At 39.0% G+C, this 144,179-nt stretch overlaps 1 long non-coding RNA gene and 2 pseudogenes across 1 annotated transcript; 2 read left to right on the top strand and 1 right to left on the bottom strand.

Annotated features, from left to right (window-relative positions):
* Window positions 1-41,814: 41,814 nt before the first annotated feature.
* Window positions 41,815-128,669, top strand: LOC134810380 (uncharacterized). The gene is made up of 5 exons (XR_010158215.1): window positions 41,815-41,943; window positions 75,478-75,647; window positions 115,419-115,616; window positions 125,273-125,412; window positions 128,262-128,669. It is a non-coding gene; the product is annotated as an uncharacterized LOC134810380 (long non-coding RNA).
* On the bottom strand, window positions 58,134-59,755 carry LOC100611511 (activating signal cointegrator 1-like; annotated as a pseudogene).
* LOC748068 (ATP synthase F(0) complex subunit B1, mitochondrial-like) lies at window positions 103,324-104,102 on the top strand (annotated as a pseudogene).
* Window positions 128,670-144,179: the final 15,510 nt, after the last annotated feature.

Here is a 144,179-nt window from a genome sequence, read left to right as displayed (position 1 = left end):
CAGTGGTGGTGGAAAGTCATTTTTAATGATGGAAATGGGAAAAAAATACAGGTTGTTTTAATGAGAGTTTATTTGATTTTCCTTTTGCATAAATGGATTTTATGTACTGAAAAAGTAGCTAATTTTGATAGATATGCCTGGAATTGGTTTTCCAACTGATGGCTATTGGAGCCAGCTTTCTCATTCTAATTTCTTTTCTGAAACTTCCAATTGAAGATAACATCAATATTTATGTGAACTGGGAAAAAGAAACGAGGCACAAGGTACATAAAGCTGATTAATGTAAACTGGAAAGGAAAACCCTAAAATCAAACCTAATGATCCATCGAACAACAGCCACTCGTCTTCTTAACAATGTGAATGCTATCAATTTAAAGTAACAACTTAAATCACATAAGACACCAGAAGATAGCAAATAAGTTATGCTTAAGAAATAAAGTATAAAAAGCTTATTTAAAATCAAAGAGCAAGAGAATGATAGTGAACTCTTTGAACAAAACTGCAGAATGAAAACATCATTCTCCAATTAACTCAATACCTTAGAGAGTATATTGTGTGCCTGTGTGCCATATTTAAATTAGCTTTACTTGTAAAATCACTATATGCCACAATTCAAAATGCAGCTGAGAAATCACTCTTTTTGCAGTACAGACGATAACCTAATTCCAACTATTTTTATCTACTTTGTAATTCAAGTGATGCATGCTATATATTATTTCCCTAAGAGTCAAAATTATATTTAGAATTAAAATTGGTTTTATGTAGTTCAAGTTATTGCACCCGAAAGCAATGAGTCATGCACCAGAAGTACACAGATTTGAGAGGCAAATATGGAACCATTAACTGCTCAGCAAGAGCTTGCTCAGCCCCTTAGCTCAAAGAATAAGCTTTAAAAATACCGTACAGTTAATGTGGGTTGGAACAACAAGGTCACCTCTATTCCTTTTCAAAAGTGCCATGGGCTCTTAGTCTTCTATCTTAAGGCCATGCAACAGAATCAAGGTTGAAGAAAGCTTCAAACAGCTTGCTGTTATGTTCTTCATATGTAAAGGTAATGCTAATAATTAGCCCACCTTGCAGGCACAGTTATTGTTTCTTAGAGTGAAGGCAGATATGCAATGGTCCTTGCCTACATTTTCACCCTATTACCTCAAAACCATAATGAAGACGGAGGGAGAGAGAGAGAGAAAGAGAGTGAGAGGATATCTGGTTCAGGCAGATTTGCAGATTTTTTCACCCATAACCCTGCTCTCATTACATTGCTTTAACTAGCTGCACCAACCACCCAGACATCAAACAGCCCTGCAGTGATAGTGTGCCTTTCTCATGGCTCACTTTTCACTATCCACACTTACACCGCTGGAATGGAAGAGATGGTACAGGATTCGCATTCACCAGGCATCTACTCTGGGCCATGCATTGTGCTCATTTCTTTTTATAGATCTCTCATTTAATCCCCACAAAAGTCCTGTGAGAAACAGCCACTTTACAAATGTAAAAATAGAAGTCTAAGCAACTAAAAATTTTTTCCAAGGTCACACAACTGTTAGGAAAAGGAGCCAGGATTTGAATGCAGGCTAGTATGATCATAAAGCCCTTGCTTTGTCATTCACGTCATTCACAGATCATTATATATATCAAACAATGTATTACTAAGTGTGGCTCTCTCTCTCTACGTATATATATACACACACACATATATATACACATATACATATATACGCATATATTTTCATATACATATATACACATATACATTTACACACACATATATATATATACGTACAGGCAAATGTATTACTGACAGTGAGGTATCTGGAGCACTTTTTGGACACAAATTTCTGTGAAAATTGTATCAAGAGCTTTGAAAACTAAAAGGGCCCCATCAAATCACGTGGAGAATTCAAAACATTAATCTGTTACCCTAGTCCCAAAATGTCTTTACTTTCAGATATGCCACAACCCTAGATAAGATGTCTCAATGTTTGAGCATTAAAATCAAATAACAAAATGCTTAGCTATTGTCAATCTATGAAAGCTGAAAAAAGAAAACCTACAAAATTACACTTAATACAACTGAAAGTTGTATTTAACATCATGAAGATGGAGCTAAAAACAGCCCCCCAAATGGGTAAAGCTGAGAAATTCTACTTCCAGTTGTGACAGAGCACCTTGCTCGACTAACTTTCCTGTCTGGAACCGATCAATTCTCCTATTCAAAAGAAAAAAAAATAGATAAAATGACCAAAAAAATTTGAAGGCATCAGAGATTTATGAAGACATTGAGACTTAAGAGAACAATATTTTAGAGAGAAAGGCAGTGCACAGAGGTAAGCATGAGCTTCTCTGCCACATTTCTTCTTAAAACATTTGCCTAATAGTAAGTGGAATGAAGCTGAGAAACCAAGCAGAAAATGGTAGCCTAGAGGTTCAAGCAAATTCCAAAGCTGTACAGACAAAAGTGGACTATGAGGCTACTGTGCTGGTCAAAATGAAGGGCTAAGATTCTGGAAAAAATGCAATCACAGGAAAAAGAGTTCAACATTTCAACCTTATGCACGGAATTTTCTCTCTTAGCATTTAAAAATGCTAAGCTGTGTAAGGTGAAAATCAGAGAAGCCAAGCAAAAATCCATAGCTAAGAGGCTAAAAATATAATTGGGGATTTCTGCAATAGTATTATGTTAGAAAGTCAAAAATTGAAGAATAGTGCATGCCAAGAAGAGGCCCTGGAAAATGCCTCAGATTTTCAGTTGAGACTAATGAAGAAATAGATCTAAGAGTAATGGCAAAATGGAAATAGACTAGCCCAAAAGGACTCAAACATGACCTGGAGTCATCTCAGTTCTTCATTGGATCAAAATCGTATTCCTTTCCTCTAATTACACAGTAAAAGTAAAGCAAATCCTCTCTGGAAGTAAAGAAAAGAATATAGACACATAAGATCTGGTATTCAATCTAAAATTACAAGACATACCAGAAGACAGGCCCAAATAGCCAAAATCTAAAGCAAATAGGCAGACAATAGAAACAATCACACTGCTAACAAAAATAAAATTTGAGTTAATCAGACATTGATTTTAAAATAATTATGGTTACTATATTTAAGAAAATAGATCAGAAGATGGAAAACTCATCAAATAACCAGAATCTATAAAAATGAATCGAATGAAAATGGTATAAGCAAAAAAAAAATGAAATTGATAATGAATTTAATAAATTTTATAGCAAATTAAGTGCAACAGATACATAAAATAGTAAACTAGAAATTGCAGTGGTAAAATATAGCACAGCAAGGAAAAGGATGAAAAATACAAAAAAAGAGCATATGAGACATGAAAAGGTCTGACATGTCTGTCATTGGAATTCTGGAAGAAGAATACAAAGAGAATGGGGCAAAAGCAATATTTGAGAAAATATTTGCCAAAATAACATAATATTTCAACCCATAGATCCATGAAGCCCCAAGTGGGACATAGGCAAAGAATATCCAAAATGAGGCATGTAATATTCAAACTACTAAACACTGAGGATAAAGAAGGTCTTAAAAGGAGTCAAAAACACACATTATGTGAAATGAGCAATAATAAAACTGACAATTGACTTTTAAACAGAAATTAAGTGAACTAGGGGAAAAAAACAATTAACAACTTTAAAATGCTGAAAGATAATAAGTACCAACCTAGAATTCTATACCAGCAAAAATGAAGGCCATATTTTCAGGAAAAAAATCAGAAATTCATCGCCAGCAGACCCATATGAAAAGAACATTTTCCTGGCAGAAAAAAATAATCTCAATAAGAAGTAGAAAATGAAGACAGAAATGAAGACCAATGAAAAAAGTACATAAGCCTTTTGTACTTTCTAAGATAACCACTAAAGTGATTATTTAAGAAGCATAACTAAAATAAGAATAACTAATGAATAGAGAGGGAATTACAATCAGAAAATTTTTGATTAGTACAAAAAATAAGAAAAGTGGGAAAAAATACAAATGGGACAGATGAATTAGAAATAAAAAGATGATCCCTTTAAACCCAAATATATCAAACTATATAAAGTGTAAGCAAACGTAAAACTACAATTGAAATGCAAAGATTATCTGAAGAGATTTTCTTTAAAAACTCAGTGGTACACTACTTACAAAAGACATACTCTAAGTATAAGCATACAAAATATTGAATATAAAAAGATGAGAATATACCATGAACACATTGACCAAAATAAAATTGACATTACTATTACTAGTCAAAGCATACTTTAAGGAAAAAATTGCTAAAAATAGAGACATGTTATTAAAATAAATTTTAAATCCACCAAAAAGATATAATTCCAAATGCATTTAGATTCAAAATATATAAAGCAAATATTAATAGTATGAGAAACGAAAATAGAAAAATCCACAAAATATTTGGACAATTCAGAATATCTCTTTTAGTATATAGTAGAAAAAGATAAATACACAGAGGAAGAAAAAAGAGATACAGAGGCTTTGAATAACAAACTTTGCCTAATTTACCTATATAAAATTCTATTCCCAACAATTCTAGAATATACTTTTTTTTTCAAATCCACATGGAACATTTGCCAAAGTGTCCAGCCCAAATCCTGGGAAATTTAAAAATTCTCCAAACATTTTAGAGGATATAAATTATACACAGTAGAGTATATTTACTGACTGGAGTAAAATTAAACTAGGAATCAGTAATAAAGGAAGAATTAAAACATTTTATAATGTTTTAAAATTCATCAATACTTCTCTAAAATAATGTAAAACAATTAAAAAGGAAATTAGAAAATACTTTGAATTGAATAATATAAATAAAAAAAGGAATATATCAAAACCTGTGAGATGCAGCTAATATAGTCCTTGGAGACTTACAACAATAAATGCATGACTTGCAAAAGAAGAAAGGCAAGCAAGCCATGATGCAAGTGTTCATTTGAAGAAGTAGAAAAAGAATAGCAAATTTAATCTAAAGAAAGTATGAGTAGGCCGGGCGTGGTGGCTCACGCCTGTAATCCCAGCACTTTGGGAGGCCGAGGCGGGCAGATCACGAGGTCAGGAGATCTAGACCATCCTGGCTAACACAGTGAAATCCCGTCTCTACTAAAAATACAAAAAATTAGCTAGGCGTGGTGGCGGGCGCCTGTAGTCCCAGCTACTCAGGAGGCTGAGGCAGGAGAATGGTGTGAACCTGGGAGGTGGAGCTTGCAGTGAGCCGAGATCGCGCCACTGCACTCCAGCCTGGGCGACAGAGTGAGACTCCATCTCAAAAAAAAAAAAAGAAAGTATGAGTAAAGAAATGATAAGGATAAAAGTACAAATTAATAAAATATAAAACAATGTATAATTATAATAAAGAAAATCAATAATACCCAAGGTTATTTCATCAAAAAGATAAACTTCAGCAGGACTGAACTAAAAAAAAAAGTTAGATACTAAATACCAAATTTCAGGAATAAAAAGAAAAACACCATTACATACCTCAAAGACGTTAAAAATAACAAGGATATTATGGACAACTTAATGTCCATACATTTGAATAATTAGGTAAAAACTTTAAATCCTTTAAAATACACAATTTATCAAATCTGACACATAAAAGGAAGAGAAAAATGAGTAGTTTACTAAATAACATAAATCCATAATTTAAAATCTTCAAAGAAAATTCAAAGTGCAGATATCTTTACCATTGAATTATTTCCAACATTTAAGAAAAAAAATCTTACTCAAACTCATGAAGCGAACAGAAAAAAGGAGAATGTTTCTCAACTAGTTTTATTAGTCCTGCATAACCTGAACATCATCTGGCAAGGACATTAAAAAAGGAAAAATTATAGGCCACTTTCTCTCATGAATATGGACAAAATATGGGCAAACAAATCCAGCTACATATAAAAAGAATTATAAGTCACTACAAGGTTTTTTTTCCAGAATGCAATTTTTTTTAGGTATTTAAAAATCAACCTATATTGATTGAATAAAGGAGAAAAAAATGTGACCAGTTCAATTGTATTGATAAAAGTCAACATGTTCAAGACAGAAATACAGCAAATCAGGAATAGAATACAATATCTCTTAACCTGATAAAGTATATTTCCAAAATTCCTAATGCAAAAGAAAATGTACTTAGCTAAATATTGAATTGTATGATTTGGGCATAAGAATAAGAAAAAGAATGTCTGCTGCCAAATTTTGTAAATTATGTAACTGTGGTTCCTAGCTACACAATAAAGTGAGAAAAATGAATAAAATTTATATAGATTGAAAAGAAAGATCAAAAAATTATCACTATTCATGGCAATATGATTGTGTGTTTAGAAAATTCAAAAGAATCTACAGTAAACTATTAAAATTACTATGTGATTTTAACCAGGCTGCCGGCCATTATGCAACATAAAAAAACTCATTTGTATATATGAGCAAACATAATTACAAAATGAAATTTTAAATTGATACTATTTACAGTAGCATTAAAACATCAAATACTTAGAAATTAATCTATTGAAATATGTAAAAGTCTACATTCCAAGTAGTATAGCATTACTGAGGGAAATCAATAAATCTTAAATAAATGAAGGGATACACCTTGTTTGAGATACCATTCAATATTGTAACAATGTCAGTTTTCCCCAAGTTAACTTACACATGTAATAAAAACTCAGCCAAAATCCTAGTAGGATTTGTGTGTATGTGTGTGTAAATCAACAAGCTGATTCTAAAATTCATGAAAATGCAAGAAGCAAGGATAGCTAAGATGATCTTGAAAAAGAAAGAAATGGAAAAATTGAAGCTACTATATATTGAGATTTATTATAAAACTCCTGTAATTAAGACAGTAAACAGTAAGGTCTTGGGACAAGGACAGACATTAAACCCATGAATCAGAATAAAGAGTCTAAAACCAGACTTGATTATGGCAATGATGCCTCTGAATTGGACTTGAAGAAAGGATAATCTTTTCAAAAATTGGTGCTGGGTTTTCTACCTATATAAGACTAAATAATAATCTCTATAGACAATATTTTATATCGTCTATATTGTCTTATTGTCACTATTCTGTAGACAAAAATCAATTCCGGGCAATTATAAACCTAAATTTCATTTTAAAATAATAAATATTTTAGAACTAAACATAAGAGAATACATTCATAATCTTGGGTGAGACAAACTTTTTTAAACATGACACAAATAGTACTAAGTATTATATAAAGGAAAAGATTGATAAATTGGACTTTATTAAAATTAAGAACTTCCATTCATTGAAAGTTATTTGATTAATGAAAAGGTAATCACAGAAAAGGAAAAGATATGCGTAATACATATATTCCACAAAAGATTATACTCTAGACAGATATATATGTACGTACATACTCAGATATTGTATGTGTATATATATACACCATTTTCACCCTACGGAACAGCAAGGAAAAACAGAAAACCTAATTGTCTTACTCTATGACTTAGAAATTTTTTTCCTCCCTACATACACAAGAAACGAATACATATGAGTGCCAAAAGGTATACACAAGGGTGTTCATAGCTGCATTCTTCATAGTAGCCAAAAACTGGAAATAACCCAAATGTTAGTCAATATTGGATTGTACAAATAATAGAATACTACGCCACAATGAAAATGAAAGAAATACTCTTGTATGCAACAGCATAGATGAATCTCACAAGTATAATATTGAACAAAAAAAAAGGCAGGCACAAAAGACTACCTACTATCTTATTCTATGTATATAAAATTCAAAAATAGGCCAAAAAAATGTAGTCGTGGAAGTCAGAAGAGTAGATATTCTTGATGAAGTATGACTGGTAGAACGACAAGGAAGTTTCTGGGGATACAGAAGCTTCTTTTTCTTGATTTATGTAGTGTTTGCATAAATATATTCACTGTAAGAATGTTTTGAGCTGTTCACTTATGATTTATAATGTGGTGAGTAAATATGCTTCGCTAAAAAGCATACTTTTATAAAACTACTTACATATCAACATATATGTGCATACCTACATACACAAATAAAGCTTATGGGGTTATATTGAAATAATTTAACTGTTATTCACATTAGTAGTTGATTAACTGTAGTCATCAATGGCTATTGTAAGAATGATAATATCTTCACAAGAAGGGGCTTTTCTATTCAACTCCACTACCTGCCCTTATCTAAGAACTTTATGTATTTCATTTGTTCCTTACCCCCAACCTCTGAAGTAAATACCACTGTTTTCCCCACATCAGAGATGAGTAAGAGTAAATAGAAGTATGGAGAATTTAAGTAATTCGCCCAAGATCACAGTCACAAAACAGTACAACTAGGATTTAAGTAGCAATAAAAAAAATCATTCAGTCAACTTTTATATGGCAAGTCCCTGTCTTTTGCAAAGAATTTCTTGCTGAAGAAGCATGTCTAGATCAATAATACTCCATAATACCCAGTAATTGAAGGGTTATGGTTGTTGACCTTTAGATAAGTTAAAAGCAACGAGTATTTACCGGGTTTATATTAACCACCAAGGTTTGTACCAGATCCTGAGGGTTCAAGACTAAATAAGATACCATCTTTAACTTCAAACAGCTCACAGATCCAGTAGCGAAAACATATATATATATATGTTTATATATATATGTTTATATATATATGTTTATATATATATATAAACAGATAAATCAAAGTTCAAAATCGATATGGCAGTTTTAAAACATTGCTGTCCTTTTTATGAAACTCTTTCCATTGAGAGGGGGAGTATATGCCTTATACCTTGAATCTGGGTGGGCTTGAGACCACCTCAGCAGTTTGAGCAAAGTAAAGCCAAGTCATAAAAGGCAAAGCAGCTTCTATCTAGTTCTTTTGGCATGCTTACTTTCTTGGAGTGCTCCCTCTCAGAACCCAGCTCTCATGCTGAGAAGTCCAAGCCACATGTAGGTGCTCTTGTTGACCACCTCTGCTGAACCCAGTCTTTAACTCATCCCAGCCCAATAATCAAGGATGTGAGTAAGAAAACTATAACACGAGAGATCCTACAGCCCATCTATTCCAGTCCTCAGCCATTCAAGTACCCCCCAGACATCTGAGTCTCCCTCCTTCCCCAGACATCACAGGGCAAAGCCAAGTCATTCCTGCTGTGTCATGTACAAATTCCAGAACTTCAGAATCCATGGGCATAATAAACAGTTGTTTTCTATTTCCTCCAAGTAGTTTGTTTATGTCCCTGAGGGTGGTTGGTTACGCAACAATAGATAACTGGAAAAGTCAGTTTCTCAATGTTTATTCCTCATACACCTGTGTCACAAGTACCTGGGGTGCCTGTGAAAACAATGGATTTCTGGATCCCTCCTCATTGCTTTTGAATCAAAATTTCTGGGAATGCATTCCAAGAATCTGAATATCATCCAACATCTGGGCAATTCTTACATTCAGTAAGTCTGAGTATCTCTGCCCTAAGCCAAGCACATGGTTAGCCACAGTAACAGTGGCTCACACATTTATTGATCTTTGAGACCATCAGGAATTTTCAAACATCAGTGTGCCTAAAAAGAAAAAAAACACGATTCACGTCTTAAATACGAAAAGCTAAATCTGTAGGGAGTCTACAGACCTGTAGACAATTTGTATCATAATATATTACAGGGTTGTGAAAGAGGTATACACACGGAGCCGAACAAAGAGTGGTTATGTTTGTCCCATTGGGTCAGGAAAATCCTCAGAAAGCGTGTGACGTGATATTGAGTCCTAAAAGAGGTGTATTTATTTGTTCTTCAAGAGACAAAGACCCAGAAAATACAAGATGCAGACGTGGTAGAAGCAAGTGTGAAACAGCCTGATGTTACAGAGTATACATGCCCCCAGGAGAAGACATTAGAAAAGTGAGGTCATGGAGAGAGTTTGCACTTGTGCCTGAAGGCAATAAGAAATCTCGGAAGGTTGAAAATTAGGGAAACTGTGGTCAAATCTGCATTTCTCAAAACCTTTCTTTGCAGTGACTGTGTGAAGGAAAGAATTAGGCAAAACAATAAGAACACTATTATAATAGCCCAGGCAAAAAAAAACTAAACTAGGAGTGGAAGCTTATTAAGAAATAGTGAAATGATACATGTCAAAGAAGAAACTCCACAAGATTTGGTCTCTAATTGAATGAGGAAGGCAAAGCTAAAATCTATGATGATTTCTAGGTTTCTGCCATAAATTTAAAAAAAAAGGAAGTATCAATCCCCTTCTTCCAGGGGCCATGAGCCAAAATAAAGAAACCAGGTAAATGTACTCAACATTTATTCTACAGAAATAATTTGAAATTAGGAAAAGAAGTGTATTTCTGAATTTGGATGGCTCTATTTAACCATTCATCCAATTGATGCATTCTTGTTGTGCAAAGGGGGATGATCCTTGAGCTGTTTTTAAAATCACACGAGAAATATATGATGAAATACATATTGTCCTTGATGGGGCTGTCCACTCAGATAACTAAAGACAGGATATGTGTGATGACAAAATCTTAAATCTGTGAAAGTAATTGCTTCTGACATCACCAGCTAGGCAGCAGGCTGCCCAAACAGTGCTGTTCAGTCACAAATTCTAAGCCTAATGAAGTGAGAAGAATACTATGTAGATACAAATTAAAATCTACTTACCAAGGACAGTCAGTATTTTTTTTGTAGACTTCCGTGTTTAATGTAAAGAAGAAAATATCTGTTGGGAATAATCACCCTTTTATGTTTTAAGTCAACACAATAGATCTGTTATTAACCGCAAGAAATGGCCATCCAGTAATTCTAATCTGTTACTGAAACCTTTGGCTCCTATAGGACTATTTTTAGATCCTTTTAATTATTACTGTTAAGCAGGTGAAATACAGTTATGAGAGAAAAAGATTCTGCTTAAAATAATGGCTGTTTATCCTATTGTGTTTATTTTTCACCTTTTTCTCCAGCACATTCAAGATTTTTGAAAGCTCAATTTTCCTGTCAACCACAGGACAATTGATATTGTATATTTGAGAAGAGTTGAAACTCTAGAATGGGGATTTCATGTAACTGAATTGTAATGAAGTATGATGTAAATAACTAAAGATTGTGAGAAGTCCCATGAATTCCCTTTCCAATGACCATATGTTTTGTTTCTGGTGTGAATTTTTTGTGAGTAACCTTGTTAACTCAGAAAAAAATAGACAAAAAACCTCTAATAATATATGACTCAACCCAAAATATGGCTCACATTCTTTTATATCACCTCTGAGTGAAACAGAAGTTGAAATGCATCTTCTGTAATATAGAACCTTCAATAACAAGGCATTATTAAACATATTATAGCAATAAGTCATCTATCATTCAATGACCAATTATTCTTTGGCAGCTCTAATTTAGATTTCTGCAGCTCAGATAAGTCTCTCTGGCTGTGAGAAATCAGATGGAAAGTCTTACAAACAATTCTACTTGCATTAAAGCAAGTAAGGAATCTCCTGTATAACTATTTTCCAAAATGTGAATGCAACACTATATGTGCAATACGTGTTTCAAATATAAATTTGATCATTGTATTGCAAGTGAGAAAGATAGCAAGATACGAGAAGAAAAAAAATGGGTTGGCACCAGATGGCTTGAATATGAATCATTGATTGCTTCAGTACTTCCTGGGTTCTGAGTTTCTCTGAGAAAGTCAGTTACCCTCTCTGATATCAGTTGTGTCATTCTTAAAATGAGAAAATAATGCCTACCTAAATACTATGTATGAAAATTAAATGAAATGATGACATAAATGCATCTGGTACTAAATTGGCTCTTCAAAAATGTTAGTATCAATATGAGAGCCTGGGCTGGGCATGGTGGCTCATGCCTGTAATCCCAGCACTTTGGGAGGCCAAGGCAGGTGGGTCATTTGAGGTCAGGAGTTCGAAGCCAGCCTGGCCAACATGGTGAAACCCCATCTCCACTAAAAAAAAAAAAAAAGAAGAAAAAAGAAAATTAGCTGGGCATGGTGGCAGGTGCCTATAATCCCAGCTACTAGGGAGGCTGAGGAGGGAGAATCTCTTGAACCCAGGAGTGGAAATCACACCATTTGAGCCAAGATCACACCACTGCACTCCAAACTGGGCAACAAGAGCGAAAATCTGTCTCAAAATAAATAAATAAATAAATAAATAAATAAATAAATAAATAAAAGAGAGATCCTGATGGGTTGCTGGAACAGAAAAAGTATGAGGTAAAATTTAAGGAAATTTGAATAATATATGGACTTTAGTTAAATAACATATCAGTATTGACTCATTGATTTTGACAAGCATACCATATTAACGTAAGATGCTAATAATACAGTAAATAACTGGGTGCAGGGCTTATGGGAATCCTCTACACTATCTTCGCAAACTTTCTGTAAATCTAAGCCTATTCTAAATTTTTTAAATTATATTAAAAGTTTTAAAAAAGCTAATACCCGTCCCTTCTCTTTTCCTTTTCAATGTTAACCCCCAAAGGTTAGATTTTCTTCAAAGTGACTGGTAGTGTTACTAGTTCAAGTCTACATTTAGTTCAATTCTACAGAGAAAATATGTCACATATTGCTCTCCACGCAGGCTGAATGTTGTGGTGTCTGCCATTTCTCCTAATATGTTAAATTAAAAATATGAACCAGTCATAAGCATCTACTAATATTTGATGAAGGATGCTTTTTTTGTCCTTCCAAAAAGCCTAAAATTGGACTTGGAATCTCATATAGTCTTTCTAGTTAGAGTGATGACAAAAAAGAAACATCTGCACTGTGGCAGCCACAGGGCTGCTGTAGATCTTGGCCCTGGAGGTTGTCCTATTTTCAACCCCCTTCCTTGCTTCTACTCCACCCTGCAGATACTGCTGCCAAAGTGTTGATTGTGTGGGTGCATAGCTCAGTTTCACTCAGGATCTTATTGATAACTATGAAGCTGCAAAGACAGAGGTAGGCTAGAAGTGCATATTGTCCCTTAAGCAAATTATCAAGATACATGAAGTGCTCACATTAACTGGAAAGTCAAAAATAATGAATGTTGGTTTAAGAACTCTATGCCTATGTGCATTCAAGTACTTTTTTTTTTTTTTACTACTGTCAAAAGTCCTTACAATGCAGAGAATCAAATTTTTAAGAAATCCTACCAGACACAGAGACTTTAAAAAAATCTTCTGGTGTTATTTACATTCTATGACTTTCCAACAAACATAAAAAACGAAGGTCTTAGTCTGATCATCACCAAAGAAGAAGTGTTCTGTGTAACTGGCTTGAAAGTGGAATAATTTCAAAAGAAATAACAGGAACTAACAAATATTTATTGACTGCTTGCTATGTCCTTGGCATTCTTCTTGGCATGAGAATGTAAAGCAAGAGAAGCTATGATTTCTGTTTTCAATAAATTTGCAGTCCATTTGGACAGGTAGAATAAATAGGGCAAGTAAAACCATACAAGAATTATTGAGTTCTTCTTACTTCTTATTATACGAAGGGCATGGTATGCATTTTCCCCTTTAACATAACATGCAACATCCAACAGTCGGGAAAGGTATCATTCTACCCATTTTGCACATTAGGAAACTGAGGCTCACAGATGTGAAGATAATGACTCCAAGTCTAACAGCTAGTAAATTATAGACCTAGATTCAAACCCAAGACTATGATGCCAAACCCCAGGTGCTTATTAAGCACTGCACTATGGTACTCCAGTTTTTAAAGTCAAATTCAAGCACTCCTTTGCAAACATTTAATAGTCCCCCCAAAGCCAAAATAAAAATATAGGCATTTTCTGTGGCACATCTGATGTCCAGAGTAATGAATGGGTGTGGCCAAACAGTATTTATGACATGACATTTAGAATGACATTTCAAGGTCAAATGTTACCCAACTGTGCAGGACCATATTCAATTCTTGGATTATAAAAGTGCAGACCCAGTTTCTCAAGGTCTCTGGGATAAAGTTCAAATTAGGTTGTTTAACAGAGTGTAGTGCTTAATAAGCACCTGGGGTTTGTCATCACAGTCTTGGGTTTGAATCTAGGTCTATAATTTACTAGCTGTTAGACTTGGAGTCATTATCTTCACATCTGTGAGCCTCAGTTTCCTAATGTGCAAAATGGGTAGAATAATACCTTTCCAGACTGTTGGATGTTGCATGTTATGTTAAAGGGGAAAATGCATACCATGCCCTTCGTATAATAAGAAGTAGGAAGAACTCAATAATTCTTCTATGGTTTTATTTGCCCTGTTTATTCTACCTGTCCAAATGGACTGCAAATTTGTTGAAAACAGAAATCATAGGAGAAAAATAAGAACTAACTACAGACTTGCTAGCCAACACTTTGAAAGTGACCTGGTAATGAACGTCAGTTCTGCAGCATATGTGCTAGAGCAGTCTTCTAGCGACCGACCCAGTGAGCTGGTAACAAGAGCCCAGCATACTTGAAACTGCTGTGGCATTCAAGCTCCTCAACTATTCTGCACATTCCTGAAGCGTTACTATGATAAAGTGTTCACTGATGCACAGATAACAGCAAAGCCAGCAAGGGGGAAACATGACTTTTAGAACGACGTTTCAAGGTCAAATGTTACCCAACTGTGCAGGACCATATTCAATTCTTGGATTATAAAAGTGCAGACCCTGTTTCTCAAGGTCTCTGGGATAAAGTTCAAATTAGGTTGTTTAACAGAGGGCTCTTATCAGTTTTATGAGCAGCTTTCTCCAGAATTTAGCTAGCTCACTTGATAGCATAAGGCAAGAGGAATTTTCCAGCAACAGACCCAGGCACCAAACAGTGACAAGAGCTGTGCTCTGTTCTGATACAGATTTAACATTTATCCCGGGAAGCTCTTCTCCAAGGAGTTTGGAGTATACAGTTTTCTCTAAGACTCATTCAAACCCATTGGAAAATCCCCCTGAAGTGCCTCACCAAACTTCATCCTCTCTGACCCTTAATATAAAATAAAGAGGGCACTGGTTGGTACTCCCTAAAGGAAGTATGCCCAGACTAATGAATGGGTGTGACCAAACAGTATTTAAGAGGACTTTATACATGTTCTTCAACAACTGAACTTCTGCTGGACTGGAGCCAATCTGGACATGTTACCAATTTTGGCATCTTCTTGCCAGGAGTCTGTACTCTGATAGTGCAATGGGTTAACAAATTGAGACATTAATTTAGGTTTTGTTTATCCCTGCATTTTTTTTGTTCCTACCTACCACCACCCCATTCCAAAAAAAAAAAAAAGGCAGTCAGGTGCTCTGTGCTGCTGGTCTCAGTGGAGATTTTTGTTACAGACATTTCCTGAAAACATCCCTGTCCTCTTCCTGTTCCTGTCTCCTTCCTGACTTTTGCACAGAAAGCCTGGATTCCTTGTGGGGATTAAGCTATGGTTCATGGAGAGGCAAGAAAATAGGTGGATGCTTTGAGAAGGAAAGGTAGGAAGCCACAGTGGGAAGCTCGATGTTTTCCTAGGAAGGGAATAGAATGGAAGGTCCCATTGGTGGTGAGGGTACATGTCTCACTTTCTTGCAGTACTTTGAAAGGTAGCAAAAAATTTCAAAAGATATGGCTGTGTGGTGAATCCAGAAAGCTAGATCCTAGGAACTGGAGCTCCCAGCTCAGGCAAACACCATTCATAGCCTACTTGGTATTGGGACAACAGAGCCATCCACATTTGAGGACCTGTTGGGCATGGACCACGAGGATATCAACAGCAACCCAACTTTTCAGGCAGCATTTTAGGTTTTTTTTGATGACCCTAGAGTACTCAAAATGACTGAGACAGAATCTACTGCTCAATTGGCAGGAGATTTAATTTGATTTAGAAACACATGATTGTTCTTCCATACCTGAGTTCCTTCCAACTCTAACAATAATTTGAGCTTCAATATTCTTATGGTTCTATTCTGTGACTCTTCCCCCACACTACCTCTGCCTTCCTGAATGCCCCTATAACTCCTCTCCCTCCCCCCCCAACCCACACACAGTCACACACAGCTATACCTGTACCATTCTTGCTTGTGGCTGATAGAGGGATTTTTAATTTCCAATAAAAGAGAACAGTCACTCATAACTTTGATATAAAAACCATAAAGATTTATCTTTACTTAAATATGCAACTAGAAATGCCAAATAATTTGCCAATTCATTACCTTTTGAAGAGTATCCTGGAAAATTTGAGCTAAAATTAAGTGAAACTTTTGCCAAAAGGAACATTTGAATTTTGCTTTATTGAGCTATTGCACTAAAATATTCTCTTCTTTAAAGTTTCTGTAGTGATATGCTGGATTCAAAGCAATCTTCCAATTGTTTTATCATTAGCTTGAAGCAAAAGAAAATGAAAAGCATGACAAGGCATAAAATTGGCCTTAGCAATATCTAAGCTTGGTTCAGCCGTGACCATTATGCTCAATGCTCTTACAGTGTGAACAAAACAGCCATAAAATCAGTTTATTGTTTTTAATTTTACGATCCATGATTTATTTTGTTTAACTTTAGTGACAGCCTGCGATCCCAGTAAGTGTCTTCAGTTAGGAAATGCAAGCAGGAAATCAAGACCCAGAAGTCATTAGTTGTAGCATGGACTCATCTCATTTATCTTCCTGTATAACTACCAGAGTGTGATCTATGTGATTCCTATTACACAAATTAACAATGGCAATTTTGAAATAAGAATCGTTTAAAGAACGAAATAGATCTTACACTGTTAGCTTAAACCTTCTTGGCACTCTATAGACCCTGGACAGCTAGAACCTACGTTCTATATTTTAAATTCAAGCCCTCCCCAAAGCACAATTTTCAAATAAAGAGGTAAGACACAATTCCTACAAGTTTTGTAGTCAGGAAGACCTGACCTTTAGTAGCTGTATATCCTTGAATCACTCCATTCAACACATTAAACAACAACTTCCTCATCCAAAAAATGGGAATAATAATATTAGCTGTATCATCGTGTTGTTATGAAGAATAAATGAGACAATGCATGCAAACTATTTAGCAAAGTATCAGATATAAAACCCCTCAGTAAGTGAATGAATGAATCCTTTGGTAATGTCAAATTAATGGGATCTTTTATTTAAAAAAAAGAGAGACATTCCCTTCTTGCATTTCAATGTTGGTATTTCTTGGCATTGTTTAAGATTGTGACCCAAACTTCCAGTATATTATTCTGAATTTGTTCTAAGTAAATAAAGAAGTGTATAGGCATCATTTATTAATCTTTATACCCCATATTACTTCTCTACCAGTGTAAAACAGATCACTACAATGCTTAATGGCTTAAAACAACACTATTAATCTGATCAGTTTTTATGGTTCCTCTCGGTCAGGAGTTCAAAAATGGCTCATTTGGGTGGTTATGTATCAAGCTTTCTCACAAGGTTGGAGTCAGAGGTCATCTGGGGCTGCAGTCACCCAAAGGAAATTGAGAAATTATTTTCAATGTGGTCTACATGTGTTGTCAAGTTGGTGCTAGGAAGTCTTCTCCATGTGGGCCTCTCCACAGGGATGCTTGAGTGCCTTTACATACCACCAGCTGGCTTTCCTCAGAGCTGCAGTGCCTTTTATGACCAACCTCATAAGACACACATCATCATTTCATTAAGTCACGTGGTCACAAGTTATTGGCCACACAGGCTAATACTGATTCAGTGTAGAAGGGGACTGAATACCCAAAAATGCAGATTGTTAGGGGCCCCCTTGCAGGCTAACTGCCATAGCCCATTTTCTGACACCCAATGATACACATGCACACACACACACACACACACACACACACACACACACACACCACTTACCCCAGACCAAGGCCACCAAAATTCTAACCCCATTACAGCATTAACTCACGCTCAAAGTCCAGGATATTGATGTTTAGATGAGGTCCAGGTACAGATGAGGATCGTCAGGTGTGCAGTTCTTCAAATAAATCTCAAGTATGGTTCCTCTTAATCTAAAAACTTACGAAATAAAGAGACACATTATCTGCCCCAAACACACCAAATATGAAATGGTGGGATGGGCATAGGATAACCACTATAGACACTCTCATTTAAACAGGGTGAAACAGGAAACACACAGAAGTCATTGATCCATAGCAGTTCTGAAATAATAGATGGGCACATGTTGCCAACTTCTTGATTAGGGCTCGGCCCTACTTCTGCCTGAAAATCATTTCCCATGATTGTTGGCTCCTCCCTCTGGGCTCTCTATTTTTGTTACAGCATCACCCCAATTTACAGGTACCAAATTCTATATTAGTTATCTATTGCTGCATAACAAATCACCCAAAACTTAGAGGCTTAAAATAATTACTTATCAACTCTCATGGTTTCTGTAAGTCATGAATTCCAGAGTAGCTCAATTAGGTAGCCCCTACTCAGGGGCATCCATAAGGTTGTAATCAGGTGTTGGCTAGGGTTATAGGAACCTGAAAGCTTGACCAGGGCTAGAGAGTCTATTTGTAAGGTAGCTCAAACATATGGCTGGCAAGTACGTTCTTCTCCATGTGGGCCTCTACACAAGACTGCTTCAAAATATGGTGCTGGCTCTTCCCAGACTGAGTAATCTAAGAAAGCAAGGTGGAAGTTGCAGTGTAATTTATAAGTTTGTCTTGGAAGTTACTGTCTTCTTGCATTTTGTATTGCTATAACAGAATACCCGAGGCCAAGTAATTTACAAAGAATATGAGTTTATTTGTTTCACAGTTCTGCAGGCTCTATAAGAAGCATGGCACCAGCATCTGCTTAGCTTCCGGTGAGGTCTTTTGTGCTATGTCAAAACATGGTGGAGGAGGTCAAAGGGGAAGGGGGCATGTGTGAAGAGGGGATCAAACCTTGCTTTATAACAATCTGCTGTCTCAGGAACTAATCCATTCCTGTAAGAACTAATGCAGTCTCACCAGATCAAGAACTTACTACCTTGAGAACAGCACCAAGCCATTGATGAGGAATCCACCCCCTTGATTCAAACACCTCTCACCAGGCCCCACCTCCCAACACTGCCACATTGGAAATCAAATTTCAACATGAGTTTTGATGAGGACAAAAAAACTATAGTAGTTACACATTACTATTTCCACTATGTATAATTTGTCACACAAGCCAGCCCTCACTCACTTGAAAGGGACTACAGAAGGGTATAAACACTGATAATCACTGGAAACTGACTACCACTACACCTTCCCCAATGAGAAAATTTAGTAAGCCTTTTCCCTAAGTCGAATATAACTATACATTTACATCTTACAAACAGGTGTATTATTAACAAATAAAATTTCTACATACAACCCCTAAGAACTTTATGCCAGAAAAGGAATTTTTGCCCCTCAACACATTAAGGCATGGAATAAGGGTAAGCTACAAGCACTACGTCCCAGGGAAGGCTAGTCACCCAGCCAAAAGTCACAAAGCTGACATCAACTTGGAAATTCATCAAGGGTCTGACCATTAGCCCTTAAGGTAAAGAAACTAAACTTGTCAACCCATAAAGAAATGGTTCACATTTCAAGGATGGACTTATGTTAATAAAGCTCACAGAGAATAATGTATAGAAAACCACATTGCCAATTCATTTATTTAAAATGTGGCCCAAAATGCTAATGGAATGGTTATCTGTGTGTGCTGAGCATGGTCCACCCATAGATATATCACATTGGGAGTAAAAGTATTCCTTGAAGAAATGTTATCATTTGTTGAGCATGGAATCACATAAAGCAAGAAGATTTAGTTAGGCTGACTGTCATTAAGCTCTGAGAGCTATATACTTTCATCTCTGCTTATGGGGCTAAACCTGCAAGAAACTCAGTCGTAGGTCAGGTGGCCCTGAACAGTGCATGGATGAAGAGTACTGCTGCTTATCCCTGTTCCTCAACCTTTTCAGTGTCAGTTTCCATGGCAGACTGCCATTACATTCTTTCTTTATATCTATTACCTTTTGTCATATTCCAGGCAAATCTATAGATATTCAGTCACTTGGAGACAAGGGAAATCACAGGATTTTGTTTTGTTTTGTTTTTCCCCACACCCCAACATACCTGAAAAGAATGACACATTACCACCAATAACTTGGGTAAATGATAGTAGTGAATCTAGGTAGGGGTGTGGTGGGGTGGTTAAAAAACAAGATGATTCCATTATGGTAGTGGTTAGGAAAAAGCGCACCACTGCCACCATTTTAAGAATTACACTGTAGTATAAATTTGCATATTTCTAATGGGATTCATGAAATGTGTTTACATTTTAATTCTCAGAGTTATTTTCCTATGTTCAAGATTTAATGGGGTATATCATTTTTGCCTCTAAATCCTGCCTACGCACCCCAACTCTTGGCTTGAGCTTAGAAATAGACACGTATTTTCTTCCATTGGACTGGATTATGTAATGGTTGGGTGTGCTAGTTTAGAAGCAGAAATCAGTGAGTTGGCCCTGTCTCAGAAGCTACTGCTTCTCCATTTCACTGAATGACTTATATACAACCACTCTTATCCAGGGGTCTTCTGTGAGCTTGTTCCTCTCATCTATAACTCACCTACTTTGTGGTCTTAGGAACTGCTTTATTTTGTGGCTGCCTTTTCTGCTAAAATGCAGACAGCCACAATCCTCCCTCCAGTTTCTAATCAGAATTTGAAGCCATCTAATTCTCTGTGTTTTCTGGAATTCCCATTCATCACACTTGGCATCTCTTCCTGCTCCCCAGTTGAAAGTCAAGCATAAGCTTTCCTTGGCCTTATACATTTATGAGACTTCTGGTATCTCTCAAACATTCAATGTAATTTGCATTAACATTGTGAAATTGCAGTAAATTTGCCTTAACACTTTCCTCTCCCTCTTTCTCTTTTTAAAAAATTTTAAATGTGTGATCTTTAAAATAAATGTATATATCACTCGGTCACCAGTTGGTCTCTCCACCTTTCTAATTACATTGATATTTTTTCCTCCAAAATAACACTCTCCTATTTTGAAAAGCAATAAAAATAACAGTTTACAATTGCAGCTGATCTTTGAATAACATGGATTTGAACCGTGTGGGTACACTTATATTTAGATTTTCTCCCACCTCTGCCATCCCTGAGACAGCAAGGCCAGCCCCTCCTCATCCTCCTCCTTGTCAGCCTACTCAATGTAATGACAAGAGGGAAGACCTTTATGATGATCCACTTCCACTTAATGAACCTAACTATGTTTTCTATTCCTTATGATTTCCTTAACAACATGTTATTTTCTCCCACTTCCTTTATTGTAAGAATAGAGTATATAATACATACAACATACAAAATATGTGTTAATTAACTTTATGCTTTTGATAGGCTTCTAGTCAACAGTAGGCCATTAGTAGTTAAGTTACAGGGAATGCAAAAGTTGTATGTGGACTTTCAACTGCAGAAGGTGGAGGTTCAATGCCTAATTGTATATAAAGACCAAGCCCACCAAAATTTTTTATGGAAATTATGTAAGTTGATCTAACATCCAATAATAGGGAACTCCGAATTTTAAACTACTACGTTTTATTTCATTAGGAAATGTCCATCATGGCTACTTATTTATGTATTTTTTTTTAGTCTTCCAAAATTTAAGGCATATTTCAAGGCACCTCTACAGAAATACTAAATTCTCGTCTTGTTGCCAGTACAAAGTGAGGTGCTTAGCTCAAGAAACTGCTCAGGAAGTACATATGCATATTGCCAAGTAGCATAATAGGAGCATTCACCAGGGGATGTGATATGGTTTGGCTGTGTCCCCACCCAAATCTCAAGTTGTAGTTCCCATAATCCCCACATATCCTGGGAGGGACCCAGTGGGAAGTAATTGAATCATGGGGGTGGTTACCCCCATGCTGTTCTCAAGATAGTGAGTTCTCACGAGATCTGATGGTTTTGTAAGGGGCTTTTCCCCCTTTTTCTCAGCATGTGAAGAAGGATGTGTTTGTTTCCCCTTCTGCCATGGTTGTAAGTTCCCTGAGGCCTCCCCAGCCATGCAGAACTGTGAGTCAATTAAACCTCTTTCCTTTATAAATTGCCCAGTCTTGGGCAGTCCTTTATGGTAGTGTGAGACCGAACTAATACAGGATGTTAATATCATTCTGAGTAAATGTGTAGAGTTCCCACTGAATCTTTGTCCAGTTACCATCCACACAATTGTAAGACTCTCTCAGGCAGAAATCAGCTGTGTGTTCACCCTTCCCCGCTCCCTAAGCTGCTAATATGGGCTCAGCACAATCTAATGTGGCAGCTCATCACTAGTATCACAACCAGCAAGGTCAATGCTAGTTGTTCAAAAACAGATTTGATATCAAGGCCTGCTGTACATTGACTCAGTGGAAATTTCCCAAGGACTGGAAAAATACTCACAGTACCACCAGTTGTCAAGAATAGTGGTGTCTTTCATGTTAAATGACATATAAAAAGTCCATAAAGCAATAAAATGTTAAAATTCAGCCAGCCCATTTCATAGACCTCACAGTCCACTATGATGAAAAAGTCTTGTCTTGGCAATCTGAGGCTGATGTTTCATGACGGGCTTTGTCTAAACGCTGGATTTGATTTATTCTCAGCCACATTCAAATGTCCAGTTTGCACAAAATCCAAATTACAAAAATGTTCAGTCTGCATTTATTAATACAAGATGTCAGCTTGTGACTTTCCCTTCAATACCATCACCAAATCTCTTTTGTTTTTATCATGGGATTTCCAGGGGGATCAGATATTCCTCAGTGCTCAGGATAATTGTACTGCTGTTTGCCTCTGAGAAAGCACTACCAGCCCTTGATGGTAGCTGCCCAGAGCACTCTGGGGAAAGAGTTGTGTCCTTGGTGATGGTAGGCAGGGAAGCTGTGCATGTGTGTGTGTGTGTCGGCAGGGGGATGGGTATGTGTATGTGATGTGTATGTGTGCATCTGTTTATGTTGGGGGTGGGTGTATGTGGCTTTTTGTTCCCAAGCCCCCCTAGCTGTCTCACATCTACCCCTTGAGCCAGTGACCTGGATGGAGCTGCCACTGCCCATTTCTCTTCCCATGCTCCAGACCAGCCCCTCATGTCCAGATGGGGAGGAATGAAATGCCATTTCTCTAACCCTCTATATTTTCTTTCCCTTGCCTCCCTCTCAGGTGGCCCTGCATTCTTCCCCATCATCAAATTGCCTGCTACTTACTCCTTTAGCCCAAGAATAAAGGCACCCAAACATATCAATAAATATAATCAATAGGACTCAGAAAGGGAGTAACCCAATACCAGATGTATAAGTCTAGGTTCCAGCCCAGCTAGGACATTGTGTGACACCAATCTCTCCATTAACAAAGTAATTTAATTCTTCAGTAAACAATCTTAACCTCTTAACATGTGTTCAACAATGAACTGGAAACTGGGGAGGCAATCATAAATAAGATAAATGATAGGTTTGTGGGGACTTTAGTTTAAAGGGAGTTACACACAAGGAATAGGCAAGTACAATGTCATGCTATGTGCACCTGGCTGGAGGAGAGAGGGTTCTGATGGAGGCAATGGGAGAGAAAATTCTAACAGGGGCTTCAGCAAAGGCTTCACTGAGAAGGGGGTTTCTAGGTAGAAATCTGATCAGCCCACAAATGTAGGAGAGAGATTCAGAGAGCAGGCCCGGCATGTGTGTTAAGGGCCTGGAACACTACAAAGCCTAAATAAATTATAGTAAACCCAGAGAATACAGTGTAAGGGGAGAGTGCAACAGATTAAACCTAGAAAAGAAAAAAGGAACTAGGTTGTTTTTTCTCAAAACATTGTTCAAAGACCACCTAAAACACAATGACCCGCTGTAAGCTTCTTGTTGTTGTTAAAAAACAAAACCAAAAAAAAAAAGATGTTTTTTAGCTACTATCCAGATTCATTCCTTTTGAACCAGGGGCACAGGAATCTTCCTTTTTAACAAATTATCTAGCTGGTCCTTACCAGAGTACAGTTTGAGAACCACTGGACTAAATTAAATAAGGCCAGATGAGCCACTTTCAAGAGTTTGGGCTTAATCCAGAAATGGATGAGAAGCCATGTTGTGCAATGCAGTGGCACGATTAAGATGTGTGTTTTTGATAGCTCACTATAATGGCAACCTAGAAAATCAGCAAGTTGAGCAATGGAGAGATCTCTCCGTTTTTAGCTGAGAACATTAGATTGATGTCCAAGATTTCTGCATAAATATAAGGATTATCAAAGTACGTACCAACTGAAAACCTAACCAGATACATTCTCAATTTATGTCCACCTGCTTCAGGGTGACCAACTGTCCCATTTGCCCAGAGCTGAAGGATTTCCTAGGATATGGAACTTCAGTGCTAAAAGTAAAAAAGTCCCAGGCCAACTGAGATGAGCTGGTCATGTTATAATTGCCAAAATAATCAGTCAAGTTACATACAGTTCTCAATATAGCACTTTTTTAAAAATTATGAGGTTAAAAAATTTTTTTGAAAGTAAAAAAGAATTAAAATGAACAGAATTAAAGCAACCCTTTGTAGTTTAAAAAAATAATCCCAAGCACACTGTTACTTGATGCAAATTTAAAACAAAAACAAAAATTCTGGCAGTGCCTTTTAATTTGTAAGAACAGAGGCTCTCAAGCATGGTGTTGCAATCAGTAGAGGGGCGTGTTGCAAGGAAATTGTTTTTTACTAGTCATAATTAAAGGACTGAGTTTGTAAATGATTTACTCTTAAAAATACAGAAAATCAAGGTTAGCTCACTTGCATTCCATTATACTTTCTCTAGCAGGAGAGAAAGTGGTGGAGTTACGGAAAACCTGTCTAGAATAACCAAAAGCCCAAGTTGGCTCAGAGATTTGCACTGGACAGAAATATAGCCATTAATTTCTATATGAAGAAAAACAGATTGAGAAACACTTGAATGGTAACTTTACAAGTTATTGCACCATTTCCACATTCTAAAAGGGAGAGAAAGAAGAGGAGAGAGAGAAAAATTTAAAATACTTTAAATGCCCCGTTGTTACACCAGGACAGTTTTTTGCCAATGTTAGCACTACAGATGTTGGGTGGTACCAGGATACAGCAATTTAAATTTCAATACTTTGGTACTTATCTTACTAAGTAATGCAAATATATAAAGCAATATACAAAGCTAGTACATCAAACCTATGATTTCATGAATACTGTTGAGAGGTGACAGGGTGCTGGCAGTCCTCAGAGCCCTCTCTCACTCTAGGCGCCTCCTCTGCCTGGGCTCCCACTTTGGCGGCACTTGAGGAGCCCTTCAGCCCACCTCTGCACTGTGGGAGCCCCTTTCTGGGCTGGCCAAGGCCGGAGCCGGCTGCCTCAGCTTGCAGGGAGGTGTGGAAGGAGAGGCGCGAGTGGGAACCGGGCCAGCTGGAGTTCCGGGTGGGCGTGGGCTTGGCGGGCCCCGCACTCGGAGCAGTCGGCCGGCCCTGCCGGCCCTGGGCAATGAGGGGCTTAGCACCCAGGCCAGCGGCTGCGGAGGGTGTACTGGGTCCCCCAGCAGTGCCACCCCACCGGCGCTGCGCTCGATTTCTCCCTGGGCCTTAGCTGCCTTCCCCTGGGGCAGGGCTTGGGACCTGCAGCCCTCCATGCCAGAGCCTCCCACCCACTCCTTGGGCTCCTGTGCGGCCGGAGCCTCCCCGATGAGCACTGCCCCCTGCTCCAGGGCGCCCAGTCAACCAAGGGCTGACGAGTGCGGGCGCACGGGGCAGAACTGGCAGGCAGCTCCACCTGCAGCCCCGGTGCAGGATCCACTGGGTGAAGCCAGCTGAGCTCCTGAGTCTGGTGGGGATGTGGAGAACCTTTATGTCTAGCTCAGGGATTGTAAATACACCAATTGGCACTCTGTATCTAGCTCAAGGTTTGTAAACACACTAATCAGCACCCTGTGTCTAGCTCAGGGTTTGTGAATGCACCAATGGACACTCTGTATCTAGCTACTCTGGTGGGGCCTTGGAGAACCTTTGTGTCAACACTTTGTATCTAGCTAATCTGGTGGGGACGTGGAGAACATTTGTGTCTAGCTCAGGGATTATAAACGCACCCATCAGTGCCCTGTCAAAACAGACCACTGGGCTCTACCAATCAGCAGGATGTGGGTGGGGCCAGATAAGAGAATAAAAGCAGGCTGCCCGAGCCCGCAGTGGCAATCCGCTGGGTCCCCTTCCACACTGTGGAAGTTTTGTTCTTTCACTCTTTGCAACAAATCTTGCTGCTGCTCACTCTTTGGGTCCACACTGCTTTTATGAGCTGTAACACTCACCGCGAAGGTCCGCAGCTTCACTCCTGAAGCCAGCGAGACCACGAGCCCACCGGGAGGAACAAATGATTCCAGACGCGCCGCCTTAAGAGCTGTAACACTCACCGCCAAGGTCTACAGCTTCACTGCTAAGCCAGCGAGACTACAAACCCACCAGAAGGAAGAAACTCCGAACGCATCTGAACATCAGAAGGAACAAACTCCAGACGCGCCACCTTAAGAGTTGTAACACTCACCGCGAGGGTCCGCGGCTTCCTTCTGGAAGTCAGTGAGGCCAAGAACCCACCAATTCCGGACACACTGTTGCTTAAGATAAGGTTAAGGATAAAAATAAGTCAATTTTTAAAATATCTAGTAAGTAATTGTGTAGGTGGTAGACAGCAAAAATGTGTGAAAGTGGTATGGGAATGACTCAAAAATGGGAAATATTATACTTGTCTAAGTGGAAGCAGAACAAAATCCTATGTCTTTAACTTTTCAAGGTGAAGAGCAACAAAACTTTCACATTTCAAAGTTGAGTCCCTCAACGTGTTGGACACATAGAATGTCCAGCTCTATTTCACACCTCATATAGTTCTACCACTTTAAGTTTTTATCTGAGTTGGATATTTCCAAAGCAACTGTTCAATTATAAGAAGAAAAGAGCAAAACATAAGAAAGCAAGATAATTAAACAACAGAAAATTTTAATTGTGATTTTAGCATCAATCAAATCACAAGAAATCTGATTTTTCAGCAACTGTGTGTCACGGTCATAACATAATAGCAGCTCAAATTTTCAGCTTGGTTACATAAATGGATATCACCCATCTAGGTAGGACAAGAAACAAAACCTTTTAAGTCAAGACAAAAAAAAATACCGAGATAGAAAATCATTAAGCAATTAAAGTGCTTTAACTATTATATATACAGCTCATCTCTTTTATGGGTATTAAAACACAGAATGTGTTTGGGTAATAAGACGCATGGATTTGTTAACAACTATGATTTAAAATCATTCCTGATATTTCTCCAAATATCTTGCAAGTTTTTCCAAAACTCTATTGCAAAACTCCATAAAGGAAAAAATACGTTTTAAAATTTCAGCTGTCAGGTTACATTTTCTCTCCTTTACAGTCTAATTATTTATCATGAGACTACATCTTCAGTTGAACTCTCTGCTTTATGATTTTATGGTTGAATAAGTACAATTCTCCTGGATTTGAGCAAAATATACCAACTGGACTTCTATGCTCAAAAACTTATTTTCTTAAGTTAACAGAATTTTTTTTTCCTGGAGAAGGTACCATTTCTTAAATAAAATAAAATAAAACATAAGGCATTACAATCTAGCCCTCAGTTCTCTAACTGCTTCTGCATGCTATTATCAGTTTCAGAAATCATGTTTTCTTGGTTTATAGGAAGTCAGCAGTTGAACGACGATTCTGAATTCCTCACTAGTCAATTTACTTCTAATAAAGTAAAAACCTTCTTATTGTTGCATACGGATTCTAATTTTTCAATGCAATTCCTCAACTTTCAGTGTTCCTATGGGGTTACAATGCTTTGATGTCAGATAATCACATAGAGAGCTTTAAAGTGTCCTTGGGTGTCAGGTTTTACACAGATATCTGTACCATAAATAAGACCTCTGAAAAATATTCTTATTTCCAGTAACTAAAATAGTCTGTCTTCTTCTAGAAAAGCATAGCATGGCACAGTAATAGCACTGTAAAGTGCTGAAAAGCAGATACTATGGTTTGAATTCCATCTCTTGCATTTACTCACTGTTGACCTTGGGCTATTTACTTAACCTCTCATTTTCCTCATCTGTAAAATAAGGATTATAATAGTACCTGCCTCATAAGGTTGTTATGAGGATTAAAGAGTCAATGCATATAAAGTGCTCTGAAAAGTATCTATCACAGTTTACTCAGTAAATTAGCTCTTATCATAATCACTAGCCCACCACTCACCACCCATGTACAAGCTCCCACAGATGTATCTGGAATCACTATTTTCAAAGCCCCATTTCCTTAAAAACAAACTGGAAAATGCTACCAGGGGGTTTTCTTTTAAGGCGACCCATGGGCACCAACAGTATGATGATTGGCCCAGATGACTCTGGACTCTTTCCTAACTTTGACTTTAAATTAACATAGGGGGTGTTACAGGAAAGTGAAAGGGTTTTCTCTGGTTTTAATGTCCTAAACCTAACCACTCTTAGACTCACATCACCCATATTGATTTCTTAAATGGGATTAGTTATCTTTAAGGGGAAGAGGGAGAAGTACTCAGAAGGTCTCAGAAACCAGAAGGAAGATTACAAAAACCAAGACTGCCTTCATTTCTCAGGAACAAGCCACATTAGCCAAGCTCTTGGAGACATATACATGAAAACCCAAAGGGGCTGAAAGCCTTGAAATATTAGCGAACTTATTAATATAACCACAATATCAATAAGCTAAGGATGATGTCTTAAAAGATCTCATTTCAATTTATGTAGCTATGGATTGCACACTTCTTGGTGAGTCATTATTTTTTAGTAAATGGGGATAAAAATAGCTAATTTTGAAGATAACTATGCAAGAGCAAACAACCTACATCAGTTCCTATTTTTATACTGAATTTAGAGAAGACATATGGAAGTGTATTTAAATAAAATAATATTTAAAAATACAATTTCAGATGGTATTACTAGACTTATTAAAGTATCATCAGTTCTAAGAATATATTTAGCAGTTTGTGCTATGATGTGAATTGTTCCCACAAATGTCTACTTCTCTTTTGTATTTATTTCCACTCAAAGATTGCCATACTCCTCAGAACCTTACAATTATAATAATAAGGATCTCCAAATGTTTTTATCATAGACAGGGCCCACGATGGGTCTACTCTATACTGCCTTCTAAGGATAGCAGAACATATAACAAGTTCTCATGGCTTTTTGTCCCTTTTGTGGAGAGTACAGTAAAGAAAGAAAATTCTCTGCACGCTAATGATCTTTGAAATGAGGACTGTTGCTCCAACAGACTTTTCCTACCATGTGAAAAGTTTAAATAAAGAAAAAAAAAGTTCTCATACATTCCACATTGGCACAACAATAGAAATAAAAATAATTCTATCCTGTCAGGGCATCTCAGTCCCCAGCCTTTGATTCAGTTTAAACCTAGTCTTGATGCCAAGAGATTTCAGGCTTTGGTGGAGGGGAAGAGAATCAGAGCCCATCATTGGTTCTGGGCAATCTTGGATGAGGCCCAAAGTATTCAACTGGATCAAGGATTGGAATATAGGATCATGCAGCCAATGTTCTTGTTTAAAAGCAACTTTTCACGATTTAATTCTATAAATTCCCTTCTTATATTTCAGAAAAACTCCAGATCATGAAGCATTAGTACTAGCTAGCTATAAGCTGACATTCCCATCACAACAATGTGTCACCTACAGTTTCCTCCAGAAAATGAAGACATTAAAGCTGCAATGATACTTGTCAATTATCCAGAGAAAGCAGACCAAAACTGTGCTTTGTCCTCAATTAGCTAAGTAATTCAAAGTAAAGGCTCACTTTCACCTGAAGTAGTGGGGATAATTAGAGTCTAAAATAGGTTTGGCTTCAATTATCTAGATAATCTACTTGTGTGTTTATTTAGCCCAAAATTAGAAGCTTAAAAATGAATCAACTTTCAAGCAAAAGCTAAATGACTTTGAAAACTCACTGACAGGAGAATTTGACTTTAAAATGACTTCTTTGGGTGGGCTACTTATAAATGTACTTAATAAACATCGTTCTTATTTATTTTAGATTTGCACTTAGAAATTTTAAAATATTAATAAATTCAAAAGCACCTTTATAACCTGTATACCACTAATCCACTTCCTTGACCTAAGATTAGGAATTGAATAATTTTTTACACACACACACTCTCTCTCTCTCTCTCTATGCCACAGTGTTGCTACCCACATTACTTTCATTCTCAGAGAAGTACTAAGAAAAATCTGTGATGAGGACTGTGAGACTATTTTGTCTGTTCATGAGAATCACCTGGGAAGCTAACACTCAGCCCACAGTGAACACCAATTAAATCAAAGTCTCTACAACTGAGACCAAGGCATCCTGTTTATAAAGGATGTGTATAAACTCCCCAAGTGAATCCAATATACAGCCACAGTTCGAGACTCACTCAGGAGTTGGATAATTTTTCTCCAAAATAGCCTGGAAAAGACAAATCAGAACCGTCCCATTTTTCTCCTTATCCTCACTCCTAGTTTCTCCCCGTTGGGGAGAAACTATTTATCCCATAGTGTGTGCTTAACTGAATTCAATTACTCTGGGTGTAGAAATGTCAGGTCCCATATCATTTCAATCTTTTTCATTTAATTATTCAATTAATAAATATTTTCTAAATGTCTACTATATAAGTCTAGGCTATGTAAGAATTTTCTAAAACATAAGCCTTTCCCTGAGCGATCTCATAACATAACAGGGAAGATGGTCAGAAACAAATTTAATGACAGTATTCGGTGACAAGTGCTGAAACTGGGGTACAGAGGTAGAATAAAGAACTATTTTCATTGTAAGCATCAGGGCATTTGAGCTGATCAGGAAAGAGAAGCTGGTGCCTTAAGCTAGCAGAGGGGAGAGTGGACTGGTATTCCAGGCAGAGAGGAAATCTTTGCAAAGCCATGGAAGCATGAACAAGTCAGATGAGTCCCAGGAGCCCCGACTAGCTTTGTGTGGCTGGAGGCCAGTGAGGTGTGTGTGTCTCTGTGTCTGTGTGCGTGTGTTGAGGGGGAAGGTGGGGATCACGGCATAGGAGGCTGAAGAAGAAAGCAGAAGAGGACTCCATGTATCTAAGTTGAATTGGGCCTGGAATTAGCCCATAAGGTTACCATATAAATTTATTGCATGTTTTACAAACTCTTAAGACCATTAAGAAGTTGGATTATTGTTGACTGTCTATCATTCTGATGAATATTTTGGAATACTTTTCATTTTTAAACTAATTGTTATGTGTATGTTAAATTATGCCATTAGTGTGAAGAGCAAAGATGTGATACTGACAGTTAGAAATCAGGTAATTCTTCTGAATTTAAATGTTCAAAAATCACCTCCTTTTGGAGTCTGGTCATTGGGTGAACTGACTGCAGTCTCAGATCAAAAGTTAGTATCTTAAATCACATAGCATACACTGAGAAGACATAGATAATATTCTCAACATAAAGGATGGGTACACAAGGGTGGCTAAACTATTTAAACTTCCCTGTATGTGCTACATGAGAGCTCACTTTACTGATTTTCCTTTTTTTTTTTTTTTCAGACGGAGTCTCGCTCTGTCACCCAGGCTGGAGTGCAATGGTGCGGTCTCGGCTCACTGCAACCTCTGCCTCCCAGGTTCAAGTGATTCTCCTGCCTCAGCCTCCCAAGTAGCTGGGATTACAGGCATGCGCCACCACGCCTGGCTAACTTTTGTACTTTTAGTAAAGACGGGGTTTCACCATGTTGGCCAGGCTGGTCTCGAACTTCTGACCTCGCGATCCGCCCACCTCGGCCTCCCAAAGCACTGGAATTACAGGCGTGAGCCACCGCACGCAGCCACTCATGATCTTATTTCAGTCTAGACTAACCTTATCCATCTTCTCATGTAAAAATGCCACTCTGCTCAAATGTCTGTTCCTCCAGCAAATTTCATCATTCCTGGTCCATCACACATCCTGATAATCAGCCAGCATCCATTTATCTGTGTCTCTTTCTGTCTCTTACAGGAGTAATAGATGCATGTGTTTTAGTCTTCATTTAAGGAAGGATCTGTTTCTACTTTTTAAAAACAGCCTTTATTAAGAGCTCAGTGCCATTCATAAATATCATCTTATATCATCCTAACAATGGTAGGTACTATAACTTGGAGGCTAGTATCCAAATTTCCACATAAGGAAATTAGCTCAAAAGGTTAAATGACTTCCTCAAGATTATACAACTAGCAAGTTGTATCCTAAACATCAAAGTCAGATTTTGAAACAAACTCTCAACCCAACTACCATGCATTTCTCATTTCTATCACTAAGAGAAAGACTCCACCACCAAGTTTATAGAGAATAGGTACACAATAAGTATGTGTTTAATAAATAGCTTCTATCTTGCTTTTGCTATATTTCTGTGACTACATGTTTACACTTGAGTAAACACACTCATATACTGTGTAGATGTATATATACAGTGCACAATTTTCAACGTATGTGTTCCAAATGTTTAATTGTAACTCAATTATTTGAGATGCAAAACGCATTTTCTACAATGTCACATAAAGAGGGTATGATATTACATATACCACTAAAGGCCTGCTAAACACAAAAAGTATCACAAAACAGGTAGCCACCAAATATGCAATGTTTTATTTGAGCATATATTCCTAGTATGGTTTTCTGTTGAGCCAGGAGCCCACACTTTCCATTGTCTGACTACCCCAGCTTATGAGGATGTGAGGATAAGAACTTTCCCAGGTGTGTAAATGCTCCAGATAACATCCAGGCCATAACTGCATGTTGACAGGGACCATAAATACATGTGGTACATGATGAGTATGATACGTGACACCTGTCATGTAAGCTCTAAAAAAGCAGAGATTCTTGTTTTGTTCATTTATGTATCCCAAATCTCTAGAACAGTGCCTGAGACTTAATAAGTGTCACTTAGTAGGCACTTAATACTAAATATTTTTAAATAATAAAAATGAACATTTTATGGACCTTGTTAGCAGCTTCTTCCCTTTTTTACATTACCAGAAAAAATGGCAGTAACTAAAACACTGGATGTGGTAATTTCCAAATGAAGTCTTAAAAATCTGAGTGCAGTGGCATGTACCTGTAGTCCCAGCTACTTTGGAGGCTGAGACAGGAGGATCACTTGAGCCCAGGAATTCGAAGCCAGCCTAGGCAACAAAGCGAGACCTAAGAGTATTCAGACCCACTCACGTGCAGGCATAATCTTGACTCCACTGTATAAAGAAGAATGAGTAAATGACAAAATTCTAAAAGAGATCATTAAAGTGGCTTCAAGAATGGAACACTGGACCCAGATAACAAAAGGCTTTAAAAATGACATGATTTGGTCTAGTTGAGAGCTGACCTAGAACATGTATTGAATCTGTGAGTCATTTTTACACAGAGGTGGCTGACCATGTGAGAGCCTTGTCCCCACTGGGAACAGAACACAGAGTTCTAGACTGAAGTTACCAGATGGGAATGGAAAAGACGGATTTAAGTTAAATGGAAGAATATATTTTGAGGTGGAGCGTATGGCCTTACAGAGATTTAGGTTACCAAGGTAAATTATGAAATTTTAAGAATAGCAGAAATGCTCTTTTTGAATTGTTTAAACATCACACACACTAGAGGCAGGGGCTGGAGGCAGTGATTTTTCAGGTCATTCACTACCCCATAAAGCTAGGAATAAGACCAAGTTGCAATGAAATCTCAAACAGCTTTGTTCTTCTTTCTCTGGAATTAATATGTTAAATAAGTGAAAACTTGCATATATGTGGTGTCTTATCAATGTCAAGATCTGAAATAATTTACCAAAGGAAAAAACAGTATTTCACTTGAGTTCCTGGAGCAACAGGAAGTGAAAATACATAAAAAACAATTGCCAGATTGAAAAGCCATTCCCCTAAACTCTAGTAAATCTTAAGTACTACTTATGATGAGAATGTTCTTGCAATTCTCCAAAATAGTGTATTATTTACCTACTAAAGAAAAATTAACTGAACATGAAAATAGATTCCCAATTAAAGAATTCCAACTTACTCATGGTTTTGTATCTCAACGTTCGTTACTCTATGGCTGTAAAACAATTAGAATAAAATACAGCAATGCAATCAAAACAGACCCCTAACACATTTTCTACCCAGGGCTTATGCAGTGGGGTTTGGCAGTTGGGGAAAATCACAGTGAACAAAACTCTTCTCTCCAGTGCTTTTGAATGACAGTAAATTTACGGAAATTAGCATAATAAAAAGAACACTGGATTGGAATCAAAGGTCTTGAGTTCAAGAACACACAAGCAGTGTCACCTTGAGGAAATCACAGCTACTCTACACCTCATTTTTCTTTTTAATTATACTTTTAAGTTCTAGGGTACATGTGCATAACGTGCAGGTTTGTTACATATGTATACATGTGCCATGTTGGTGTGCTGCACCCATTAACTCGTCATTTACATTAGGTATTTCTCCTAATGCTATCCCTCCCCCCTCTCCCTACCCCACGACAGGCTCCGGTGTGTGATGTTCCCTACCCTGTGTCCAGGTGTTCTCATTGTTCAGTTTCCATCTGTGAGTGAGAACGCGGGTACATCTCATTTTTTTAAATATGCAAAATGAAGATAATACTAACTCTATTAAAAAGTTATTGCAAGCCCGGCCCTGTGGCTCATGCCTGTAATCCCAGCACTTTGTGAGGCCAAGGCGGGTGGATCACGAGGTCAGGAAATCAAGGCCATCCTGGCTAACATGGTGAAATCCCATCTCTACTAAAAATACAAAAAAAAATTAGCCGGGCGTGGTGGTGGGGAACCTGTAGCCCCAGCTACTCGGGAGACTGAGGCAGGAGAATGACGTGAACCCGGGAGACGGAGCTTGCAGTGAGCTGAAATGGCGCCACTGCACTTCAGCCTGGGCGACAGAGTGAGACTCCATCTCAAAAAAAAAAAAAAGTTATTGCAGTGGTACACGCCTGTAATCCCAGCACTTCAGGAGGCTGAGGCCGGCGGATCACAAGGTCAAGAGATCGAGACCATCCTGGTCAACATGGTGAAACCCTGTCTCTACCAAAAATACAAAAATAAGCTGGGCATGGTGACAGGCACCTGTAATCCCAGCTACTTGGGAGGCTGAGGCAGGAGAATCGCTTGAACCCGGGAGGCGGATGTTGCAGTGAGCTGAGATCGTGCCACTACACTCCAGCCTGGGCAGCAGAACGAGACTCTGTCTCAAAAAAAAAAAAAAAAAAAGTTACTGCAATAACTTTTAAATTCATGCGTGCATACACCTAGCAGAGAGGGTACTCAATGTTATTTGAGTGTTGTCATCAACTCATTTTTTTACTTTGTCTTAAAAATCACAACCTCCTCTAATAACAAAAGCAGAGAAGAGTGATAAGCAATCTTTAGGGACTTTGTAGAAGTTCATAGTAACCGGGTTGGGGAAAGAATCAATTTAATGACCAAATATATATACCCAAGTTCATGAGTCCCGGGTTTCACGTCTGTATCCAATGCCTTGTGAGCCACTGACCATCCGTCTAATCCAAGGTAATTTGGGGCCCAGGGCACATTACCTTGCTGATTCTATCCCTAGAAACAGCCCTAAGCCGATTACAACCAAGGTAGCCTCCAATTCTCCAGCCTTCTGGTGTAACGGTTCAGTATCCAAGAAAAGTGACCCGAGCCCCATTCCTGGTGCTGCATAAATCCCGGTGCCCTCTTTAACATGTCAGGATTTCTAAGGCATGGGATGAGGGCTGCACTCGTGTTTTCCATCACTGCCCATTAAAATCTCTGCTCTCAACTCAATTGCCTGTTCACTGCTTCTCATCTCTTCTTGACAAAGCTGCTGTTTCCTCTCTGGTCTGATTCTCCCTGGCATGGGCACTTTACTGAAAGTTGGGGGCATAATGGGAATAATTACAGCACAGAGCTGAAACATCCGCATGGCTTTAAATCCAGATGTTTCTTTTCCCTGAAACTTGTCTCCCCTCAGTGAATAGAAATTTCTCACCAACTATATAAATTTACATTCTAGATTGCAGCCAGGTTGTTGGGACCCCTTCTTTCCAACTCTCCTTAGACTTTCTTCTTCTCCTCTCTTTTCCAGAGCTACCAGCAGAGAAGCTCTAAATTCCTGTTGTATTAGAGAACTTTGAGTCTCTTTCTCATGCTCCCCCATCTACACCGACACCAGGACCTTTAGCCCACTATTCATAGTACAATTAAGGTATTTTTTGCAGTGGGGGGAAATTGTTCTCCCTAAGGAGAACAGTTTAAACAGAAGAAAGCTTTGCAAAACAAACAAACAAAAAAACACACAGAAACATACACACACACACACACACACACACACATACATACATACACTTCTTCCTACTTCATAGAATTTTGGGTAATATACAGTCGTATTATCAGATATAGATAGAAGGCACTACACTAGGAGCCTCTGCCAAGGGAAAACATTCCTGGCAAGAAGATGGAATAGAAAGATTGTAGACAAATGTTTTCTTTAGCTTTGGTTTTTTGCGGAGGGAGAATTGTCTTCAAGGTTTTCCATTACCTCCAATACATGTCAACATTTGACATTATAAAGAGCCCACAGCCTAAGCCCAACCTCGGCAGTAGTGATAAAATGGAGAAGAGATCTCCGAAAAAGGAAGGAGCCAAAAAGTATCCTCCAGAGAGTGAGGTCCTGCTTTGCCAGGCAGCTTCTGAATAATCCAGATAAATCTATGCCCACCCAAAGTCGATTGGTTTTAAACTCCCCATTTCCGGAAGCCAATATGAAGAAAGCAAAAATAAGGACAGCTATAGAAAACTTCGGCTATTTCTTATGCTATCTGGAGTTCCAACATGGGAAAAAGGGAATATTCTACTGAAGTATAGGAGTTGCTATAGTTGCCTTCATGAAATATACCTAAATCTGGACAGGCATTTGCTGAAAAAATCTGATCACTCTTTCAGCCCTGGAAACCCAGCCACTTCTTTTCACTTCCACCGTTACCTTTCTAGTCAGTTGCTATGAACTTTCTCCTGGAGTTTTGCAATCATCTTTTATCTGATCTAACCACATCCAAACTGGCGCCCCTCCCATTTGTTTTCCAAACTGTAGCCTGTGTCATCTTTCTAAATTTTAACTATGATAATATAATGTCAGCCCCACCACCACCTCCCTGCTAACAACTAAAACAGCTTGCTTAAAAACTTCAGTGACAGCTGGGTGCAGAGGCTCACGCCTGTAATCCCAGCACTTTGGGAGGCCAAGGTGGGCGGATCACAAGATCAGGAGATCAAGACCATCCTGGCTAACACGGTGAAACCCCGTCTCTACTAAAAATACAAAAACAAAATTAGCCAGGTGTGGTGGCGAACGCCTGTAGTCCCAGCTACTCGGGAGGCTGAGGCAGGAGAATGGCGTGAACCTGGGAGGTGGAGCTTGCAGTGAGCCAAGATCATGCCACTGCACTCCAGCCTGGGCAACAGAGCAAGACTCCATCTCAAAAAAAAAAAAAGACCTGTTCACACTTTACCTTCTTGTAGTTTAGAATTTGATATTGGAATATTTATATGTATGTCCAAATATTTTAGAAAACTTTAAGATTATCAAGATTTTAAAATATAAACTTTTTGTGTGCTTCTGTTGATATTACTTCTATTATGGTATTTAGATATAAATGAATCAATTTTTCTTATTTTTCTATGTAGAAAGGTAATTTTAAAACTTTATTTTGAGACCAACCTGGGCCACATAGCAAGGCCCCCGAAACTATGCTTTTTTAAACTTCTGTTTACTTATTTCTTCAAAATGTATAAGATTAAAAAGTGTGATTTTAAACATTGAAAAATTTGAAATTCCAAATAAATTCAGTAAACATATCTTATTTCTTTATTCAAATAAATTAAGTAAATATATTTTATTTATAACTCTCCAAAATAATAATGTTTTGCATTAAAAACATTTGTTTCAGTGGTTTCTTATAGCATGACATTATTTCACAGTACCAAAAAACCTGAATGGGCCAAATTTGTTAATCAAGCAGAATAGCTAATTTGAAATGAGTCCTAAAGGCTTCAATATTCTATCCTCTGTAGCAACATAGAGTCATTCCTATTTAATTAGGTAAGCCAATGTATTTGCAAAACAATTAAGAATGCAATTTAATTTGGGGTTTGGTAAACATCTAGGGATTCATTCATTATGACCTCCACATTGAGTTTACTTTGTAAAGCAGTATAAAACTAATCACTTAGAACTATAAAATGTAAGACCTTTTTTGAAAAAAGTAGATGTGTCTGGTCTTATGCATTATATGTACCTTCCATGTTGATGATGACTCTGTTTTACTGTCTTTCAAAACTAATGTTTGAGTGAATTAGCTAAATTACAGCAGCAATGGCCAGGAGTAACTGACAAGCCCCAAGTGGCCATGTGGAGGGAGGTGGAGGAGATGCCGGGCAACCCTCGCACACAGCTGTCAGCACGTCCCAGCCATCACTAATCTGTAACCCACCTGCTGACCCAGTGCTGGGATTTTCCTCAGGAGAAACAATCATCATGTGATTTGAATCAAACTATTTAAAACATGTATTGTTTTAAACCAGGGAGAGAGCGGGAAACCAGCCCACCACAAACAATCCACTGCATTAGACTCATTTTGAGACAAGATGTTTATGTAAACTCCCAGGTCAAGATGCTAACTCCTAGTGAATTAACCTACGATGTCACCTAGCACCTCATATTGATTAGTCATTATTTTTACCCAGCGAAATGAGAATATGGGTCCAGAGGCCATGCACTTTCATACCCTGAGAAAAGTCAAGTGTCCTCTTATTCTCAAATACTTTCAGGACCGCTATTAGCGTCAGAGCATTGTGAAAAAGATGTTTTCAAATGACAACTGAAATGGACATTTCAAATTGGCTCTTGTCTCTGAACCAGATAACAGATTTAGAACAACAATCCGTGAAGGTGCATTTTGAATTTAGTGCCAGATAGCTTGATAATGCTATTAGATAGTTAAATACCACAAGTATAGATTCTAATATACCATCCTGAATGAACAGACATATTTTATTTCTTTGTTTTTTCTATTGAGTTTAAGACTGATGAGGTAGGTGAAAACAAGCCTTTCAGAAATAAAGACTAATATGTTTAGAGAAGAAAGTCTTCCAGTACCTTATTAACACATTGCCCTATACCCCTAGATGATCAGTTTGTATTTTGAAGTGCTTGGTGTCACTCTTAAAGTTTTGCAAGTCAGCTTTAGAAATAGCACCTGTTTTGCATACTGATCATATATATTAACTTAGTATACTTGCAAGGAAACTTAATACTATCCAAAAAAGAGGGTTTAAATGTTTTGCTTTACTTTCAAACATGGTTTGGTTAGGCTATAGCAAACATAATCTAGGATATAGAATGTGTCCAACAGTACCATACCATTATACCTTCATGTAGCATCATTATCAGATCTACGAGCAATTCCTCATCGTCTACAGTCATACACATAGAGCTGGCACCTGCAGGGCTATGGGCTTTATATTTCTACATACACACACTGGAATGCGAATATTGCCTGTATTTGTGTGTACAGAAATTCCCTGTTCACCCAAATTGTCTTTGTGAAACAGGCTTGCCTATTTAAAATACAGTTAAGAGCCCAAACATATGCCACTAGACAGCAAGTTACATAAGTTTAGGGACTTTGCCTTACTGTCCATTGCTGCATTTCTTTAACCCAGAATAGTGTCTGGTATGTGATAGGAAATTGCTAAATATTTGTTTTATGAATGACTGTTACATTGCATATGCACAAAAGGTCATGCAATTTTCTCATAGGAGAGTTCCCCAGGCCCAAATCTGGAGACTGCTTGTCTTATGCAAGATTCTAACAAGTTTAGTTATCTTGTTTCCTAGGCCACCAAAAATAAAAAGCAGCAAATTACAGGGACATGGGGGAGTACTGCTAGAAGCGGGCATACTCAACATAATGAAAAATGCAAGCTAACATTCTATAAACTGGAAAAGAGAGAAAAACTATAAAATTTAGCTACAAGTCCTCAAAGAAAACACAAAAAAGTTTGTTTATATAACATTTGATTACCTCAATGTTCCAGTATACATATAATGTCTATATATCTCCAAACAAAACTTCTGTTTACTTTTGGCATGCTTCTCAATGTTCTATAAATGGAATCATATTGTACAAAGTCTTCTGAGACTGGTTTTTATTATTCAAAATTATCTTTGAGATCAATCTGTTTTGATGTGTCGTTTGTTCATTTTTTCTACTTATAGACCATGATTTATCCATTCAAATACAGACACACATTTAGATTATTTGCAAATCTTTGCTATTCCAACCAATGTTTCAATGAACATTCCTAAATATACATGCTGCATATATGTGGCACAAGCATCTATGTATGGATGCACCTACATATGAATGTATCTATATATGGCGCAATAGATTATCTAAGGTTTCTTTTTATTTTATTTATTATTTTTTTTTTTTGAGACTGAGTCTTCGCTCTGTCACCCAGGCTGGAGTACAGTGGCGCGATCTCGGCTCACTACAAGCTCTGCCTACCGGGTTCATGCCATTCTCCTGCCTCAGCCTCCCGAGTAGCTGGGACTACTGGTGCCCACCACCACGCCCGGCTTATTTTTTGTATTTTTCTTAGTAGAGACGGGGTTTCACCGTGTTAGCCAGGAGGGTCTCGATCTCCTGACATCGTGATCCGCCCGCCTCGGCCTCCCAAACTGCTGGGATTACAGGCGTGAGCCACCACACCAGGCCGATTCTCTAAGGTTTCTACTTAGAGAATCCTGGGCCGGGCGTGGTGGCTCACGCCTGTAATCCCAGCACTTTGGGAGGCCGAGGCGGGCAGATCACGAAGTCAGGAGATCGAGACCATCCTGGACAATACGGTGAAACCCCGTCTCTACTAAAAGTACAAAAAAATAGCCGGGCGTGGTGGCAGGTGCCTGTAGCCCCAGCTACTCGGGAGGCTGAGGCAGGAGAATGGCGTGAACCCAGGAGGCGGAGTTTACAGTGCGCCGAGATTGCGCTACTGCACTCCAGCCTGGGGGACAGAGCGAGACTCCATCTCAAAAAAAAAAAAAAAAAAAAAAAGAAAGTGGAATGGCTGGACTATAGAAAGTGCACATCTTCAGCTTTACTAGGGTATTACCAGGTTAATTCTCTAAATGGTTGTACAACATTTTACACTCATACTAATAGTAGAGTTCAGATAATTCCACATTCTTATCAAAATTTTTTAATTATCTAATTTTTAATTTTATCAATTTTGTGGGTATGGCATGGCATCTCATTGTGGTTTTTTAAATTTTCCAGGTTGTTGAGATTGGACATCTCTTTGTGTACATATTAGCCATTTTCTTTTCTCTTTGTGACATGCCTCTTGATGTATTTTGAGTACTTTTATATTGAGTAGTAAACTCACTTTTATTGATTTATAGGAAGTCTTTAATCTATTGCATATTAATCCTTGGTTATTAATATTGTTTTTCTAAACTGTGGCCTTTCTTTTCACATTTTATAACATTTCTAAACAGAATGTTTAGTTTTTCTAAAATACAATTTATCATATGCATAGCTTCATGGTGTACAACCTTTGTGTACTGTTTAAGAAACCATTACTTACTTAAGGCCGGGCGCGGTGGCTCATGCCTGTAATCCCATCACTTTGGGAGGCCGAGGCAGGCGGATCACAAGGTCAGGAGATCGAGACCATCCTGGCTAACACGGTGAAACCTCGTCTCTACTAAAAATACAAAAAAATTAGCCGGGCGTGGCGGTGGGTGCCGGTAGTCCCGGCTACTCAGGAGGCTGACGCAGGAGAATGACGTGAACCCAGGAGGCGGAGCTTGCAGTGAGCCGAGATGGCGCCACTGAACTCTAGCCTGGGCAACGGAGCAAGAGGACGTCTCCAAAAAAAAAAGAGAGAGAGAGAAATCATTACTTACTTAAGTCATTAGGTAATTTTTTCTTCTAAATATTTTAGAGTTTTGCCTTTTACATTTAAGACATTAGCCCACCTACAATTGATTTTTATATATTGTATTAAAGAGACTTCACAAGATTTTTTAAAAATAAACTTTTGTTTTAGAATAATTTTAAATTTATAGGGAGGCAACAAAGATAGTACAGAGGGTTCTCATATAACCCGTACCTGGTTCCTCTATTTTTAAAATCTTCAGTTAGTATGGTACTTTAGCCACAATAAAAGAACCAGTGTTGATATTTATTAACTAAAGTCAACATATTGTTCAGATTTATTTAGTTTTCATCTAATATCCTTTTTCTGTTTCACAGTTACATGTAGGATGCCACATTACATTTAGCCTCATGTCTCCTTAGGCTTCTCTAGATTATAACAGGTTTTCAGACTTTCCTTGCTATTGATTGTCTTCACAGTTTTCAGAGGTGATGGTTAAGATATTTTGTAGAATATCCCTTGATTTGAATTGGTATAATGTTTTAGTCCTGATTAGTCCAAAGTTGTGAGGTTTGGAAAAGGAAGCCACAGAGGTAAAGTGCCATTCTCGTTACATCATACCATGAGTACATCCTATCAACATGACTTATCACTGTTGATAATTTTGATCACCTGGCTGAGGAAGTGCTTGTCAGTTTTCTCCACTATGAAGTTACTCTTTTTCTTCTTTCCATACTGTCCTCATTGGAAGAAAGTCACTATGTGCAGCCCACACTTAAATGGTGGAAATTACGCTCTACCTCCTTGATAGAGGAGTGGCCACATACATTATTTAAAATTCTCCTGCATGGAAGAGGAATCTCTGCTCTCCCATTGATGTATTTATTCAATATTTATTTATATCAGTATGGATTCATGGACATTTTTATTTTATATTTTGGGTCAACTATTTCTTCATTTTGCTCAAATTATTGTATGTTTGACCATTGGGAGTTCTTTCAGTTAGCTGTGGTTTGGTATCTGTCATTAATTTCTGAAAGTTCTCTGCCATTTTTACTTCAGATATTTCTTCTGTTTCATTCTCGCTTGGTTCTCTTTCATATATTACAATTGTACTTATGCTGCACCTTTTGATAGTGTCCCACAGTTCCTGAAAGTTCTATTTTTTCTGTTTTGTTTTGTTTTTCCCTTATTTCCTCTCCTTGCATTTCAGTCTGAGAAGTTTCTATTAACCTATCTTCAAGCTTATTTATTTGCTCCTTGGCCATATATTGCATTTCCCTTTGATTCTTTCTTATAATTTCCATCTCTCTGCTTATGTTATCTATCTGTTATTGCAGGGTGTGGGGGAAGAGGAAAGTTCTATAAGTTTCTCATAAAGACTCAGTCTTTTAGCGGGCTTGTGACCCAGTGCTGTGGCCTTCACAAGTGTTTCTGTCCCTCCTCCAGTGCTATAGCTTCCCTCACATCAACCTCTTTCTTCTCTGGATGCAATGTTCCCAATCCATGTCCTTGAAGCAACGCCCCTTGTTCACCAGATCAGATGTTGTTGTTGTTGTTTTAAGATTTGTTTTTTATCTTAGATCAAAGGGTGTCCAATCTTTTGGCTTCCCTGGGCCACATTGGAAGAAGAATTATTTTGAGCCACACATAAAATATACTAACACTAATGTTAACCGATGAGCTAAAAAAAATCACAAAAATATCTCATAATGTTTTAAGAAAGTTTATAAATTGGTGTTGGGCTGCATTCAAAGCCGTCCTGTGCCGTATGTGGCCCACAGGTCACAAGTTGGACAAGCAGGGATAGGTATGGGGAAAACTTTATCTGGGATAAGTTTTCAAAATTGTGCTCTAGAAAATTCCTCTCACCTGGAGAGTAGGCCTTTGGCATGAAGAATGCTCTGGGTATGTTTTAGAATAGACACTCTTTCCCTCTTTCTGCCAGTGCCATAAAGAGATCTTTCTTGGATCATCACTGTGAGAACTGTATGCACATTGTCATACAACAGATCTCTAGAACTTTTTTATCTTTCACAAGTAAAATTCTTAATTTGTTAAACAGTTTCCCCTTTCTCCCTACCAACAGCCCCTGGCAACCACCACTTTACTTTCTAACAATTTGACTATTTTAGATACCTCATTTAAGTGGAATTATGCACTATTTATCTTTTTATGACTGGCGTATATCACTTATCATAATGTCCTGAAGGTTCATTCATGTTGTAGCATATAACAGAACTTTTTAAAGGCTGAATAGTATCCCATTGCATGTATATAACACATTCACTTTATCCATTCATCTGTCATTGATGTCATTAGGTTGCTTTCACCTCTTGGATATTGAGAATAATGGTGCAATGTACATGGCTGTGCAAATATCACTTCAAGATCCTGTTTTCAATTCTTTTGGCTATAGAGTTAGAAGTGAGATTGTTTGATCATACGATAGGATGATTTTTAATTTTTCGAGGAAGCTCCATATTGTTTCCCATTGCAGCTCTGCTATTTTACATTTTCACTAACAGTGCACAGGGATTCCAATTTCTTCATATCCTCTGTAACACTTCTCATTAACCATTTGTTTGATAGTAACCTTGTAACAGGTGTGAAGTGATATCTCACTGTAGTTTTGAGTTGCATTTCTCTGATGATTAATAATGTTAAGCATCGTTTCATCTGCTTGTTGGACATCTTTTTCATATTTTTTAGTTATTGTTTTTAAATGTTTATGGGTACATAGTAGGTGTATATATCTATGGGATACATGAGATGTTTTGACACAGGCATGCAAATGTGAAATAAGCACATCATGGAGAATGGGGTATCCATTTCTTCATGTATTTATCTTTTGAGTTACAAACAATCCAATTACATTCTTTATTTTTAAGTGTACAATTAAATTATGATTGACTATAGTCACCCTATTGTGCAGTTAAATAGTGGGTCTTATTCATTCTTTCCATATTTTTTGTACACATTAACTATCTTCGCCTTCCCCTAACCCCCCAACTGTCCTTCCCAACCTCTGGTAACTATCCTTCTATGCTTTATGTCCATGAGTCCAATTGATTTTATTTTTAGACCCACAAATAAGCAGGAACATGTGATGTTTGTCTTTCTGTTGCCTAGCTTATTTCACTTAACATGATGGTCTCCAGTTCAAACCGTGTTGTTGCAAATGACTGGATCTCATTCTTTTTTATGGCTGATTAGTACTCCATTGTGCTTATGTATCATATTTTCTTTATCCATTCATCTGTCGATGGACACTTAGGTTGCTTCCAAACCTTAGTTATTGTAAACATTGTTGCAACAAACATAGTAGTACAGATATCTGTTCCATATACTGATTTCTTTCCTTTGGGTATTTACCCAGCAGTGGGATTGCTGGATCACAGAGTAGCTCAATTTTGAGTTTTTTGAGAAACCTCCAAACTGTTCTCCATAGTGATTATACTAATTTACATTCCTGCCAACAGTGTACAGTATTCCCTTTCTTTCTTTCTTTCTTTTTTTTTTTTTTTTGAAGTGTTCCCTTTTCTCCACCTCCTCTGCAGCATTTGTCATTGCCTGTCTTTTGAATATAAGCCATTTTAACTGGAGTGAGATGATATCTCATTGCAGTTTTGATTTGCATTTCTCTGATGATCAGTGTTGTTGAGCACCCTTTCATGTGCCTGTTTGCCATTTGTATGTGTTCTTTTGACCAGTGTCTATACAATCTTTTGTCCATTTTTAATTGAATCATTAGATTTGTTTTCCTATAGAGTTGTTTGAGCTCCTTACATATTCTGGTTATTAATCCCTTGTGGTATAGAGTTGTTTGAGCTCCTTACATATTCTGGTTATTAATCCCTTGTGGGTAGGGTAGTTTGCAAATATCTTCTCCCATTCTGTGGGCTCTCTCTTCACTTTGTTGACTCTATACTTTGCTGTACAGAAGCTTTTTAAAGTGATGTGATCCCATTTGTCCATTTTTGCTTCAGTTGCCTGTGCTTATGGGGTATTGCTCAAGAAATCTTTGCCCAGACCAATATCCAGGAGATTTTTTCCAACTTTTTCTTGTAGTAGTTTCATAGTTTTAGGTCTTAGATTTCAGTCTTTTATCCATTTTGATTTGATTTTTTATGCATAGCAAGAGATAGGGGTCTAGTTTCTTTCTTTTGCATCTGGACATCTAGTTTTCCCAAAACCATTTATTGAAGAGACTTTCTTTTCCCCAGTGTATGTTCTTCATACCTTGGCAAAAATGAGTTCACTGTAGTTATGTGGATTTGTTTCTGGGTTCCCTATTCTGTTCTATTTGTCTATGTGTCTGTTTTTATACCAGTATCATGCTGTTTTGGTTATTATAGCCCTATAGTATAATTTGAAGTCAGGTAGTGTGATGCCTCCAGTTTTGTTCTTTTTGCTTTGGCTATTCTGGGTCTTTTGTGGTTCCATATATATTTTAGGATTTTTTTCTATTTCTGTGAAGAATGTCATTTGTATTTTGATAGGGATTGCATTAAATCTGTAGATTATTAATACTTTGGGCAGAATGGACATTTTAACAATATTGACTTTTCCAATCCATGAACACGGAATATTTTTCCATTTGATGGTGTCCTCTTCAATTTCCTTTATCAGTGTTTTATAGTTTACAATACAGAGATCTTTCACTACTTTGGTTAATTTCTAGGTAATGCCTTTTTGATTTATTTTTCACATTATTCACTTTTGGCATATGAAAATGCTATGATTTTTGTATGTTAATTGTGTATCCTTTAACTTCACTGAATTTGTTTATCAGTTCTAATAGTTTTTTTGTGGAGTCTTTAGGTTTTTCCAAATGTAAGTTCATATCATCAACAAACAAGGATGGTTTGACTTATTTCTTTTCAATTTGGATGCTCTTAGTCTTTCTCTTGTCTGATTGCTCTAACTAGGACTTCAAGTACTATGTTGAATAACAGAGGTGACAGTGGGCATCCTTGTCGTGTTCCAGATCTTAGAGGAAAGGCTTCCAGCTTTTCCCCATTAGGTATGATACTATCTATGGGTCTATCATACATGGCTTCTTTTATGTTGAGGTATGTTCCCTTCTTTCTATAACCAGTTTTTTTGTGGGGTTTTTTTGTTTGTTTGTTTGGTTTGGTTTTTGAGACAGAGTCTCACTCTGTTGCCCAGGCTGGAGTGCAGTGGCGCGATCTTGGTTCACTGCAAGCTCCGCCTCCCGAGTTCATGCCATTCTCCTTCCTCAGCCTTCCAAGTAGCTGGGACTACAGGAGCCCGCCACCACGCCTGGATAATTTTTTGTATTTTTAGTAGAGATGGGGTTTCACTGTGTTAGCCAGGATGGTCTCGATTTCCTGACCTCATGAAACACCCGCCTCAGCCTCCCAAAGTGCTGGGATTACAGGTGTGAGCCACCGTACCCGGCCTGTTGTGGGTTTTCTTTCTTTTTTTTCTTTTTTTTTTTATCACAAAGGATGTTGAATTTTATCAAATGCTTTTTCAGTATCAATTGAAATGATCATATAGTTTTTATCCTTCATTCTGTTGATATGATCTATCATTCTATTGATTTGCATATGTTGAACCACACTTGCATCCCAGGGATAAATCCCACCTGTTCATAATGAATGATCTTTCTAATGTATTGTTAAATCTAGTTTGCTAGGATTTTGTTAAGAATTTTTGCATCAGTATTCATCAGAGATACTGACCTGTAGTTTTCTTTTTTTGATGTGTTTTTATCTGGTTTTGGTATCAGGGTAATACTGGTCTTGTAGAATGAGTTTGCATGTTTTCTCTTCTCCTCTATTTTTTGGCATAGTTAGAATAGGATTGGTATTCGTTCTTTTTAAAATGTTTGGTAGAATTTAGTAGTGAAGCCATAAGGTTCTGGACTTTTCTTTACTAGAAGACTTTTTATTATGGCATCAGTCTCCTTACTTGTTATTGGTCTGTTCAGGTTTCGAATTTCTTTCTGGTTCAATCTTAGAAGGTTGTATGTGTCTAGGAATTTGTCCATTTCTTCTAGATTTTCCAATTTATTGGTGTATAGTTTCTCATAATAGCCACTAATGATCCTTTGAATTTCTGCAATATCTGTTATAATGCCTCCTTTTTCATCTCTGATTTTAGTTATTTGGGTCTTCTCTCTTTTTTTTTTTTTTTTTTTTCATAAGCTAAAGGCTTGTCAATTTTGTTTAACTTTCCAAAAAACCAACTTTTTGTTTCATTGATCCTTTGTATTTTTTTTTCAATTTCATTTATTTTTGCTTGCTCTTTACTATTTTTTTCTACTACTAATTTTGGGTTTTGTTTGCTCTTGCTTTTCTAGTTAAGATGCATTATAAGATTGTTTATTTGAAGTTTTTCCTCTTTTATGATGTAGGCATTTATAGCTATAAACTTCCCTTTTAGTGCTGCTTTTGTTGTATCCCATAGGTTTTGGTATATTTTATTTCCATTACCATTTGTTTCAAGAAATTTTTCAATTTTATTATTAAATTCTTCATTGATCTACTGGTCATCCAGGAGCATATTGTTTAATTTCCATGTATTCTTATAGTTTCTAAAATTCATCTTGTTACTAATTTCTAGTTTATTCCATTGTGGTCAGAGAAGATGCTTGATATTATTTCAATTTTTGAATGTTTTAAGACTTGTTTTGTGACCTAATATATCATCTATCTTTGAGTATAGTCCATGTGCTGAGGAAAAGAATGTGTATTCTGCAGCTCTTGGATGAAATGTTCTATAAATATCTATTAGGTCCATTTGGTCCATAGTGCAGATTAAGTCCAATTTTTCTTTGTTGATTTTCTGTCTGGAAGATCTGTTTTTGGACATCTTATAAAGATCAGCTATAAGCTGATTTGGAGAAATCTTTATTCATGTCCTTTGCCTATTTTAAAATTGGATTGCTTGGTTTTTGTTGTTGAGTTGTAGGAGTTCTTTATATTTTCTGAATATTAACTCCTTACCAGATATATTGTTTGCAAATATTTTTTTCCCATTCCATATGTTGTCTTTTCACTCTCTTGGTTTCTTCCTTTCTTGTGCAGACTTTTTCAGTTTGATATAGTCTTATTTATCTATTCTTGCTTACATTGTCTGTGGGTCTTATATACAAGAAATCAATGCAAAATCCAAAGTCATGAAGTTTTTGCCTATGTTTTCTTCTAGGAGTTTTATAGTTTTATGTCTTACATGTAGGTCATGTATCTATTTTGAGTTAATTTTTGTATGTTGTAAGGAAAATGTCCAACTTTATGCTTTGCATTGGATATTTCAGTTTTCCTAACACCATTTGTAGAAGAGACTAACTTTTTCCCATTGTGTAACCTTGATCCCCCTGTTGAAGATTATTTGATCATATATCCAAGGGCTTATTTATGAACTCTATTCTGTTCCATTGGTCTATATATCTGTCTTTATGCCAATACCATACTTTTTATTACTGTAGCTTTATAATATATTTTGAAATCAGGAAGTGTGAGACCTGTAGCTTTGTTTTCTTTGTAAACGTGTTTTGGCTACTTAAAGTTCTTTAAAATTCCATATGAATTTTACTATTTTTTTCTACTTCTGCAAAAAAAAAAAAGTCATTGGCATTTCAATAGGAATTGCACAGAATCTGTAGATTACTTTTGGTAGTATAAACATTTTAACAATATTAATTATTTCAATTAATGAACACAAAATATATTTTTCATTTATTTATGTCTTTTCAAATTTCTTTCAGCAATGTTTTGTAGTTTTCTGTATATACGTCTTTCACTTCTTTAAGTTCTATTATAAGTATTTTATTCTTTTTGATGCTATCATAAATGAGATTGTTTTCCTCAATTCATTTACTGATTATTCATTGTTAGTGTACAAAAACACACCTGATTTCTGCATGCTGATTTCATATCCTGCTACTTTGCTGAATTTGTTTATTACTTCTTTTTTTTTTTGAGATGGAGTCTTGCTCTGTCACCCAGGTTGGAGTGCAGTGGTGCGATCTCGGCTCACTGCAGGCTCTGCCTCCCGGGTTCACGCCATTCTCCTGCCTCAGCCTCCCAAGTAGCTGGGACAACAGGCACCCACCACCACGCCCACCTAACTTTGTTTTTGTATTTTTAGTAGAGACGGGGTTTCACCGTGTTAGCCAGGATAGTCTCGATCTCCTGACCTCATGATCCACCCGCCTCAGCCTCTCAAAGTGCTGGGATTACAGGCGTGAGCCACCGGGCCCGACCTTGTATATTACTTTTAACAGTTATTTTATAGAATCTTTAGGGTTTCTATTTATAAGATCATGTTATCTGTGAACAGCGATAGTTTTACTTTTTCCTTTACAATTTCTATGCCTTTATTATTTTTTCTTAATCAATTGATCTCACTAAGACTTCCAGTAATATGTTGAATAAAAGTTGTGAGAGTGGGCACTTTTGGCTTGTTTCTGAGCTTAGAAGGAAAGGTTTCAATTATTCACCATCAAGTATGAAGTTAGCAGTAGGCTTTTCATATATGGCCTTTATTATATTGAGGTAATTTCCTTCTGTTCTCAGTTTGTTAAGTTTTTTTATCATGAAAGTGTGTTGGATTTTGTCAAATGATTTTTCTGCATCAACTGAGATAATCATATGGTTTTTGTCTTTTATTCTGTTAATGTGGTATATCATATTGATTCATTTTCATATGTTGAATTATCCTTGCATTAATTCAAGATAAATCCCACTTAATCATGATGTATAATCCTTTTAATGTGTTGTTACATTTGGTTTGCTAAGATTTTGTTGAGGTTTTTGCATCTATATCCATCAAGGATATTGGTCTACAGTTTCCTTATCTGAAAGTATTTCTGTCTGATTTTGGTATCAGGGTAATGCTCGGCTCATATAATAAGTTTGGAAGTGTTTATTCCCACCCTTTCATTGTATGGAAGTTTGAGGAGTGGTGTTAATTATCCTTTAATTGTTTGGTAAACTTTTCCAGTGAAGCTCTCTGGTCCTGGGCTTTGTTTACTGGAAGGTTTTCATTACTAATTTAATCATCTTGTTAGTTATAGTTCTATTCATATTTTTTATCTCTTCATGATTCAGTCTTGATAGGTTGCATGTTTCTAGAAATGTATTTATTTATTTTAGTTTATCCAATGTGTTGGCATACCTAAATATGCTTTTAAAAGCAAATTCTCCTGATACTGGCAATATATGAGACTATTTGTACCATGGCCTCATCAACATTTTGTATTTTTTATATTTTATATATTTTATTTTCATATTTTTTATTTTTTACAGTTTTAATTGATGAAAAAAGTAGTACTTTTGTGACACTACTTTGAGCAAATGTGAACTTTTTTTTTAATATTTGCTTCAAATGTCCTAAATGAAAATCATCACTTTCTATAGAAGTGAGAGAATGTGATAATGGTGCTGTACACATACCAGGAAATGGCTTTTGTACAGTGCTTAAAAAACATTTTATTTGGGTATCAAATTTTCCTAAGGTACCCTCACCAAGTGCACTTTCCCAAGAACGCTTTTCCAAGTAGAAGTGAAGCAGAAAAAGCTGTTTTCTGACAGTTAAAAGGTGAATTATGACATAACAGATAACACAAATCAAGTAAATTTTACTTGCTCTTAAATTATAGACACACATAAATTTATACATATTAAACTCCTTGTCTTTAACTGCAATGCACTTTTGTTAGAATTCTTTTGTCTGAGTCAAGAGACCTAACTAGGCAATAATATCAGGAATGGAGTCACTGTGGATCATGCACAAAGTAGATAAACCATAGATGATCTTTAAAAAACTATGTTTATACTCTTAAATAAATATTCACATGCAGAAAGAGAAGAAGGAAAGTAGAAGGCACATCTTTAAAAGCACATATTTATAAATTGAAAATATATCTTCAGATCTAGGGGAAACTTCCAACTATGGTAGCATGAGGTCAGAGAAATCTTCTCTTCATAAAGCAAGTATAAAACAGGACAAAATTCTTTGGGAGGCCGAGGCAGGCGGATCACGAGGTCAAGAGATCGAGACCATCCTGACCAACATGGTGAAACCCCATCTCTACTAAACATAGAAAAATTAGCTGGGTGTGGTGGTGCATGCCTGTAGTCCCAGCTACTCGGGAAGCTGAGGTAGGAGAATCATTTGAACCAGTGAGGCGGAGGTTGCAGTGAGCCAAGATCATGCCACTGCACTCTAGCCTGGTGACAGAGTGACACTCTGTCTCAAAAGAAAAAAAAAACAGGACAAAATTGTCACAAATAACCATACCAAGGATCTGTGAAGTGACCAAAAAGCAGACTACAAATTGAGAAGCATTTATTCTAGAAAATTTCTAGAGCCCTTGGTTAAAGCAACTGGTGCTTGTGAAGTTCTTGACTGAGGATATTTCCATCCATGTTCTTCTCCCTGACTCATTTGGTAATCAAAGCAGGTTGAGCAGAAAATCCTCATCTCTGCTGCCAGAGGGAAGAGACTTGCTTTGGGAGGCTGGAAAAAAAAAAAAAAAAAAAGTGATGGCTTTAGCAAATATTATAAAGAAAAACAAGAAAAGCCCACAGCTTTACTAGTTTGAGATAATGGTCCTATTTGGGGCAAGAAGTGCACAGACAGTTATTTATATGGGGAGATCCTGGAAAAGAGAGCACCATTTAAAGACTATGGAAATGTTCTAACTCCTCATGTTTGGCTGAGAAACTACAGGTATGCACAGGGGAAACCTGAGAGAGCCTAGTTAGAAGTTAAAACCAAAAATGACTCGAGAACAAGCTGATTTTGAATATGATCCCCAAACCACATGCATATTGATTGCTAGAAAGTAAAACCCTCATGGATTGGGGGTGTTTGAGTACAACCTTTACCCAAATCATTGGCTGACCCCTAAGTATACAGATACAGAGATGACCCCTAGTCTAGTAATTTAGGATGAAAAATGTATATTTTTAAAAAGCAAAAATAAGAATAAAAATCTAACTAGAGATAGCAGCTCCCCATTTGGGGAGACATTTTGTATTTTAAGTCCAGGCAAGGTACAAAAAGAAAAAAGGAAAAAAGCAGAAAAATCAGAACTCAGAGTTGGCATATTATCTATCACAGTCTATAAAATGTACAATTTTCAACCAAAAATTACTAGACAATCAAAAAATATGTGACCCATACATGGAGAAAAAGTGGTCAACAGAGACTAACTCTGAGGGGCACAAAATTTGAGTTTAATTCATGTTCAATGAATTAAGATAAAATATCACAACAATGGCTCAACTAAAAGGGAATCTCAGTAGAAAAATGTGTACTATTTTAAAAAGAGGAATTTTAGAAATTCTAGAATTGATAATGAAATAACCAAAATGAAAAATGCCGAAGATAGGCTCAACAGCAGATTGAAGATAACAGAAAAAGAATCAATAAGCTTGAAGATCAATTAATAGATATTTATTCTAAAGAATAAAGAGAAAAATGAATAAAGCCTCAGAGACTGGTTGGTAATATTGAGCATAACAGCGTTCATTTAATGAAATTATTAAAAGCATAGTAGAAAAAGAAAAAGGCTGAGAGCCCTGCCAGTTTATTAAAGAAATTGACAAGTTTATCCTAAGAATTATATGGCGATCCAAAGGACCTACACTAACCAAATCAATTTCTAAAAATAACGAAGTTGGAAGACTTACACTAACTGATTTTAAAACTTTCCGTAAAGCTACAATAATCAAGATAGTGTGGTATTGGTCTATGAATAGATATATCAATGAATCTAAATAGACAATCAAAAATAAACTCTTAATTCTATGATTAATTGATTTTCCACAAAGATACCAAGATAATTCAATGAATAAAGTGTAGTCTTTCCAACAGGTGGTGTTGAAACAGTTGGATGTTCATATGTTTTAAAAATGTAAATGTAAATCTTAGACAAAAGTTAACTAAAAATGTAAGAGCTGACACTATAATCTTTGTGATCTTGTTAGGCAAAGACTTCTTAGACATGATACCAAAAGAATGATCCATAAAAGAAAAACATCATAAACGATGACATCAACAACTACAACTTATTTTTCAAAAGACATCATTAAGAAAATAAAAAGACAAGCCACAGATATATGACTTGATTATTTGCAAATTATATATCTTATGAAAGAGTTGTATATATACAGGAAACCTAAAGAACTCTTCCAACTCAATAATACAAAGAGAAAAAATAGTTTAAGATTTAAGTAGATATTTTAACAAAGACATTCAAGTGACTAATTAGCTCATGAAAAATGCTCAGCATCATTAGTCATTAGAGAAATGCAAATTAAAACCACAATGAAATACACTGCACATCTATTGAAATGGCTATAATCCAACAGACTGATAATACCAAGCATTGATGAGGATGTGGAAAAACAGAAACCCTCATAGATTGTTGATGGGAATGTAAATGGCATAGATGCTTCAGAAAATAGTTTGATAGTTTCTTAAATAGTTAATCACACTTACCATATGCTATAATTTAAGTGTGTTGCCCAGAATTCATGTGTTGGAAATTTGGCCCCCATTGTGGTAGTGCTGGGAGGTCGGGTCTTTAAGAGGTGATTAGGTCATTAAGAAGGTTAATACGGCTGGGCACAGTGGCTCATGCCTGTAATCCCAGCACTTTGGGAGGCCGAGGCGGGTGGATCATGAGGTCAGGAGATTGAGACCATCCTGGTCAATATGATGAAACCCCGTCTCTACTAAAAATACAAAAATTAGCCCGGTGTGATGGTGCATGCCTATAATCCCAGCTACTCTGGAGGCTGAGGCAGGAGAATCGCTTGAACCAGGAAGTCAGAGGTTGCAGTAAGCCGAGATCATGCCACTGCACTCCAGCCTGGCAACAGAGTGAGACTCCATCTCAAAAAAAAAAAAAGAAGAAGAAGAAGAAGGATTAACACTACTGTCACAGACTAGGTTAATTCTCAAGGGACTAAGTGAATTTGAGGGACAGAATTAGTAACCATAAAAGCAGGTTATTATAAAGTTCGTCTCCCCCTAGTGTTTTTTCCCATTTACATGTGCCCACTTATCCTTCCTCTTCTCCATCATGTTTGGATGCAGCACAAGGCCCTCATCTAAACCTGACCAGATGTGGCCACCCGATTTTGGATTTCCCAGCTTCATAAACATTAGCCAAAATAAATCTCTTGTTTTTTTTGAGAAATCACCCAATCTCAGATATCTGTTATAGCAACCGAAAATAAACTGTCACCATATAATCTAGCAATTTTACTCCTAGATACCTATCCAAGAGAGTAGAAGGCATATGTCCATACAAATACTTATCTGTGAACATTTATAGTAGCACTATTAATAATAGACAAAAACTGGAAATAATATAAATGTTCATCATTTGGTGAACAGATAAAACATGGTATATCTATACAATGAAATACTATACAGCAATAAAAATGAATAAACTTTTGATATATCTACAATATGAATAAACTTAAAAAACATTACACCAAGTGAAAGAAGCCATGTACAAAAAATATATAGTGTGAGATTTATCTTATATAAAATTTTTGAAAAAGACAAAACTATAGAGACAGAAAGCAGATATTGGTTGCCTGAAGCTTAATTTTGGAGTGGTGATTTACTACAAAAGGGACCAAGATATTAATAATTTTTTGATGATAGAAGTACTTTAAAACTGAATTGTTGGTTGGGTGCGGTAGCTCACACCTATAATCCCAGTACTTTGGGAGGCTGAGGCCAGTGGATCACCTGAGGTCAGGAGTTCGAGACCAGCCTGGCCAACATGGTGAAACTCTGCCTCAACTAAAAATACAAAAATTAGCCAGGCGTGGTGACACACACTTGTAATCCCAGCTGCTTGAGAGGCTGAGGCAGGAGAATCACTTGAACCTGCCTGGGAGGCAGAGGTTACAGTGAACTGAGATCACGCCACTGCACTCCAGCCTGGGCAACAGAGTGAGACTCTGACTCCAAAAAAAAAAAAAAGAAACTGAATTTTTGTTATGGTTGTACAGTTTATAAAATTCCTAGAAATCACTAAGCCATACTTATAGTGAGTAAACCTGTACAGTGAGTAAATGATTAGTATTAAATTGTGTACTTCTATGAAGCTATGTATATACAGTTGGCTTTTGAGTAACATGGATTTGAACGGCACTGATGCTCTTATACAAAAGTTTCCTATAAAAGTTACACTGAGTGTGACTGCTCCTCCTGCCTCCCTTCCCACCTCCTCCACCTCTTCTGCTTCTGCCATCCCTGAGACAGCAAGACCGACCCCTCCTCTTCCTCCTCTTCCTCAGCCCATTCAACATGAACACAATGAGAATAAAGACCTTTATGATAATCCAGTTCTACTTAATGAAGAGCAAATACATTTTCTCTTCCTCATGATTTTCTTAATAAAATTTTCTTTTCTCTAGCTTACTTGATTGTAAGAATACAGTATAGAATACATATAACATACAAATATTTGTTAATGGACTGTTTATGTTATGAGTAAGGCTTCCAATCAATAGTAAGCTATTAGTAGCTAAGTTCTGGGGAAATCAAAAGTTATACCCATATTTTTGACTGCACAGGAGCTTGGTGTCCCTAACCCCTACATTGCTCAAGGGTCAAGTGTGTGTGTTCATCGTTTGTTAATTATCTTTTTGTTCTCACATTATCTCAAGGTAAATTTTAGAAATTCTACACCCTGCCCTTCTAATTCTGTGTCTCAAGCCCCTTCAAAGACGCATGACAATAGTTATCACTATAGTCTTTCATTTCTCTACTGCCTGATCCACTTCATCCACTTTAAAGTTGAGGCATCTCCTTTGCATAAGAAAAAGGGGATTCCCCTACTACCTGACCCCAATTTGAGTATTAATATTTTTTCATGTATTTCCAATATGTGTAGGATGGTATCATCTTAGCACAGATTTGATAAGGTCTTTAAGAAGTATTACCTAATTTAATCTATAAACAATAATGAGTTTAGTGAGTAACAGAGGTTATATTAAAATTTGGGTCTATCTGACTATATACCTCTTGCTCTCAACCAGTGTCTTATACACCACGCTCCTCTTCCTATTTTCATGTTTTGCCATGATCCCACTTGTATTTTCCCATGTCAAAAAAAAGATGAGAAAATTTTTTATCTAGAAACCCACAAGGTTGTAGCCTCAGTAACCTTCAAATAATAGGAAATACCCTGAACTTTTTTTTCAAATAGTTTTTTATAAACAATGTATTCAGGCTGGGCACGGTGGCTCATGCCTGTAATCCCAGCACTTTGGGAGGCCAAGGCAGGCGGATCACGAGGTCAGGAGATAGAGACCGTCCTGGCTAACACGGTGAAACTCCATCTCTACTGAAAATACAAAAGATTAGCCGGGCGTGGTGGCAGGCGCCAGTAGTCCCAGGTACTTGGGAGGCTGAGGCAGGAGAATGGAGTGAACCCGGGAGGTGGAGGTTGCAGTAAGCCGAGATCGTGCCACTGTAATACAGCCTAGGTGACAGCGCGAGACTCCATCTCAAAAAATAAAATAAAAATAAATAAATAAATAAATAATGTATTCAAAGATTTTGAGCCACTACATAAGTAAGAATCCTACTCCTTAAGAAAAATATACAGATTTTGGTAAGAGTTTAAATTCTGAGAGATTCAAGCCCGATGCCAAGCCTTTAGATTTCTATCTACTGCTTCAATTCCAAAAAACTAGTGGATGGCAATTTTAGTGTACCAAACTCCACTGTGCTGTATGGTTTCTTTTCTCCTGAGTCAGAAAGCTTTATTCTGCTTCATTTACCTCTTCTTTGCTCCTTAATGGATCTTGGAATCCAGTTTCCAGATTTTTTTATTTCCTTTAATAGGAAACTTCACAACCATTTCCTCAGGACTTTTGCAGATGAAAACAAGTGGAGAACGTGATTCTTGACTGATGTCTGGAAACTGCTCCTTAAATTGCCTCCGAAACAAGCAATTAGGTCCAGATAGCCCAAAAAACAACCTGATGGATAGTCACTGGGGAATTCCACATCTTTCCTATGAAGAAGATGATATGTAGCCCGGAGTTCTGAGACTTTTTGAAGGCAGAGGGAGGTTTTGGCTATGACTGCTATCCAAAGTTGTCCTCTGTGGGAGATATACCAGGATCTGTACTCCATCATTTTCTAATCCCTCTAACAAGCTGAGAAACCCAGGGCTGATGTATAGAGAGATATGAGCCACTGCCCAACCTCCCTGAAAGTCTTGATCCTGGATTCACAAGAGGTACCGAAATGAGTTGAATTCTAGTCCCAATCCTGCTGAATGGAAAGCCTTCTTCTGTGAGGCTGCACCTGTGTGGTCAACCCACTGGGGAGGGGACTCGTATGTGCTGAGATTTAGCAGAACTTCCAAAGGTTCTTCAGGAGATATATCAAATGTGATCAGTGTCTAGTTCAAGGTTTCCTTAGCAATGGCCTGTATTGTCTCATCTAGTCTGCTGTGATATTCTGCTAATGGATTTTCTTCTTCCAGGATCTTCCTGCTGTAAAGTCAATGGTGACCTTCTTAGAGAGTACAGAGGCATGTCGAAGTTCTCTCAGCTCTTCTTCTCACTTCTCATTTGGTTTCACACTCAAGTTTGGACAACCACTGGTTAGAATCACTGGCAAAAAATCTGATCATCAATAACGTGGGTCCTTTGAAAACTAGCTCTATCCAACTCTAACAGCCTGTCTTTGTGCTTGATATCCTTCTCCAGACCAGACATAATTTGAAATTCTCGATGACATAGAAAGTCCTTGGCAGAGTTGTCCACCTTTCCAGAATTCTCCATCAATGGCATGAGCTTCTTTAGCAGTTTCTGGCTCTCATTTGAGTTATGCTGTAAAATATCCTGTTCTTCATAGTACATATGGTTGTGACACAGAATAAGCAAGGACTGGAGCCCTCTTGTTCACAAACAACAGGCCCACAGATCAGACAGCTATTGATAAGCTTGTGCTTCTGGCCCAGGCAAACACAAGGGTGGCAACTGGGGAGCAGACTGCAGGCCTGTGGGTCCCTCTCTCGTGTGTAAATTGACAAACTTTGTCTTCTTCTTAAAGGAGTTGCTGTTCTCTCGTGCCTTGGACAAATCAAAAGATGTTTTACCTCTGCAGCTGTGTCAGGTTCAGCAAATACAGGAACTTCCTCTCTATCTCTCCCTTTCCTCCTACGCAGCTTTAGCTGGTCCCTTGATTTCTGCCCATGTAAAGTTTCATCTTTTTGGAAGCACTGTGCATGATCTCCTTGCTGACATCCAGGCCAACACTTTTCCCCACCTGCTGGGTGCACCATTACACCAGTGGCTCCTTGGACACTGCCCCAGCCACTGCCATCTTTCCCGGACAGAACCAGCTTGTTTTTTGATATAATTGAGTGCAAATATAGAGTTGTTTTGCTCCAGAGGCCAAATTTTAACCTGGGTGAGTTAATAATTCAAGTTAATTTCCAAACACCACAAACTAAATACAACCTCAGTGAGAATTTAAAAAGACTAGGATAATATCTTACTAATTTACATAGTTACAGTATTTTGTTATGTACAAAGGAATTTCTCAGGAAAATTTTTTAATGTTTTATAAGAGTCTTGTGAAGTGGATATCATTAGACTTGTTTTACAGATGTCAGAAAAAAATACATGGAAGTAAATGGTAGATTTGTCTCCCAATTTCAAATTCACTCTTCTTAAAGTTAAATTGTTAAATTCATTTAATGTTTACCTTCGAAAAATTGGGTAAATAATAGTGGCTCCTTCTCTACTGGAGTATGAAGAAGGTTGAAATATCCCTTGTCTGCACTTCAACTCTAGGTTTTGACAGCAGAGAAGCTGGAACATCTGGCAAAACCTGTTTGTTGTCTCATATCCACAGTAGTGTGACCAACAGAGACCCAGTAGTATCTGGTCAGTCCAAGTAGACTGTGTTGATCAAATGTTATTATCTTGATGTAGCTAACATGGAAATACAGCACAGTTACAAGCCCAAGAGGCTTTTTGGGAATGCCATTTATTTCCACAAAAATGTTAAAGGCAAAATTTACCATGTGCTGTAATTTCTTATTAAAAACAAATAACAGACATGTGCCAGTTAATGACAGGGATGCATTCTAAAAAATGCATCATTAGGCAATTTCATCATTGTGCAAACATCAGAGTGTACTTACACAAACCTAGATGGTATAGCCTACTACACAAGTAAGTATATGGTATAGCCTATTGTCTACTACACAAGTAAGTATATGGTATAGCCTATTGCTCCAAGGCTGCAAACCTATAAGGCATGTCACGGTACTGAATACTGAATCCTGTAGGCAACTGTAACATAATGGAAATACTTGTGTATCTAAACATATGTAAACATAAAATGGTACAGTAAAAATACAGTATTATAATCTTATGAGACCACTGTCATATATTAAGACTTAGTGACCAAAATGTCATTATGCAGTGCATGCACTGCACAAGTCAACTCTTTCCATTGAGAAGAATACTTTGAAAATGTAGTAATCTCCACTCGCTCTTGGACTGATTATTTGTTTATTCTAATGCTCTGGTCTTCTTTAGACACTGCCTAATAATATTTGAGTATTTCATAAGTATGTACAATTTTATATCCTTTCTCCAATTGTATGGCCAGTTGGTGCCTTATACAGACCTGTAAAATCCATTATTTCACTTCATCCTTTCAATAGGAATGGCTATGACAGAATGCAGTCACTGAGATAGACTTTCCTCTTAGATTAGGAAACTCAGGGTCAGGATATTAGTTATTTGCTCAAGTGCTTATATTTCTCAGAAGAGGCATAGATTAGTGAAGTCTTCACTTGACAGTTATAATTAAGGAATGATGTATTACTTAAGCTAGCAAATGATTATTCTATAAATAAAAATCAAAGCAGGACATTGAATAATGAAGCTGAAAACCAGTTTGCCTTGCCATAGACATTATTTTAATTACTTGTTTTACTTATTTATTATTATTAATAGCTCTATTATTGGAGAGATTGAAATGTGCCAAATATTTTGCTATACATTTTATAAGTATTATCTCACATGAGTTTATCCTTCCTATGAAAGAGTATGAAGACATGGTTATCCACATTTTAAATATGAGTTACCTAAGATTTAGCAGGGAGCTTGTTCAAAATCACTTGACCAATAAGATAATAAAATCAGGATTTCAAGTGTTGCGGATTCTGAAGAAATTACTTCTAGCCAGTAAGCAATAATATATCAAACACCAGAGTTCGAAATACCACACACCTATGTGCACCATCCACATACTTTTGTGCACATGTATGTACACACATCTAAACAATATATAAATGTCAGTTGCTTGGTATGTGAAATGCCTTTTTTTCCTTGATGTTTTATTCCCCAAACAGGCATAGCTGCTTTAGAATTATAATGGCTTCACTCTAGGAGACCCATGATACAAGGGACTGCGAAGACTCTAAAGGAGTTATTTCATTCCATAGGGACCATATTATGCATGTTATGAATGTTTAAGATAGAGTGCACAGTCTGTCATGTCAACTCTGATCTACTTCAATGACAGATTATTTTTCTTCCAGCACTAGTGGTTTAAATATATCAGCTACCAAAAAAGAGGACATTTTTCTTGGAGTTTAAACACACAAAAAAATCATGATAGAACCACACAACAGAATTCAAGTAGCATTAAAACTCTGACTTAAACCCACAAAAGCAAAGAAATGCAACATTTAGCCAAACAATTCAATAAGCATCAAAGTCCTTGATTCACCCTGGATAGACAGTAGTAGTTACATGTAACACACACAAACTTACATTTGTGGAGTATTACTATGTGCAGGATACTATGCTGAATGTTATACATGAATTATCTCATTTACTCTTCACCATAAGCTTGTGAGATAACAATGATGATTACTACTTTTTTCAGTATGAGAAAATTGAAGCTCAGAAAGGTAACATTAACTTGTTCAAGTGCACTCAGCTAGAAACAGACAGAGCTGGGGTTCCAACATAGGCTTCAGAAACTAAGCTCATAACTTCCACGTCTATGTACACATATAATGTATTTGCATTAAAGCAGAGAAACCAAATTTTAGCACTAGGAAAATTCAAATTTGCATGAGGCAAACATCAAAATGTCCAGAAGTCAATTTGTATGACAAAATATTCAAAAGGTGATATTCATTCATGAAACATATTCAGGCTTCTAAAAAATCTTTGCTAGACTCTCGCTTCACTAGATGATGACTTCAAATAACATTTGTCTATTTTTGCTTGAGGCTCTTGCTGAGATTAAAACAGTGGGGGGTGGGGGTGGAATGTTTTAAAAGGTTAAAGGAAGTATATTTTCTAGTATACTTTAACCTTTTTTAAAATGGAAAGCCATATTTGATCCATTTGTGTCCTAGATTTATGTTGGCAAACAGCTCTCGTCACTTGAGCCAACTCTAAGCAACCCATGCACCTTGAAATGAATCCTGAGATCGTGCCCAGAGAGCAGTGATTGATTAGCATTGTCTGTCATGGCAGGGGCGTGGCAGCATGCATGACCTGTATTTGACAGCCCTGCCCTAGACAAACAAATCCACCCCTCCTGAAATATACTCCAGAGAAGTCTGTGTCTACAAGCAGGCAAAGTAGAAGGGAGGGACAGAGGGAGGAAAGAGGGAAGAAAAGGAGAGAGGAAGGGAAAGGCAGGAGGGAAGGGAGGGAGAAAGGAAGGAAGGGAGAGAGGCAGAAAGGAAGAAAGGATGAAAGAAGGTAGGTAGAAGGAAGGAAGGAGGGAGGGAGGAAGGGGAGAGGGAAAGAAGGAAGACTTAGGATAACTATCTTGATAATTGGTTAAAGGATAAAGGAGTAAATTTTGACCTGAAATGTCCAGACTGATTAACTCCATGGATAAAACTGACTTGGTAATGGTTGAACTTCGCACATACTTTGTTTTTGTGTCACCTATCCATCAAATGTCTCCTTACTATCCCATATAAGCAGCACACCCACCCTTGCCACCATAACTGGACTCAACTATTTCCCTGTCCATATTTCCCTTCTCCTTTCCCTCTCTGTTGCTATAGTTCCTTAGTTTACATCATGCCTCCTTGACGAATCCTGCCACAGGTGGCCTAGGGCAAGATCTTAAAGGTTGTCTCTCACGTGACCCCAGAAGGGCTTTATTGTGGTGATTTTACCACAATCCCCGGGGAGTCCTTAAAGCTCTACAGATGAGGACACGGAAGGTCGCCTAGCTGGTTAGTGACAAAACTGGCGATTTAAACTCAACTTTTCCACGCTTCAGATGTGCCTGACTATCACCTCCTAACCTGCCCAATATAATCATTTTCTAGCAACTGGAATACTGGGTTTTATTCTCTAACCCACCCCTTTACTGTCTCTTTCTCTTTATTCACTGGCCTTTACATGTGAACAGACTGTCTCTCCACTGAGCCTGAGAAAGCTCTGTGGGCTGAATTCTTGGAGGAGCAGTGTGAGTTGGGAAAGAAAAGCAAGATTAGCCATCAGAAGATTGGGCCTCCAGTTCTGGCTCTGCCACATTCTAGCCAGGTAACCCCGGTTAAGTCATCTCTCTGAAACTGAGTTTCCTCATCCATAAAGCGGGGTGAATAATTACCTCTTCTATTGCCCAGGGTTGTTCTAAGGACCAGTAAGGTGTCGTGTTTGCAAGCAGTTGGTAATGTATTAAATACTATATGCCTGGAGGCACTGTTACATTCCCTTTATGCCCTGCACAGCCTTAGTTTCACAGAAGGGGCAGATCTGGCCTCCTGGACTTTTGTACTTCAGCCTCACAAATGCTATTCCCTGAACAGACGTTACCCCTGAACAGACTGGGCTTTCCCTCAGGATCCCATTCCCACGTCCTCACTCCACAAAACTCTGCACAATGTAAATATGGCCAGTGATATAATATTGGTGAGGCATTTATTTTGTTTTCTAGCCTTTGTCAGTGTTGACATTCGTAAAGAAGAAGGATTGTTTTAATACCGACTCAATACTGTGTGGTATATGATGAAACAGCACTACTGCCGTTTACAACTTTATTCTGAAGAAAATGTAGTCCCGTACCTGCCAACATCTGAAAGCTATAAATAGTGAGAAAAATCGAGAAGCCCAAAAACTCCATTGAAATGTATTGGATTTGGACATTTTCTTGGATGGCCAGAATGGAAAAATATTTTGCTAAAAAATAGGGAGTGTTGCTCCGACTGGCATACAGGCAGACAGTTTACTTAGTATTTACTCAGCCTGTGGCAAGGGAACACTCGGCTGTTTATTTCAGTGGAGGGGATGTTGGTAGACGCTGTTTGTCTAGTCAGAAATGCCCTTTGAGACAGCAAGGCTACCTGTGACCAATTTTCAACTAAATTTATCTTTGGACTTTGTGTAAGTAATCCAGCCTTCACCAAATCCATTTGGTCTTCTGTGTCACCATGTCACGGAATCCTTACCAAAAATCTCCCAGCTTTGGCCCACAATGATGGCTTCTGATTATTCAGCCAAAGCTGAGTATGAGACTGAAATGTGAGCTCTGGATAAGTAGACCGAGTTTTGTTTAATGTAGGAAATAGCTATCACTTATTAAATAAAATAGACTGATATTTAACCGGTCATTTTCAAACCTCTTTGCCCCTTGCTCCATAGAAGAATAAATAACACATACTATTATTGACCATTGATCGTTGTAACTAGCTTCATTTCATGAAAGCAATTTATGTTTTACTTTATTTCTTACTTGAAAGTGCAGCTAAGGTTTTTAATAACTACTTTCATTGCCATTCTGACACTGACATGGTGAACGCTCGAAAAATGTATTATTTTTCACTCTCAAGCACTGCAAGTGTATGTTCTTTTGACAAAACACAATAGTTTAAAGGACAGAATGGCTGTAATAAAGGGCAAAAATGTGTTTCCCAAATTATGATTAAATATCAATTACTCTTTGTTAATCAATTTTATTTATTTTCCTTGGCATTCATTTTCATGTGTAATCCCACAGTGTTTTGGGGGCATTGTTATCAGACTGCTCAGATTGAAAGATAGCTCTTTTGAGCCTGGCAAAATACTCAGGCGAAGACTATATCTCCATGACAGTTCACAAATATTTGACTAGGGCAAAAATCAGGCATAAGGATTTGTGAAGCAGGGCTATGATTTGTTTTTGTTTTTGTTTTTGTTTTTTGGGTTTGTATTCCCATTGTTTTGCTTGTATTCCTCTGTTTATCTCCATATCCTTGTTTCTGCATAATTAACCATTTAATTTTCTCTAAAACCCCGTGAACAGTCATTATTACCCCATTTTATAGATGATAGAATTCTAGCCAGGGGAAATAAGATCCTAGTGCAGGAAGTTGCATGGCCAGGATTTACCCCCACACCCTCCCATGAGTCTGACTCCCATGCCTGGGCTCTTTCTGCCGGGCCTCAGAGTCTCACAAGGGCAGGAATCTGCAGCCCAAGCTCCCTGTCAAGTTGACAAATGTGTTAAATTCAAAGATAAAAGCCTCCATGTTAGGCTGTCAAGGGGTCAGTTCGCCTGAGCCTTAACATCCTCCTTAGCTCTATTCCCATACAGAGGCTCTTCTTGAGCTCGTTGCTGCAGCAACAGAACTCAAATGTAGCGGGGAGCCACAACTACAAAGATTTTGACAGTGGGGCTGAAGCATATGCAGATTGGGCCCTGCTTCTGCAAGTCCCAGGGAGGTCAGTGTACCTTACATGTGGTGGCACCACATCAGAGTATCAAGGCATCCTAATGAAGAGCTACTGTCTGGTGGAGAATGTGCAGAGAAACTACTCCTTGGGATTAATCCATGTAGAAGAATTGGCAGTTCCACACAGAAAGAAGGTACACACTGCAAATAAAAGAAATGTGGGGAACCCAGGATGAGAACAGCACTAAATCGGATGCTTTTATTTTCAATTTGTTGTCAATTTGTCTCCTATTACTTCTCTACTGAAAGCCTCATACTATAAGTTTCAGTATTAAAAAAGAATAATCTTTAAACACTTAAGACTGTTTTTTCTAGACACTCATCGTTGGAAGTTTTAAAATTATAACCCAATATCTCTTCAGCTACATCAAAGCCAATAATTAATAATAATAATAAATAATGGTTCTGCTATCCAAAAGTCAGCCACTTATTTCTTTGCCTTAAATATCAATACCAAGAACCAAATCAAAGCCAAAGATATTACCAGATGCCATTGTTGTCTAAGTCATGGAAACAGAAAGAAAGCAATGTGGAAATCTACAAAGAGAAGAGAAAAAGAAAGTGAAAAAGTGGGTACAGAATCACAGATTGGAAAGTAGCAGAACATCATAGAACATTTTGGGCTTGGAGGCCAAGTAGATCTAAGTTCAAATCTCAGCTAAGAAACTTGCAAGATCTTGAGTATTCAGCAAATTATTTCACCCGTCTAAGCATCAATTTCTTCACTAATAAAAATAATATCCATCTCATAGAGATAGTATAAGTAATAAAGTAGAAAGAGTGGCAGGTTTGATAAAGATGTCTACTGGCCTAGAAGAAAATATAAACTAACATCTTGTCCAACTCTCCACCCAGTATAGAAATCTCTTTTTAGCATCTCTGTTCGAGAAAGGCAACCTGCTGAAGATGGACTGTACAATCTAACAAAATGGCCATTCTCTCCATAGCTATACCTATAACAAATTTATTCTTAAAATTAAGCCAAAGTTTAGTTTACCCTAACTTCAAAATAAGCCTCTTAAAAGGTGGGACCAAGACCTGTCATGATGCACCGTTGGGAACTACTTCCCACTTGTTCTGGAGGTTGTCCTTGTCTCAGACAGAGCTACTTGGTCTTTGGTCCTTGGTCCTCGTCTCAGATATGGCTGTTCTGAGACTGACAGTCACCTCAGTCCCCGAGTCTTTCCTAACAAGAAAAGTTCACAGGTCGTCCTTCTCCCATCCTGTAAAAGTGAGCAGTTGATTTGTATTAGTTTTTTTCGACCTACAAAAGTCATAAGGAGTCAAAGCAGCAGCACAGTTCGAAAAACATAAGGAAAAAAAGGCTGAAATATTATTTCTACTGTTAACATGTTGGTGTCCTTCTGCTATTTTTCTTCCATGCATGAATATATATTTTTCAGCAAAATGGTATCATGCTACATACATCATTTTGTAGCCTTGTTACTATGTTCAGATAATTAGAAGACAGAGATACTAGGCTCAGAGGCTCATCACCTTTCAGGATACTGTGACAACAGACTGGTAGAGAAGTGAATAAATTAGACACCCCCTGTATAATCAAATCAAATTATAATTCAATGATCCAGTCTTCTGCCTATGAATCTTCATTACTGTTTGTAATCTTAAGAGTGCTTTTTAAACTTGTAAAACATTGGGAGTTTTTCAGGTTTATCTAATTAAATAGCAATTAATGTCAAAGAGGCATATTCTCATATTCATCTATAATATCTAAATGTCTGTCATATTCTCTGCTAAAATACAGAGACACTAAGACCCTGTGTTATACCTAGAAATACTTGTCTAATAGCTTCATCCATAAAAGAGGATTGGGTTAGTTTTGTAATCTCGGGGATTATCAGTGCATCTTGGTTGTTTATTCACAATAAGACAAGGCAATGTGGATAAGCAGGCCTAAGAACATGACCCAACGACCAGATGTGGCAGGCCCTGGGAGAGTCTGGCTCCCAGGAGAGGTTCAGCAGGGAAAGTGGGGTGTGGTGTCCAAGGCCTGCAGCAATTCTAACGTCTGCTCAAACATAATGACTGGGCACTTCTGGGAAAAGGACTTTGTTAGAATCATCTCTGTGTTCCTATGGCATTCCATGGAGACTGGCATATCATAATAACCCTTCATGTTATTGTGTGCCTGTTCTATTCCCCACTCCGCTCTAGTCACCTTACCTGTGTAATCCCATTCAATGCTCACAAAATCCCAATGAAACAGGAGTTGCCAACCACATTGTAAAGATAAGGAACTAAAACCCATGGAAGCAATTAGTTCATAGCCATGTAGCCCAGGAAGTATGGAGCAAGCATTCACTGATTCGTTTTATTTATTGAGTACCTACTACATACCAGAAACTGTCTAAGGGCTGAGGATAGAGACCCTGCTCTCATGGAACTTACATTCTGGGAGGTCAAGGCACGGGAAATAAACAAAGTCACCAAATAAATGCACAAGGTAATTCTAGAGGATATTAAGTGTCACAAAGACAAAACAGCACAATAAAGTGCCAGGAACTAACTGGTAGTGGGAGAAGAGGACTGATTTAGACAGGGTAGTCAGGAAGGTTCCCCCAAGAAGAAACTTTAGCTCAAAATTTCATGAATAGAACAATCCAGGAATGTGATGATCTGAGGGAAAAGAGTATAAAGGCCGGGAGGCAAGAACAGACCAGACATGTTTAAAAAACAGAAAGAAGGCACATATATATATATAAAGGTAAAGAGTGGTGTGCAGTGATGACAGAGGTAAGCAGTGGCCACATTATCTAGATCCTTACAGGTCATGGTAACAAGTTGGGATTTTATTCTAAACATGGTGAAAACTTTGTGGAAGATTTGAAACAAGAGAGAAATATGATGTGATTTATAACTTTTAGAGATAAAAAGCACAGTCTTACTCCAAAGCCTAGGCTCTTAATCCTGGGGTAATTATGTGTTTTGAAGAGTTGGTGTCCAATTAATATGGAATGGAGGAATAATGATGACATAGTTCAAGAAGCAGAAATGAGCCCAATGTGTGAGAAGGGAACTGGAATTCATAGTAAGTGTAGTTCATAAGGACAGTCTGCATCGGAGGGATGGATTGCTCAGAGGTTCCTGGTCCCAGCCGTCAATCAAGGATCCAGACCCTAAGAGGAGTCATCTGACCAAAGCAAGCCAGCAGCCAGTTCTTGGATGGACAAATGTACTGGGAAGATTATCAGAACAGGAACAAGAGGGAGGTGGATAAGGAAGAAGCCCAGGATTTGTGGGTACTGACAGAAGAAGAAAGGGAAGAAAGCCTCGGGATGAGGAACTTGGAAAATAGAAATACAGTTTGGGGACCGACAGGCAAACTCTGTGATCAGCACTGCCTTTTCTTCTGATCCAATTAGCTCCTGGGAAATACTGTGTAGAACTTGCAGACATTCACATTCTGTTTGGTGTAGGTAGTGCTGCATCTCTGGGTGAAATCAAAATGGAGGGGGAATTTCTCACACTGGGGAAACAAGAAAAGACAAGACAAAGGAAGTTGGGAAGGAAAAAAGCTCCAAGTTTAGCACAATTTTTTCTTATTAACCTCTGGTTCTTATTAACCATCTCCTTTATTTTCTCAAGGCACATATCATGCTTATTTAATAGGCTGTTATAAAATTTTGCAGGATTATTGAAGTCACAACCATAGGTAAATTGAGCAGTGCAAACTTAATGTAATTTTCATAAATCTAATAAATTTATTCTCCCTTTTCTATCTTTTCTGCTCTGTTTTCTCTCCCTCTTTCTCTGTCTCTCTCATTCCTTCATTTTCTCTCTCCCACCTTGCTACCTCTTTTCCTCTTTGTATATTTGTATGTACATAAGTAAAATAAAATAACAAAAAAAGTTTGCAGGGAATCAATATGAACTGGTATTTTCTGTGAGTTTATCTTTTATATTTCTTTGAATATGAGAGCAACATTTACCTTTCTCTAGGCTTGAAGCACATTTTAAATTATCCAGAAATTCTTTTTGAAAAATCACTAAAAAGAATGTCTCCTTCGTGGCTCACTGGTCTTTTCTGTAAGTTCTTTCATTATTTGGGTATAACTCACTTGGATCTGAACACATGAAACCATTTAAATCAACCAGATAGTGGGTTCCCTCACTATCTCTCATGGACTTGTGTTTCAGTTTCTTCTTAATGATGTTTCTTTCATGCTATTTCATTTGAAGAGCCTTGCTGGAGAATGTAAAAGGAAAATAGGAGCTGAGGAGTTCTGCTTTCTGTGTGTCATCTGTTAACATTGCACCATCTGCCCTGGGCAACTGGCCTATTCCTTCCTCGTTTTTCTGGGTAGTAAACAGATTTACTCAAAGGAAAAAAGAAAGGGGAGAACAAAGGGTGTGCTACATCAGAGGTGGGGGATGGGAGTGGAATGACACCCACTGGTGCAAGATCACAGGCTGCTTACCACATGCCACTGTTAGGCCCCAAATCCACTTGCTTGCTCCCATATCTGTTAAGGCCTCTCTGCACAGCTCCCACCAACGATTTTTAAGATAAAATAGGGGTAATATTGGACAGCAGCTGGCTTTATCTGTGACTGCCATAACCTCCATAGAGAGAGATCAGTCTTCATCTTTAGCTTTCAAAACCTGACTCACGCAACCCTTCTTTGCAACCTTCCTTTCGCCAGTACCCCCTACTTGTGTAGATCTCCTTCCCAAAACTCACAGCCAATCCTTCTCTTTTCTGTGCTGCACCTGTATGTTGCACAGATACCACTATTAGCCTCATCACACTGCAACATACCGTTTTTTTATGCCTGTCTCTTAGTTCACAGATTAGTGTATGAATTTGCTAAAACTGCTATACCAAATTGCCATAAATTGGGTGGCTTAAACAACAAAAATATATAGTCTCACAGTTCTGGAAGCAACAAGTCCAGATCAAGGTGTCAGCAGGGTTGTTTTTTCCTGAGAACTGGGAGGGAGAATCTGTCCCATGTCTCTCTCCTTGCTTCTGGTGGTTTGCTGGCAATTTTTGACATTCTTGGCTTCTAGAGGCATCACCCCGATCTCTGCCTTCATCTTCACATGGCATTTTCTGCGTATCTGATTCTTTGTGTGGCATTCTTTTTGTAAGAATGCCAGTGGGATTGGGGGCTCACCCAACTCCAGTATTGCTTCATCTTGAATTATAACTGCAATGACCTGATTTCCAAATGAAGTCATATTCCAAGATACTGGAGGTGAGGACTTCAACATATAAATTTTGAGGGAACACAATTCAACCCATAACAATCAGGTTCCATGTTTAATTCATTTCATACTTGACATGTACTACACTGCCAAGTCTTCGCCTGAAATCCAAGGCCCTCAAAAATATACATTTAATTGGCTTAAATTAAATATCTCTTCCACTTTCAGTATAGATGCAGGCCAAATTGAGTGTATGAGTTAAATTTTTCTTTCTCAGAGGTAGCACCATTAGGAAACCAGAAAAGCTCTGAAAACAGAAAAGTCTCTGATCTCAAGAGACTTATTCTATTTTATGGTTTCTTGATGGTGCTACCTCTTAGAAAACGAGTGTGGCAAATACTACAATGGTGTGAGCCCAGGGTATAGTGGGAAGCCAGAGGCCATAAAGATTGAGCTGGATCTTCAAAGGTAAGATTGGTCCCTTCCCATGTGCCAGATAATGGGCTGGATGTACATTTAGTCTCCTAAATGTGACGATGTACATCCAGCCCATTATCTGGCACATAGAAGGGGACCAACCTTTTGTTTTGACTCCCTTGGCCTAACTCTTGAAGAATGAGGCCCATGAAATTTAAATCACATTCATTCTGCAGATCCCTGCAAAGACAGATTTCCTGCTCCTCCTTCAGTTCACTTTATCCTCTAATGGAATTCAAGAATGATGCAATGTAGATGTGAACAGGGCACAAGACTCTCTTAAAGAGGCTCACAGTCTGGTGGGAAAATGAGTGTGGCAAATATTACAATGGCATGAGCCCAGGGTACAGTGGAAAGCCAGAGGACATAAAGATTGAGCTTGATCTTCAAAGGTAAGGAACGGGGAGCCATGTGAGGAGGTGGGCAAAGATTTTCCAGACAGTAGGCATAGTGTTACAGAATTCCAGAGGTCAGAGAGCAGCAAGTCATACCAGTGTCTTAATCCATTTGGGCTACTATAACAAAAATATCATAGACCGGGTGGCTTAAATGACAAATATTTGCTTCTCAAAGTTCTAGAGGCTGGGAAGGTCAAGATGAAGGTGTCAACAAATTCAGTGTCTGTCGAGGGCCCTCTTCCTGTTTCATAGAAGGCCCAGGATTTTATTGCCACATTCCCACATGGCTGAAGGGGTGAGAGAGCTCTCTGGAGTGTCTCTTATAAGGGCACTAATCTCATTCATGGGGATTTCACCCTCATGACTTAATCACTCTCAAAGGCTCTGTCTCCTAATACATCACCATAGGGTAGGTATTAGGATTTGGGGGTGTGATTATAAATATTCAGTCCATAACACCCACTGTGCTGTATGAGTACAGCCCTAAGAGTTTGGGGTCAGATCAAGAGTATCAGGCAAGTTGCGCTAAGCAGCTTGGACTTTAGGCAAAAACTGAAGGGTTTTGAGCACTGGACTAGCACTGCCAGATTTGTGATTTAGAAAGATCACAGATGGCCAGGTGCTGTGGCTCACACCTGTAATCCCAGCACGTTGGAAGGCCGAGGTGGGTGGATCACGAGGTCAAGAGATCGAGATCATCTTGGCCAACATGGTGAAACCCCATTTCTACTAAAAATACAAAAATTAGCTGGGCGTGGTGGCGCGTGCCTATAGTCCCAGCTACTCGGGAGGCTGAGGCAGGAGAATTGCTGGAACCTGGGAGGTGGAGGTTGCAGTGTGCTGAGACCACCACACCATTGCACTCCAGCCTGTCTCAAAAAAAAAAAAAAAAAAAAAAGGAAAAGAAAAAGAAAGATCACAGACTACAACAATAATTTATGGATCAAAGGATATCAGTTAGGAACATATGGTGCAACCCAGAAGAGAAAGAGTCACAGGGACTTGTGCTGAAGATACACAGTAGAGACAGAGAGAATCAAGACAGGCTGTGGACACTCTCTAAGCTCCACTGAGATCCCCTGTCATCCTTGGTAACATCTTCTGTGTGCCATCCTCCAGCTGCACTTTTGCTTGCGTGCCCACATCCACCTCACACCTGCAGCTTTCCTTTGGCGAACACTTCTTGGCATTGGAGTGCCTTGCTCACAGGCATAAAAAAGCCCAAAGTGCCTAAAAGTTCACTTTCTACACGCCACCCCCACCACCACTAACCCCTCAAATCCCACAGCCTTTAGACAGAGATTATAAAATATAAAATCTTAAAGCCCAGTTGCTTTGATCATGCTTGGGACAAATCCCAAGGCCCCAGTTACATTCCAGTATTTTCCATGGGCTCAGGCTGAAGCTACTCTCTGGGACATGCTGCCTGAAACTGCACCCTTCCCTGTCTTGCTTCCCTCACTCCTTTCCCAGGTTCTCCTGGAAGCACTTCCTTCACAAATCACTTACACACGAAGCCTTCCCCTGAGATGTCCTTCAGATGAACCTGTACTAAGACAGGAGATTGAGAGCTATTGAAAAAACTGGAGGTGTCCAGAGCTTAGTAAGTGACTGGATGTGGGAAGCTATATTATTAACTAAAAGAAAAAATATTCAGTGAAACTCAAACTATGTTTACAAACAAGTATGCGAGAACTAAAAGGACAAATACTACTCAAGTAGAAAGTTAATTTCGTAAGTCCAATTTTTACTGTTCCTTTGACTCTGAGGGAAGAAAGAGTTTTTGCACCATTCAATTGCTCCAGCTTTGTTACTCTAAATTTAGGACACAAATAGGGTACTGTGGAAATCCATCTTTCTTTAGAAGAATTTTAATATAATAGCCTTTGTATCAAGTAGCTAAGAATGGATTGGAATCCCAGCCAGATCCCCCGGCTGCTTCCTCACTGCCTGCCTCTTGCGATCCCCCCCTCCCTTCCTTGTGTTCCCTGGGTCTTCTCCAAATGTCTCAGATTCTTCACGCCCCAGGAATGGGCCTGCACAATGTTCTGCACTGACTGTTTTCATTCTGGTCACCCCCCTCCCCTGACTGTCCTGAGCAATGTTCTTTCTGTCCTTTTTGTCTTTTTTAAATATGTGAGTGAACAAATGTGGGACACGTGGTAACATTCTAGGAAGCCTGAGCTCGCGAGGTAGGACTCTAAAGCACCGAGAAGGATGCCTGTTGTTACTGGTGGATTAAGCCTCAGATTCTGTAAACATATCTTAAGCATACATAGTTTACGATTGCAATCAAATAAAACTTACTGCAAAGGTAATGTGATACAAATGTAATGACAAGTATAATAAGTATTAGTTTGCTATGTGTTAATCTAAGCAAGTCATATAAATGCCATTCAATACTTTTTACATAGGCAGCGTAAATATGTCATTTTTATGCTCCATTTAGAGAGACTGTAATCAGTATTCAGGCAAATCAACAATTCCCCAATCACACACAATTTAAACAACAAAGTTCCTAAATTTTACTCCTCAGTAATTATCATCCACCTACATTTGAGGGCCTATTTTATGCCGAGCACTGTGCTAGGTGCTGTAGACACAGGGAAAATGACAACATCGTCTCCGTCACCAAGCAATCTGGGTTCTCACTCCCAGCCCCTGCACCTGGGACTAAACATTTCTGGGTTCCACTCCTGCTCTCCCAGTTCTTTCATCGCCAGACTTTGCCCTTCATCAGAACATTCCCTTGCACAGTAGCTCATGGTCTCTGTCCCCCAACTCCAGCCTCAGGCCTCAAGGCTATAGAAACTGTGGCTCATATCCCCACAGCTTATCTGCTAGGTAAGGCAGGATGCCAGCAGAACTGTTACTGCAGTGATCTTAGGATAGAGCACATACAAAAAAAAAGAAACAAGGCACGGTGAAAGGGCCTCAGACAATTAGGGGTGGAAAGTACACAGGAGATGGGGCAGGGCTATGAGAATAGCGAAGAGCAGGCACGGGACAGAGAGGGGCAGCTTGTCCTCTCTTAACATGGCTTTGGCAAGTCCCTCTGGGCCCAGGAGCCGTCCTCACTGGGAAGGGATTAGGAGGGTTCTTCCTTCTGAGCAGAACTGAAAGGAATCCAGCAGTGAGGGCAGAGATGATAAAACAAATAACAGTGTGTACTAGGAGCTTGCTAAGCCCCAAATCCATTATTTTGTTTAATCTTCAGAAGCACTCTGAAGAGTTGCTACTGCTATTTAGCAGATGAGAAACCCAAGATTTAAAAACATGACCAAAATCAAGAAACAAGTAAGTGGCAAAACAAGGGTTAATTCAAACTTCAAACTCAAAGTTGGTTTTTGTTTTTTTTTTGAGACGGAGTTTTGCCCTTGTTGCCCAGGCTAGAGTGCAATGGCACGATCTCAGCTCACCACAACTTCCACCTCCGGAGTTCAAGTGATTCTCCTGCCTCAGTCTCCCAAGTAGCTGGGATTACAGGCATGCACCACCATGCCCGGCTAATTCTTGTATTTTTAGTAGAGACAGGGTTTCTCCATGATGGTCAGGCTGGTCTCGAACTCCTGACCTTATGTGATCCACCCAACTCGGCTTCCCAAAGTGCTGGAATTAACAGGTGTAAGCCACTGCACCCGGCCCAAGCCCAAAGTTCTTAACTGCTTCATTCTACTGTCTCGGTGAAAGACACCCAGATCTTGCTGGGGATCTTGCTTAAACTTACACCAAACCATAGTATGATTTTAGACACACAGATATGACACCCTTCCTTATCACTTGCTTTCAGGTTCTTATAATACAATTAAAGAAAGAATATTTTATATAAAAGAAGTTAAGGAGAAGTAAAGCTTCAATGTGAATGAGATTTGCTCTAAATATAAATGCTGAGAGGAAAGGTCATTGAAAACAGGAAGGATGAAAAGAAGTCAGAAAGCAGATCAGCAACGCCAAAGACATGTAAGTTTCTGAGCTGACCCTTTCACCAAGGCCAGTGTTACTTATATGCGGCCAAACACAGGCAATCACAGGCTGGATCCACGGGTTCTTCATGCTTCATCTGGGCTCCTGGGCCTCAAGCGCTGGTGCAGAGCCCCTGCCGAGGAACTTGGCTTTAGACATTGGGGTAGGCATTAGGCATAGGGAGGGTTTCCCAAAGAAGAGAAGAAAATCCACCTTTTTCCTTTTTACCATGTTAAGACTTGCTCTAGGGAGAGGCTCTAAAGAAACAAATGAGGCTGAGATCTGAATTTCCAAATAATTAGTCCCAAATTCTTTACCTCTCGTGCTGAGAAATAGAGATGGTGACTTGGATTTCACTTACCTCCATCCCTTTAGGTTAGAAAGGTTCAAAATATTGCCCTCAGTTAAGTCACTGACCTGTTTCATGGATAGCAGATGGACACTAATTCAAAAATTCAACTAAAATTTTTGGCTCAGTTCTTGTGCCTCCCTTACAAGGTCTTCAGTCCCTCATCCTGGTGAATTTATCAGGATCCAGCACATTGCTGGGAATCTAGCCAGCTCAGATGTATGAATTGTCAGCACATCTCTTTTAGGAACTACTCACATTTACCAAGCTTATGGGCTAGACACATAAACCTGATGCCAATTTATTATGCGTGATAGGCAATGATCATCACTGGGACTGAAGGACTTCAGGTTCATAGGTACATTTCTCATGGCGGGAGAAATGTGTGCCAAATCACATTGTAAAGTTTGCTTGGTGGCCTGGAAATCAGAACAAAGAGATTTCAAGAAGCAGATAATTGCATGAGGTTGAGATGACCAGATGCAACCATTCCACAGCAGAGTGGTATGTTGGTGGACCCTTCCAGGATGCACGGTCCTCGGATGTGTAGACAGGCACCGGCAAGGTTGCATCCAAAACTCTTCTTTTCTACTTTCATGGTTGACCAATGCTTTTAGTTGTATTTTTTGCCCCTGATATATGATAATACATTTTATTCATTTCAATCAAATCTTGTAAACCTAGGAGCCACTTTATCTTACTTAGATAACTTCCTTTCTCAGTTGTTATCTATCATTTGTTTATCTTAAAAGTAAATTTTCTGATAATCTTATTTTGCTGTTAGAGGAATCCTTTCCACCCTTGTAGAAAAACCCCCATGTAAACCCTTATACACTAGCAACACTATGCATTTTAATATCATTGGTGAACAGAAAGAATACGAAAGGCAGAATATTAAGACCAAATAACTTTTCCTGGGAAACAAAGAATTCAATACTGGTAGAATATATCTATACTTTATTGCTCATTCATTTACTCACTTGTCATTCCACAGGCATCTATTATGAACCTAATATTGGCTACACATGTTGTAGACACAGGGAAATAGAAATGAACAAGACAGACAAAGTCTCTGCTTCCATGGACCTTAAATTCAAGTGAGAGGCAGGGAGACAGACCGCAAACAAAACAAAATGAAGTAAAATAGGAGGAAGTGGCAAGTGCTCTGATAAAAATAAAACATGTTATGGAGTGATTGGGTAGGGTGGTCAGAAGAGTCCTCTCTGAGGGAATGATGTATAAACTGAGCCCTACATAGCAAGGTGGAAATAGCTATATGTGAGTCATGGAAAACAGCATTCCATACAAAGGATACATCTGGTACAAGTCATACGTCTATCTATTATGCTAAACATCTCCCACTTGTGAGAATTTCACAAAGATTTCTATAGGCAGAAATTGCATTATAGATATTCTCTAGAACATTGAGAAGTTAGAGCCTGAATTTTAGATGCCTGTTGAGTCTGGATATCTGGATATAGTTTCCATCCCTGGAAACTATAAATGTTGAGACAAAGCAATTTTAGCAACTTTCCCATGTTATTCACCAATCATTATATATGATAGATGATGAAGATGGTAAAAGAGAAGTTCATATGCTTTGGCTGTTTTCCTGTTGTTAAACTCCTCCCTCCTCCACCAATAGCCTTAAAAGCTCGGCATGAAGCCAAATCAGTTCCAATGCGTCTACCAAAGTGTCGATATTGACCATTGATTCTCTCACATATGCATTTAATTTTCTGAACAAAGAGAGACTTGCTTGATTGGATTTTTGTTCTTTCATTAACTCTTGGTCCTCACAACAGTACCAAAAAGAAGCAAAAGCTATCAAGTTTTGGTGCCATGCTTCAATAGATATTCCATATCCAGATTCTAGCCTCCGGATTTTAATAACTGGGGTCACGCTGAGTTCTCATTTCTCACATAAAATTGCAGGAGACAAGGAAGAAAAACAAATACTAGGAAAACAGAGTAGATACATTTTTAGTGCTCTGAGTTTTTTATGTCAATAATATCTAGTATCGAGCTAAAAGCAGCCCTTGTGAGAGGAAAGGGAGTGAGTATTTTGTCATGGTCAGTCCACATAGTAACAATGTCTTAGCCTGTGGTTTGTGGGTTTCCTTTGGTGTATTCTGTGTCTCTAGATACTTTGCTGTTGTTTCCTAATTTAAAACTCAACATCTTAAAATGCTCTATGTTTTCCTACTAAGTGTAAGAAAATACTTCAAATGTTCTAGTTTAATACCAATTTGTTATTTAAAAAAATTCAAACTGATAGTTTAGATGCTTGCTTCACAAACATCCAACATCTTCATCAATCATAGTCACTTTTTTAGGACATTGTTACTGTCATATTAAAGTGTGATGGAATTCACCAGACACAAACCTCTCCAAGTATCTACAAGAGTGATATTCTGATGGGAATTAGCCACCACCATTAGAATGATTGAACCATTCTAAGATTCTATGTTACCAGATAATAGGCCATAAACCTCCAAGTTCTTCTGTACACTCACCTTTTTTTTTTTTTTTTTTTTGAGACAGAGTTTCACTCTTGTTGCCCAAGCTGGAGTGCAGTGGCACTATCTCGGCCCACTGCAACCTCCGCCTCCTGGGTTCAAGCGATTCCCCTGCCTCAGCCTCCCGAGTAACTGGGATTACAGGCGCACATCACCACGCCTGGCTAATTTTTTGTATTTTTAGTAGAAACAGGGTTTCACCATGTTAGTCAGGCTGATCTCGAACTCCTGACCGCAGGTGATCCACCCGCCTCGGCCTCCCAAAGTGCTGGGATTACAGGCATGAGCCACCACGCACTGCCACTCATCCTTTACTTCTACATAACAAGATGTAGTTTTGTTTACTCTTCATTAGAGCTTCAACCATAGTGAACTGAAATTTTGCTGGGCCTACACTTGTATTTGCATCAGTTATATAAGTCATCCTTCCCTACTTATGTGCCTCTCTGACTCCTTCTTGAACAGCTTAAGTGTGATAAGCAGAGGCAAAGCCTTTCTAAATCTACTCTGGAGTACTTAAAACTGGACTTTATATAAGAAGTAACAATGTCTTCATCATTCTTTCTGAGAACTTCACAGGAAATTTAAAATTCCTCTTGCGTAACATTGAAATATCAGACTGTCACTTCAGTCGGGTAATTCAATTTTGTATTTAGAAATTAAATAAAAATATTTAAACGTAAAATTTACAAACACACATGCTTGGTCATATAGACTTTATCTGAATCTTCAATAATTAAGTTGTTTTATAAAATATCCAGATTTTCAGCCTAGGAAAAGATACAAGCATTTCAAGACTAGAGAATTGTGAGAGCAATAGAAATATTTCTAAATAAATGTTAAAAGTGAATATCCAAATTAGAAATTCAGGCATCAATTTAAAGTATCTATCTAAATTGATAAGGCCTCACTCTGTAGCCCAGGCTGGAGTGCAGTGCCACAACTGTAGCCCACTGCAGCCTCAAACTCCTGGGCTTAAGTGATCCTCCTACCTCAGCCTCCTGAGTAACTAGGACTACAGATGCACACCACCATGCTCAGCCAATTTTAAAATTTTTTTTATAGAAATGGAGTCTTGCCATGTTGACCAAGATGGTCTAAAACTCTTGGCCTCGAGCAGTCTTCCTATCTTGGCCTCCCAAAGTGCTGGGAATACAGGTATGAGCCACCACACCCGGGCATCTCCATTTTAGAAATTTTAAAACTAGAATATTGCATTAGCTTTCCTGTGCTTCAACTGATTTACTAAGACCTTGGAGAAGTCCGTTTTCTTCAGAGGCAACTTATTTCCATTTATGAAACAGGAATGGGAAATAGCTGTAAACAGATCTGTCCATAAAGCTCTGAAATTACTTCAAATGAAGGAGTCACATAATCAGAAAACCCCCCTAGTGGTGTTGTTTTTATTAGGTGACCCCAGAGAAGCACTTTTAATGACTACAATTCAATCTCCTGTTAGACACTGGAAGATACTGTCAACACAAACAAGTATTGAACTCCAGTCTGGGCAGGCCTATCTCATTCGTTGCCAGGTTATCAGAGCATTTCTCAGGGAAGTGCGTTGACTCTTTCAAGGGAAGTGATATATTGAATGGGAACTTAGTAACCCATGTGAGTAAGTATACACTTTCAGGCGCCACTGAAAAACACTGGGCCACTGAAGGCAACTTGTGTCTGATCCTGTATTCTTGACTTTGACATCATGCTACCTGCTGTGGTTCCTGAGTAGGCTTTTCACCAAAACTCTTCTGGCTTCTCCCCTGAGAGTGGCTCAAAATGCTTAAATGTGTGAAGGCTCTTTATCTACCCCAGCCCTACCTTTATCTACCCAGCCCCTCCTTCTGGAGTTCATTTTCCCCTGCACAGAAGGTTGACAATCAAACTATCCAATTTGTGGAACAAACAGGTTTTCTTATTTGATAAATAAAGCTCATTCTGATTTATACGTCCAATACATTATTGTGTTCTCAGTATATATGGACTTGCCACAGGTTAACAAACACTGATTGAGCATCTCCCATATGCTAAGCATTTACCATCTTAGAGTAAGGTTGTCTCCCTATGATGCCTCCATGTAACACTTTGTATCTTTCAAGTAGAATTTAGATTTTTCTGCCTTATCCACCAAGTGTTGTGGTAAACAGAATTCTAACATAACCCACAGACCCTCACTGTCATATGATCCTTTCTTCTTGAGCATGGAAAGAACCTATAAATACTGTGGGGTGTCAGTCCCATGATTAGGTCGCATTTTTTGTCATAGTGTCATAAACCTAACCTGGCGTAATCAGTGAGATCTTAAAATGGACAGGGTTCTTCCTAGTAAAAGGAATTCAGAGTTTCAGAGCAATTCTCCATTGCTGGCTCTGAAGAGGGAAGAAAAACATGGCAAAGACCTGAGTGGCTTCTAGGAGCTGAGAACAGCCCCAACAGTCAGCAAAAAATAGGGACTTCAGTCCTACATTGCATGGAACTGAGTGAGCTTGGAAGAGGACCCAAATCCCCAGATAAGAATCCAGCTCAGGCCAAGCCCAGTGGCTCACACCCTGATATGGTTTAGCTGTGTCCCCATCCAAATCTCATTTTGAATTGTAGCTCCCATAATTCCCATGTGTCATGGGAGGAACCCAGTGGGAAATAATTCAATCATGGGAACAGGTCTTTCCTATGCTCTTTCCATGATAATGAGTAAGTCTCAAGAGATCTGATGGTTTTATAAAGCCCTTACACAGGCTATCTTGCCTGCCACCATGTAAAACATCCCTTTGCACACAGAAAAAGCACCTTCATAAGATCCTAAAATCAAGTGAGCACTCATAGTAGCTGATTTTAACTTCATATGACTGAAAAAAAACACTGGAAGAGTGAAGGAAAGACAGCCTTGAATTACCAATGCTACCTCTCCCCCATCCCACAGCAGTGACTGCATGGCACAAAGAGAGAATCTGTGCAGTTAAGAAAGGGAGAGTAAAGCAGCTGTGAAACATTGCATTGAATTCAGTACTGCCCTGTCACAGCAGAAAGCAAATCTGGGCTCAACTCAACCGATGCTCGCCCACCTAGGGTGTATATAAATCAGCCCTAGCCACAGTGGAATTGTTCATCCTAGAAGTCAGAACTTGAGTTCTGGCAAGTCTTGCCACCACAGGCTAAAGTGTCCTGGGGCTCTAAATAAACTGGAAAGGCAGTCGAGGCCACAAGGACTACAACTCCTAGGCAAGTCCTAGTGTTAAACTGAACTCACAGACAGTGGACTTGGGGGGCACATGACCTACTAAAACATCATCTGGGCTAGCTAAGGGAGTGCTTGAGCCATCTCTCTCCCAACCCCAGGCAGTGTAGCTCACAGCAATGAAAGCGACCCCTTCCTTCTGCTTAAGGAGAGGAGAGTGAAGAGTAAGGAGGGCTTTGTCTTGCATTTTGGATACCACCTCAGCCACAGTAGCATAGGACACCATTCTGAGCCATAAGGCCCTCCTTCCAGGCCCTAGCTCCCAGACGACATTTCTAGACACACTCTGGGCCACAAGGAAATCCACTACCTTGAAGCGAAGGACCCAGTCCTGGTAGGACAGATCACCTACTGACTAAAAAGCCCTTGGGCCCTGAATAACCAGCAGTGACTCCCAGGTAGTATGCTGTGGGCCTTGAGTGAGACTCTGAAACTTGCTGGCTTCGTGTGACACTCAGCACATTCCCAGCTGTGGGAGCTACAGGAAGAGTCTCCTGCTTGAGAAACGTGGAGGGAAAAGTAAGGGGACTTTGTCTTGCACCTTAGGTGCCAACTTAGCAATAGAGGGTTAGAGCAACTTGCAGGCTCTTGGAGTCCCCACTTCCAGGCCTTGGCTCTTGGACAGCATTTCTGGACCTGCCCTGGGCCAGAGAGGAGCCCACTGCCCAAAAGGGTGATTCCCAGACCAGGCAGCATTCACCAGAAGCTGACTGAAGAATCCTTGGGCCTAAAGGGAATATTGCCAGTAGTCTGGCAGTACTCCCTGTGGGCCTGTGGTGATTATGACCACAGGGTGAGGCTCCTCTACCTGTGGAAAGGGGAGAAAAAAGTGAGGACTGCATCTTGTTGTTTGAGTGCCAGCTCAGTTGCAGAACAAAAAGAACACCAGGTAGACTTCTATGATTTTTAACTCCAGTAGCTCGCACCCGAGCAGCACCTCCGGACCCACCTGGGCTCAGGGAGAACTTGCCTCCCAAAAGGGAAGGAAACAGGCCTGGCTGGATTTGCCAGCTGTTGACTGTAGAGCCCCAGGGCCTTGAGTGAATGTAGGCGGTAGGCACGTAGTGGTTACAGCAGGCCTGGAGCAAGACCCAGTGCTATGCTAGCTGCTAGCTTCAGATCTGACCCAGTGCAGTCCCAGTGCTGGTGGCCACAGGGTTGCTTGTGTCACCCCATCCCTAGCTCCATACATCTCAGAAGACAGAGAGACACCATTTGTTTGGAGGAAGTAAAGGAAGAGAACAAGAGTCTTTGTCTGATAATCCAGAGATTTCTTCCACATCTTATTCAACACCATCAAGATGGTACCTCTATGTATCTGCCAGAACCACAACATTGCTGAATTTAAGGTATTCCCTAATGCAGATATGGCTTCGATTACAACACCCAAGTCCTTTTGAATACCTAGAAAGCCTTCCAAGGAAGGACAGGTACAAACAAGCCTAGACTGCAAAGATTACAATAAATACCCCATTCTTCAATGCCCAAAGGTGAACATCTACCAGTATCAAGACAATCCATGATAACATGGCCTCACCAAATGAACTAAATAAGGCACCAGGGACCAATCGTGGAAAAATAGAGATATGTGACCTTTCAGATAGATAATTCAAAATAGTTACTTTGAAGAAATTCAAAGAAATTCAAGATAACACAGAGAAGGAGCTCAGAATTCTAGGAGATAAATTTAACAAATAAAACAATTAAAAAGAATCAAGCAAAAACTCTGAAGTTGAAAAATGCAACTGACATATGAAGAATGCAGTAGTCTCTTAACAGCATAGTTGATCAAGCAGAATAAAGAATTAGTGAGCTTGAAGACAGGCTATTTAAAAATACAGTCAGAGGAGACAAAAGAAAAAATAATAAACAAACAATGGAGCATGCCTACAGGAGCTAGAAAATATCCTCAAAAGGGCAAATTTAAAAGTTATTGGCCTTAGGCAGGGTGCAGTGGCTCATGTCTGTAATCCCAGCTACTTGGAGGCTGAGGCAGGAGAATCGCTTGAACCCGGGAGGCGGAGGCTGCAATGAGTCAAGATTGTGCCACTGCACTCCAGCCTGTGCAACAGAGAGACTCTTTCTCAAAAAAAGAAAAAAAAAAAAGGGTTGTTGGCCTTAAAGAGAAGGTAGAAAAAGAGATGGGGTAAAATGTTTATTCGTAGAGAAAATAACAAAGAATGTCCCAAACCTAGAGAAAGGTATCAATATCCAAGCATGAGAAGGTTACAGAACACCAAGCAGATTTAACCCAAGGAAGACTACCTTAAGTATTTAATAATCAAACTTCCAAAGGTTAAGGATAAAGAAAGGATCCTAAAAGGAGCAAGGGAAAACAAACAAATAAGCTTATAAAAAGGAGCTCCAATATATCTGGCAGCAGACTTCTCAGTGGAAGCCTTACAGGCTAAGAGAGAGTGGCATGACATATTTATTTATTTATTCATTCATTCATTCATTCATTCATTTATTTGAGATGGAGTCTTGCTCTGTCACCCAGGTGGGAGTGCAGTGGCGCGATCTCAGCTCACTCCAAGCTCTGCCTCCCGGGTTCACTCCATTCTCCTGCCTCAGCCTCCCGAGTAGCTGGGACTACTGGCGCCTGCCACCACGCCTGGCTAATTTTTTGTATTTTTAGTAGAGATGGGGCTTCACCGTGTTAGCCAGGATGGTCTCGATCTCCTGACCCCGTGATCCGCCCACCTCAGCCTCCCAAAGTGCTGGGATTACAGGTGTGAGCCACTGTGCCCAGCGACATGACATATTTAAAATGCTGAAGGAAAAAAATTTTTACCCTGGAATAGTATATCGAGCAAAAATATCTTTCAAACATGAAGGAGAAATAAAGACTTTCCCAGACAAACAAAAGCCTAAGGATTTCATGAACACCAGACCTGTCCTACAAGAAATGCTAAAGAGTTATTCAATCTGAAAGAAAGACATTAATGATCAGTAACAAATCATCTGAAAGTGCAACACTCACTGGTAATAGTAAGTGCACAAACACAGAGTACTATAACACAGTAACTGTGCGGTGTAAACTACTCTTATCTTGAATAGAAAGATTAAACAATGGGCCAATCAAAAATAATAACTTTTCAAGATATAGCCAGTACTATAAAATATAAAAGAAACAAGAAAAAGTTAAAAAGTGGGGGGGATGAAGTTAAGGCGTAGAGTTTTGTGTATTAGTTTTCCTTTGCCTGTTTGTTTATGCAAACAGTATTAAGTTGCTATCAGCTTAAAATAATGGGTTATAAGATAGTATTTGCAAGCCTCATGATAACCTCAAATCAAAAAAGATACTACAGATGCATAGAAAATAAAAAGCAAGACATTAAATCATACCACCAGAGAAAATCACCATCACTGAAAGAAAGATGGAAGGAAGGAAGGGAGGGAGGGAGGGAGGAAGGAAGGACCAAAAAACACCCAGAAAACACATTAAAAATGGCAGGAGTAAGTCCTTACTTATCAATAATAAGACTGAATGTAAATGGACTAAACTCTCCAATCAAAAGACATGGAGTAGCTGAATGAATTTAAAAAAAAAAAAAAGACCCAATAATCCATTGCCCACAAGAAACACACTTCCTCTATAAGCAAACACGTGCACTGAAAATAAAGGCATGAAAAAAAGATATCCCATGGCAATGGAATCCAAAAAAGAGCAGGAGTAGCTATATTTATATTAGACAAAATAGATGGCAAGACAAAAACTATAAGAGGTGACAAAAGTCATTATCATAAAGGAGTCAACTCAGCAAGAAGATATAACAAAAATTTTAAAGATATATGCAACCAAAACTGGAGCTCCCAGATAAATAAAGCAAATGCTATTAGAGATAAAGAGAGAGATATGCCCCAATACAGTAATGGTTGACAACTTCAGCACCCCACTGTCAGCATTGGACAGATCACCCAGACAGAAAAATCAACAAATAAACATTGGACTTAATCTACACTATAGACCACATGGACCTAATAGATATTTACAGAACATTTTATCCAGTGGTTGCAGAATATACGTTCTTTTCCTCAGCACATGATCTTTGTCCAGGACAGACCACATGTTAGACAAATAAGTCTTCAAACATTCAAAAAACTTGAAATGATATCAGGACCTTCTCTGACCAAAATGGATTAAAACTAGAAATAAATAAAAAGAGAAATTTTGGAAACTGTATAAACACACAGAAACTAAACAATACACTCCTGAATGACCAGTGGGTCAATGAAGAAATTAAGATTGAAACTGAAAAATCTCTTGAAATAAATGATAATGGAAATGCAACACACCAAAACCTATGTGATACCACAAATGCAGTACAAAGAGGGAGGTTTATAGCTATACGTGCATACATCAAAAAAGAAGAAAAACTTCCACTAAACAACCTAGTGATGCATCTTAAACAGCTAGAAAAGCACGAGCAAATCAAACCCAAAATTAATAGAAGAAAAGAAATAATAAAGATTAAAGCAGAAATAAATGAAGTTGGAATGAAATAAACAAAAAAGATCAATGAAACAAAAAGTTGGTTTTTTGAAAAGATAAATAAAATTGGCAAGCCTTTATCCTGACTATGAAAGAGAGAAGACCCAAATAAAATCAGAGATGAAAAAGGAGACATTACAATTGATACTGCAGAAATTCAAAGGATCTTTAGTAGTTACCGTGAACAACTATATGCCAATAAATTGGAAAATCTAGAAGAAATGGATAAGTTTCTAGACACATACAACCTACCAAGATTGAACCATAAAGAAATCCAAAACCTTAACAGACAATTCACAAGTCATAAGATTGAAGCCATAATAAAAAGTCCCTTAACAAGGAAAAGCCAGGACCCAATGGATTCATTGCTCTAGTCTATCAAACATTTAAAGAACTAATGCCAATCCTATTCAAAATATTATGAAAAATAGAGGAGGAGGGAATACTTCCAAACTTAATCTGTGAAGCTAGTATTACCCTGATAACAAAACCAAAGACACATCAAAAAAAATAAAATTACAAGTCAATATCTCTTATGAACGTTAATGCAGAAATCCACAACAAAATACTAGCAAGCTGAATTCAACAACATATTAAAGTGATCATTCATTATGATCAAGTGGGATTTATCCCTGGGATGCAAAGATGGTTTTACATATGCAAATCAATCAATGTGATACATTACATCAACAGAATGGACGAAAAAAATGATCATTTCAATTGATGCTGAAAAAAATTGACAATATTTAATATCCCTCATGATAAAAACTCCCAAAAAAACTGGGTATGGAAGGCATATACCTCCACATAACAAAAAGCCATTTACGACAGACCCATTGCTAGTATCATACTAAATGGGAAAAAACTGAAAGTCTTTCCTCTGAGATCTGGAACATGACAAGGATGCCCACTTTCACCACTGTTATTCAACATAGTACTGGAAATCCTAGCTAGAGCAATCAGACACAAAAAATAAATAAAGGGCATCCAAACTGGAAAGGAAAAATTCAAATTATCCTTGTTTGCAGATGATATAATCTTATGCTTGGGAAAAACCTAAAAATTCTACCAAAAAACTATTAGAACTGATAAACAAATTCAGTAAAATTGCAGGATACAAAATCAACATACAAAAATCAGTAGCATTTCTATATGCCAAGAGAAAATAAACTTAAAAAGAAATCAAGAAAGGAATCCCATTTACAATAGGTACAAATAAAATAAAATAAAATGCCAAAGAAGTGAAAGATCTCTACAATGAAAGCTATAAAACATTGATGCAAAAAAAGAAGACACACAAAAAAAGGAAAGATATTCTATGTTCATGGATTGGAAGAATCAATATTGTTTAAATGTCCATACTACACAAAGTAATTTATATATTTAATGCAATCCCTATGAAAATACCAATGACATTCTTCACATAAATAGAAAAAACAGTCCTAATATTTATACATAACCACAAAAGATCCAGAATAGCCAAAGCTATCCTAAGCAAAGAGAATAAAACTGGAGGAATCACATTACCTGACTTCAAACTATACTACAGAGCTATAGTAACCAAAACAGTACAGTGCTTGCATAAAAATAAGACACACGGATTAGTGGAACAGAATAGAGAACCCAGAGATATATTCATACATCTATAGTGAACTCCTTTTTTTTTTTTTTTTGAGACGGAGTTTTGCTCCTGTTGCCCGAGCTGGAGTGCACTGGCGCGATCTTGGCTCACTGTAACCTCTTGTCTCCCGGGTTCAAGCGATTCTCCTGCTTCAGCCTCCCAAGTAGCTGGGATTACAGGAACCCACCACCATGCCCAGCTAATTTTTGTATTTTCAGTAGAGACGGAGTTTCACCATGTTGGCCAGGCTTGTCTCAAGCTCCTGACCTCGTGATCCGCCTGCCTCGGCCTCCCAAAGTGCGGACATTACAGGCGTGAGCCACCGCGCCCGGCCCAGTGAACTCATATTTGACAAAGGTACTAAGAACACACATTGGGAAAGGACAGTCTTCAATAAATGATGCTGGAAATTAGATATCTATATGCAGAAGAATGAAACTATTTCCCTACCTCTCTCCATATACAAAAATCAAATCAGAGTGGATTAAAGACTTAAATGTAAGACCTAAAACTATGAAACTACTACAAGAAAACATTGGGGAAAACGTCTAAGACATTAGATTTGGCAAAGATTTCTTGAGCAATACTCCATAAGCACAAGCAACCAAAGCAAAAATGGACAAATGGGATCACATCACATTAAAAAGCTTCTGCCCAACAAAGTATACAATCAACAAAGTGAAGAGACAAACCCCAGAATGGAAGAAAATATTTTAAAATCACCCATCTGACAAGGAATTAATAACCAGAATATATAAAGAGCTCAAACAACTGTGTAGGAAAAAAATCTAATGATCCAATTAAAAATGGGCAAAAGATCTGAATAGTCATTGCTCAAAAGAACACATACAAATGGTAAACAAGTATATGAAAAGGGGCGCGACATCATTGATCATCAGAGAAATGCAAATCAAAACTACAATGAGATATCTCACCCGAGTTAAAATGGCTTTTATCAAAAACACAGGCAATAATGAATGCTGGCTACGTTGTGGAGAAAAGGGAAACCTCATATACTGTTCATGGGAGTGTAAAATAGTACAACCACAATAGAGAACAACTCAGAGGCTCCTCAAAAAACTAAAAATAGAGCTATTTTATGATCCAGCAATCCCACTCCTCAGTATATACCCAAAAGAAAAGAAATCAGCGTATTAAAGAGATATATGCACTCCCATGTTTTTGCAACACTGTTCACATTAGTCAAGATTTGGAAACAACCTAAGTGTCCATCAACAGATGAATGGATAAATAAAATGTGGTACATATTCACAATAGAACACTACTCCAGCTGTAAAAGAATGAGATCCTGTCATTTGCAACAACACAGATGGAACTGGAGGTCATTATGTTAAGTGAAATAAGCCAAACGCAGAAAGACAGACTTCACATGTTCTCACTTATTTGTGTGAGCTAAAAATTTAAATAATTTAACTCATGGAGATAGAAAGTAGAAAGTTGCTTACTAGAGGCTGGGGAGGGTGGGGAGGAACTAGGGAGAGTTCACGGGTACAAAAATATAGTTATATAGAATGAATAAGACGTAGTATTTCCTAGCACAACAGGGTGACTATGGTCAAAAATAATTTAATTGTACATTTTTTAATAACTGAAAGAGTGTAATTGGATTGTTTGTAACACGAAGAGTAAATGCTTGAGGGGATGGATATACCATTCACCCTTATTTGGTTATTACTCATTGCATGCCTGTATCAAAATATCTCATGTAACCCATAAATACATACACCTCCTGTACACCACCAAAAATTAAAAATAAAAATAATAAAGAAAAAAGAACTCAGCTCAACTAATACTTGAATGTGAGACCCTGAGCAGAGAACAAGGTTGAACCATGCCCAAACCTCTGAATTACAGAACTATAAGCTAATACATTTGTGTTGTTTTAAACCACTAAAGTTGTGGTAATTTGTAACAACAATAGAAAAGTAATATTAGTGCTTTATCTGAGTACTTGATGGTAAGCTATCTGAAAACCAAAGTTGTGTCTACTTCTGTATAATCTTTAGGTAACTTTGGAAATGAATGTTCCAGGTTGACCTCTCCAGTGAAAATACTTCCTGTGTTTCCTGAATTTCCCATTATACATAAAAGATATTAAATGAGTCCTGCTACTCATTACTTTTAGGACTGTGCTCTTTCTGGTTTCAGAGAGAGACACAGGTCAACATTTTCTAGAATAAAAGAGAAGAGGTCATTAGTGCAACCAAGTACCACATAAAAAAGAGGTAAAGTGCAAGGAATTGGAAGGTTTTGTGACGCTTTTATTTCTTCCCAATGATTGTTTTATTTGTTCATTCTGCCAGTTGTGACATTATATAGGAAGAACATCTAACAGAGTTTTCAAACGCTTCAGAATTAATTGGATGTAAGAGTCAGCCAAGTGGAAGTCAGCCAGCATCAAAAAGGGGAAGAGCATTGCAAACTAAAGGAATATTTTGTGAACTATCTAGGGAAAGAAGAGAGCAGGCTTTTTGTCCAGTGTTTCTGTATAACTCAAGCAACTCCAGCATAGGAGGAGAGGGGGCAAGTCCTGGGACATGAGAAATACACAGGATCCAGGAGACTTTGATTTTTCCTCTGGTTCTAAGACTACCTTTTACTGTGGGGAGCCCAGAGGGCTGTCATCCAAAGACCAATGGGGTATGTATTCTGGTACCAGATAAGAGCTAATAAGCTTGAGTTCCTTATGAATGGGTGGTTAGTGCAGAAGATTTCTTGGGCTTTTGATGGCTTGAGGAAAATGCCTTAGTTGGGTTCAAACAGCATTGAGCGAAACCACCAAAAACCACTCCCAAATGAAGCCCTTTCATGACTGCCTTCTGATCTTGGCACAATTTACAGGGAATAAATGGATTTGGGTTCCCAAGATCCTCCCAAAGTGCAAGAGTAGGAGTAAGTTCCAAGGTTCCCCAACCCTAGAAGAACAGGAACACGGAATAGAAGAGCCTTCTTTGTGTCCACTTCAATTACCCATTCATCCTATTGGATGAGGATATCAGGAGACTGTCTATAGATAGAAGACAAGTTAAAGTATGCTCACTCCCTCCATATAAATTCTTCTATTAGCCTGCCATGAATTTACCCAGCTGTGTGTAGTGGTCTCGGCATTTCCATTTTTCCTAAGGAAAATCTACAGTTTCACCAAAGAATAATTCTTATTTCTATGTTTACAGCAAGAGATAGCAATCATTCCTTCTTACAACAACTTGATTTTTTTTAGGGCAATTTAACTGCTCTTATCCCTCATAGAATAAAGCTGGCTTTTTCTGGGGATTCGATTTCTAAATCACGTTTTGTTCCTTGCCATGGTTATTGTGGAACAGGGCTGGGAAGGAGGGAGTTAAGGTGATTCGGGCAAAAACAAGGCAGAGGGTGGAAGAAAAAGAGGCTTTCTCTCCAGAGAGGTCTTTGACATGGAAATATGCCTCCTGAAGAGAATGGAAGGGGAGGAATCCTGCTGGTACAGGAGTTGAGGAAGGTGAGACCAAAAAACAAATGCCACATACCTCCTGAAAAACAAACAGTAAGGATGAAAGAATCAACTGTTGTGCTCATCAGCACCCCCTCAAAGGAGAGAGGAGGTGACAGGGCATGTGCTCTGCACCAAGTCCTTCAGAAAAGAGATTTGAGGCTACACTCTCAAATGACAGTCTCTCATACACAATTAGCACAGTGTAAAGCTTAGGTAAGTTGGATGTCTTACTTTTCACATTCAGCATGTGAATAAAAGGGGCCCTGAGAGGGGAAAAATAGACTTCTGTTATTTTATCAATGGTTAATCAGTGAAATTCTAGAGAGAGTTTCCCACACTTCGTTCCACCCCAGTTAGGATTTTCTCGCTTTGACCAGCACCTTGTCTCTCTCGTTCAAATTACACTGTGCCCTGCTGTTTCTTTCCTTCTTCAGAAGGCACCCAAATGTCAGTTGATGAACAAACACAGTCACCAGCCTGAGGTTTCCTCATCATCTCTTGTGTAACTGTTAACTGCTACTTTTGTTGTCAGTTTTAAAGTCAGCTTTATAAAGAGAAAGCTATCAGGGCAAGTGCACAGGTCACTGGTCATAGAAAGGCAAGGAGAGGGAGAGCTTGGAACCTGACCCAACACGGTGGCACTATTGATTGAAAGTGTGTAGGATAGAACAGGATACATACTGAGGACAGATTCTTCCAGCACCCCCACCCTCCACCCAACACTTTCAGGAAAGGGGATATTTCGCCAAGTGTTGGGAGTTCAGCCCATCTTTCTTTTCTTGCCAAAGGGATGTTGGCAGGAAGCTGGGGGAGGAGTGGTTTCTGCAGGAAGCTGATTGACACATGGAAATGTGGGGAGGAAGCCTCCTCAACCTCTTCTTTTCTGCACTGGTTCCCTCACCCACACGCCAGGATCCTTGTTAGGAAAGGAGGAGGCTGCTACTCCATGCTTTCTGTGCAAAAGAAGAAGAGGCTACAATAGAAAGAAAAAGGGAACAGGCACTGCATTATTTCCCAGAGATCTCTGTGGAAGCTGCATCACTTAGCTGCTGTCATGGGTTGATATACTTCTTATTATGAAAATTAAAAATGACTTTCATTGATAGAAAAATGATAAATGCACACACACCCACACACTCTCACACACACACACCCACACACACACACACACACACACACACACGGAGCAAACCTCACATTCTCTTCCCATCAGAGATGGCCCTGATGAGACTTGGGTAAGCCTCCCTGTAAGCACATGTGTGATGTTTATGGCTAATTTGGTTTGGCTCACAAGGAAAACTCTTACTGTACATGATGTTTACTATATGCTTTTTGTACTTAACAGCATTTCTTGAACAAATTTTCATGCCAGGAAATATTCATCGATATTTATTTTTAAAAGACTGCATGTGAGTTCATCTCTTTTTGATGCTGGATAACTTCTCCTCAGCAGGGTTGAGACAATGGCATCAAAGGCATGTCTTAAACACCATCATTGCTTTTGCCTCTGCTGTTGACTTACCAGAGTCAAAAGTCTATGAAGGGTGAGAACTAAGGCAGGTCTCTGCTCTTTCAGCCAGCCTAGTGTCTACTGCTGAAGAGAGGACCCTGAAGCAGGAAGGTCCAGGGTGCATCGAGAAAGAGGTAGCAAGCTATGAGCCACAAGAACACCCACATTCTGTTCTTCCCTTAACTGTGCTTTGGCTATTCACAGGTGGTCTTTGCCATCCAATTGACACTTACCTATGGTTTCTTTCCTAGGTCCTAGATTACTACTAAAGCCCAAAGTAGATCAAGGTAAATATTCTACAGTTAGCTGTTGACTACCGATGTCTGTTATCATAACCTTCACATTTTCAATGTGGTCTAGACCATAGATAAGTCCACATCAAACTCAGACTGCACAGGAAACAGCAAAGGAGAATTGCTTACCGCCCTTTGTTTTCCTCTTTGCCTTGACCCTAATAATGAGAGCTGCCTCTTTGTTTTCTCTTGTTCAGCCTCATTCTGCCTCATACCTTTCTCCCAAGGTCTCCAGGGAGGGAACTTAAAGGAACACACAGAGCAACTAACCAGAGGAGGCCCTCCCGGTGCCCTGGCTGCTTCTGAGTGACTTTTGGAGGGGAGCTCCCTCTGTTCTGTAGTGATGGTTTAAGTAGTGAGGGTAGAGCAGATGGAGGAAAGAAAATCCAGGCAGGGACTGGTGGAACTACGGTTCTAAATCTCAATTAATATGGCTTTTCCTGCCTCCCAAGGGTTAGGAAGGTTATATCTGCAAAATATATTTAAGTTATATTGCACAGTTATATCTGCAAAAAATATTTAAGTTACCATAGGTTAGGTGCTATGTAAGAAAGTAAAAACAAACAAGAAGTATACATATTTATTAGATAGATACATAGATAGATGATTGATAGATAGATATAGAGAGATGATAGATACTATAGATAAAACTCAAGTTACAACTAAGTCTGACTACATAGCTCAAATAGCCTTCTTAAATTTTCAAGCTCCTTTTTAAAACTAATATATATTGGGGCAACCTAATATATATCATCTCAAAGTCTGAGATACATTCCAGCAGAAATCACAAGAAATAAACAAAATGTAGTAAGTACTATGGTAACAACTTGATTTCTTGCTTTGCTTACTAAATGACAGAATTATGTTTAATAGGCAAATAGCTGAAAATAACTCCATAATAAATAATGACATAATTATACAGTAGAATAACTTTCAAACCCACTCCTTATTGTCTCTTGTTATCACTGCCTTACTAATATATTCTGGAGTGCTTACTCTTTGTTAGATGCAGATCTAATTTCTTTATACCTGTTGACTAATTTAATCCTTACAATTCTGTGAAATAACTCCCATTCCAATCCTTGATTTACAGAGGAGGAAGCTGAACCATGGAAAAATTAAGTAACTTCTCCCAAGGTTATGGCTCATCCGTGGCAAGTCGAGGTGTCTATTAATGCACAAGGTCATCCAGCTTCTATGGCTTCACTCGTAACCCCTATGCTTAACCCTAAGATCTGGCTCTTTCTTTTCTCTCCTCTTTTCTGATTGGTCTCCCAGGCTGCTAACTTCCCACTCCATCATTATTCAGCTGCCAATGCAATTATTTACATGCATAATAATTCACATTATCACCCCTATTGAAGTCCATCAATGATCGCCTTTTGCCTACAGAACAAAGTCCAATCTGCTTAATGTGGATCCCAGCGTGTCACATACTCTCATCTGAAATGTCCATTCAACTCCATTGTTCTTCCATCACTTTCTTTACAAATGTCTTCTGCATTTTCTTATCTCTATGCTTTTACATAACATTCCCTTCCTCAATCTTTCTCACTATTGAGAACCAAGATGAAATTTCAGGCTTCATGAAGCCTCTCTTAACCTCATAACAAGAAATCATTTCTCACTCCTCTGAGCTCCCCCTGTACTTTGTACTTCTTTTCTGACCCTTACTCCTTTTTTGGCCACCTCCAGTATGGCTTTTTATGTGTTTCTCTAGACTATAGCTCCTAAAAATCAAAGACCATGTCTTGTGCAACTTTAAACTCAATCATTCCTTACTCTCCTTGGTGTGCAGTAGTTGTTCAATAGGTGTTTGTTGAATTGCATTGAAAATCTGTTCTATTCTGTATTTGGATGAGAATATCATGTGTTTGCAAATTGTGTCTCTGTCAGCCCACGGAGAAGGGTGGGAGGAGGTTGCTGTGGGCATGTAGAAAGGAATATTCCCAAAGGTGCATGAGACCATGACTCAAAATATAAGGCCACCGGGTTATCACTCGTGGTCTCATATTTCTGCTATATGAGCGAGGAGGGCGCCTACAGTGCTGCAAGCACAGCTTTTTTCTCTAGCTCCTGTTTACTATTCCTTCCAATGGCCCCATCATGACTAGGCCTAACTGACTGCAACAGAAATGTCTCCCCATTCCATACAGTGCACATTGGTTGCTGGAGAAAAAGCAGGTTAGTTCATGGCCTATTAGTCCCTCTTCTCCTTCTCCCTGTACAAAACCCTCTTTGCTCCCACAGTGGTACTGTCTGCAAAGGTGGCAAGCAAAACATGATTAGAAGGAAATGAATACTCAGGTAAACATTAAAATTAAAAGAAAAGACAAAGAAAAAAGATATAAAGCATTAAAAATATTGGGCTAGGAAATGAAGAAACAAGAATTATACAAAGTGGTTTTTAAGAAGCAAAAATAAAGGGCCAGGGGCGGTGGCTCATGCCTGTAATCCCAGCACTTTGGGAGGCCGAGGTGGGCGGATCATCTGACGTTGGGAGTTCGAGACAAGCCTGACCAACATGGAGAAACCCCGTCTCTACTAAAAATACAAAATTAGCTGGGCTTGGTGGCACATGTCTGTAATCCCATCTACTCGGGAGGCTGAGACAGGAGAATTGCTTGAACCCAGGATGCAGAGATTGTGGTGAGCTGAGATCGTGCCATCGTACTCCAGCCTGGGTAACAAGAGCAAAACTCCATCTCAAAAATAAATAAATAAATAAGAATGGGACATAGCTCAGGGAGAAAAGAAGCCCATTTATTTTTCTTAGAGTAGCACTTCCAGCCTTTGCTATAATCAAGAGCACTACATCCATCCTTACTCCCTAAATCTGGCCTTCTCAGATACAGCTGTAATAAAAACTGATATCCGTCTCCCAAAGAGGTAAAACTCTTGCCTCCAAATGACAAAGCAACCTCAATGAAGACCATGATCTAACATTTAGATAACTCCCTACTTTATATTGCTTATTCATGGTCAACTTTGCATGGACATTATCCAGACTAATGAAAAGAATGGCATTGCTTGCATTAGGATGATAGACCTGGGTCTTACCCTTTTTTCACTCTCTCTCCACCAGTGTAACACATTCTGCCAACCATCACAAACGGTTGCTTCAAATATACACATATATGTTAGTTCAGTTGAATAACACTAAGATAATTATCACAGATAAAATGAAGGAAATCCTAGCTACAGCCTTCACATGTATGCAGTCATTTTGTCACAAGTTCAAAATGCCAACAACCCTTTCAGCAATTCTTTTTCATCACTTCAGTATTAGCTCAGGGAGTTTCTGGGTCCTTGTTCCAGATCCTGCAAACTAGTACATTCCATTTGGAGGCTTTTATCTCACTTTTTTCCTCCCTGATTTCAACCACCGTATGTTCCCTCTAGATCATCAACTTGATTAATCTTTCCTGAGCCTTGTTCCTAACAAACTGGTTTTCTCTGTACTCCTTCCTCTAGCCTTTGATACTAGGTACTTCTTAAAATATGTTCTTCTATGATGAATTAGCAAGTTCTAGTTCAAATCTAACCTAATGGGCTGGGCGCAGTGGCTCACACCTGTAATCACAGCACTTTGGGAGGCCGAGGCGGGCGGATCATGAGTTCAGGAGATCGAGACCATCCTGGCTAACACAGTGAAACCCCGTCTCTACTAAAAATACAAAAAAATTAGCCAGGCGTGGTGGCAGGCACCTGTAGTCCCAACTACTCGGGAGGCTGAGGCAGAAGAATGGCGTGAACCCGGGAGGCAGAGCTTCCAGTGAGCCAAGATGGCACCACTGCACTCCAGCCTGGGTGACAGAGCAAGACTCTGTCTCAAAAACAAAAGAAAAAAAAAAAAAAGAAATCTAACCAAATGAAATTCAGTTTTTAAAAATTAAAAATCTGGCCGAGTGCGGTGGCTCACACCTATAATCCCAGCACTTTGGGAGGCCGAGGCGGGTAGATCACTTGAAGTCAGGAATTCCAGATCAGCCTGGCCAACATGGTGAAACCCCATCTCTACTAAAAATACAAAAATTAGCTGAGCGTGGTGACACACGCCTGTAATCCCAGCTGCTCCAGAGGCTGAGGCAGGAGAATGTCTTGAACCTGGAAGGCGGAGATTGCACAATCATGCCACTGCACTCCAGCCTGAGCAACAGAGTGAGACTCCATCTCAAAAAAACAACAACAATAACAACAACAACAAAAAATATATATATATGATCTTGTAACTAGAAAGAAAAAATACAAATAATTGTACAAATACAAGATAGGGAAAATACCCTGTAGTTATACAAGTAAGGAATATTTCAGTGTTCTACTTGTTTGCATGTACATTGACAGGATACAATATAATGAGACTGAATTTTAAAATGTGTTCTTAGGCTCTACACACGAGAGGATCAAGAATAGATTATAGACCGGGCGCGGTGGCTCACGCTTGTAATCCCCAGCACTTTGGGAGGCCAAGGCAGGCGGATTACGAGGTCAGGAGATCTAGACTATCCTGGCTAACATGGTGAAACCCCGTCTCTACTAAAAATACAAAAAATTAGCCAGGTGTGGTGGCAGGCGCCTGTAGTCCCCGGTACTTGGGAGGCTGAGGCAGGAGAATGGCGTGAACCCGGGAAGCGGAGCTTGCAGTGAGCTGAAATCTCCCCACTGCACTCCAGCCTGGGCAACAGAGCGAGACTTGTCTTAAAAAAACAAAAAAAAGAATAGATTATAATGAAGAATGTTCTGCTTTCCTCTGTATTTCTCAGAATTTACCCAGAATTCTGATAGGTGTAGGAAACACATTTGAAAGACAAACTAGAAAATTTCCAGAGCAGAGCAGTAATGAATAAGAAAAAAACTGATAAACTTCTGTCCTGACTAAGATGATAAGGAATAGAGTTACCATCCCTACCTAAAATCAAACAAACAAACAAACAAAAACCTAAATAAAATATATGAAACAACAACTTTCTCTTTTTTTTTTTTTTTTTTTTTTTTGAGACGGAGTCTCTGTCTGTTGCCCAGGCTGGAGTGCAGTGGCGCAGTCTCGGCTCACTGCAAGCTCCGCCTCCCTGGTTCACGCCATTCTCCTGCCTCAGCCTCTCCGAGTAGCTGGGACTACAGGCTCCCGCCACCACACCCGGCTAATTTTTTGTATTTTTAGTAGAGACAGGGTTTCACCATGGTCTCGATCTCCTGACCTCGTGATCCGCCCGCCTCGGCCTCCCAGAGTGCTGGGATTACAAGCGTGAGCCACTGTGCCCGGCAGAAGCAACAACTTTCAAGACGTGAGACATCAGGCAAGAAAGACGTAATTCCTGCTAGACGGAAGACATGGCGGATTCTCTGATTACTCTGGGTTACTGTTTTGAGGGAGATGCTAGGTTGTGATTCAGGGAGGATAAAGCCAGCTGGAACGTGTGGATTCCCTGAGTTGAGGTAACAGAACTGAGAATCCAGTGAGACCAAGGCAGACAGAGTTCACAGAACAAAGTACTGGAGGGGAAAGTAATGAACAGAGAAGGCACTATGGAGGTCTCCAGAGGATCTCCTTCAAATACTCAGCAGAGTCTGATCAGCGTATACATGTGATGAGACTGCTTGATGTTGGAAAAAGAACCACCTAAAAGGATTAGAGAAAACAGAACCTAGTGCTCACACTGGGCTGGGAATAGTGCCTGTTCCCACAAGCCAGACTACAAAACCTTATAATTCACTGGGCATGGGTAAATTCAGAGGGTCTTGACTCAGTAGTAAGGAATAATTAGCCCAAGAGAAAACACTGTGCTAGTTATGACTAACATCTTAAAAGAAAGTCTAGAAAAATGCTGTCTGTTTTTAAGTTACTTAACTGCATCCCAGAAGAAAGCGCCAGAATATTTTTAGGAACACAAAAATATCTAGCACCCAACAAGTAAAATTCACAATGTCAAAGACTAGCAAAGATTATCAAAGATTAACAGGCATAAAATAAAGGAAAATAGGAAAAAAAATGAAAGGATTAACTGAAACAGGCCCAGAACTGAGAGAAATTGGAAATAACAAAATAGAACATTAAAACAGTCATTATAACTGCATTTAATAGACTTTTTAAAATTATGTGGAGGCATAATCAAACTTTGAGAGGGGAACATTATAATGTCTTTGATAAAAATACAATAGATGAGATTAATGACAAATTACATATTATAAAAAGAAAAGATTGGCAAACTTGTAGAAATAGCAATAGGCACTGTAAGAGAAGGCACAGAGGCTGGGCACAGTGGCTCATGTCTTAATCCCAGCACTTTGGGAGGCCGAGGCGGGTGGATCACCAGAGGTCAGAAGTTTAAGACCAGCCTGACCAACATAGTGAAACCCCATCTCTACTAAAAATACAAAATTAGCCAGGCTTGGTGGCACGTGCCTGTAATCTCAGCTACTCGGGAGGCTGAGGCGAGAGAATCACATGAACCCAGGAAGCAGAGGTTGCAGTGAGTCAAGATCGTGCCATTGCACTCCAGCCTGAGCAACAAGAGCAAAACTCCATCTCAAAAAAAAAAAAAAAAGGCCAGGCGCAGTGGCTCATGCCTGTAATCCCAGCACTTTGGGAGGCCGAGGCTGGCAGATCACAAGGTCAGGAGATCAAAACCATCCTGGCTAACACGGTGAAGTCCCATCTCTACTAAAAATACAAAAAATTGGCCAGCCATGGTGGTGGGTGCCTGTATTCCCAGCTACTCAGGAGGCTGAGGCAGGAGAATGGTGTGAACCTGGGAGGCGGAGCTTGCAGAGATCGCGCCACTGCCCTCCAGCCTGGGTGACAGAGCAAGACTCCGTCTCAAAAAAAAAAAAAAAAAAAAAAAGGCACAGAGAGAAAAACAAAAGGAGCATCGGTGAGCTGTGCAGCAATTTCAGGTAGCCTAGCTTACATGTAATTGAAGTCCTCGAATCAGAGAGTAAAAAAAAAAAATTGAAGAAATTAAAACTGAAAATATTTCAAACTTGATAAGAGCAATAAACACACAGATTCAAAACACATACAAAAATCTTCAACAAAATAGTAGGTAACCAAATCCATCAGCATATCAAAAAGATAATCCGCCATGATCAAGGGGGTTTTATACCAGGGATGCAGGGATGGTTTAACATATAGAAGTCAGTAAATGTGATATACCACATAAACAGAATTAAAAACAAAAATCACATGATTATCTCAATAGATGCAGAAAAAGCATTTGATAAAATCCAGCAACCTTTGTGATCAAAACCCTCAGCAAAATTGGCATAGAAGGGACATACCTTAAGGTAATAAAAGTCACCTACAACAAACCCAGAGCCATCATTACACTGAAGGGGGAAACGATGAAAGCATTTCTCCTGAGAAATGGAACAAGACAAGGATGCCCACTTTCACCACTTCTACTCAACATAGTACTAGAAGTCCTACCCAGAGCAATCAGACAAAAGAAAGAAATAAAGGACATCCAAATCAGTAAAGAGGAAGTCAAACTGTTGCTGTTTGCTGATGATATGATCATATACCTAGAAAACCCTAAAGACAGGAGGCTGAGGCAGGACAATCGCTTGAACCCAGGAGGCGGAGGTCGCAGTGAGCCGAGATCGCGCCACTGCACTCCAGCCTGGAGACAGAGCAAGACTCCAGCAAAAGAAAGAAAAAGAAAGAAAGAGAGAGAGAAAGAGAGAAAGAGAAGGGAAAGGGAAATGGAAAGGGAAAGGGAAAGGAAAGGCAACTCTAAAGACTCATCCAAAAAACTCCTAGAACTGGTAAACGAATTCAGCAAAGTTTCAGAATACAAAATTAATGTACAAATCAGTAGCTCTGCTATACACCAACAGCAACCAAGCTGAGAATCAAATCAAGAACTCAATCCCTTTCACAATAGCTGCAAAAAATAAAATAGAATACTTAGGAAAATACCTAACCAAGGAGGTGAAAGATCTCTACAAGGAAAACTACAAAACACTGCTGAAAGAAATCATAGGCACAAACAAATGGAAATACATCCCATGCTCTTGGACGGGTAGAATCAATATTGTGAAAATGACCATACTGCCAAAAACAATCTACAAATTCAATACAATTCCCTTCAAAATACCATTATCATTCTTCACAGAAATAGAAAAAAAATCCTAAAATTCATATGTAACCAAAAAAGAGCCCATATAGCCAAAGCAAGACTAAACAAAAAGAACAAATCTGGAGGCATCACATTACCCGATTTCAAACTACTATAAGGCCATAATCACCAAAACAGCGTGGTACTGTTATAAAAATAGGCACACAGATCAATGGAACAGAATAGAGAACCCAGAAATAAATATTTACGGCTAACTGAGCTTCAACAAGGCAAACAAAAACATAAAGTGGGGAAAGGTCACCCTATTCAACAAATGGTGCTGGGATAATTGGCTAGCCATATGTAGAAGAATGAAACCGGATCCTCATCTCTTACCTTATACAAAAATCAACTCAGGATGGATCAAAGACTTAAATCTAGGACCTGAAACCATAAAGATTCTAGAAGATAACATCGGAAAACCCTCCTAGACGTTGGCTTAGGTAAAGTCTTCATGACCAACAACCCAAAAGGAAATGCAACAAAAACAAAGATAAATAGGTGGGACTTAATTAAACTAAAAAGCTTCTGCACAGCAAAAGAAATAATCAGCAGAGTTAACAGACAACCCACAGAGTGGGAGAAAATCTTCACAATCTGTACATCTGACAAAAGACTAATATCCAGAATCTACAAAGAACTCAAAGAAATCAGCAAGAAAAAAAAAACAGACAATCCCATCAAAAAGTGGGCTGACATAAACAGACAATTCTCAAAAGAAGATATACAAATGGTCAACAAGTATTAATATATGGAAAAATGCTCAACATCACTAATTATCAGGGAAATGCAAATCAAAACCACAATGCAATACCACCTCACTCCCTTAAGAATGACCATAATCAAAAAATCAAAAAATAATAGATGTTGGCATGGACGTGGTGAAAAGGAAACAGTTTGACACTGTTGGTGGGAACATAAACTAGTACAACCACTATGGAAAACAGTGTGGAGATTCCTTAAAGAACTAAAAGTAGATCTACCATTTGATCCAGTAATCCCACTACTATATGTCTACCCAGAGGAAAAGAAGTCATTATACAAAAAAGATACTTGCTCACGCATGTTTATAGCAGCACAATTTGCAATTGCAAAAAATGTGGAACCAGCCCAAATGCCCATCAATGAGTATTTAAAGAAAATGTGGTATATAGAGAGATAGAGATAGAAATATACCATGGTATACTACTCAGCCATAAAAAGGAACGAAATAATGGCATTCACAGCAACTTGGATGGAATTGGAGACTATTATTCTAAATGAAGTAACTTGGGAATGGAAAACCAAACATCGTATGTTCTCACTCACATGTGGGTGCTAAGCTATGAGGACCCAAAGGCATAAGAATGATACATTGGACTTTAAGGTCTCAGGGGAAAAAATGAGGGGTGGCAAGGGATAAAAGACTATACATTGGGTACCGTGTACACTGCTTGGGTGATGGGTGCACCAATATTTCAGACATCATCACTAAAGAATTTATTCATGTAACCAAACACCACCCGTTCCCTCAAAACTTATTAAAAAATAAAAAATAAAATAAATATAAATAAATAAAACATAGGAAACCAAACCTAACACAACTGTAAAAAGAAATGCACAAATCCACAACTATAGTTGGAGATTAAAATTCACCTCTCTCAATATTTGATAGAACAAGTAGACAGAAAATTATCTAAAACATGGAATACTTGAACAATACGATCAACTAAGTTGACCTAATTGACATTTATAGAAGAATCCACCCAACAACAGTAGAATACACATTCTTCTCATGTGCATGTGAAATATTCATGTGTGTGTGAAACATAGACCATATTCTGGGACATAAAACCAGTCTAAATAAATTTAAAAGAATTTAGGTCATAGAAAGTCTATTCTGTGACTACAGAGGAATAAAATTTTTAAAATGAATAACATAGAAATCTCTAGAAACCAAACAACACATATCTATATAACCCAAATGTTAAAGAATTCAAAAGGTAAATTGGCTCTGGTTGGAGTCACAGGGATGCTAAGACCACTGCCTGGGCCTTCGCTGACCATGCTGTCCCAGATGGCACATTCTGCCACCACCATGGTGGCCCCCTCTCTGAAGAATACAGCCTTCATAGGTCCAGGGATATTGCAGGCAACAAAGACCTTTCACACAGGGCAGCCACACCTTGCCCTTCTACCACCTCTTCCTGAATATGGAGGGAAAGTTCATTTGGGGCTAATCCCTGAGGAATTCTTCCAGTTTCTTTATCCTAAAACCGGTGTAACAGGACCCTATGTGCTCAGAACTGGGCTTATCTTGTATGGTTTATCCAAAGAAATATATTACCCCAGAGACCTTCTCTACCACATCGATAGTATGGTTACTTGTCTAAATAATTTTGAAATATGGTGCCTCTATTGGAGATTTTGCTGAAAAATTCAATGAGCAAAAAATTGCCCAACTAGAAGAGGTGAAGCAGGCTTCTATCAGACAAATCCAGGATGCAACTGATTTGGAGAAGTCACAGCAGGCACTCGTCCAGAAGCACCATTACCTTTTTGATGTGCAGAAAAACAACATTGCTATGGCTTTGGAGGTTACTGGGAACAACTGCATAGACTATATAAGGAAGTAAAGAATCACCTGGACTATCATATAACTGTGCAGAACATGATGCTTCGAAAGAAACAAGAACACATGATAAATTGGGTGGAGAAGCACGTGGTGCAGAGCATCTCTGCACAGCAGGAAAAGAAGACAATTGCCAAGTGCATTGCCAACCTAAAGCAGCTGGCAAAGAAGGCTCAAGCACAGCCAGTTATGTAAATGTATCTATCCCAATTGAGACAACTAGAAACAGTTGATTGACTAAATGGAAACCAGTCTATGTGGCAAAATCTTTCTGTATTGTAGTATTTTTGTATCCTGTATTCTGTATTTTTAGGAGACGTAAACTATAACTTCAGTAGAAGTTTCCTCTCCTAAAAATGAAAAGTTTGTTTCATATAGTGAGAGAACTAAATCTATTGGCCAGTCAGATGGCTCTCATCCTTCTTACTCTGCATTTCAGTTGTTCCGTGATCACTTTTGAATAAGCGTTTGCCTTTATTAAAACTTGCTGCCTGACTCAAGATTACCAAGTTATAATTTAAACTTGTAATTAATTATACCATCTTGCAATATAGTGATAATTGAATGAAAAAATGGCAAGTTGAATTGGAAAGTATTTTAAACTGAATGAAAATGAGACAGCAACATACCTAAATTCGTAGAATACCACAAAAATCATTTTAAATGGGGAGACTTACAGCACTACATGACTGTATTAGAAAATAAGGTCTCAAATCAATGAACTCAGCTTCAACTATGAGAAAAGAGAACAGGGCTTGGCAAACTACAGCCCTTGGATCAAACCAAGATCACTGCTCATTTTTAGAGATAAAATTTTATTGGCACAGTCTTGCACATTCTTTTACATCCTAGAGGGGCATACACACTTCAGTGGCAGAGTTGAGTGGTTGTACAAAGACTGTATGGCTCACAAAGCTAAAATATTGCCATGTCATCCTCTGCATAAGAAGTTTACTCACCCCTGAACTGGAAAAAGAAGTGCAAATTAAACCCAAAAACTATGGAAGAAACTAAATAAGGATTACAACAGAGTTCAGTGTAATTTAGAAAATACAGAATGAATACAGAAAAGCTTTGGTTCATTGAGAAAAATATATGAAAGTGATACTAATCAGAAAAACAGAAATTATCAATATGAGAAATGATAGAGACCTCCCTACAGAAACTACATATAATAAAAGAAAAATATGGGCCAGGTGCAGTGGCTCATGCCTGTAATCCCAGCACTTTGGGAGGCCGAAGCAGGCGGATCACGAGGTGAAGAGATCGAGACCATCCTGGCCAACATGGTGAAACTCTACTAAAAATACAAAAATTAGCTGGGCATGCTGGTGTACACCTGTAGTCCCAGCTACTCGGGAGGTTGAGGCAGGAGAATAGCTTGAACCTGGGAGGCAGAAGTTGCAGTGAGCCAAGATTATGCCATTGCACTCCAGCCTGGTTAACAGAGCGAGACTTCGTCTCCAAAAAACAAACAAACAAATAATAAATGGAAAATATGAAAATAATGTGAACTTCCTGCTAATAAATTCAACAACTTAGATGGAATAAACAAATTTCTCCAAAGACATAAATGACCAAAACTCACTGAACTAAGTAATCTGAACAATTCTATATTTATTAAAGAAAATCAATGTGTAACTAAAAAATCTTCTCACAAAGAAAATCCCATGCGAACATGTCTTTCCAAAATTTAAGGAAGAAATAATATGTATTGTTACATGAACTCTTCCAAAAAAATTGAAGAGTTTGAATTCTCCCCATCTCAACGTATAAAGTTACCATTACCTTGATACCAAAACCAGGCAAAGACATTAACACAAGAAAATCCTATACCAATATCCCTCATGAATAAAAATGCAATTTTTTTAATTTGACAAATCAAATCCAACAATACATAAAAATGATAATACATCATGAAAGAGTGGGATTTATCTCATGAAAACAGTGTTGGTAAACAATTTTGGCTTAGCATTTGAAAATCAATCAACTTAATTTATCTTATTAATACACTAAAAAATAAAATCCATGTGATTATCACAGTAGAAGCATAAAAAGCATTTGACAAAATCCAACATAAATTTCTGATAAAAACTCTCAGCAAAATAGGAATATAAGAAAACTTTATCAACTTCATAAAAGACATGATGAAAAACTACAGCTAACATGGTACTTAATAATGAAAGATTGGATATTTTCCCCTTAAGACCAGAAAAAATGCAAAGATATCTGAACTTATATCTAGTTAACATTGTAGTGAAGGTTCCAGCTAGTGAAATAGGGAGAGAAAAAGGAATAAAAGGTATCCAGATTTGAATAGAAGAAGTAAAACTCTATTGTGAAACAACATTGTGCAAAAATAACCCAGGAAACCTACAAAAAACCCTGCTAGACCTAATAGTGAATTTATCAAGTGTCTTTAGTTTGTTCAGCATGCTGTAACAAAATACCATAAACTAGGTAGCTTATAAACAATAGAAATTTATTTCTCACAGATCTGGATGTTGGGAAGTCCAAGATCAAGGAACCAACAGATTCTTGCAGAAATATATGTAACCAAGCTAAATCCATGATCTCTGTTGTCCAGTGTGAGATTGGTGCAGTAATCAGGGTACAGTCTAGCTAACAAAAAGTAACATAAGAATAGTTCAATTTCCTCCCTTGAGTTTTCTGAATGCCATGAATTGTATAGTCTCCAGCGAGGCTTCTCAAAATTTCCATTTTCCTTCCAACACTTTTGTCATACTATGTTGGTTTTGGGCCACATTTTACGGAAATGTCTTCCCCTGGCCCATCTGCTTGTTATCCTTTTTCTTGTCATTCCTGATTCTGCACCACAAAAGGCTAAGCAAATAGTCTGGCAACAGCAGATCTGTCCATGGGAGTCAAAGAAAGGGGTAAGTCTGAGTGGGCAACACTAGAATTCTTTGACCAATTCAAGGATGAGGAAAACCTGGGAACATTCATGCATTGAAAGGAAGAACACTGATGTGCTTAAAAGCACAGGCTCTAGAGCTAGAATTCTAGGATCCTGTGTCAGGCTCCGTTATTTACCAGCTGTGCAACATTGATAAGTTTATCTAACCTTTCCGAGCTTCATTTGTCTTATCTGTAAAATGGAGATAATAATCATAACTTCCTAAGATGACTCTTTGAGCATTAAACGATTTAATACATGTGAGGTACTTAGAATTACACCTGGCACATATGAGGCTCTCTAAGCTAGTACTTAATTGCTATTCATATGTATAGTAATAACTTCGACCTTTTCAAACATAGGTACTTTTTGAGACCCAAAATGGAATGGGCAGTCTCAAGAGATAGTGATCTCCCTATTTCTAGAAGTGATCAGACTGAGACTAGAGGAATGCTCCGTCGAGAAAGTACACATCACATTCATTAATTTGATACTGATTGGACCAGGACTGCATAGAGTGCCTTTCATATATAAGGGTCTATATTTCTATGCATCTTTTCTGCCTTGGTTATTTTCTTCCTGTTTCCACCATTCATCCACCCCAGATCAGAGAATTTGAATTCTCTTGATCCTAGGCATTTTTTTTTCTTTCGCTTGAAGGTGTTTTGTAAAAAAGCTTTCTTTCAGATAACAAAACTGACAATTCACAAAATAGGGAAATAAAAATATGTTAACCTCACAGGAAATCAAATATTTGATAATACAAAGAATGTCCCTGCCTTGTGTACACACAAGATTGTAAGCACTGAGAATTTTGTAAAAAATATATAATGTTTTTAGCCAACTGACACCCACACAAAACAAGTCTTTCTGCAAGATGGATAAAACAGAAAAACTAATTCGAAGTTAATATTTTCTAAGTAGAGAATTTACAGGTATTCCAGTATAAAATATGTTTCTCTGTTTTCTTCTTTTTCTACTTCTTTTGCATTCAGGGAAATTCTAATAAACAGTTCAGCTTTTTATCCTGGTGGTCAAAGGAAAATGTATTTTCTAATCAAAGGAAAATCAATGACAATTATCAGAGTTTGTTCCCACATCTAACCTTATCTCCTTTACTCTACCTCCCCAAATGGTGGGGTATTCTTTCAGTTAAAGGCCACCACCACCTTCTTTGAGAACTTGCCCCCCTCTTCCTATACCTTTAACCTTCCTCTCCTTTCTGACTTTCCCACTTCAACCTGCAAATATTCCCACATGCTTCACATTCACTACAAACCCTCCTTTGACCTTGGATCCACCTCCTGCTACCAACCAGTCTATCACTTCTGCATCTCTATTCATACAGAATATCTCTCTCCTCTTCCCTTTCACTCTGCAGACATTTACTCCTCCTTTTAGAATCATTCCATAGTTGTAACACCATCCATCTCCCACCCCCCAATAAGAGTAGTAAACATCCCTCATTGCCTCACAGAATTACCCCAAATACCCTATTGGTGTTATCAGTTTACCTCAACAGCCTTGAGAGTAGACCTAGGAGGCTTGGCCCACAAAGAAAGAGATATACATTGATTCCTTAGGGAATAAATGAATGCACCAGTTCTAGACAAACGCATATGAAAAAGAACTAACATGATTATGTGTTATAACTTTGATAGGTACATTTTGTTGTTGGAACTTAAAATTTTTCAGATGAATAAGGCCAAGTCAGTAATCTCTTTGGCCCTGAATTCTGTGTAGGCAAAAATGTGTAAACTCCCACATGGAAATACTAGCCATAGTCTCGGTGCCCTCCAATCAGTAATACAATTGATAACACATATTTTTCCCTGGGCCATTTGGTCTAATCTTTCTATGATCTACATAACTTCTCTTGACTTTTTCCTTCTAGAGTCTATACTCTAGATATTCCATACACAGACCAGCACACTGCCATGGGCATCCCTGGACTGTCACTTAGTCTTTCTATCTATGCGTACTGTTTTACCCACTGTCATAAAACTTGAGACACAGAACAATCTGGAGAGGTAAGCTCTGTTTATCCAAGATCACATATTTTGGTGATTTTTTTTTAGTTGGGGATGTTTTGGAAGTTTAAAATTTTTTATTTTGTATATCTTATTTATTTGTTTGTTTGTTTATTTGGAGTGCAGTGGCGCCATCTCGGCTCACTGCAACCTCTGCCTCCTAAGTTCAAGCAATTCCCCTGCCTTAGCCTCTTGAGTAACTGGTGCACACCACCATGCCCGGCTAATTTTTTTTATTTTAGTAGAGACGGGGTTTCACTATATTGGCCAGGATGGTTTTGATCTCCTGACCTCGTTATCCACCCGCCTTGGCCTCCCAAAGTGCTGGGATTACAGGTGTAAGCCACTGTGCCCGGCCTGTATATCTTATTTTTTTAAGCCACCCTTCATTGAGACTTATTGTGGGATAGAACTATAACATGAGCTTGGCTTACATTTTCTCATTCAGACTTTACCACAATCCTATCAAGTTCACACTATGATTATAAATTTCATCCCGATTTTACAATTGAGAAAACTGAGGTATAGGGAAATTAAGAAAATTAATCTAAACCACATAGCTGGTAAGGTCTTGAGTCAGAAAAGCTGTTTCCAAAGCAGACACTCTTAACCAATACTCTACAATGTCTCATGGAAAATCCGAGAATAGATATTCAGAGGAAAAACTGATGATAGATACTCAAGTGTGTATTTAAAAAGAGAATGAGGCCTGGGAATATATTTCCTTATTATTTATAGAGTGTGTAAGTTTTTAAAAATGTAGAATAATAACATAGGGAACAGAAGAAAAAAAAATACCCTAAAGATTTCTAAAAGAACATTTTGACCGAAAGAGACTCTTCTAAGCAAGTAGTTCACTCCTGGGCCATTAGTCATGGATTTAGATTTTCTTTTGAGCTATTGATTAGCAAGTGAAATGCAATTTACAGATTTTGTTAATCATTGTTCTCTTGGTGAGCAAATTTTTCAATCTGTTTTAAAAACAGTCAAGTAATAGAACTAAAAAACCCCAAGCCAAGTTGGATGGGAGAGAAGAGTACTCAAACATTTGCACTGACATCATTGTTTACCTAGTAGAGACCCTCCTAACATTCTAGGAAGAATAACTCCTTCAGGAAGGGTTTCTGTTCTCAGAAAAACATTCCACAAACCTTTATAATTAAGAAGGAAATGCAAGGCCCAAGAGACTTTTCCTTATCAGCAAAGTCATCCTAAATGTATATAAATTTATTCTCTAAAATAATCAAGAAAGAGGATATTTTAAATATAAATAAATGAAGGATTTTTTGTTTCCTATTACATGAATCCATCTCCATCCTGTCTTTGAGTTAATCATCATCAAATTGCACTAAATCAGAGATGGCAGGGGCTGCGCCTGGCTGGATACCAGTGTTTCTCACTGTTTGGTTATACTGGAAATGTCTTTGGAATGAGCTTAATCTGAAAGATTTTTGACCAGTAATTCTCTTAGAGTTCTAAACAGCAGAGATTTTTTTGGTGGGGAGAGTAGGGTGGGGAGATGAAGGGATCTCTGTGTGTGATACATATTTTCTTCTTAAATCAAAAATAAGATGGTATCAAGAATTTCTCTCCAATTTTCTCTGTCTCTCTCATGCGCGCGCGCGCACACACACACACACACACACACACACACACACACACACTCCCTCCTCCCATCACAACACTTCTGCTGTTGGGAAGTCTAAGAGAATTGGGAAAAGGAGGAAGGAGTGGTGAGGGGAGGGAGACATTTACTTTCTGCACTGTTTGCTTTTTTAACCATGTTTATGTGATTCTTTTGGGGTAAAATAATAACTTTTTTGAACCCTGAACAAAATGAAAAGGCAAAAAGACTCACAGCTACACAGTCAGCTGTTGTAATAAAGAAGGTAGAAGGGAAGTACAAGCAAAATATTCCAGGTTGGCAGTGTCATCTGTATTATTCTTTGGCTGAAAGGCGAAGTTTCTCCTGAGGGTTTAGGTTGTTTGCCCAACTAAGGGGTGGGGTGAGGGATAAGGAAGGCAGATTTGCGTCTGTAGCTGATTGGCAGTTTCTGTGAGGAATTATCCACTCCAATAAATTTTGTTATTTCTGCAGTTTCTTTCTCAGAGTTGATGGTACTCTTTACTCTTGGGTGGGGGGTGGTGTGGGGAATGGGATGTTGTTTCTGGTGACTGCTGGGAGAAGAGAGTAGGGGGTAGCTGTTTGAGAGACTGGAAAGGTTCTGGGAGAATGGAATGTTGTTGTTCCTTCATTTTTGAAACCACTCTTCTTTTTGATCGTGTTTGTACTTTAAAATTTCACACTGTGGTCAAACTAGGCAAGGTATAATTTAACATGTCCCCTATAAACACTGGACAACTGCACTTGCCTGTATGCACACAGGCACACAATTTTTATATAGACATTTGTGGGGTAAAAAATCACATTTTAATTAACAACCAGAACATGAAAAGGCAAATATTTTAAATGCCACCTATTTTTTTTTTTTGCTTTTCCTACAGTTTTTCTATTTAATGGAGATAACATATAAACCCAAGTGCTGTCTTTCTCTCCTTCTCAACTATAATTTAGAATCACACTGAAGAAGAAAGTTGTAAATAAGACAGTTAAAATTTATATTTCACATCAAGCATTCAACTGTAATGTAAAGAAAAGCAAACTTTAAGTTTACTGAAAAGGAATATTCCAGCAATTACCAAAAGATTCCACAGCTGTTAAACTAGAGAAACTATTTTTTCTTTCTTGGATTCCAACTCATCATCGCTCACAATTACCTCATAACTAATCAAAGCTTTTATGAAAACGTTAGTAGCCAAAAGAGCCACTTTGATTGCCTTCATTCCATTGACACACTATTTACAGGCGTGTTTATTGCCACTAATAACTTTCTTTTTTAATTTTAAAATTTGTTCACTTGAAATCTGCTTTAAAAACAACAATAAAATATATTCTAAAATATTCACATAGTATTTAGATAGAACATCAATTTTCTAGGGCATTTCTTTACAACATGTAAGGAAAATGTACTCAGGGAAAGGGATGCAGTTCTTGATCTTGAAGACGGCAGCATCAAGTTTTCTTCGAGCATCTTCTTCTTTGAGGACGCACTGCTTGGAAGAGCTATTATAAGAATATATGGACCAGGCGCGGTGGCTCACGCCCGTAATCCCAGCACTTTGGGCAGCTGAGGCAGGCGGGTCACTAGGTGAAGAGATTGAGACCATCCTGGCTAACATGATGAAACCCCATCTCTACTAAAAATACAAAAATTACCTGGGCATGGTGGTGTGCACCTGTAGTCCCAGATACTGCAGAGGCTGAGGCAGGAGAATTGCTTGAACCTGGGAGGTGGAGGTTGCAGTGAGCCGAGATCGTGCCACTATACTCTAGCCTGGTGACAGAGTGAGACTCCATCTCAAAAAAAAAAAAAAGAATGTGTGTATGTGACTTATAGACATCTATGATAAATAGCCATGCCTAAATTAGACTGTGTCCGTCCATGCTTTCATACATTCACCAAGTATTTGACCAAGACTTTATGCTGTTTTGCTAATACAACCATGTATCAAACATAAACACTACTCTTAATTTGCACGCAATCTAATAAGAACTTTAAAAAATAGTGTTTCTTGGCTAGGCGCGGTGGTTCATGCCTGTAATCCCAGCACTTTGGGAGGCTGAGATGGGTGGATCATTTGAGGTCAGGAGTTCGAGACCAGCCTGGCCAACATGATGAAACCCCGCCTCTACTAAAAATTCAAAAATTAGCTGGGCGTTGTGGCGGGCGCCTGTTGTCCCAGCTACTTGGGAGGCTGGGGCAGGAGAATCGCTTGAACTTGGGAGGTGGATGTTGCAGTGAGCCAAGATCACACCACTCTACTCCAGCCTGAACGACAGAGCAAGACTCTGTCTCAAAAAAAAAAAAACAATAAACAAACAAAAAAAAACAGAATAGTGTTTCTTGCCACTAGATCCTAGGCCTTTGCATCAGTCGGCTGTTAGCACAATGCTGCATAACAACAACAAAACCTTGACATTTTAGTGGTTTGCAAAAGTAAGCATTTATCTCTTGCTCAATATCTGTGGATCGGGTTCAGCTTATGTAGGCTTGAGTCAGCTGGACTTGGCTCCAAACTTTGAATTGGGTCCAAACGTGCTAATTCCTCTATAAACCAGTGGCTATCCAAGGCATGTTCTTTATGAAGCAAAAGGAAAGAGCACAAAAGGGAAAGTTTCACTGCACAATTCAAACATCTGCTCCTGTCACCTCTGCTGACATCTCACTGGCCTAAACAAATCACATGGCCAAGGCCAGCACCAATGGGACAGGGAAGTATACTCCATAGGAAATAATAGCCATAATAAAGACAGAAGAGAGTGAATACTTGCTGGACAAAATCCAATCTCCCCAAAATCCTCTTCTCTTTTCATATCATTCTTTCTCTAAGAGATCTCATCAAATCCAGAGATTTCCTTCCTATCTATGTATAGATAATTCGCTAATTTATATCTCCAGCTGAGAACTCTCTTCTCAGTTCTAAACCAAGTTTTAAAATCAAGAAACTACTTGATAATTGTACTGGGATATCTCAAAGATACTCCAAAGTTAATATGTCTTAAATAAAAATCATGCTCACCCCCACCATCTATCATAGACCAAAGTGGTATTCTCCTGGTATTCTCCATGTCAGTGAGTACCACATTGTCTATGCAAACCAGAAATCTAAGAATCTATACTATTCCCCCTCCTTCAACCTTCAAATCCAATTGATTGCCAAGACCTATTTTACCTTCTTTTCTCTTCATCTTTATCAGCATCCTACTCTACCCTACCAGCATCTCACACCTGATATCACTTAATATCTATTAACCAGTGGTTAATATCTATTAACCACTTTCATACTGGTCCTATTTAATTGGTTTTCCATTTAGAGTATCATTTTTTTGAAAGGCAAATCTAATCATGTCACCATTCCTGCTTAACTCTCTTTAACGGTTTGGTGGTTTTTAAATATGCCCCAAATTATTTGAAGTTACTTCTTTTTTTTTTTTTTTTTTTTTTTTTTGAGATGGAGTCTCGCTCTGTCGCCCAGGCTGGAGTGCAGTGGTGCGATCTCGGCTCACTGCAAGCTCCGCCTCCCGGGTTCACGCCATTCTCCTGCCTCAGCCTCCCGAGTAGCTGGGACTACAGGCGCCCGCTACCACGCCCGGCTAATTTTTTGTATTTTTAGTAGAGACGGGGTTTCACCGTGTTAGCCAGGATGGTCTCGATCTCCTGACCTCGTGATCCGCCCGCCTCGGCCTCCCAAAGTGCTGGGATTACAGGCGTGAGCCACCGCGCCCGGCCGATGTTACTTCTTTTAAAAGTGGAGCCTAGTTCTCCTCTCTTTAATAAAATGTGGAAAGGAATTAGCTACTTTTTTTTTTTTTTTGAGATGAAGTCTCCCTCTTGTTGCCCAGGCTGGAGTGCAATGGCATGATCTTGGCTCGCTGCAACCTCCACCTCCCAGGTTCAAGTGATTCTCCTGCCTCAGCCTCCCAAGTAGCTGGGATTACAGGCATGCGCCACCACGCCTGGCTAATTTTCGTATTTTTAGTAGAGATGGGGTTTCCACCATGTTGGCCAGGCTGGTCTCAAACTCCTGACCTCAGGTGATCTGCCCAACTCAGCCTCCCAAAGTGCTGGGATTACAGGTGTGAGCCACCACGCCCGGCCCTAGTTACTTATTTTTAACAAATAGATGTGATGGAAGTGCAATGTGACTTCTGAGGCTAAGTTTTTAAAAATATACCTTTGCCACTCTCTCTCTCTCTTTCTCCCTCTCTCTGTCTCTGTCTCTCTTTCTCTGTCTCTCTCTTTCTCTCTCTCTCATTACTTACTTTCAGAGAAGACAGCTACCATGGCATGGAAATTCAAGCAGCCTTATGGAGAAGGAGCTCAAGCTTCTCACCAACAGTCAAAACTAATTTTCCAATGACGTGAGCCACCTTATAAGCACATCCGTCGCCCTAGTCAAGACTTCAGATGACTTCAGCCCTGTAAGATATCTTGTCAGCAGCTTTCTGAGAGACCTAAAGCTAGAGCTGCCTGGCTAAGCTGCTCCTGGATTCCTGACCCACAGAAACTGACATACTAAATGTTTATAATTGTTTTAAGCCACTAAGTTTGAGGATAAATTGTTATGCAATAGTGGATAACTTCCCATTCCTCTTAGGAGAAAGAGCAAAATGCTTAACCCCCTTCTCCAGCCACATCCCATAACCTTTCCCACCCACTCTCTGTCTCCCAGACATGCAGATCTTCCTTCCGTCCTTTGGACACATGATGTTCCTTTCTCCCACAGAGCTTTTGCTCATTATCTTCTGATTTTGCAATAAAGGTATTTCTTTCTATCTTCACCACATTATACCCTATATTGCCACTAAATCTGCGCAACTTCTCACTTTTCCTGAGATATTTTTCCAGATATTAGTGAACTGGTTTAACTCATATATCATAACCTTTCTCTGCATCATGTAACTCCCCCACTCCATTTACATTAATCATGTATAATTTGATTTCCATTTCTTCCTGTAGACTTCCTGAGAGTTCACTTTGCCCACCATTGAATCCCTAGTACCTGTAATAACGACTGGCTTGGAGTTGGCAGCCAACAAAAATTTGTCGAACGGATGAATGAAATGAAGGAATGTGAGATGTACACAGGAACCACAATCATATAAGGCAAAACTTGCCATGTTTGGAGTGAGCAGAGCTGGAAGGCCGTACAAATAGGTATCAAGACAGATTGTCAAGTTTACCATTTATGTCCACAATTCCTGTTGCCTCTGTCCTTTCACCTCTCCTTCAAAAGCAGCCTTCCTCTTTCTCCCTGCTTCCCCTTAAAAGTTTCCAAATCCCTTATCTCCATTTTCCTTGCTTGTCAGTATTCACTGGCAACAAAGGGTCAAATAAAGTCATTCACATTGAGGTGCTTATTGTCGGCAGAAAGTCCAACTGTGCAGGGAAGCCCTGGAGGGAAATAGAGGTAGAGGAAATGAGCTGGTTAAGTGGGACAAAAACCCAGGACAGAAGAGAGGCCAGGGTGAGAGTGGACTAGGCTGGAGTCAAATGGAAATGAGGGGGTGGGAGGTAAAGGATAAGGGAGAGGGCAGTGGGGTTAGTTCAGACCCCCGCCCAGCAACTCTCCTAATCCAAGGAAACAAGAAACAGACACAGCTTCCAAGCCATAGGGTGCAATCCGGAGTGTCTGTTGCAAAGCCAGACTGTGAGAATGCCTGTCTGAGGTGACTGAGATAAGGAATAGGAGGCAGGGTCTGGCATTGAAAAAAAGAAGCCTGCAGGAACAGGGCAGGATAAAAGGCCTCCAAATAGTAAGTTTTAGTGGAGACTAGGCACACCTCTGGATGCCAGAAAATTAGAGGAAACAGAGAAACTCCAGATGAAGGAAGAGGGGCCCTTTTATCTAGGGCCCAATAATCTGTAGATTCACCATCTCCATGGGCCTCCTCCCCTTCTACGAGCATGGAAGGCTGTTCTCAGCACTGCATGGCCAGGGGAAGCTCTGGGGGTCTTGTCCAGATGTCCTTACTATGGTTCCACTGGGATAGCTATAGATGATCAAGTATTTACCATCACTTAGCGGGCTGAGGCATGGGACTGGCTCAGAGGTATATACAGGTAAATGACTAAGAAACTTCTGTTTTGTTTTGTTTTGTTTTGTTTGAGACGGAGTCTCACTCTGTCACCCAGGCTGGAGTGCAATGGTGCAATCTCAGCTCACTGCAATCTCCGCCTTCTTGGTCCAAGTGATTCTCCGCTTCAGTCTCCCGAGCAGCTGGGATTACAGGCGCCTGCCACTACACTCGGTTAATTTTTGTATTTTTAGTAGAGATGGGGTTTCACCATGTTGGTCAGGCTGGTCTAGAACTCCCAACCTCAGGTGATCTGCCCGCTCAACCTCCCAAAGTGCTGGGATTACATGCATGAGCCACCGCACCTGGCCAGAAACTTCAGTTTATTGGTTGTTTTTTCACTTGAAAAATATATTCAAGTTAAATTAATAAATACTGATTATGGACTTCTGAACAAAGTAGCCAAGAAGAGCATTGCAGCATGCATTAGAAACACACGTGAGTTCATAAACACTTGCTGACACTCCTAGGGAAGCAGCTCCCTTTCCTCAGCAGCTCCAAGTGTGGTTCTGCACCAAGTTACTGAGCACTTCTTCCCAACCTGAGCCAGCTAACGAGGGCCAACATCAAACAGTATTCAGTGCAAAGTTTAAGACAGATGGCAAGTATATTCAAAGAATCAAATTTTTGAGATATGCACAGTGAATTCATTCCCTGCCTTTTATTTACTAAGCTATAAAGCTTCTCAATGACTTTAGTATACTGTATTTGTTTAGCAGAAATATCAGTGGCATCTCAATGACTAAAAGAAGTGGACCAAATGGATCTTCCAATCTTAGGGTTTTTAGCTTCCAGTCTTAGTGACCGAAAAAGATCAACAAACTGTGCCCTCAACCAATTGTTATTGACTGGACTGTGCAAAGATAAAAATGAAAAATTCTGAATTACTAGTTGGTTTTATAACAGCATATCCTGTGGTGTGACCAGACATAGTCCTTTCAACCTACAGAGTAAAGGGAATATTGCCTAGTCTAGCACATCCTCTAATCTTATCACCCAGGCCTACAGATTCTAGAATAAGCCATACTCCACCCCTACCACCACCACCTCTGTCCTAATTACTCAGCTACATCCTCTGGACATGTTCTGTTGGAACTCAAGGGCCTTCTAAAGAACTGCCATAAGACCATCAGGCTTGCCTTCTAAATTCCCCTCTGGGGCTCTATTGAAGTGCTGTGTGACAGAGAGGGTACTTCCCCAGCCATAAATAAGTGTTGAGTGCAACCGCACTTTCTCATTCTTAATGTTGGAAAACTAGGAGGGCAGTTGCAGTTGTCAGCCTATATGTGGCTGATGACACCTAGAGTCACTAAGAATAAAATTATAAAATTAAATTCATTTTCTATAATTTTTTTTGAAGTGATGTGTTAAAACACCAACAGTCTTACCTTAGGAGAATGTAAACTGCTTAAGGATGGCTTTGCAAGCTTTTTCAACAAGTCATGGTCAACTGCAATGAATCCACACAACCATCGATATCTATGAAATCTGTCACTTATCAGGTGTAGCTAAGTATAAAAGTTTCAAAATATCTGTTTTTTAAGTAAATTATGTCAAATTTGGATTATCCTATACAATGTCACTCTCGTTTACTGGCATCCTTAGATGTTTCCTCAAAAGAGAAGAAGGGTATGTCATTCCAGCTAGTGGGAGGGCAACTCACCAATCAACAGCTGCCAAATATCTTCCTCTCTTCCTTTACCCTCTCCAGGAAATCTTCCTCCTCTGAGAAATATGTGTTCAAACACCTTATTTGGGTATTTCCATGATGATATATACCTTGTGACAGTGTCATCAATCACGTGCATCTCAAAAGAAAAAAAAAATAAAGTGATCTCAGACATTAAGTCTTCTGTGAATTTTAAAGAGTATCTGAAAAGAGCCGGGTGCAGTGGCTCTCACCTGTAATCCCAGCACTTTGGGAGGCCGAGGTGGGCAGATCACCTGAGGTCAGGAGTTCAAGATCAGCCTGACCAACATGGTGAAACCCCATCTCTATTAAAAATACAAAATTAGCCGGGCGTGGTGGAACATGCCTGTAATCCCAGCTGCTTGGGAGGCTGAGGCAGGAGAATTGCTTGAACCCAGGAGGTAGAGGTTGCAGTGAGCCAAGATTGTGCCATTGCACTCCAGCCTGGGCAATAAGAGTGAAAACTCCATCTCAAAAAAAAAAAAAAAGTATCTGAAAAGAGCGATCTGTCTTCAGCTGAGCTCCTAGAGAATTCTGAACTAATGCAGTATCACAGCAATCATTTCCCTCATGCTTTCATGGCCTGTCCCCTGCAGTGGTCATTTTACTTGATTATAACAATTTATCACATCTATCTCTTTATTAGGATACCAGCCTTGAGTCTATGGCTGTGTCTTTTTATCTTTGTGTTCAGGGTCCAGCACATTGCCTGGCACATAGTAAGAATGTGGCACTACGTGTTGAAACTGAATGAAATGGTTAGATGAATGGATGGACAGAGGGACACACGGATAACTCGATGGATGCTATGTAGAATAAATAGAGTGGATTAATGTCACCTAAACCACAAATGCTGCCCCCTGTTATTGAACTTTAGAAGTTCTGACAATGTTTTGAGAACCAAGGTTGTGTTTTGACAAAACTAATTTAGTGTTTCGCAAAGCATAATTTTAGAGCCCAAATGACCACATTTGACAGGATTTTGTTAAGCAGGGCTGCATTTTATTTAGGCCAGGCCCTCAAGACTGACAAGTTATATACTTTTTGTTTGTTTGAAGGTCTTTGCAAAAATGTATGACTGCACCAGCTATGGATTCTTTCTGGTTTCTGCTGCCCTGTAACCTCCAACAGAACGACGCTGCTTCCAGGAGGTGCAGTGTCTTCATGGGTTTCCCAGAATCTTTTCAATGTCATAAGAAGGCAATAGATTTCTAAGGAGCACTTGAATTCCTTGGAAATGGCTTTGAACAATATGAGTTTCTTTTCTTTTCTTTTCTTTTTTTTTTTTTTTTGAGACGGGATCTCACTCTGTCGCCCAGGCTGGAGTGCAGTGGCGCGATCTAGGCTCACTGCAAGCTCTGCCTCTCAGCTTCATGCCATTCTCCTGCCTCAACCTCCCTAGTAGCTGGGACTACAGGCACCCGCCACCACACCTGGCTAATTTTTTGTATTTTCAGTAGAGACGGGGTTTCACCGTGTTAGCCAGGATGGTCTTGATCTCCTGACCTTGTGATCCACCTGCCTCGGCCTCCCAAAGTGCTGGGATTACAGGAGTGAGCCACCGCGCCCGGCCATGAGTTTCTTAATTTAATATTTGTTTCTTTAAGGGATCAGGCTGGCAGCAATGTCATGGAGATATCGATGTGTTTCACTGAGAGGAAAATAGTTGTACTTCTTTGAGGAAGGGGCTTAAGTCATAAGGTAGTTCACTAAACTCAATGCAGATCCTCAAACCATATGACTTTGTAAATTTGTCTAAGAATCAAATCATTTGTTCCAATTTAGTGTTTCTGACTTTCTGAGAATAGTATTTCCAAGAACACCCAGGAGAATGCAAAGTATGAATAATCCCATATCTGTCTCTCCTTTTTTAAATTAAAAAAAAATTAGATAATAAAAGACAAATTAAAATATTTGAATTTTATGATTTCACTTAAGCTTACAGATTGATTCATTTGTGGCAAATTATGACTTGAAACATTTAAAAAAATCAACCCCAACTTTAAAGAAGATGGTGCCAGGAAATGGAAGGCAGAATTTAGCTTACTCTTTGGCTTTAGCATCTTTTTCCTGTGCTATCTTTATAAAGGCTGTAAGTAGCAGCTTAGAAATGCTGGAGAGGTTTTTCATTTTTTCGTTCTTTTTTTAAAAGAAGGATTTGGCCAGAAACTTAGTTATTTGCATATAGTAGGATCTTGACATCTCCTGTGCTTTATCTTGTTCACATTGTAAAATGTTGCATATGAACTCTAGGATTTAAGACACATCAGCAGTTGCTGAACACTGCATTGAAAATGTATTCATTCCAAAGTGAATTATCATTGTTGGTGACGTTCTCTTTTCTAAACCTTAAAAAGCTGAAAAATGGTAATACAAACCACATGCTTGCTTCATTCCACCACCATTCTTGGCAGGACGAGAGCTGCCTGGCAACCTTGCCGTCAGCTGGGCCTGTGGTAATCAGGGCAGTATTGCCCTGTAGTTAAATCTAATGCTTTCTTTCTGAGAACCCATCAGTGGATGTTTTTTCTTCTTATCAGACTTCTTAGTAATGTTTGAAAAGGGCTTCTGTGGATGAGGAGAATATGTCCTCATAGAGCGAGCTGCTGAAATAGTGGGAAAAAAAAAAAAAGACAATAAAGTATTCTAATGACTCTGCAGAGAAAAAGCCTGCAAGAACTGCCTGCCTGTTGCTTTGGACTTCAGCCCTACAGAGGCGTGGGACCCAGCCTGACTCAGCTGGCTGGGCTCCATTTCTTTCAGAGGCCTTGGGGAGCCTCATTCCCTATGGAAACTCCAACAGCAAGGATCCAGGGTATGGAGTTCAGGGTCTGAAGACTTAAAACACAAGCATGGCCTTATGTGTTTGGCCCTTGAACATTGACAATATTTTAATTCCAACATACTTAGGAGAAAAATATGTATTTGGAGCAACACCAGTGATGAAAACATCCCTTTAAGTAAGCCTAATTATAACTGAGATGACACAAATTTGTTATGATAACTGAGCCTGTAAAAACTGAAACTTCCAGGAAAGAAAGATCACTGGAGCAGCCATAGCCACAGGGACAGTCTCTAATGCGACGCAAAAGTCAATAGGAAATTGGGATTCACCAGGCAGAATTTTACTTTATAGCCAAATTACATAAACAAGGACATTATTCAACTCTTCCTATTCCCTGCTAATTAAACAAAATGATGACATATAAAGTGCCTAGTAGAGTTGCTTCACATGACTGGCACTTAAAACATATATGAGTTTGTTCCTCCCTGGTCAAGCAGATTTGCTTTGAGATCCCTCTTCCAAAGGCCCTCTTAGCCAGCCCTTAAAAACACAGCTCTGTGGGGCCTCTTTCTTCCTTCCAGTACCTTCCATTGCTTCATCCTCTTTCCTGAGACCTATAATCACTAAGAAAAAGAATCTCAAAAGGAGCTGATGAATCCAGCCAGTAGCTCCAGCTACTTAATTTGAGTAAACCCTAAGAAAGTTAAGATCTTTCTGTGATCCTTAACTTCAGGGTCCTAGAACCCAAGACCTTAGACGAACTTTATTCTAAAACAGAGAATATTATTCCCCAAAAGGAGTACGTAAATTATTCCTAGTTACATAACCAAAGGACAGCCTCATTCTAATCTTATGATTTAGAGAGCAGTGGCCCTCTATGTAAGTTAGTTAGTTAGTTTTACTTTCCACAATGGTTAGAGGTGCTTTGTGAATGGACAAGAAATTATATACATGCCTGGAACTAACCAGATGCACACATTGGAGGTTGTACCATAATGAAAACATACAAATATTTTTAATTTCCATTATAATGGGTAGAAAAGAATTTGGAGGCCGGGCGCGGTGGCTCACGCCTGTAATCCTAGCACTTTGGGAGGCCGAGACGGGCGGATCACGAGGTCAGGAGATCGAGACCATCTTGGCTAACACGGTGAAACCCCGTTTCTACTAAAAATACAAAAAAAATTAGCCGGGCGTGTTGGCGGGCGCCTGTAGTCCCAGCTACTTGGGAGGCTGAGGCAGGAGAATGGCATGAACCTGGGAGGCGGAGCTTGCAGTGAGCTGAGATCGCGCCACTGCACTCCAACCTGGGAGACACAGCGAGACTCCGTCTCAAAAAAAAAAAAAAAAGAAAAAAGAAAAGAATTTGGGCTGTACTTGATGTTCTCATTCCAGCCCTTCCTCTCACAGACCCTGAAATACCTAGAAGTTCAGCTACTTAGCAAACTCGCAGGATGGTCACATTCTCTGTCTTCCCCCACTGCACTTCCCTTCAACTAGCCAGTAGGAAGAGTAAACCCTGTCTCAATACTAGTTGTAATAATTCCCTGTGTTTAAGTTTATAGATTTAACTTTCAGGGACATCATTTGCCACTCAGATAATAAATAAAATTGCTTGTATTTGCATATGTTCAAGAGTTTTATACTTGTTTTCTTGCTTGTCACTTCTGTGAAACATGCTGAGATAAATATAGATATTATTGACTTTATTCTAATGATAAGGGGACTGAGATAGAAGTGTAAAAATGTCTCAAGGAAATACATTTCAAGTGGACTGTCACCAGGTGATGGAAGGCAGCTGGATGATATGTTCCTTTTTAACTGAGATTCCTACGTGGCTATAAATGGGCCAAGGTTAATGCATTTTAAAATCCATATCCCATTATTTCAGTTACAGTGAATTTTGAACAATCTTTAAAGAGCATAAATTTGAATTTATCATAAGTACCTTTCTCAGAAATCTGTATTTATTTATCCCAATTTAATCTAACCTTGGTCTTCCATCTAAAGATTTAAGCTGTTTTTTTCGTTGTTGTTTTTGTTTTGTTTTTGTTTTTGCTCTTGTTGCCCAAGCTGGAGTGCAATGGCACAATCTCAGCTCACTGCAACCTCCGCCTCCCAGGTTCAAGTGATTCTCCTGCCTCAGTCTCCCAAGTAGCTGTGATTAGCACCACCATGCCTGGCTAATTTTTGTTGTTGTTGTTGTTGTTGTTTTGTTGTTGTATTTTTAGTAGAAACGGGCTTTCACCACGTTAGCCAGGCTGGTCTCATACTCCTGACTTCAGGTGATCCACTCACCTCAGCCTCCCAAAATTCTGGGATTACAGGCATGAGCCACCACGCCCAGCCTAGGCTGCTTTTTAAATCCACATTGTATCCACTGCAAGCTAGATTCCTCCTAGGCTTATCTCCAGGTGCACCTCTCTTTATCTGCATGTGGTCTCTTTTCTTTTATTAGCTTTCTAGACACAATTAAATACACAGCTTTAATTTCCTTTCTAGCTCCTGTGCATGAGCTGCAAGGGCTCTGTTCTGTCTTGAACTGTGTCTCCCAAGAAGGATGGAGCACAGATTGATCACTTTCATTTAGGGCATCCCTCTGTTCTGAGAGCCCCGCCCCATTACCAACCCTTCCCCATCCAAGAATGTTTTCTTGGCATTGTTCTTTTTGGAATATGAGGGAAAGTTTTCCCTCCTTTTCTTGATTCCTTCCTTAATTAGCAGCTGCAAGTTAGGTATGATGACTTTTAACCACAAAACATCTCAGAAGCCTGTTGCTAGCAGTAACACAACATACAATTTTTAAACAACTCTGTCTGATACAAGCTGTTCCAGCCAAAGAGTTCCTCTGAACTGATTTCTAAAATAGGTGATATTCTTCCAGAACAAAACATTTTATGAGAGATTTTTTTCAATGGTGATTTAAGTCATCGCATGACCCATTTATCCTTAAAAGCTCAACTTCTTTCCTGTGGTGCAGTCAATTAAATAATGATTTCTAGCACAACCATACTGTAAGGGTCTCCTGCTACTTCCAAGAAGCTCAAAGAACTCGTGTATTTGATATTGGAAATCATCACAGGATCCTTTTTAGGGGAAAGGCTATAGGTAGGTGTATCTGTATAGTTTTGGAGAGAAGCCAATAGATAGTTAAACATTCTTTTTCATGGATTTTAACTTTGTTAAGACTTGTAAATTTATCTTTCTAGAAGATTATGTGTTTACCTTACATTTTCCATATCTTAAAATCGCATTTGTCTGAAACTCAGTTACTTCTTCCTTTAGTTCCAAACCATGTAAGTAGTTAATTATTTTCCCAAGCTCCACCTATTTACCTTCTTTATATCTTACTAGGCCCATCTCTTCTGGCCTCCTAGAGCTGAACTATACAATTATGTGACCACATGTAGCTATTTAAATTTAAATTGACCGGGCGAGGTGGCTCACGTCTGTAATCCCAACAGTTTAGGAGGTTGAGGCCAGTAGATCGCTTCAGCTCAGGAGTTCAAGACCAGCCTGGGTGACATGGTGAAATCTCATCTCTATAAAAATACAAAAATTAGCCCAGCACGGCGGCACAGGCTTGTTGTCCTAGCTCCTTGGGAGGCAGAGGTGGGAGCATGGGAGGCTAAGGTGGGAGGATTGCTTAAGCCCGGGAGATGGAGTTTGCAGTAAGCTGAGATCGTGCCACGGCACTCCAGCCTGGGTGACAGAGTGAGACTCTGACTCAAGAAAAAAAATTTTTTTAATTACAAATAAACTTGAATTAATTAAAATTAAACTAGGCCGTGCATGGTGGCTCACGCCTGTAATCCCAGCACTCTGGGAGGCCAAGGTGGGCGGATCACAGTCAGTAGTTCAAGACGAGCCTGGCCAACATGGTGAAACCCCATCTCTACTAAAAATACAAAATTTAGCTGGGCATGGTGGCAGGTGCCTGTAATCCCTGCTACTGGGGTGGCTAAGTCAGGAGAATGGCTTGAACCCATCGGTGAAGGTTGCAGTGAGCCAAGATCTTGCCACCACACTCCAGCCTGGGTGACAGAGCAAGACTCTGTCTCAAAAAAAAAAAAAAAACAAAAAAAAACAAATTAAAATTTCAGATTTTCAGTTCACTGGTCACATTTTCAGCGCTATTAGCCATATGTAGCTACTGACTAGTATACTGGACAGTGCACACATAGGACATTACCATCATTGCACTGCTGTTGACTGTATGACCCATACATTTCCCGTATCTGTCTTTCCTATGGTATCACAGGGCCTTGAGTGTTAGTAAGAACACTACAATATTTGTTGAATAAATAATCTATCCAGAAAGATGTCTCACTATTCACAAGATGAGAAGACAAAGAATGGGACTTTAAAAAGAATCCCTCATTGGAAGCAAAGAACAAAAAGGTGAGAGTCTAACTAAAGTAAAATGTGGGTAAGAATAATGAACATAACACAAACACAAGCTTGTGCCTGTTCAGTAACTACAGAGAGATTAACGGTTCACAATGAGTTAGATTTCCATTCCGCACTAAAGTTTATAAAATTTTTACATCTGGCTATTTTATCAAAACTAGCAATTCAAATCACCAATCTAACCAGCTCCTAGCCAGAGGTGAAACAAAAAATATATATATATATCATTGGGACTAAAGAGTTCTCCATTAATTTCTTTATTAATTCAACATTTGCTTGAGTTCAATATGCAAAAGATGAAAGAAAAGAAAGTGCGAGAGATATTATTAAGTCACCCACCACATAAAAACGTATTTATATAAATAAAGGCAGTAGATAATAAAAAAATGCATTTGGCTTACAAGTTCGTTAAAATAATGATTCCCATAGAAACAAAACACATTCTATGATATGAGGCTCAAGGGCAGCCTTCCAATGCCAATGTCAGTCATCCCATAGGTGAGTCAGAACCTTAAGACTGTGTGTACCCCTGATTCTACGGGCAAATACATTCAAAATTCTAATTCAAGGTGCCTGGATCCTCTCACAAGAATGCCTCACCTGTATATCCCTGACTGCCTTAACTCTGAATTAGTAATAGGGGTTTTGTGGCCTTGGGCCAAGAGAGCAAGAAGCCCAAGGGGGTAGAAACTGAGATAAGGGGAAGCAGGGAGCCAAGGTGAAAAGGTGGCAGGAGCTCTGGATGAGCAAAGGGTGAGGAGCAGATATAGGGCATCTAGGAGATGCAGAGGTTAAGGGACAATGGTGGGGAAAAGGGCAGTAATGGGAGAATTCCACTTGAATGGTGCCTGTCCAACTGCTGCCCAGCACTGTAATAAAACCCTTAGGCAACTTCTCCGTCTCCCAAGATAAAGAGAAGAGTCCTACTTTGACCTCAAGGCTCATGTGTCTGGCCCTCTCCTGCCTCGGCTGTCACCAAGCTGCCGTTGGCCTCTTCTCTGCTCCCCCGACCATCTTTCTGTCATTCCCTTGTCCCATCCCAACTCAGGCCTCCAAATCTGCTACTTAACCTGGAATTCTCTTCATTTCCTTCTTGAGTGATTTTGTTTCCCTTCAACCTTCACCTTTCAGCATTTATCACTTACTCAGGAAAATCCGCCTTGAACCCTGGATTAAGTTCAATCTCTCTTATTATCTGTACTCATAGCATGTGCTTTTACCTCATTGCACTTATCAGAGCTGTGATTTTACATCTATTGATGTAATTGTTTGATTAAAGGCTATTTATCCCTCTAAGTCTAGACTGTAAACTCCAGGAGGCCTGTTCCAGGTCTATTTCTGCTCACCAGTGTGTTCTTAATGCCCTGTCTAGTGCATGGCACATAATAGATATTCACTAAATAGATGTGGAGTGAATAAATACATGAATGAAATATGACGGGGGGGTGGTTCTCTCAGGCTCTAGATGAGGTATTTTAGGGGTTAATCCTCCCTGAGCATGGGAGACATGATGTTTATGTGTACATCCAGCCATTCACAAATAAGGAATGACCACAAGTGAGGAAGTCCCTGTATTCATTTGGAAGTTAAAATGTTTATGCAACTCAGTGTGTTTTTCCATCCTTTCTCTCCAGCTATCCTCCTTTCCTTTCAGATGAGATTTATTCTAAGAGCCTTGGACTGAATTTTTTAGTGTAATTGAGAAGACAGGAGGTTCTGTCCTCCAATAGAACACATACTTCCTCTCCTTAAAACAGAAAAATACTTTAGAAAGCTAAACTGTTCACAGAACACTCGATTTAGAATTGTCAGGGAGAAAAAAAAAAGAATCAAATCAGAAAGTAGCCTCTTTGCCTTACTTTCACGGCTCCAATTAAATAACAGTAGATCAGGAAAATAAATGTGCCTAATTATAAAGTTTGTAGGACCTTGAGGGGTTTCATGACAGGCAGCACTTGTCTTCTTAAATGGGATTTACTCTAATGGGGTTAGCCTCCTAAGAATATACTTGTATTTGTGCTTTGTGCTTCTTACCCTAAGGGGTTAACACAGAATGTGGCAACTTGTTCAGTACCCACTTCCGTGTGTCCTGCTAAAGTAAAAAAGAATTGCTTATAAGGGCAGAAAATGTCATCGTTTTTGCACTTGCCCTGACCCTAGCATCTAAAAATACAAAATGCTGGAGTTTCCATAGCAGGTGACTTTTTAAAAAACGTGAAGAGGGCTAATTGTTTAAGGTCTAAATGTAGTCCATAGAAGAGAACAGAAATAGAGAGGTGTCTCTCTGAATGACCTAGCTTGTATAAAACCAGGCATACAATTCATTTAAAGGACTTTTTGTCTCGGCATTTTTCCTCTAGATTTAAAGAGAAGCATTTCTTTTTCAGCACAATGGATAATAGTGTCATCTTGGCTACCTTCTGTCTATAAGTGGGGTTAATTTTAGCCTGATCCTCATGTTGAGCACATGGAAGAGTTTATATTACTCATCAACCTTTGCTAGAAGCCTAAGATAGCCTTTAAGTCTGGGAAAAAGTAGCTCCTGTTTGAAGAGATTCTCCTGCCACATGCTGAAGTCAGAGAGGGTAGCTGTGAACCTAGAAAAGGCTGCACCTGTTATTGTACACACCATTGCTGCTAACTTTGGCCTTTCCTTTCAGTTTAAATTTTTTCCCTTTGATATATACTCTATTTCTTAGTTTAAATACGCATTTCAAAACACTTCCTTTGGGTAATTGAAGTGAAATTGATCATTCTGCAAATGTAAGTTTTTAATTGACTTCCTCCTTCCTGACTAGGAAATTAACTTTCAGTCCTCCCTTATTTGATCTGTTTAACAGGGCATGTAACACCTTCCAGACAGCAAGATTTAATGAGATCCTAAATGCCGAAGACTTCACCTGATAGAGGCTCAACATTCCCACCTAACTTTTAAAGATACAACAATCAAACTTACAACTGAATTCTAGCTGCAAAACATATTGATTGACATCATTGTCCATAATATATTGAAACGGTCAGCTATTGTCTTGCTCCTCTCCGCCAGTTGCAAAGCACTCTTTAAAAATCAATTGCCTTCTCCCTGTGCAGAATTGCCAGAAGTAGATATCTGATGCCTGAACTGTAAGCATATTTATTCATTTTCAGTCTCATTTCTGTTGTTTATAATGATTTCAATGAAAATTGAAATCTAATGTTTGAACTGAAAGGGATCAATAACATCTGAGAACAACTATGCTCAAAGATTTCACAGCCCTTTCCTTACAAGAGGTTGTTGTTTTTCATGCTGGTTGTTTGCCAAACTGCCACCTGGACAACCAGGTTGGTGACCAAACAGGTGATAATGCTCTCACAGTTTCACAGAAAACGCACCCAGAACTACCATTGCCACACTGCAGTTCCTTGACTTTAAGTGCTTTATAGATTTTTCTGTTGTTCATGTGGTTATAGTCCAACACTATGAAAAACAAGCTCTAGGATCCCAGATCTCAGTCTACAAAGGTAGGTTTTACTTCTCAGAAGGAAACAGATCTCCAAATCCCAGAATGTAGTACAGTTGTGACCTTCAGGGAATTCTACTGCCTACAACAGCTTATTTTCCTAGGAAGGAAACTTCTAGATTTTCTTTGGAGATACTCCTTACCATGGGGAAAATTTTCTGACTGTGACCCCCTAAATGCTTCCATAAAGTAGTCTCAATCAATGACATAAATATATTTGGTGACACTGTACACACACACGCAGTGTGCACATATACTCTGACCTCCACCAAAGATAGAATTTTTCATGGAAATAAGATTTTTCTTAGCGATTGATTTTCCTGGAATGAATTTAATTAATTAGCATTCTCTTCCTCCAACGTTTGCTTCATCTGCTTTTCTTTCTCTTGCCAACATTCTGTCCTATTACCTGTGTTAAAGACACCGAGATTTACACCCCTGACTTTTTTCTATGTATTTTATCATAATTTCATTATTGTTTTCATTTTCCATATCATATATTCCGTTTGGTTTTTAAATAGATCTTTTAATATCTTGGAAATAAAGGGTCAGCTGGGCAATAGAAACAGGAGGAAATAGAGCCTTGTCATGTTTGTAAAAAGAAAAGATGAAGCCAGATGAAAATTGCAAGATCTGTTACTTTATTACATCCGTATTTTTCCCCTGACCGAGTGTAATACTTTAAACTTTTTTCCTCCCTGGTTCTCATAGAACTGACACATTGCAGGTGCCACAGTTTAGATTTAACAATGAAAAAAAAAAGTCCATCTCTTTTCTAGTTCAGCAGGAAAGACATCACAAAAGATAGAGTTATCATGAGCTAATTACAGTCCTTGAAAATTACCTTTGTGCTTAGCAAATATGCATTTTTTTTCTTTGCTGGTGATGAAGAAGTTGGCAGTTTAAATAAAAAACACTATTTAAAGTAACAGAGTACAGTTACATAACCTTTTCACATAAATCACACAATAACTCTTTGTGCTTTGAAAAAAAAAAAAAAGAACCGCAGTGCGTGTTAAGAAGATTTATTTATATAATAATCTATGCAAAGGATTTTTTTTCTCTTTTTATAAAAGTGGGATGTTCTTTTTTTTAAACCTCTGGAAGTTGCAGAATAGAGGGCAGGAATACCCTCCAGTCACTACTTTTAGTAGCACACACTCCAGCTACTAAAGACTTCAATTCAAGTAGTGTTTTGGCATTACCACACACTTTTATTTCTAAACACACAGATAGAAAACTTCATAAAGGAACAGTCTCTGCTTATAAGTAAACAAAACTATAGGGTCAAATTCCAATCCAGTATAAAGATTCTTTTGCATCCACAAATTGCATCATGGCCTGAGATCATTTTTCTCTGTTTTGTAGGAATACTATTCCTTAAAGTATGTTTGATCAGTCATGGGGGTGGAGATATTCATGGGACCATTGAAGCCCTGTAGTTTCTCTACTGATTCTCTATGGAATTTTTTAATCAAATCTTTTTTCCCCCTTCCTGTCCATCCCTCTTTTGTTCCTTTTAACCTTATTCCCTGATTTAAATCTAGAAGCAACAGTCTTTCGTTATTTACAACATTGTACCCACTGCTTAAAAACATCCCCCATATAAAATGTCCTGACACCAAATTGATCTTATCACTGACCAGTCCACTCTGAAGGGTTTCAGAATCGAAGAGCCAAGGAAATACGTAAGTTGCTAAATGCTAAGCTTGGCTCAAGCTTACCCACTTAATCCTCAGTCCACAAGATCACTCCGGGAAAAGTGATCTTTTCACAGAGATAAACCTAGTAGAAGCATTTCATTGGTCACATATATCTATTCTGATCCTTGCTGAACAGTGGGGGTTCTCAAGACAGGGCAACCCACAAGGGCTTTCTTGTGTGTCCTTATCTTTCATTGAGATGCTGACCTAACTTTTAAAAGCTATCTCCATGGAAAATTCTGGGCTCCACTCCAAAACCAATCAGTAGGAGGTGGCTCTCTTAATCAGTGGCTGTGTTCCGTCTTTATATAAACAGGTTAAGCCAGCTGCCAGGGCCTCTGTGACCAGTTCCAGCTCACATTACCTTCAGCTGGAAAGATGGGCCTGTACCAAAGCTACATTATGAAAGCCGAGAACTCTACCTCTCCCAGGTCATAGCAAAAGACCTGGCTGCTGTATGTGGTGATTAGAGTCACCAGTAATCTTACTCTTGTTCCTGAAAAAAAAGTGAATAAAATGTGGCACACCCTCATTGCCAGAAAGGGTAAGATTTTACTAACCTGGCAATTAGCGGTAGCAACTCCAAAAGGAAAGATTTTTTAAATTCTGATTGATACATAATGTCGAGCTACTCATTTTCCTAACACAGTGGAAAAATAATAGAAGTAGAGATAACTTCTTGGTTAGAGGTGGAATAGAGTGCTTGTTGTGGTGAGATTTGATTAACTGGAGAGACATCCTCCCACCAGCTAATCCGCAAAGGGCTATCATTGCCCAGGATGGAGCTCAGAGTATCAGTTTGAAGAATCAACAGGCATGACTAATACTGGAAAGACACTGCTGACAAAAATCTGTTACATTCCTCAAATACCCATTCCTCTCCTTTGACCCTAAGAATGTTGCTCAGAATGATGTTAGTCCAAAGTAGCAGCAAACCACATGAAATACAACCTAAAAAAATGGAACAATAAAACAGGCTTCTGGCCAGGCGCGGTGGCCCACGCCTGTAATCCCAGCACTTTGGGAGACCAAGGAGGGCGGATCATGAGGTCAGGAGATAGAGACCATACTGGCTAACACGGTGAAACCCCGTCTCTACTAAAAATACAAAAAAAATTAGCCAGGCGTGGTGGTGGGCGCCTGTAGTCCCAGCTACTCGGGAGGCTGAGGCAGGAGAATGGCGTGAACCCGGGAGGCAGAGCTTGCAGTGAGCCAAGATTGAGCCACTGCACTCCAGCCTGGGCAACAGAGGGAGACTCCCTCGCAAAAAAAAAAAAAAAAAACAACAGGCTTATACATGTTGACCAAAAATAATCCAGGCAGAAGAGGTGACACCATCATGACACCCTAAATTTTGAAACTTGCTTGTGGTCCAACCAATAAAGCAGGATCATTAAAAGAAACAAAGCAAACAAATGAAAGCCTTCCCATACAATGTATTTTTGTTAGGTATTAATGAAGAATATTCTGTTCTACATTAATCATTACAATGGTAATAATTAGGAATTCCGGAACTCACTTCCAAAAGAAATCCATTCCCAGAGAAAGTATTTTAACATGATATCACATTGATTTAAAATCACTGAATTAAAGCCACTGGTTTATACGTCAGGCCATATTTGAATGGCTTGAATAACTTTTCTCTTTTTTGCTACCAGAATTGAATGCAAAGTGGGGAGGGCTCTTATGCTGATTTTATTTTTAAGCGCGTGCAATAGCCACTGCAATTCCAGTAGGATTCTTCTGTTTTTTATTTTTGACAGCATAACCCTACACCCATGGGAACTGAGCTTTACAGGTGTTAAAGAGGATTTGTTGTAAGAAAATGATTATGATAGGATTTAATGTAATTGAAAGTCAAGGTACAGTAGCCATACAGTGTATCAGAGAGAGTGTCAAAACTTGCAGCGAGGGTGGAGTGTCTTTTGTTAAGTAAACAACAAAAGTAGAGAGAGAAGAAGATATTCTATACATAATAGGATCTACAAGCTTGGCCAACCTGATAAGCCTGTCCCACCACAGTGGATATCAAACCCACAAGTGCTAGAGTGCTTCCCTGGCAAGAGGGGTCAGGAATAGCTGCAACATTCCTACCACACAAGAATGTTTTGAAAACAAGTTATATAATAACCTGAATTCTTGTCTAGAACTTGCTAAGCAACAACCATAGGCCCTCTCAGGCTCCAGGGGAGAAAGACTCATCCCTCAGCCGTCACCCTGGCCCTTCCAGTTCCATGACCTAGAGCCACTCAGTCCTTTCACATCTTCGCTAAGTTTGTCAATCTGGTGGCTATGAACACATATGCATTGCACGCACATATGCACAGACACACATGAAGCAAGAATTGTGTGGCTCCCCAAGTTTCTCACCCCTGTTCTTGAAAATGTCATTCTCTCTCTAAAAATTATAGGTGGATCAAACGTGAATACTTTTCCGTTAAGATATGGCTATAAGGATTACAAGCAACATGACTTACTTTAGGCTCATAAAATAATAAGCCCTCAGGACTAGAATTTGGTGGTAGCAAGCAAAAGGGCAAGAATAACTGAAGGCCTTTTTCCCTGTAATTATAGTGCTTTCTTTTACTTCTGACTTTCTTCCCTACCATCCCAGGGTGCCATTAGCTCATTTTGATCATAATTAATATTACTAACTATATTTTGGTTGGCTTTTCACTGCTTATGGTCCATGAGATGGGCAGAAGCAGAACCTGAAGTCTAGGGCCATATTTATCTTAGACAAACAACTGGAGAACATTTTTTCCAATCATTAATTCCAGTTCTTTAGTGCCGTAGAATCCCATAAGAGCCTTTGCAACAGAGACACATGAGTGCAGACAAGACCAGGAACTTACTATTGTTGCTATCCGCATCAATATTATTTATGTATATACCGCATTTCTCAAGCATGAAAGTGATTTACGAAATGACACAGGATGTCAAATAATGTGCATGGACTTGTGAGTAACGTCTTTTGAGGTGCTGCTCTTTCAGCACACAAATTTCATTTTCACCTGCATTCCCAATATCTGTTACAGATTTAAGCATCACTACATATATTTTTTAATATTAGGTTTTCTTTTTGTTCTAAATCGTGCTGCCTCAAAATCATGAATTTCAGATTTATATCACATATCACACATAAGGAATTTTTCTCCTCCTTTCTCCTTTATTTGTGTGCTAGCCAATTCTCTCCCTAGACATACAAGATAAAGGACAATAGGGAAAAAATTTTTTTTTTCATTTATTTATTTTTTGAGATGGAGTCTTACTTTGTTGCCCAGGCTGGAGTGCAGTGGTATAATCTCGGCTTGCTGCAACCTCTGCCTCCGGGTTAAAGTGAGTCTTCTGCCTCAGCCTCCCGAGTAGCTGGGACTACAGGCATGCACCATCACGCCAGACTAATTTTTGTATTTTTAGTAGAGATGCGGTTTTACCATATTGGCCAGCCTGGTCTCAAACTCCCGACCTCGTGATCTGCCCGCCTCAGCCTCCCGAAGTGCTGAGATTACAGGCGTCAGCCACTGCACCCAGCCAAAAAAATATTTTAAAGTGGAGATAAATTCAAACATCACCAGTCAGCCAGCACTGAACAGCAAACATATACACATGCATATCTGACCCTTGAACAACATGAATTTGAACTGTGTGGGTCCACTTAGATGTGGAGTTTTCAATAAAAGTTACATTGAGTGCCCCGCCTCCCCTTCCACCTCTTCTGCCTCTGCCACCCCTGAGACAACAAATCAGCTTCAGTACTTCCTCCTCCTCAGCCTACTCAATGTGAAGACAATGAGGATGAAGGCCTTTATGATGAGCCACTTCCACTTACTAAATAGTAAATACATTGTCTCTTCCTTATGATTTTCTTAATAACATTTTCTTTTCCCTAGCTTATTTTAATAATACAGTATATAATACAAATAACATACAAAATATGTGTTAATGGACTGTGTATGTGGTCAGTATGGCTTCCGGTCAACAGCAGGCTATTAGTAGTTAAGATGTGGGGCAGTCAGAAATTATACATGGATTTTTTGCTGTAGGAGAGATCACCACCCCTATGCCCCAAAACGTTCAAGGGTCAACTCCTTATATATTTTGAATTATAGTTGGCATTTTGAATATGTTTTTATGCTTATATCTGAATATATGGTTTTGAGGATTAGAAATTAATATTTTACCCTAAGTCATGATGTCATTCTAAGAGCATTGTATTCAAAGAGTCAATAAAGCCACTCTATTTAGGACTCTTCACCTCCCAGGCTGATAACAGAATACCACATTAAAGTTGTTACTTCTATGAAGCAGGTAATCAACTAATTACATGCTTTAATTAAACTATCTCTCTAGTAGAATTTTCATTTGTTGGTCGGGCTTGGTGGCTCATGCCTGTAATCCCAGCACTTTGGGAGGCCGAGGCAGGCAGATCACGAGGTCAGGAGATCGAGACCATACTGGCCAATATGGTGAAACCCCGTCTTTACTAAAATGCAAAAAATTAGCGGGGCATGGTGGTGCGCACCTGTAGTCCCAGCTACTCGGGAGGCTGAGGTAGGGGAATTGCTTGAACTCGGGAGGCAGAGGTTGCAGTGAGTCAAGATCATGCCACTGTACTCCAGCCTGGGTGACAGAGCGAGACTCCATCTCAAAAAAAAAAAAAAAAAAAAAAAAAGAATTTTCATTTGTTCTGCTGGGAAAGTGAAATGCATAGTGACAGTGTCGGTAAGTACTAAATGTTGAGGTATACCACTAGCAAAACCAATGTGTATGACCCAACATAAAAATTCAGATATTCACTGTACTTTCTCTGTAGACTTGTTGTTAGTCCTATCTCTTCATATATGGATGCATTTCTTTCATTCCATACCTGTTGACTCATATAGGATACTCTATATTAAACACAAATATGACTTTGACTTCAGGGTCCTTAGTAAAGAAGTTCTGTCATAAGCCACTTGTTCCTTTGATCACAGCTCTACCTGTGTTCTTGTATGCTCCCTGACCTTTAACCCCGTTAATTTTGCTTCATTCCTTTTGTGCATTCTCACTGCCAAGAATTCTTACCTGCCAGTTCTTCTATCATGGGTAACTTACCAATCAGCACTGCCAAATATCCTTCTCTTTCTTCACCTTCTCCAGGAAAGCTCCCTCTTCTGAGAAATGTGTATGGTCAAATCCAAAATCAGCTTGAGTGTGTTCATTGTTTTGCATCTTAGAATGATCACTATCTGGAATTATAATTTGGATTTTAGTCTCCAAATTTAAAAATGAGCATGCTAATAATGGTATGTTTGCGAAGACCTAGTGTCACAAATATTCAAGATATTCTCATCTTGGTCTCAAGTAGAATTGCTATTCTCCACCTCACCCCAACCCCTGTGAACTTAGTCATCATCACGTAACCTGCATTAGCCAATGAAATGTGATTCTGAGACAATGTGCAGTTTACAGTATCCTCTTTTCCCTCCTTCAGGGATATTGAAATTGTGAGTCTAGATGGAGTTCCCAGCAGCCTGGTCCTTTGCTGACTGTGATGAGCAGAGCCCCTGCCAACCTGCAATCACCTGTGCAGTGAATCTTTGGGGTTGTTTGTTGCCACAGTATACCTGTATTCCTGACTAATTAACTTAGAGATATTAATTTTCCCTTTCACTGCAGGGCTCATCTTTGTGATAAAATTTCTGTTGTATTCCAAAGCTTCTCAAACTTATGTTCTCACTGATTTTTACCTTTGGTTTTGTTGTTGTTGTTAACATTCCTATATCTCAGATAAAAAGCCTAAGATGCAAAGAAGGAGAATGATTTCATCAGCTTTTCCGAGCAATCACTTCTAAAGGAAAAATAAGAACAGATCTGATGTCTAGCCAGTGCTCTCTCTTCTGAACCAGAAATTAAAAAGAAATGCAGGTTACAATTCCAATTAGAGGAAAAGTCATAGAGGTGTAGACTATTAAAGCTGGAAGAGTTTCAGAGCTCATCTGGTCCAGGCACCTTATTTTAGAACAAGACTCTGAGGCCCAGTGGATTTAAATGAGTGTACTGGCTAAGACCACACACCAAGTTAGGGGTTAAAGAAGATAAAAATTCAGATCCCTTATACCATGTTTTTCAACTTGGCAATATATGGATCCTGAATGAAAGGAAATCTGAAGAGTCTAAGACTATGTAGGCATATTCCTACACATCAGGCTAAGAAATTTAATCTTTAATCATTGATGATATCTTTCACATATGAGTTACTGCTCTACAAAATTTTTCCTTTATAACTGGTAAAATTACCATTAAAAATATATTATTGGGCCAGGCACGGTGGCTCACGCCTGAAATCCAAACACTGGGAGGCCGAGGCGAGTGGATCATCTGAGGTCAGGAATTCGAGACCAGCCTGGCCAACATGGCAAAACCCTGTCTCTACTAAAAATACAAAAATTAGCTGGGCGTGGTAATACTCGCCTGTAATCCCAGCTACTCAGGAGGCTGAGACAAGAGAATCTTTTGAACCCCAGAGGCAGAGGTTGCAGTGAGCCAAGATCATGCCACTGCACTCCAGCCTGGGTGACAGAGTGAAGATGGAAAAATATATCTATATATAATATATATATTATATATACACACACATACACACACACATATATACACATATATATGTATATATTATTGAAACAAAAGCAAAAAAAATTAGACTTCTGGAACTTGCAATCCCTGAGAATTTTTGGAATTCTCCAATTGGGAAATACTGTATGAGGCTCACTCTGCAGTGTGATCTTGGATTTCTCATCTTTGTCTCTATTGCATGCAGCCCAGTGGCTGGAACAGAGTAGGTGTTAATGTAAATTTGTGGAACTGATGCTTCTCTGTGTGGCACCCTGTTCAGTTTTCTTTCCAGGATAACATGCTGACATTACTAAGAAATTGATGAGACTCTGTCAGCAAGTCAACTGGATGACAGAGGTGATGAGCTGGTGCTGCACCAGCTTAATTGATTTCTTTACACACACTCACTCTTATGAGACAGTTTTAAAAAAGAGAGAAGAAAAGCTCTAGCATATTTCTAACAAGTTAGAGTAAAAGTTCATTATCTTCAATGACTATGAACACCATCCCCCAAAATATACAATCTCCACCTCCCAAACCTGTTGTCTCCACTATCTCTGGACATTAAGTCATTATCCAAATATCATATTCTCATCCTTCAGTGCAGTTAATCGCTACACAAGATGACGCTGCCTGTCCCAGGATGAGGAAAGGGGTGCTAGGTGCCAGACGCTGTATACAGACTGGTTCAGTCAAAGGCTCTATGTCTCCAGTTACAGAGAAAGAAACAGAGGACACAAAGTTAGATGTAATTTTTCCGGGCCCCATAGCTAGAATATGATAAAGAAGAGCTTTGCACCCAAATCTGTCTAAGAGCAGAAACAGAATGACAGAATCACCCTTCACTAAAACTGGTTGCCTCCGACTGCAAAGTAGCCTCATTTTATGGCCCCTCAGTTTGCAGCCTTTTGGGGGAACTGTCACGCGACCACTATCCCTACTTCAAGAGAAAGATGGCCGGGCGCGGTGGCTCACGCCTGTAATCCCAGCACTTTGGGAGGCCGAGGCGGGCGGATCACGAGGTCAGGAGATCGAGACCATCCTGGCTAACACGGTGAAACCCCGTCTCTACTAAAAATACAAAAAATTAGCCGGGCGTGGTGGCGGGTGCCTGTAGTCCCAGCTACTCGGGAGGCTGAGGCAGGAGAATGGCGTGAACCCGGGAGGCGGAGCTTGCAGTGAGCCGAGATCGCGCCACTGCACTACAGCCTGGGCGACAGAGCGAGACTCCGTCTCAAAAAAAAAAAAAAAAAGAGAGAAAGATTTGGTCACTAACATCATCACTAACACTTCACTTTTATTTCTACCAGGGCAGTGGGGAAAGGAGAACACAGGAAGGAGTGTCTGTCTCTACTGTTAAAGTGTCAGAAAGCCAAAGACTCATTCTCCTGGCTCTAATCGTGTAATTCTTGTGTGGGTGAAGTTAAACTCAGTAGTTAGCCTAATGAGAATGCAGATTTTGCTGTTCTGGGACTATTTAAAGGTTGCTTTCTGGTTTCTGTGGTAAAGTACCTTGAAGTCCTACTTTCAAGTATAAGTGGGTGGGAGTTGAATTGGCACAAAAAAAACCAAGAGATTTTATCAGTCTTCCTATCTACCTTTGCCTGGTAGAAGAGAAGCTCAGAGGCTTACACTAAACTGTCTTTGGAGACTCAGTTTCCAAAACTTCATATAATTCATCCTGCAATGTCCCCATGAGAACTTCCAACACTACAAAAAATGGACAACTTGAACCAGAAGGAGGGTGGTGGGAGCAGGTTTCTCTCTGCTCAGTATTCTAACAACCCTGCTTCTCCTCCTGCGTCTATCTTTCTGTTTCTCAACCCAGATCCGAAGGAAGTTGGGTGCATGGAGGGAGACTAGTAAGGAGTTGCAAGGTTTAAACACCACATCGACCAGAGAAACTTTAATGTTAAAAATAGGCCAGGCGCAGTGGCTCACGCCTGTAATCCCAACACTTTGGGAGGCCAGGGCGGGCGGATCACTTGAGGCCAGGAGTTCGAGACCAGCCTGGCCAGCGTGGTGGCTAATCCTGAGCTCAGTGGCTCACTCCTGTAATCCCAGCTACTCGGGAGGCTGAGGCAGAACAATCGCTTGAACTTGGGAGATGGAGGTTGCAGTGAGCTGAGATCACGCCACTGCACTCCAGCCTGGGTGACAGAGTGCGACCCTGTCTCAAATAATAATAATAATAATAATAACAACAACAAGTATTCCAAACAACTGAAAGTCTAGATTTTTAAAAAATAAAGAATGTAGAAAAAGCAAGCCATTTTTCTCCTGCTGTAGAGGGAAGATGAAATAATATGGGCTCAATACAATTCTTGCAGACCTGGTATTTCCACTTGTTCTACTCTTTGATCTTCCTACAGTGAGGAAGCACTTCAGAGGCCTGCCCTTCTCTCAAGCAATCTTATTTTCCCAGCACTTCCTTCTGATGGATTTCTGCACAACAAATTTATCAGGACATTTTATCATAGGCTGCCTTTTATGTGGTGAGATGGAGAGACCCTTAAGGAAAAGAGAATGTCCAGGAAGTAAATAAGTTTAGGCTGGAAGCAAGCAAAAAGCAAAGGACTAGGAAGAAATTCAGGAGGCCTGGGTCTGGAACAGCCCACCGACAACCAATCAAGGAGGCCACGAAGCCAGTAGGGAAAGTAGCATCAACAAAAACAACATGGTGTCCTAACCGTGTGCCAGGCTTCATGTTAGCCTACCTTCTTTTTATTTATTTTTATTTTTTATTTTATTTATTTATTTATTTATTTATTTTGAGATGAAGTCTAATTCTGTTGCCCAAGCTGGAGTGCAGTGGCACATCTTGGCTCACTGCAACCTCCACATCCTAGTTGAAGCAATTCTCCTGCCTCAGCCTCCCGAGTAGCTGGGACTACAGGTACGCGCCACCATGCCCGGCTAATTTTTGTATTTTTAGTAGACACGGGGTTTCACTATGTTGGCCAGGCTGGTCTTGAACTCCTGACCTTGTGATCCACCCGCCTCGGCCTCCCAAAGTGTTGGGATTACAGGCATGAGCCATGGCGCCTGGCCCAACCTAACTGCTTTAAACCCATTATCACATTTAATCTGCATGATAACCTATGAGTTGGTGCTATTATTATACCTATTTCAAATATCAGAGGCTTAAAAACATTACATGCTTGCTTGGGCTCGAACAGCAAGTAGGTGACAAGGAGGAGGAATTCAAACCTTAGTCTGTCTGAACATTACTTACATGCTCAATCAAGAACCTATACTACTAGTGTAACAGAAAATTCATTAGATGCTCAGTTTCATGGACTAACTTAAGGAGTAGATAAATCCTTTGAAACTCTATAGAAAATATTATGTATCATTTTGTTTTTCAAGAGAAATGGTCTGTAGCCCTTACTAGATTCTCTGATGGGTTTGGGGGTCCAAAATACAGCCTGGGTTGTTCAGAGTTTGGCTGTGTGATTTTGCACTGGCTTAGTAGCTCTGAATTGTCATTTCAGGCTTCCAAGGCCTCTTCTGTCTTTAAAAAGCAATGGTTCTGTTATCCTAAATGTCATAAAGAACATTAAAAAGTATGAACAACTTTCCTATTACCCCTCATGACCCCTCCCCTCTCCACCCTGTACCCCCCAGCTTTACATTCCCACCACCTACTACATCACCTGCTTTTATCACTCCCACGATGGGACAAAATAGATCCAATTGCCATGTGCATTCTTCAGAGCCTTTCCAAAGCCTGGTTATATGATGCATGGAGTATGAGTCAGGCTCAGGGGAAAGGGGGCCTCTTTTTAAAGTTTATATGTAACCGTGAGAGCATTCAAGCATGTGCTGGCATGCCAGCCCTCTGTTTAAAAAAATATAAAAGCTGTTAGCAATAATGTTTTCCTGTTACATAGTAGTTCAGGGACACCACAGCCCTTCGAAGTGGGGAAAGGCGTGTCTACTTAGAGAGCAGTGGAGGGCATCGTAACCCCCAACCATTTCTCCACCTTCCATTTCTGCTACAAAAACGTTCTCCAACCTCATTCCTCTCTGAAGTTGAAAGCTCCAGTTTGAATTCCTTACTTGGAAGGTCACGCATTTTCTCATAGCCAAAAAGCCTGTTTGCTTTTGTCTTCCCACTTGCTTTCAAATGAAAATATCAGACCACAGACCATTTTGCTTCCCTGATTCAAAAATTAATTACATCATGTCCAGAAGTGAAGGTTGTTGAAAGTTATTAATGTATTTGCTGGGAACACTGCATTCCGATAGCTTTTACATGAATGCTCAGACGCTTGTTATCAGCCTGACCCCATCAGCAGTTCTGCATGGTGTAGGGTAAAAACCATGGTCACATATTGTCCACTTCAGTCCCTCACTGTGCTCATTCAAAAGCACACTGTCAAGTACATTTTTATTATCGGAAAGTGTATCTATTTATTTCCCATTGTTTGTCGACATCTCCCAGAAGCTTTGGAATAGGACTTCTTAATCTGCCAATTCTGACCCTTTCTGCCTCTCAACCATTATTTCTACTGCCTTGTGATTCTAATAGACCTTGAAATTAGCACTGTGTTTCTGTTTGTGGTGCGTAGCACACTCACCGGTGGTAGCAAGCCAAGTACATCAGCTGCACGACAGTCATATGTGGCCTGGGTACCTGTCCTTGCCACTCCTGGGCAGGGGTCCAGCCCCATGCCTGGCAATCACATGCATCAGCAAGCTGCTGCTCTGGAAAGAAGAAATACAGGCTCAGTTGTTTGGGACAGGGCTCTGCAAATGTGACGGAGGGAAACAGTCAAAGCTTGCAGGTAAGTTTTTAGACATAGAGATCAGAGACATTATTTTTCACCAAAGCCATCAGTCCAGATACATAATTCCTCTATAGTGAATCGGTATGAATCGGTGGTTACCCAGAATGCTCTGTGCTTCCACCAAGAACACTCCCAAGCTTAGGGAGTAGGCTTGGCAACAAGGATTCGGGGAGAGGGTGACAGGTTGATGTATAGAAACACAGCACGACAGATTGAAAATTCTAAAACTTTGTCCTTCACCACAAATTGGGCACTTTAGGGAGGTGTACTCCCCAAGGGCATGAAGGACACCAGCACGAGATATTATACATTATATGTCACTAGGAGTCATGATAGTCAGAGGAACTGAACTGTGGTGACAATAGGGCAGGGTCTGACCTTGGGGGCAGATGAACTTGGTTTGAGCTCAGCCTCTGTCCTTTGGAGTTAACCTCTAGCACATGATTTAACTCCCACGCATCATCTGACACCTCTCACCTCATATATAGCTCTTGCACCCATTTTGCATAGTGGTCCAGGCACAACTTCCTTCTTCAGATCTTTCCAGAACTCCATGGGTCCATGTTATTATCACTGCCTGACACACGCCCCCCACCCATGTCCATTTCCCTCGTGGCATGTTTCTGCGTATACAGGCAATCACTTTGCTTCACTGGATTCCAAGCTGGATGAAAGAAGGAACTGTGTCCATTTTTGTGCACCACTGTATACTCAGTACCTAGCATCTTGCCTGACATCAGTCAGTATTTAAGAAATAGTGTTAAATAAAGAGATGCACTCTAAATCTGTTTTCTCTGTAAAATAGAGATAATAGGCCGAGAGCAGTGGCTCATGCCTGTAATCCCAGCACTTTGGGAGGCCGAGGCGGGTGGATCACCTGAGGTTGGGAGTTCGAGACCAGTCTGACCAACATGAAGAAACCCTGTCTCTACTAAAAATACAAAAATTAGCTTGGCATGGTGGCGCATGCCTGTAAGCCCAGCTACTAGGGAGGCTGAGGCAGGAGAATTGCTTGAGCCTGGGAGGCGTAGGTTGTGGTGAGCTGAGATTGCGCCATTGCACTCCAGCCTGGGCAACAAGAGCGAAACTGTCTCAAAAAAATAAATAAATAAATAAAATAGAAATGATAATAGTACCTACTTCAAGTGGCGTTGCAGAAATTAAATGAAGTAGCACATATAAAGTCTTCAGAATAATGCCTGGAACATAGCAAACACTCAATAAACAAACACAGCTGGCATTAGTATTTAGAACATTCATTCACAGCCCAGGGTCTTGCCCTCATATTGAGGTGTTATGTGAATCACCTGAACCTGTAAATTGTGTGTGTACACAATTTTTTGAGAAGAGGATCCCTGAGAGTTTTCAGACTCTCAAGTGGGGACAATTACTCCACCGTCTAAAGGAAATCAGAATCGCTGCTATAGAGACCGATACCATTGGACTACAGAAAATAAGACAGCAGCCTATTTTACGTAAGAGTCTAAGGATCACAGATTTTAATTCTTATGCAGCCTTAGTTTGCTTTAACGCTCAACTGAATCACAGAGCACTGAATTAGGAACTAGGGGACATGGTCTCTTGTCTGAGTCCTTTTCCTTTGCTAGCTCTATAGTCTTGGTTTATTCACCCACCTTCTTACTTTATAAACTTTTTTGCCCTGGTTTGGGCAGAGATAATGCCAAGAAGAAAACGCTTTTAAAATCCTAAAGACAAACACAGAACTACATGAAAAGTATAGGGTCTGCAAGTCAGGAGATGTCTTGCTCAGAGCACCCTGTTTCCTAATATGCAAAATAAGTGAGTTTAATTAGATGACATTTAAGATTTCTTCTAACTGCTCACTATAATCCAAAGATTTGAAAATAAATTGCCTCTGTTCCGAGGATTTGTTTTCTGTCTGAGTCTTCACTGTACTAATTTACACCCTTGCCCACACCAAGGACACTATTTTTACTGACCCATTTGCAAAATTGAAGTAGAGGTGGCATCTTAGTCCATCCGGGCTGCTATAACAAAACACTTTAATCTGGCTAATTTATAAACAACAGAAATGTATATCTTGCAACTCCGGATCCTGGGAAGTTCAAAATCAAGGCACCAGCAGATTTAGTGTCTAGTGAAGGCTCTCTGCTTTATAGAGGGTACCTTGTGGCTGTGCCCTC

This window comes from Pan troglodytes, chromosome 5, assembly GCF_028858775.2.
Source record: "Pan troglodytes isolate AG18354 chromosome 5, NHGRI_mPanTro3-v2.0_pri, whole genome shotgun sequence".
Taxonomy (NCBI): Eukaryota; Metazoa; Chordata; class Mammalia; order Primates; family Hominidae; genus Pan; species Pan troglodytes.
This window is presented reverse-complemented; position numbering and strand designations above follow the sequence as displayed.